Below are 144,179 nucleotides of genomic sequence, written 5' to 3'. Positions count from 1 at the left end.
TTTTACTCACTTATCACAGTCACTTTTGCAGGTTATGACAAAATAGGAACACATATTAATGGAAACAAAGAACTTTCACTTTTTTTTTCTTTTTTTTTTTCTTTTTAATATAGATTTTCTTTTCCCCCAGGCTGCAGTTTCTACTTGATTACAGTATACACCAGTTTTTCAGTATTTCATTAATAAAAAAAAACCTTTTTCAAAAATTGTTTTAACTGAGCTGTTTAAACTTTACTGCTCAATGAAACTGAGTTTACAAGGTATGTGACTGGGAGTCATTTTTTAAATCCCAATTAAAATATACATATAGCTTGGTATTTTTTAATTACCTAAATTTAAAACAAAATGGAGAGTTTATAAGTTTCAGATGGTTTCTTGAGGCTTTATGACTTTGATCTGGAGAAGAAATTGCCCTCCTTACAATTTTTTAAAAACAAAAAATATCCAACCAAAAACAAGGGAAATGTTGTGATTTAAAAACTGATTACAACAGGTATGCAATAAATTATGTCCACACTTTTTATAAGGATTTTTATTGGCATGAATCCTAGTCATGGCACCACATCAAAATCCATAATCAGTCCACAGGTGCCAATCCATTCTCCTGCTCACACCATACTCTGAAGACTTCTGGTAGTTTGTGGCTTCTGGGGCTGGGCTCTTCTGTCATGCCCTGTGGTGCAAATCCACAGACAGTTTAATTAAAACTTACAGCTAATTTCTGCTGCCAAGAAACAAAAGCAGGCAAAACCACTCTCATTGCTTTTCCTCACGTGCATGTTTTATTTCCAAGGTGAAACAAGCTCTGGTGACACAGCAGGACACAAGGAGCTCCATGTTCTTTATCTCTTCCCTGGAAAATGATAGAAAATAGTAATTGAAAGCAGAGGTTCACCTTCCACTAAATACCAGAGGTAAAGCTGCATTCACAACTGAGCATCAAATGCATGCAAAGCAGTGATGACTTTGGGACTAAGCCAGAGCTATGTGACTGAGAGAGGAGGAAAAGGAAAAGCTGTATGCTGATCCAAGCTTAGGCTTCCCAGCAGACAAGCAGTGACCATCAGAAGGAAGCTTAGCTTGCTGTAGAGTTTTTAATAGCCAGTTCCCAAACTGGCAGTAATTTTAGCAGCCAGTTTAACTAGACTGGACTGAGGTTTTTCCAACTTAGTCCTGCTCAAAGAGAGTTTAAGAAAACCCCTGGCTGCTGCTGAAGACCAGATGAGAAGCACATCTCTTAAAGAAGCTTTTTCAACAATGCAAATGAGACCCAATACTATAATTACTGTCACAAGCTCACTAGGTAGCCTCCTGTTCATAGCATGCATTTTCCCAACCTCCTTATTTTCTGTATCTGAGATATGTTCTTACATAGCACATGCAGCAGTTGTAAGTTTCTACCTGATAGCATGTCTTTCAGGAGAGAATGTTGGGGAATTAAGTGAAAAGTTCAGTCAAGGCTTGACTATCACAAGCAAACACTTTCCCGTTTTGGAGGAGGCACAGCTTTGCACTATATAAACCCATTTGGCCTGGAAAGTAGACCAATTTCTCCAAGCCTTTCTGGGACTAAACCAGAATCTTTTGAGCACTGTTTAGAATTTTGGCTACAAACAAATGTCTAAGAACAGCCCCTTGAGGGCTAGACTTCTCACTCTGTATTCATAGAATCGTAGGGTCATAGAATCATAGAATATCCTGAATTGGAAGGGACTCATCAAGTCCAACCACTGGCTCCACGTAGAACCACTCAAAATCCAAACCCTGTGTCTGAGAGCAGTGTCCCAACACTCCTTGAACTCCAGCACTGGGGCCGTGCCCACCGCCCTGTGGTGCAGCCCCTTTCCCTGACCCCCAGCTGCCCTCCCCTGACGCAGCTCCATGCCGTTCCCTCGGCCCTGTCGCTGGCACACACAGCAGAGCTCAGCGCTGCCCTCCGCTCCCTGGGAGGAGCTGCAGCCGCCATGAGAGCTCCCCTCAGCTCCTCTGCCCTGCACTGAGCACACCTATGAACCACAGCTGCTCCTCATGTGTCTTGCCCTCAGGACCCTTCATCATCTTCTTTGCCCTTTTTTGGACACTCTCTAATAGAGCACCCTACATTGTGGCACCCAACCTGCACGCAGTGCTGTAGGTGAGGCCACGCAGTGCAGAGCAGAGGGGGCAGCCCCTACCCTCACCCAGTGGCATCGCTGGGCCTGCTGTACCCCACGATATGGTTGGCCCTTTGGGCTCCAGTACACACTGCTGCGTCGTGTCCTGCTTGCTGTCAGACAGAACCCCATGATCCCTTTTAGCATGGCAGCTCTCCAGCGTCAGTGTACAGATATCCAGAATTGCTCAATCCCAGGTGCAAAATATGTCACTTGCTTTGGTTGAACTTTATGAAATTCATGATTACTCAGCCATCAAATTTGTCAAAATCTCTTTGCAAGGCATCTCTACTCCTGAGGGAGTCATTCATATGAGTTTGTATATTCATTTAAGTCAAGGAAACTTACAGGTAAGCAGGTGATTTGCATTTTGGTTTCATCTTTACTGTAGACCCATAGCAGCTTTGTAGAGGTTACTGTCTACAGTTGGTTTAATACAAGGATTCTGTATGTCTCTTCTGCATTTGAGCCTAGGATGTAGACAGTTGGCACTGAGGTCACATCTTCTGGTAGTCCTCATCTTTGTGATGAATCTCATGATCTCAGAAGTTAGATTTCAGTTCTTTAGAATATGACTTGGCAACTTAGCAGGTCTGAACCTAGAGCCATACTCTACATCTAAATCTCCATGCCAAATCTCTTTGGCCTATGTCTAAAATAAACACTTCCAACTGCATGTTTAAATAATGTCAGGGTCTTAGTACAGACTGATAAGAGCCAGAGAATTCAGCCCAAAGGTGAACGACCCTGTTCTCTGTAATGTGTTATCCTCCTCCTCCTCTTTTTCTCACAACAGCCAAGTGTTAGCACATTACATCATCAAGCCTTTGAATTTCCCTGCTCTTGTGATGTTTAAACTCGATTGTCTAACACTCGCCTCTTACATGTTGCCTCTAAGCTCTTTGCAGTCAGTAAACCTACTGCTGACAGATGGTGGGGAAAAGTGGGCTGAGCTGGATTTCTTCCAAAAACTATGTCTAGCCACATGATATGTAAAACACAACTCTCATTTAAAATCTGGTCCATTTTTGTTTTTGTTTATCCTTTAGAACTATTTTTATTTCAGGGAGGGTTATTTTCTGTTGAGGATCTTTGTTTGTTTGTTTGGGCCAATGGCAGCAGTGTTCTTCTGGCTTCTACGCCCTGCTTTTGGCAGTTTCCGAACTACCAGACAGGAAATTCTCCAAAGTATTGCAGCTGAGAATTGGCCCATTTTCTTGGAACAGAGTTAAAATGGAATAGTTTTGTCAGGTTCTTATCTTTATATGTAGTAAGTCATACTAATGCATATGTAAAAGTCTTCAACCCAGAAATCCTCAGTAAGGGCTATCGACTGATGAAATCTCTGTCAGCAGATGATTTGACCATTGTGAAGGCAGGCATCTAGATTTGTAGCTTTCTAGCCTCTAATTTTTCTAAATATTTTCCTTTGAATAGTGCAATGCATCAAGCAGTTTTCTGTGAAACCTCTGAAAAGGGACTATTACTTCAGCAGAAGGATGTGATAGTCTATCAAACCTAGAAAAACATTTAAGAGATTTTTTTTTTGTATTTATTTACTTATTTTTTAGGAAACAGTTTTTTCTTTTCCAAGGTAAAATTGATATATATATAATGAAATGTCACATCTCATTTTCTTGGAAGACCTAAGGCTAGGGAGGAATGTTAGCATAGTAAACATTATGTTTGCTACATTTTCATATTTTTAAAAGATCTTCTATACACTCAAGATGAACACATAAAACAACAAAAAAGGATACACTGTTAGCACAGGATGCTGGAGATAATGTATAATCCTTCAACATCTTCTCAGCTAACTTTGTTTTCCATTTGGAGCAAGATGTAAAGAAGAGAATCCCACTTTGTTTCTTTATATGTATCTAATTAGTCTGTTTGATTGCCTGAGTATGGATGAAGACTACAGGTGAATGCATGTGTTGAAAACCAACACAAAGAATAGATTTGTTCCTGAACTAAACAGTAATGGACAAGGCAGATGATTTCACATTTGTTATCTCAGTAATCATTTTGCTACATAAAATATCTAACTTATTAAAAAAATGCACACCTCGTATTGGATTTTGTGCTGCTGTATACTTAAAGATATCAGGACATAAAACATATTGCTATGACTGGTAGTAATCAAACCTAACAGATAACACTAGTTTTATGGCTCCTTCTAAAACAGCTGTTTGTCGGGTGATGAAAACAGTATGTGAGAGTTGGTGCACTGAAGGAATCACAGCTAGAGATGGTAGAAAAATAGAAAAATAGAATTGTAAGATATCCAAGTTGAGAGGGACCCACAAAAATCATTGAGTTCAAATCCTGATTCCACACAGGACTGCTCAAAAACAGACCATATGTGTCAGAATGTTGTCCAGACACTTCTTAAACTCTGTTAGCATGAAGCCATGACCACTGCCCTGGGAAGGCTGTTCCATGCCCATCATCCTCGGATAAAAAATCTTTTCCTGACCTCCACCTGAACTGCTCCTGGTACAGCTCCCATTCCAGAGGGAACGACATGTTGTTCTTGGATTGCGATATCCAAAACTGTACACAGTACTCAAGCTGAGGCCACACCAGTGCACTGTAGAGTGGGACGGTTACTTCCTTTGACAGGCAAGCAACACTTTGCTTCATGCATCCAAGGGCCTTCTGGCTGCCATGGCATTCTGCTGATTCATGTTTAGTTTGCTGTCAACCAAAACCCTCAAATTTCTTTCAGTGTCGCTGCTCTCCAGCATCTCATCCCCCAGTCTGTAAATATAGCCAGGAAACAAATTGGGCAAAACTCTCCCAAATGTCTGTCTGTCTGGGGAATGCCTCTGCTCATATTACGTACAAGAAAGACCAGTTGTGGAAGACATGAATGTGGGAAAGCAGATGGGAGTAGCACTAAACTCTGATGGTCTCCCTGGCTAGGGCTGTGTCTTCAGATGAGGTTGTTTGCCACTGAGCAAGTGTGCCTCTCTATCTACAGGATTTAAATTGTATTTGCTGGTCTTCAGTGCTGATATTCATGAACAAGATGGTCTTTGAGTCAGAGCAGAGACCACAGCACTGGCGCTTTGGTGGTTGGTTAGCCCACTAGTAATATAGGTATTGCTTTCTGGAAATGTTATCTTTGTATGGGATAGGCCATGGATGTACAACAGTACGTGCATCTGGCAAATGTAAAGACCATTACCATGGGTAATGGGCAGCTACATTCATGGGGAAGTTCAGCATCTGTGATGGCAAGTCTGATCTCCGAGTCTGTTCCTGAGACACATGAAAAATAACTAGTATTGTGCTGTGTTTGTTTGATCTTTATTTTAGTAGACAATATAGGCCTGATTCTACTGCATGATGCATTGTACACCAAGAACACGGTCCTGGGAACTTCTGTGTGGTACAAAAGTAAGAGTGTAATTATGAAGTAAGCTGATCAGATAAAAGCAAAAGCTAATAAGGAGATAATAAAAATACTAGCAAAAATTTGTTTCTTTATTTCTTTTTATGCATATATATATATACATACACACACATATATATATATTTCATTTGAATGGTTGGAATGGAGTCATTCTGCTACTTAAAAAAATATTGTTCAGTGAATAAAGAGTTTATTAAAAACTCTTTAAAAAACAACTCAAGTTTAAAAAAACTCCCTAAAAACAACTCGAAACACCAAGTGTTTTAGAGTTTTTAAAACCTGTGATGGAAAAAAACAATCAATTTAACAATTAGTATATTTTCCAAAACTTTTTCTACCATCTTTTGAAAAAAAAAATGAAAATCTTAAGAAGTTTGGAAATGCATTCTAGAAATGTTTTCAGTATTCTCTAAGCCTGCTTAGGTGCCCAAAATTGCATAATTGAACTACTGAATACATTCAGTATTCATTACATATTTCATTACATTCTCCAGTTTCTACTATCATATATGCAAAAGCATGTTATAAAAAAAATACTCTATTTTTCTGTTTAAATACTTGTAGAAGTGTGCTGTGTATATTCTCATTGTTGAGGCTTTATTTGTTCTGGGCTGGATCCTGAGAAAAAAATGAAATTGAGAGAGAGCTACTTACAGTGGAATTTCCAAATATAAAGGAAAAAATTAGGAAAGAAACAACACTTTGAACCTGCTTCTAAGTTGATACTCTTTATATACAGACATAGTACAGGTGAAGTTACACAGCTGAATATGTATCCTCTATTTGTGGCAATAAGGTCCATGTGTTTATTTACGGAGCTGTACAATAGTAGAATGTATTCAGGACTGTCATATGCAAATTGGCACAGACAATTAAAAATGTTTTAAAATCTCGGGGTTGTTTTTTTGTTTTTTTGTTTTTTTTAATATATATTTTTGGTTTATTTTTCCATCTTGGCTTCAAAAAAATGTGTATATACATATATATATACACATACACACATATACTTTGTGTGTATATATATATATACACACATAAAAATTCTTCAAAGCCCCAGACTGTTCCTCTTGCATAACTCCTTAACTCCTCTCACACAGCTGGGTCAATTTAAATGAAGATGCAATATGTAGGAAGTGGAACTGTGACCTCCATTGCAAAGAACCATATACACAGGTAAGTGAAAATGGAAGAAGAAAATCACTTTCTGGTTTGTCTCATTAGATGGCTTACCACACAGCTTCCAATGCCTAATTTATCAGAACTCAAGGTGGTTTCTCATTCCCAGATTGTTCTTCTGCAAGGTAAACAGAAGAGAAGGGACTGGTTGCATCGTGCTATGATACAGGAATGCCTTGCTGTGAATTAGATACGTGGCTTGTGTAAATCAAGGAAGGTGCATAAAGAATCAACCTATCTGACTGCAGTATAGAATCTTTGCCTTTTTTTGTTTCCACCTTCAGTTCTTTTTGGAGTTAATGTGATACCATGGTATAGCAGGACATGTCTTCTGCAAACAATTGATTAGGAACATCTTTGTCTATTCAGCTGTATTGTTCAATATTAGCAACCACAGAACGCCATGAAGAGCTTGCTCCTGTAGCTGCAGAAATCAGTGTGATGGTTGGATTTAACCCTAAGGATGACTGCTTTAGCAGTGCTTTTGGTGTTGGAATAGCATCTCTCCTGATGACATTTTCATTTCATAACAACAAGCTGCCATACAGGGTTCTACTATAGAATTAAGAGAAAAGAGCAAGAGAAGAAAGATTGATCTGGAACAAAAGATGGAAGATCTTTATTTATTCTTTTCCTCCTTTCTTCCGTTATGTCTTAGATCCCTCAGAAGCCATCCAGACCTTCATAGTGGCCATTAGCACTCTGAAGCAGATCAGCAGCAACGTTTGACAGTCACATGTGCTGCTGAGTGAAATCAACTATTTTCTTTGTGCCCAACTTAAACATCATGGGATTCTTGCTGAACTGTGACCTTGCTATGCGTGAGCTGTGCTTTGCAAAGGCTATGAAATACAGAGGAGGGAGAAAAGGTAACAGAGCAGTTGGTGAGTAACCAGAGCAAGAAATCCTATAAGAATGCAGAACAGAAAATACAAGGATAAGGATGAGGATGAGAATCAGGCAAAGAAATGTCACAGGGAGCATGTATATGTGTGTATTCCTCCTTTTTTTCACAGGCATCTGCCATAGGATATCATATCCTAGAGTCCTAGAATCCTAATATCCTAGAATAGTTTTGCTTGGAAGGGACCTTTAGTTTTGGTTGGAAGTGACATCTAGTTTCAACTCCCCTGCCATAGGTATCTCAAAACCCTATCTAGCCTGGCCTTGAACACCTCTGGGGGAGAGCATTGGCAGCCTCTCTGGGAAACCTATTCCAGTGCCATATCACACTCTCACAGTAAAGAACGTCTTCCTAATATCTAGTTTAAATCTACCCTCTTCCAATTTAGAGCGATTTCACCCTGTCCTGTCACTATATGCCCTTATAAAAAGTCCCTCCTCTGCTTTCCTGTAGGACGCCAGGTACTGGAAGGCTGCTATAAGGTCCCCTCAAATCTTCTCCAGGCTGAACAGCCCCAACTCTCTAAGTTTGTTCCTTTAGGGGAGGTGCTTCAGCCCTCTGATCATCTTTGTGATCCTTCTCTGGACTCTCTTCAACAGTTCCATGTCCTTCTTGTTTTGGGGGCCCCAGAACTGGACACAGTATTCCAGGAGAGGTCTCACAAGAGCAGAGTAAAAGGGCAGAATCACCTCCCTCAACCTGCTGGCCATGTTTCTCTTGATGCAACTGATATACAGTTGGTCTTCTGGGCTGCAAGTGCACATTGCCGACTCATGTTGGTTCTTTCATCAAGAAACAGCCCCAAATCCTTCTCCTCAGGGCTACTCTCAAAGCATTCTCTGCCCAGCTTCTATTTGTGTTTGGGATTGCCTTGATACTGATGCAGGACCTTGCACTTGGCCTTATTGAGCTTCAAGAGGTTGCCATGAACTTACCTCTCAAGCCTGTCCTGGTCCTTTGATCCCACTATCCAAGTTGCCTACAGAAATGCACCAGTCCTAACACAAAACCCTGAAAAACACCACTTGTCACTGGTCTCCACTTGGATATTCCTCTGTTGAGCACTACTCTCCGAGTGCAGCCATCCAGCCAATTCCTTATCCAGTGAGGGGTCCAACAATGAAATCTATTTTTCTCCAATTTGGCAATCAGGATGTCATGTGGGACGTTGCCAAACACTTTGCACAAGTCCAGTTAAATGACACCAATCATTTTCCTGTATTCACTGACACTGTACCTCCATAATAAAAAGCCACAAAGTTTGTCAGGCACAATTTGCCCTTGGTGAAGCCATGTTGCTTACCACCAATTACCTCATCTTTATTTTCCATTTGCCTTAGTAGGGCCTTCAGGAGGACCTGTTCCATGGTCTTGCCAGGCTCAGAGATGAGACTGACTGGCCTGTAGTTCCCTGCATCTACTTTTTTTTTCCTTTCTTGAAAATGGTGGTTACGTTTCCCATTTTCTAGTCCTCTCACAAGTCATTTTGAGTATCTATGACTCTTTGCACCTCCTATATCTTAGCTGTGAAAACTGCAAATGTTTTCAAGCATGGGAAACTGCTTACTCAGAGTCTGCTCAGATAACATAACCCCGATGTGAATCTGTTCCCTAAATGCACTTGGCCACATGGCTGGATATCCTGTCCCATGGTGATGAAACACTGGGCTGTGGAAGCCCACACATGTATGAAGAAAGATATGGGGATACTTTCCACAATTTTCACAGGCTTCTGTGCCTTGGTCCTATCACCTGTAAGGGTTCAGTGGCAGAGGAGCTGGACCAAGAAGACAAGCCTATGTTACTCAAAGCAACCCTTAAATTGGAACAAATCTTTCCACCCATCCAAAGTTGTTTCTGCTCAACTAAGCAGCAGCAAAGACCCACCCTGATTATTAACAAAGGCTGCAAGGCCTGCTCTCATTTATGGTTATGCTAGGAATTAAGACCTGAAGATCCAAGAGCAATGTGACTCAAGGCAGAAAAAAAATCAGCAAAGAAAAGGCATCTGAGACCTAATAAATAAATAAGGGGTCTGAGAATGAGGGCTAGCTAAGGGAAAATAGGCCCTGATCCAACAACACTCTTAAGTCTGTAAGAGCATATGAGGAGGCAAGTACTCAGGAGATAAGTGTTTTGCTGGAGCAGGGTCTTCTTGCACAAAAGGACAACTATGTCTTCAATCTAGTGTATTATGTGTTTCTAGTGTGGACAGAGTTTAGCCCTGAAGCTTTCCATCCTATTATTTCCTCATCTGTCTGGTTTTGGGGCTCTGTTTGGGCTGTGCTGGGAGTGGTGCTTGAAGGAATACTCTCAAGCAGAAGGCAGGGGGAGTTCCAGCAGGATCAGAGGTCAGTGGCAGGAGAACAGCAGGCGAGAAGACTCACCAGCTCACAGCAGTCAGGCTGCAGCTTTCAGCGATGCCAGCAGAAGCCCTGCCAGCCCTCATTCTCTGCGGAAGGACAGATCCAGATTGCTGCACAACTGACATGGTGTCCCATTACACAGGGACAGAAAACGCAAATTCTTCAAACAGCCTTGCAATTCCTGCAGTAGGCTTTCTGGTTTTACAGTGGATGGTTCCAACTCTTTGGCGGCACATTCAGATCAATAATATTTCATGGGAAGCAAGCAGAAACAAATAACACTCTTGTCTAGCCACTGACTGCCAGTGAAACAGCATCTCCCACTGCTTGCCAGCCATGTCCCTGGTGTGCCTGTGGGCGGCTATATTGCTTGAGGAAACAGACAAAGAGGAGGGCAGGGAGGAGGATTCTCCTTGGTATAGTTTACAGTGATGCATGGTTATGAAACTTATCCTCCAGTGCCAGAAAATCAGCTTCAAGCTGGCCCTGTTGGTTACTGAAATGTTGGCAGGGCAGCCCTGCTCCCATTGAGACTGAAAAGAGTTTTGCCATAGGCGTGGGGAGGAAGAGAATAGACCCTTCATACAAAAAGACATAGCCATAACTTAGATATGTTTTTTGGAAAACTCCTCTAGATGCAGCGCTGTTCTCTTTTTCCCCCAGGCTAGTGTTTACATAGGAATTGGCTCCTGTAAATGAGAGTAGCAGCCATCCTCTGCATCCTTGAGTGTACAGACATTAGAATATGGGAAATCTTCAGCTCACAGCAAGATGCCTAAAATCTCTGGGGAACCACACTTGCTATGAAAGCTGGTCAAATAATGGGTGAAAAATTGGAGGGGGAAAAGTTTGGTTGAAATCCAGCAGCTTTTTCTGAAAGCTTGTTTTTATTCTGCTAGACAGCAAATGGAGAAGCAAACTTCAAACTGCTTCAACCCAGAATGCTTGACTTGCCTTGAAAAGAAGGGGTTTTGCTTAACTTTTTGGATCACACAAAACCTCCGTCCTTTTTAATTTAGGTCAATGTTTCAGGTGATGTTCATGTCTTAAAAACAAAAGATCAGCCAGCTTCTTCTTTATGGACTGTCAAAACAAAATATATCAGCCTTACTGAAGAAAAAGAAAGAAAGAAAAAAAATGAAAAAAAAAAGAAAGAAAAAAAACTCCACATACAAGTTGCTGGAACATAGCATCACAATACAAGACACTCAAAAGAAATCAACCAAATCCTCCCTCACCCCCTTTTCCTGCCAAAAATATTTATCTGAATATATGTTTTTTCATCTATAATGTTAATATTTACAGTCACCTGAAAACTCCCAGTCCAGAGGGTAAAACTGCTGTTGGCTTAGAGTTCTGTCTCTGCAACACTCTTGCTTTTATCATTTGTCCTACATGCATTTTACAGGGACAGTGGACACTGACTCTCAGGAGGAGGTGCTGTGTGGTAGCATTTGGGACGGTGCTTGTACTGCTGTGCCATGGCTTCTGCCCTGTGGTCAGACCTGAAAGGCTTGGGCAGAGCACTGCCCACCTTGTTCCCACCCTGGGACCAGCCACCTCTCCAGACTGGCAGCAGTGATGGGAAATGAGCTGTGTAGAGTGAGAAGTTGCCAGCACCATTAAAAGGCAGAAAGAATTGGCTGATAACTGAGGAGAGGCAGGCTTGGGCAGCAGTTGAAAGAGGTCTTCGTCTCCTTCTCTGCTTATACCTGGGGAGATTAGGGAGAAAGCAGAGAGAAGGGAAAAAGTGTTTTCTTAGGTTGTGAGAATAGTAAGCGAGGGCATCAAAGCAACAAGGGACTGAGAGCCAAATTTTCTTGGCAATCATCCGTCAGCTTTAAATTTGCTGAGAATTCTCATCCTCAGCATTCGTCAGATTATTAATAGTTGTGCTATAGTAGGATTTAAATCTACATCCTAGGTTGTCAAGTCTGAATTAAAGAACCAAGTGGAAGAGGAGGAATGGCTCACAATGGGCCCTGAGCCAGAGAGGAGGGGTGCTGGTGGGAGGCTTCACTGCCTCTAACATGAGCTGGATCTGAGCATCTGCCGAGAGTCAAATGGATTGGGCTTGGGATGCCTCTGTCTAAAAATAGCTGTCAATGAGCAGTTCATATCAGGGAAATTGATCTTTGCTGAATTCTGTGTATGTCTGAATTTCCTTCTTGTTTTATTTATTCATCAACAATATCTGGTCACATTTCAACATGCTGCTGGCACAGAGAGAATAGGCAACGAATCATCTTGGATATTTTTATATGTAATAGCAGATATTTTTTCTTACATACCATCACTGCTCTTACCTATGTATCATCATTCAAATCAAATACCCTGTGCTGTGAAACGAAGTGCCTCCTTACGATTACTTTCTATTTCACGGTAGAAAGACATACAGGAACATGTTTCTTAACCATCCAAGAAGTTGTCCATTGCCTGAATCTGGCACTTTCAAACTGCCCTATCCAATCCAGACTGTGGCATTTGCAGCTGACGTGATAGCAACAGAACTCTTTGTCTCTTGAATCTTCTGGGCAAGGAGAGGGCTAATGAGCTGGACTTAACCCTGCCAGCAGTGTCAGGAGAGGCATGCAAAGAGTTCACACTGAAAGATAGACAGTTCACTGTTTCCACTCACAAGCTGGCTCTGGGTTAAAAACTACACTTTATCTCTAACTCATGGGTTGCGCCAAAACCTTCCTCAGAGGTGTTTGCAAAAGCCTTGGAAAGCTTGTAACGTAGCGCTCTTCAGACTGTGCCTTCTGGTTGTGGTTAGGGGGAGAAAAAAAAGAGAGGTCGCTTAATTGCTAAGGCTCATTTCTTTGGTTGATAGATAAACAGAAAACAAACTCACTTGTGAGCTAAACACCTTTACAAGAAAGAGAGTCACGCAACATAATCAAATGCTTTTTTCTACATCTAGAGAAAAGTCAAAATTTCCTTTCTGTCTGGCTGTGTTCAGGGTAAAATTACAAAGCACTGATCCTAATAAAGGGATGATCCTGCTATGGAAACCAATGGAAGGAATGCCCGTTGACTCAAGTGAATAACTAATAGAACTACATTACTTTCTAATCACAGTACAGTTTCTTTGGAAGCCAAAAATTTTTACTATGTTTGTGTGATAGCACTGCAGGTTTGGTTATTCCAGATGCATTTTGGTTAATTCAAAGCCACAGACCACCAGGATTCTACTTCAGCTTTTTGTGAGACTTCTCTAACACAGGTGAGTGTCAGATCTGACCTGAGTGATGTTCATTGAGCCAATAATTTTCACTCTGTGCCTGCATGGAATGACAGGACCTGGAGGAGTTCAGGGCAGGCAGGCTTGCTGAGCGTAGAGTAGCATATCTGTTTGATAACATAGCTGCTTTTCAGTAACTCAAGAGAAAAAAAAAAAACTTTCCTCCAGGTTGAATGAAACATTTCATTCAATCCAAAATATTTTACTGGAATTCTGGAGTTTCTGTCACATTTTCCAAGCAAGGAAGTCATTGTTGAATTATTTTCATTTTAAGTCTTTGTTTTTTTCTTAGACTCAGGAGACCAAATGGAGGAGCCTTGACTCTGTCCTGAAAATCTCTGGGAGAACAGTGTATCCACAGAGCTATTGGGTGTTTCAGGTGGATCTCTCTCACATGACAGTTTGATGGATGACCTTTTATTTCAACAGAAATCCTGGCTTAACTCACCCACCTTTCTGGCTCTGCTCTCCCTCCTACCTGCTTTCCCAGTCATCCTATTACAATTGTTTTTGGGGTTAGGGATTAAAAAAAAAATTTTTTTTTTTTTTTTTTTTTTTTTAAACTGAGATAATCTTCCTCATTCTGTTCAACTGCAACAAACTTGAGCTGGTATGACCAAGTGGGCAGAAGTGAGAGGTAAAGGACAAACTATGAACAAGTTGTCCTTTTTGATAGAAATGAGCGCTCATCAAATTACAGCCTTGTGTTTTTTGGTTTGGTTTTTTTTTTTTCTTCTGTTGAAGCTGTTCAGCTTTCTGCAAAGAGCTTGAAACATATGGAGACAAAAAGAGGGAAAAGCTTTGCAAGCTGGTGAACAGGAAAAAGAAAAGAGGTACATTTAAGCCCTTTACTTGGCAAACCAGGAAAGCAGCCGCTTGAATTCAGTAGTGTATTTCTGAGAGTGAGAGGAATAATCTGGGATTCCTTGCCCTCTTCACTGTACCCAAGGAAGAGAGAAATTTACCATGAGTAGAAAAATAAATGTATTGATAAAGCTAAGGATATAGTAGCACAGAAGGAAGGCAGCATCATGATAGGTTTCAGCCATGCACACAAAGCAGGTAGGCAAGCCTGCAAGTCTGACACTATCCACCATTTTCTGACCATTTATTTTACATGATAGTGAAGGCAGACAGCAATGCGAGTGTGTGGGACATGACACTTGACAACATTAAGGGAAGAGCACTAGCTGATTGACAGTTCTGGGAAGTCATTGTTTTCTTCTTTCCAAAACAAAAAAAAAGCAGGCCTACAGTTCAATCTACCCATTTAATGGAGAAATTACACAGGGTAGATTCCTTGGATCACCTTATAGAAAAAAGAAAAAAAGAATAAAAGAAAAAAGAAAAAAAACAAAACCAGATGACTGTACTTCTCTTTAGGTGCTACAACATTCATAAAAACCTGCACAAACAAAACAGAAACTGTTGGTAACAAAAGATTACAATAAAAATATTTCAGTTTTGTCAATGCTTTCACCTAAAGCTCTGATTACGTATGTTTTCTGATTATACTTGATAGCAGCAGTGCAAACTCCCAGTCAAGTTTATGTCCATGGTACTGGGACCTGCTTTGTTCCCGTACGCACTGCAGATCCTCCCTCTCTGTTGCACTGAAGAAAGCCTTATTGCCAAACCTCCAGAAAGGAAGTTTGTTTTTCCTATGTGTTTGACTGGCTAGGGAGACCAAAGAGAACAAGAAAATGTGTCAGAGGGCACTCATGAAAGGTGTGTTACTCAGTGTGTCCGGAGGATAATTACTGGATAGATCTACTTAACAGACTTTGTAGGGAAACAGAATGAAAAAACCTTCAAACATGATTACTAAGACTAGAAAACAGAACTAGACAAGGCCAGCGTGGGTGAGTTATATTTTAAAACATATGACATTTTATTTAAGCTTGGTGATAGGGCTGATGTGTAATGTCCTATTTTAGTGGACCTTGCTCAGAATGCTACATTGCAAGGAAAATGTTTTAAGCATCTACACAGTATCAAATGCAAAAACAAAGAAAAGAAGCTGCCTTTGTGCGTCACCAGGGATTCATTTATGAAGAACTGCATTTCCCCCCCACAAAAAATACATTGACAAATGTACAATTCACTCTCATCTTAGAATTTGTTTGCTTGTCCTCAGATGGCATAGATAGATGAAGTGAGAGCCCTAGTTTCAGTTTTGAATTACTTGAAGCATATTTTTATATTCTCTTTGCCATTTCTGGTGAATAATATAAATGTGAAGCATAACATTAAAGTGTATGTATACTGTTGGCACAGTAACAGGAAACCTAACAGTGGAAAATGTAAAATGGCTGTTAAAATGGTATGTGATTATAACTAATTATTAGTTACATGATCACATCAGTAAGGTTCTGTGACTCACCGACTATGGTAACTGATGGAATTAGTTTAAGATGTCCACAGTGTATGAAGAGCAGGCAGAAGTATCTGCAGATAAATGGAGAGACCAACTGCGAAGCCTACCCATGTGGGATATTTAGTTTCTTGTGCCTCCATAACTGAAATAGTTGCATGTTAGACAAAAATCCTTTCACATAATGACAGATTTTTTCGGGAAGCTGATGCATAAGCTGTGGGAGAAAGCATCCTGCCTGTGAAGCCTCTGTGCCTAGCAATGTCTTCTATCTGCAGTATAGGTCCTTCCCACCTGAAGGAGAAAACTTACGTAATTGTCAAGGTCCATATGTCTGATGACTGAAGAGTCAGACTGGGAATTTTGATTGATTTTTTTAGTGCTCTGAAACAGCACAACTTCAGTGTTATTGAGCTGTGGACAAGAGGTCTCACTAAAAGGAGAGAAGCTCAGTGAGAGTGAATTACTCCCCATTCAGATAGCATAGTTCAGGGATTTGTGTCCCACATTTCATGGAACTAGGTGAAAAAAAAGTGGTGGCTTCTTCGTATTCACTGTTAGAAATGGTTTCAATGTGGATTAAAGCAACTATAAAAGCGAGTGCTTATTTGAAGAAAAGAGTCTTTGCAAGTAGTTGACTTGGAATGGTTGCATGAACAAAAGCTTCTAATCATCTGAGAAGAGCAGGGAGAACAGCCACTGATAGATCAACTTATTCAATCAGAAGACTCTTCTTCTTGCACCAAAATCAAAGAAGAACTGGGGCATCATGACTTCCTGTCTACTTCCTACCCATTTACCTACATCACTTTGGGAAAGAATGAACCTCAAATTTTTATTTGCAAGTACTTTTCACAGAAAAACAGTGTGTTGTTGTCTTCCTATGTGAGACTAAATTACTCCAGAGATGGAGTCCTGCTTCAAATTGTGATGTATACACCTAAAAATCAACAGCTGACTGTGGCCAGAATTATTTCCTGTCCCCAGTGGCAACAACACTAACAAATCCATCAGCCATTTCTTGCACACATCAGTAACATCACAGTGAAGATGAAGAACACTTCAGAGCATTCTCCCATAAAAACCATTGCAGGCTGTACATACAGCATGACTTATTTGCTATGTACAAGGATAGAAGGTAGCTGTTGTTGGTGGTATAATTCTTATATTTACTCTCAGCAAATCTGAACTGAAAATAATTGGAAAAAAATATAAATAGTTCCATGCTCAGGACAAGGGATTGTCAGCTTTGAGATTTTCTTTGATGATAAACAGCCTAGTCAAGTCAAATGGCTTGTTTCTGTAAACTTTCATGGGCTTTGCTTTGGACACCTCTGAACAAATACATCATTGCTAAGGGAACCTGTATCCGTATAATATATAATGCCATCCTTCTAATATGTGATATTAACCTACTCTGCTGTAAATAATACCAACAAACTGGAAATCTCTGCTGCTGGGAATTGTTAATGAAACAGTGCCTGCAGACTGATTAACTCTATGAACAAACCCAAATCGTGCATAATCAAAGAATTTGCCTGCTGAAAACAACACCAAGAGATACAATTTGAGCATGAGGAGCATAACTCTGAAGGCACCCCTGGAGTCCACTTGAAACAAACGATCTCTTGAGGCACTGTTGGGTTCTTTCCCCTGGTCTCTGGTAAGTAGTTTTGAGGTAAAGAGAAGGGAGTTCATCTAATGCAAAAATTGATCTAACTGTTTAAAATGTTGAGTTATCAAAACAATGTACTCCTTTCATCTTGTATATTAAAAAATCTCTAGGAATCCAAGCCCATGTGGAGTTAATCAAACCAAATGAAAGAAATCCAATATATATTGCATGATTCAGCCCACAAAGATCACCAATCTTAACAGTAGGGAGTAGGGAGGAGGACGCTTTTATTTTAATTTTTGGGAGAGGGCTTTGATTTGAAGATGAAGGAAGCGTAAATAAACCTCAGTATAAATGATTTATTGACTGGAGCCAGAGTGGAAACCCTTAGGGCTTTTCTTTTGGAGAATTTCAAACTTTGTGTGTGAAGTCACTTGAGCTTCATTTCCCCAAAGTCATATTATACCTGTGTGATCTTACAGGTGAATATTCTTGTGCATAGAGCATTAGAGGGGGCTGACACACCAGACTGTGAATGAAAAGGGTTGTGAGTTCCTGTTCCTGCTGCAAACACCAGAGGACCAAAGCAGGTCTGTTGATATGGTGGAAGACCTCAGCACAGGGTGGAGGCTCTGCCATTGCTGGATGTATCTTTCCAATACTTTGCTGCAGCATGAGAAGGCAGCTCTGTGCAGCCTGATGGCAAGTGGAGAGAAGAGTCAACAACTCCTTGCCTGTGTGCTCAAGGGACAGAAAGCAGGGGAAGCACCAACAATGTTGCCTTTATTTGATTTATAGAGACAGCCACGAAGAACAGTATTTGTTCTTCTGAGTGAATTCTTATACCTATGTTTCATGACTTTGTGATTTGCCTTAGTTTCTTGTCCCGTCTCGCTGTCTAGAGGTGGAAGTAAATCATCCTAGAGATTCCAAATGCCCTTTTAAGCTGAGCAACCAGCCCCATCCTCTCCTGCTTCAAGATATGTCATTCTTCATTCATTCTAACTTCATTCATATGATTTTGTTTCACAACAGTGCAAACACAACTCTTCCATAGTTCTGCATTATTTCATCTAAGGCTGGGTATCACCACACAGGAATCACCTTGACCCTCTGACACTGTAGAACGACTGGCTCGTTATAGGAGGCATCCATTGTAAGATAAGATTTGCAAAGAAGCCTAAGGAAATTTGGCGCCCCATCCCTATTGAATTACAATGGAACCTGGGCATTGAATTTCCTCAGTTAGTTCTTCTAAACTTTCCCTTCTTTTTTAAAGAACTAAAGGTGGGGTTTTAATGAGGACTTTGTGTTGGCTTAACTTTGCTTCCTTTGAAGTTGCTTTAGGATGTTTTACCACTGATTTCAATGAGAACATCATTTGGCCAGCGCTATGCAATTTTGAAAAATTCACCATGGTGATTCTGAATTACTTCCTCCAAAGTTTATGGCGTCAGATTTTATCCAAAAGATTAATTTAGGAAAAATAAGAGGAGAAGAAGATGTTGATGATGAAGAAGAAGAAGTAAAAGAAGAAGAGGAACTGAGCACAGAAGAGTGAACTTAATGAAATTTAATAAGTAAATTCTAAGGTGTTCTCCAAATGCAGCTTGATTATCTCAGTCTCTAAAAGACTTGAAAGCTCTAACAATTATTTAACTATGGGAGATATGAAGGGGTTTCCAAGAAAGTTTCCAGTCATGCTGTGCCAGTTTACTGAAGAAAATCAGCTTTGAAGACTGTCAGCCAATTAACTTTCTTCAAGATGCTTTATCAGCTTTATCTAAGTATTTGTTAAAATTCTCTTACACTACATGTATAGATTATTAGCTATTAACTTAATTATGTGGCCTATGGTCAATTCAGAAAGCTTTCTCTGAAATGAAATGTGAACCAGAGACTACTGGCACAGTTGCACATTTGGAAATAGGTTGAACTTCTTTTTAATGCTTCTTGAGATTATAGGACTTTGTTTGGCAGACTGGTAGCCTGGCTTTGAAAGTAGGCAGTTATCCCTCCTGGCCATGTTTTTACCACCATTTTGAGCTGCAATTGCACAGGAGGGTGACACATGGTTAACAATGGGAGATCATTAACTCAAGCGTCTTCCATTAATGTGAAAGCATCAGTAATGGAATGGGATGACTGAGGCCGTGAGTCCATGCTGAAGGCAGGCTCCTGGCAGTGGAATTTTCCTGGAGCCAGAACAAAGAATCAAGATATCAGTAAAACTCTCCATAAAGTAGAAGAGATGAGAAGCTGGAGAAGAGGCTCCAACACAAGGACCGCTAAGCGTGACATAGAAGGTGTATTTTTTTTACTTGTAGAATCAGCCAAGAGAGAAGGAAGGTGGCTGAACTGCAGAGAATCTGCTCTACAATTCAGAGGAGGATTTTTGTGGAGGGAGGAACATCCTGAACTTCTTAATGGATGCCTACAGCTAAAAAGGAAGAACGGTGAAGCAACCAAGCAGAACAGTGTTTGATTTGGCCTGAAGCTGTATTTTCCTTATATGAGTTAAAGTGCTGGAACTGTGGCTGGTAGCTTTCAGAAAGCAGGTGTATATCTTTGCCCTCAGCTATCTCCGGTTCTAAACAGTGTAAAGTGCTGAGAAGTCAGGATGCCCAGCATTGCTCCAGGGCTCCTGGCTGGCTGGATTGTATCTCCCATTCTTATGGAGAGGTGACACATGGAGAGCTTCAGCATTATGCCACAGGGGCTGGAGGAGGATGTTGAGGCTTAGACCACTGGAATTTTATGAGACCAAAGTCTACCCATGCTGTGAGCCCCAAGCAAGCAGCTTAATAAAGCATCCAGTCTTAAATGTGTCGTGTAATCTTCCTTTTTTTTTTTTTTTTCTTTCTTTTCTTTCATAATGATCAGAAAGTGATCTTGATATCTAATATTTAAATCAACTCTACCATGTCTGTTTGTTATTATATCTGCGTCAGCAGTGATTAACATCAGAATTAACAAAGGCTCACAAAGTGTCCTCCATTCTGTGTTCCTTCACATGTTGTATCCAAAAGTTACAGCAACTAACAGATTTTCCCATCACACAGTGTACTGTGGTCCTAGAACGATAAGCAGATTGGGTTTTAGTACAACTAGTGTTTGGAAACAGGACCAAAGCAGGAAATAATATACTTCCAGTATATGTGGCAACTCTTCTTTGCAGGGAGAAACTAACAAAATGTACAGGGGAAATGCTGTGTAGCAAGAAAACAAAACATCAAGGTAACCACAATCTGTAGAAATATTCTCCAGAAAAAAACTAAGCCAAATGGATAAGCCTTGATGAGTTGACGGAGAAAAAACTTCTGCAATGGGAGTAAGAGAAAGCAGTAGAATGAGTTCTAATTTTATACTTTCCCTTTCATTAATTCCATGAAGAAGACAAATATGAGAAATAAAAAATCCTTCTATAATTCCTTACAACTTAAGCTCAGCAATTCTCTTCAAGGCAATTCCTATTAGCATTTCCTATTGCAAAAAGGTAGTTATGTGTGAATGTTTCCAAAGGAAAAGGACTTCTCACTTTCTGGCTGCCCTTAATGAAAGACTTTTGTTTGTTAGCCTTAGAAGCATGTATTTTATCTCCTGTTTGAAGTCAGTTCCAAAAAAGAGTTTGAACACACACAGAAAATGCAATTCAAGTGCGTAACTCTCATTTGGAGCTAATGAACTCAGTTTCCTCTGTAACTAGCAGTGAGGCGCATATCTACAGAAACGTACAATGCTGAAGGTTAACAGTATCTATTCTTTACTGTGCTGTCTGGAGATGTTGCTAAAATTATGGCAAACTGCTAAAGCAAATAGAACCCAAGTTCTGACACAGGTTCTCCCCTCACTTGCTTAGTTCAAGATGTTCTCCTCTGTATTTCATGCAGATTTAATAGTTTGCTGCATCTGATTGCGGACACAACACACGAATTTTCCTAGAGACTTCCTAATGTGAGAGGTGAAAGTAAAAACAACTGCAAGCTTAAATAATTCCAGCTGCACTGACAGCTTATTATAAAAGTTCTTGCTGTGGACTACTGAATTCAAATAAAAGTCTCCCCACATTCACTTCTCTGAGAGTAGAAGATGGCAGAGACAGGCACTTTAGCCAACACATATCAGTAAGGTACTATACAAGCAATTCAAGCAATACCTTTTCCATATGGATAGGAAGGTTGGTTAATTTCTGGATGTATTCAGAAGCCCTCTATCTTTTCCATCAGTAGAATTTTTGTAAGTCCTGGCAACCTGATTCAGTATTTCAGGATGAAAACAAGAGTGCTTTGTGAGATCATGAAGAGAGGGCTCTGGAGTGACCTTACAACATTTAAAGAGAGCATGCAGAAAAGATGGGAGTGCCGCTTCATCAAGGAGTGTAGCAAAAGGACAAGGGTAATGGTTTTAAACTAAATGAGGGTAGATTTGATTCAGACATTAGAAAGAAATTATTTACAACAAAGATGTGGAAGAACTGGAACAGATCTAGTTGGAGGTCTCCCTCCCCATAGCAGAGGGATAGGAACTAGATTCTCTTTAATGTCTCTTCCAGCACAAACCATTCCAGTATTCTATGATAATTTACCAGTATTTTGCTTCTTTCAGTGAATTCACAATATGCTAATAGGGTCATATCTTCACTTTATTTGTCTTATTTTCCCTCCCATCTCTTTATTGTCAGTCCATTGCTGCAAAATATTTGTGTGCAGGCAGGTGTAGTTCCTCCTCCTCCGTGCCTACTGACATGCCTAGACACTCTGTTCTTAATTGGTATTTCTAGGCTCCTTTCCTATGCAAATAATGCTGAGTAGAAGTCATAACAAGTATCTTTTGCATATGCTTTTCCTTTCAGAACTCTTCCATGAGTTACCTTACTCAGTCTTACTTTTGTGTCATCTCTGGGAGAGAAAATTAAGGAAGGGCATTATTGTAGTTTTTTAGCCCTTAGGAGAGGGTATAGAGAGGACAGAGCCAGTCTCGTTTGAGTTGCACAGCAATCAGGTGGAAGGCAATGGATGCAAACGCAAGAAGTGAGGTTCTTATTAGAAGGAAAAAAAGTCCCAGTAAGAGTAATCAAACACTGAAATGGATTTCCAGAATTGATGTGGGTCTTCTACTCTTGATCTCAATAATTCAGCTGGAGCTGAATTCAAAATGTGGAGCAAACTGATGTAACTGGACATGGTCTGAGTAGGTCACTGAATGGTGGTTCAGAGATCTCTTTCAACACAAATTACTGTATAATTCTATGTCTACTTATTTTCTTACATATTTAGGTTGCTAGGGTTTTGTAGAACATAATGATATTAAAAATTTGACAGCAGACTGTACAAATGAATAAATAAACAGCCTTTTCTGCTGTTTTGGCACTAATGAAATTTCTTCTAAAGTTGAACGACACTAATTCCATTTTATAAAAAATGCAGGCTGGTAAGAGTAAGTGTGACTTTTCTACCAGCTGTACTCAGGAAAGGTCTTCTGCAGTTTTATTTTTTTCCAAATAGAAACACAGAGGTGTAAGCTCTTTTTATCTGGACTGTGCCACATATGAAATAAGTCCCACCAGTCAAAGGGAGCCCTTTTTCTTGTCATCTGTGAGTCGTAAATCAAAATTTTTGGCTGTTGTTCCTCAATGATTATTGGACATCTTTGGTGTTTCTTTTTTGCCTGGCTTTTAAAAAATGCACACAGAATGGAAATGGCCACAGTAAATTAATGCTTTTGCCATAATTTTCCATATATCTTTATTTCAATTGGAAAGGAAAGTGTAAAAGGAAGATTACTCCTGAAATGATGAGAAGGGGCAGGATTTTTAAGACCTAGAACATGTGTTTCCTATCTTAACTTCCCTTTTATGTCTGTACTGATTTTGCTTTCTCTGGTTAATTTTCCTATAACCTGTACTTCAAAGATATGAAATATGCTAATTAATTAACTTTATGCTTTAATTCTTGAAATAGACACTCAGCCATCATTGCCTCTGAAAATGATTTTCCCTGCATTTACAATGACTAAATAAATACTGAATGATTTTTTTTTATTTTATTTTCATGGTGAAACTGAATTTTTGCAGGATGACGTTAGGTAATTTTACAGAACTTTTTTTTCTTTTTTCAAATTGTGGCATAGTAAACCCTCGACTTGCGTATACTGGAATTGTTTGGATGTTAAGAGATTTTCTGATTATTATTTTATTGTCTTTAATGGAAAGGAATGAGAATATTGTAGCTGCTGGATATCATGTTAAAGCCCTAGAAATCAGAGGAGGGATGCTGGTTTCGGGGCTCCTTGAGAAATAACAACAGTATTATCTTTGAATTTATCTTTGAGTTTCATTTTCTTTTAATCCACAAATTCCTAAAAGTTCATATGAACAAACTGTTCAAATATTCCTTCAGTCTTAAAAGATTTTTTTTTTTACATCTCTCTTTGAATATAATTGTAAAAACTTTATGGAAAAAAAAAAAAAAGCATCAGAAGAACAGGGAGGTTAACTTTCATAAAATGCATAAAGCTGACCGCCCGGTTCCCAAAGACATCTTCCTTCATAATTTGATAAAAACAGTGCAAAATTAAACTAGATTCCCTCAACAATTCTGTGAGAAGCCACTATTCTGGCTTTGGAGAGTTCACAGAAGAATAAGCAGCCTACAGACCCAGTCAGACCAAATTCACAGACAAATCCCTGGAGAACAGCTTTTGCATTCAGGCAAGCTAGAGGCAGAAGTATTTAAATGAAAGCCTATTTACTTTGCTGGTATCTGTTTTGTTTATTAATACCACCAAAGACACAAGTGCTTCATTTCTCACTGCTCAGGTTTCTTTTCAGCCTGACCTTCTGTCACATGACTCAAATAGTATAATATTGCAATGTGTTACCATGGAAATGATAGTGATGATGGCATGTGTTCAGCATAGTCAAATTTGAACCTAATGAGAGCAGATGTGACTTTGAGCTTTCATCCCTAAAGAACAGATCTGGTTATAGCTTCATGTCTTTTCCGAGGAATCGTGGAGAAAGCTCTTAAACACAACTCTGTGACTGTATTAGATGTGAACACCAATATGGGTGTGTGCAAATAATAATTTCTACTAGCTGTGAACATCTTTCTGTGAAGTCAAACAGACACACATCAAGAAAGCTATGAAAGAGGACAAGCTATGAGGAAAACAAGAACTCTTAACCATCTGCAGTTCCCATTGCTGATGTGCATTATCTTCTCCAAACATAAGCAGATTTCTGTGCGTCACCGTGTGTTATCAGTTTTGGTCTCTGCACTTTCCTAGGAAAATAACTACTTCCAGTTGCTGCAGGCCAGTATGACATACTATGCAAAGCTGCATAGCACCATGAATAAATTATGGCTGTCACCAACTTCTCTGTCAGAAAAAGACTTATAAAAATAAATTAGCACTACCCTTGAGCACTACTATGAGTGAACATCTCATGCGTGACTTTGCTAACTAAAGAATCAGACCTCAATTTCAACACGGTGAAGCCTACACAAGCAAAGCATTCTACATGCGAGAGAACAGCCATTGTGCTAAACAACTACAAAGAGAGAAAAGGTCCCAACACAAGAAAGAAGCATTCAAACCAAGTATTTTAGAGCCAGTTCCAGCCCTGTTGACTTGGAGCAGGATCAAGAACTCAGCTGGATCAAGATCAGCAGAAAAGTCTAGGGCTCCTTCGTAATTACACAAGATAATGCCTTCTCTGTAGCCTGCTGGGGAGAGACCAAACCTCTGTGACTCCCTGCCACCCTCAGTGTGTTGTCTGATGGGGAAGCCTGAAATTAAATAGCTGTGAATGTCATCCATCACTGTGAGTGAACTGTGTTATATTGCAAGTGACTCTATATCTGGCTGTATAAAAATGAAGACCAACTTTGGCTTTAGAAACAGTACTTGAAAAAAATTATCTATAGACACTGACTGCAAATTGAGATGGAATATATCAATCATCCAACCATTGTGCATGGAATCTTCCTGTCTGTACCTCTATTTTTCTTTCTTGTTGAGGTTTCCAAAATTTCAGGTTCTAAGCCCAAAATTCAGATGAAAATACATACTTCTGTGAGAATTCTCTAGAGAAATTTCCCAATGGACTTTCAAGCTATGGAAAGCCACCATTCAGAGACTATTTATGACACTTGTTTAATCCTCTTGGTATCACAAAAGTGGACCCAAACTAATTAGGGCAAAACTAGAATTTGCTCATAAAAACGGGCAAAACTAGAATTTGCTCATAAAAACTAAAGCAGAAACCCTCACTCCATCTTTATAATTAGGGGAAAGAGACAGGCTTAAAGCAAGAAGAAGGAGTACCATATAATTGTCTGTTCCTTGTTGTCCCCATGTGACTGAAGATTTGCCTTCTAAAATGTTATGGCTGACTCAAAAGGCAACCAAAGTCCATCTTGCCCTTCCAAGTGCTTGGTACTGCTTCTCCTAGTGTCCTTGCTGCTCCTATCCCCTTCTCCCTTCTGAAGGAATCCATTATAAGCTTAAACCAGCTCCTGTTTCCAGACTCCAGCACCCAGGAAGAGCAGGGAAGCTGCCCTTTCCTTTTGAAGCTTTGCCCCTCACTCTGATTTCACCATTCTCACAGCTCTGTTCCTCCTGGGGAGAAGCCATCTGACACTGCTAGGAGTCCTTGAGGAGAGCAAACCTCCCAGTGTTTCCCTGTGCATCCAGAAGGGAAGAGCAGCACTGGCTCTGGCTAGCACCCAGACCTTGTGTGGGAGGAGCGGGGCATGCTTCCGCAGGTCATGGACATGGGCAACAACAGTGAGGATAAAAGGCAAGACCTCTGGGAGGTGCTTGTACGTCAACATGCTGGGAAGCTCACCATCACCCTTCCATGGACAGCACCATCACAATTAGATCTTCCCCGTGCACTCAGTTTTACATACCACAAAGTTCAGGGTGACTGTGCTCTTTGCCTGGTTTTGGCATCCCAGTGCCATGGTGGGAACTGAACAGTGATGGATGATGAATGAAGCTAGCAGCTATGGGACTGCAGCAGGCTGTGTATCACCAGCTGAAACATTAGGTTGGAAGGAGTCTGTTTAACAGGTGTGCTAGGAGTGTGGCACAGAGACTTGGGCTGGGGCCAGTACCGCTCAATGTCTGCTGTGTTGATTCACTGGCTGGCAAGAGTTACCACAGGGTGCAAGAAACTAGTGCAAATGTCTCTTCATCTACAGAAGCCTGCTAGAAAATTCCCTCAGTATTCCTGAGTTATCTACTGTCCAGGAGCTGCGACACTTTTTCTCTTTGTTTTCTTTTTCCTCCAAGGACTCATGCAGTGTTCTCTGCCAGGGATAGTTTGCCTACAGACCCAGTTTAAAAGCAGAAAACAGAGCAGTGGGAAGCAACCATTGTGAGGACTGACTAGTTCAGTGCAGCAACAAAATCTTTTAGACATGTCTGTGACTAGTAACAACTGGCAGTGATGTCTGTTTGTTGCTGAGATAACTAATGCTGCAGACCTGACTCTGCTCTGCAGTTACTCTCAAAATTGCCAGAACTACCTTAGTCCTAGCTAGGAAATTACTCCAATTTTTAGATTGTCATTTCAAACTGCCAAGTCAACCTTCTCACCACGCTATTAAGAGATAATGATTGGATGAGATCTGAACATGTTGGACTTGATGGATTGGGACAGTTTTAGATAGCAAGCTGAGTAAGAGCTTTCTGAGCCAAAGCAGAGTCCTCTGCATCCTTGTGACCTCAGCCACATGTCAGCCAGTCCTAATGTGTGAATGTCTGACCACAAGTCAGAAGGCTTCCTGGTGACTTCACTGGGGGCTCTGAGTGCATGGGACCAGGTGGAAATGCTTCGTTTGATTTGTTGCTTTCAAATATTCCATTATAAAAGCTTGACTTTGTATGCCTGAAATCAAGAGGATATTGATTAGGTGGGTTTTTTTTGGTATAACATTTAACATTCTGTGCTCCATCCACCAATTATAATCACAGAAGAAACTTTTTACTGAGTGCTAATGCTACATAGGACAAATAAAAAGAGAAAGTAGAAAAAAATGAGTGGTTGCATCCAGAAAGCAGCAGGACAGCAAGTACATCAGTCTGAATAAATTTACTTGAATGTGATTCCTACAGAATGAAAGACTCTATCCACTGAAAATCTCTGCAGGACCAGAGCCATGATTTGTCTGTTCAACACTAAGTGCTCTTACTCTCATTATTATTATCCTAGTGGTGACTGATTGGTCATTAAGAGTATCAGAATTTGTCCAAGAATTATTCAAATTGAATAGAAATTTTCAGCACCTGAAAACAAGGAAAAACTGAAAGACCATGTTACATAGGTTATACAGGTAAATGGTCCTAAATGAGCTTCATTCTTTCATTCTTTGAAACAGCAAGCATACAATCAGGTCAGGGAGAATTGCTAACCTGAAACAATAATTATGATTTGCCTTTTGTGATTTAGCAATTAATTAGCATATGAATAGTGAACGTTAGGCTTACGTAAGATTGCAAATCTGTAGTCCCAACCCCAGCTGGAGGCTCTGTTAGACTGCACTACTGACATAAGTCTTAATAAATGGATTGGTAATCTCTGTTATGGGCTTCTCTCCTGTTCAGAGGGTAAGAAACATCCCATTTCTCTAGGTCTGAAGCAGGATTAATTGATTGGTCTCATATGAACCTGAAAGCCATTAAGAGCACGAAGGATGAAAAGCAACTCAAACTGCTTTATTACCATTTTCTAGTAAAGTACCAGTTTAGACTCTGGACCTACTGTGAAGCAGCAGGTTTCCAGATATTGACTGTGCTGGCATGTGCTTCTGGAAAAGAGGAAACAACTGATTCCTAAAAGCAGAAACATCTGCTCAAGTCATGAACACGCTTTCTGGCTGAGGCCAGACAGTAGGATTGCTAAAGAAGTCCATGTGCTGCCAGCTGCACTGGCTGGAATCACAGCTAAATGGGTGGTGAACAATGAACCACACTGGCTCCTCCACTCTCAACCCACCATGAGATAAAAAACGGTGCTACAGAGCTGTCATTGTCCTTTCCATGACAGCTTTTGCAAGGAAGGTAAACAGGATCATGTTGTCCCCCTGGTATGGATGAATTTCAGAGAAGGAAAATTGACCTCCTAGATGCCAGTCTAGGTGCTGTACTAAAGGAGTCTGCATCTTTGCTTAAGTGTTCTCCTCCTACATATTGCATTTTCATCTTCTTTGCTGTTTGATCCCATTGATCAGTGTCAGTATACTCTAACAAAGTTTTATTGGCGGGGGCAGTATTACAAATAGAAGGGAATCAGGCCCAGTGAATAGAATTTTGACACCATGACTCCACTAAAAATACTTTGTTTTTCTTTCCATAGTAAACTTTAGTTGTCAGAATGATGAAAACAAATAGTAGGAAATGGACAAGTCCTATTCTAGAATACAGCTTTGCTTGAATCAGCGTAACTGCAAACATATCCTGATATAATTGTCAATATATTTTTAATGGTTTACACTGACAACAAGAAAATACAATTGAGAAATCTAAATAAAACGGAGGTGTCAGTCTGGAGGTCTTAGCAAGAAAACACTCCTCCTTAAATTATGAGGGCAGATTTTCTATTGTATTGGAAGGAAAATTTAAGTAAAATCAAAAGAATGAAAAAAATTGTTAAGGAAAGAAAGCAGATAGTAAAATTCAAACCTGTATCTATGATCAGTGTGTGTAGGTGTATATTCTGCAAAAGCTGAATATGGGTTGAACTTTGACCTGTGGTCATCTCTCCATGTGAAAGTCCTTAGTTACCGACTGTAAGCATTTGCTGAAGTCTTTGCAGAATGAGGAACACAGGGTTGAATACAGCTCACACCGGAGAAAGGTGCACTGTCAATCTGTGGGACATATTTTGTAGTTCTTAGTGTGCCTTCCCTTACAAATTATTTTTTCTTGTTCTCTGCTTCACAGCATTATGTGGACATTTCCTGCTTCAGAACTAATACAGTCTTTGATCTTGCAGTGAGTCCTGAAAGTGAGACCTACAGTCAGGGCTCCTTCTTCTTCCTGCTTCCAGCACTCATGAAACCATTCCTCCATCCACACTTCAGCAGTGCACTCAAGCATGTGCTTAACATTAAGGTCATGCAGGACTTATGTATGTGATTAAAATTAAGCGTGCATTTAAATGCTTTGTGGAAGTGGGACCTCAGTGAGGATAGCTGTTGGATCAACCTGCTATGACCTCTGCTGAGCTGATTATAACTCAGCCTTCGTAGCACTCTGTTTTTCCCCAAAAGTCATAGTTTATTCAATATGTCTTTTAACAGAAATTGAAATGGTCCTTTTTTCCTTTTTTTTTTCTACAATGCTATTGCAAATTAATATTGATTTTTCCAACTCTGTAAGCATTTGCCATCATCTCACAATGGCAAATATTTCCTGCACTGCCCCACCACCAAACAAATTCTGTAGTACCTTTTGTACATTAAGAAAGCATGTGAAGTATAAAAATACTTCAAATATTTCTAATGTTTGCATAAAAGCAACAACAACAACAACAACATCAATTTCTGTAAGAATGTCAAGTTTGCACAAATCAAGTTTAAGAGAAAAAAGAGGGAAGCTAGATTTCTGTCTGGACCAGAACAAAGAAGGGTGGCTAATAGAGACACCGTACAGACTCTTGCATTGTCCACTTTTTGGCCACTGAAACATTCAGAGACAGATTTGTTTCATTCTCTCTTCAGAAAGAACATTCTTTCCTTACTAAAAGCTCAGAAAGAACTCTGAATAAGCCTGTGGGATTGAGAAGCAGAAGGAGATTTTTAATTTTTGTTCTGCAGATTCAGATCTATGGATTATGCTTGCCTATTACCCTAAAGAAAAACAAAACTAAACAAAACAAAAAACGAAACGAATGAGATGATCTGCATCACTGCAGTAAACAGATTAGCCCTGTGTCATGTGAAAACTCCTCACCACAGCTGAGATTTAACATATGAGGACTCACCCTTTGGCACGTGGCCCTGCACGTCCATTCATTCTCACATTCCAACTGCAAAATATTTTTAATAGTGCTTCTCCAGTTTACCTACCATCCATATTATGAACAGAGACAGTTGATCTTCCTTCTGATTTTTAATCCTTCCCCTTTCTGTCCAGAAGGACTGCTTAACCTAAAACCTTAATCCTTAAGCTTGAAAAGTCTGTAGTCACTTGCCTTCATAACCATGTTAGCTTTATCACTGCATCATCAGAAGTACTATTTTTTTAACAGAAAAGTCGATGCACTAAGCCTCTCCTGCAGCACTGAAGCCTTCTGATATTTCAGCCTGAGATAATGCCAGTGTCTTCGACCAGATTCATGGCTGGGACTCTTTTAATTTTAGATTATCTTAATTCAACCTCAGATAGCTGGGAAATCTTGGCTAATCGAGAGCCAAAAGACTACTAAACATTTCATGCCCTACCTTTTTGGAAAAGAAGTCCAGAGCTGCTTTCTTTAAAAAGACAGTTAAAAATTGGCACGAGAGTCCAGCACTGTAAAGTCAATGAAATCAGTGTACCACAATCTTGCTCGGGATGTTTTATTTATTTCTAAGGTGTTCCTGGCTTTGGTTGTACTCTTCTTCCATGGGCTTTACTGCAATTTCAACCTCTTTTTCTAACAAGAAGCCATTCAGAGTCAAGTGTGTGTATGATGTTTTCCTTCTCTATCCATAAGAGATGGGAAAAGCATATGAAAGAGATGCTGAAAACTGAAATTCATTATTTCTGCCACTCATAGAGAACTTTTTTCTTCACTAAGGCAAGTACGTTGAAGGCACAAGAGATCTTGAAAGTCATTTTCCTTCTTGTTCAGACTTCTGCTCTTCTATGCTTTTACTATTCCATCCAACTATTTACCTATCTACAGCACTTACAATTCATTTCTTGATCTTTCCATTCTACATCTCACCAACTCAAATCTATTCAGCAATGATTCTTTTCAAGATATGCAGAACTTTTATACAATACATTACATGTCTCTATTTATAGATGATACGCAAATATAAACCACACATTTTTTATACTTTACTATCAGATTAGGTGATAGGAGATAAAATCAAATGGGGAGCATAGGGGTATTCGTATTTAGCTCTCTGGTATTCATGCTAAAGAAAAGCTGAAATATCTTCTTATCTTGAATGTTTACATTCCAAAACTTAAACATGCTTATAGTGCAGCACTTCAAAATTTCATTTCTTTCACTAAGGAAAAATGCAATTACAGACAATATATTCTGCCTGTTTTGTAAAATGCTAACTTTTCATTTTAAAAAACAGAGCTAATAAAGGCAGACAAGTTTAAATTTCAGTGGTTACTTCACGTGAAGAATTTCATTCTGAAAAATTTCACCCTGTGCAATTTCCTTTTTTTTTTTTTTTTAATTAAAAACTCACAGGCGAAAATGATGATACAGTAAATTAATATCTGATAAAACAATTGACAGAAATTGAGGAAGGGGCCTAACAGAGAAGAACAGTTAGACTCTCCGTTTATAACTTCATGCCTAACCAATAGGGAAGGCATGCAAACATAGCATTAATTGCACAGAAATTTATAGGATTACAAGTTGTCATATATGCTGACATAAATGTCTGAATTCCAGCAGTGGACCAGGCACTCCATTACTGACTACATTTAACTCAGTTCTTCTGAAGCCACTGTCACCACACTGATACCTGCTGGTGGCCAAGGATGTGGGAATATTCACTCCATGCAGCACTGCCAGTATGCCCACAACAAATCTAGGTGCCTTGTGGTTCCAACAGAAAAATGCCTCAAATTCCTCCTCTGAAGGATGCCTGCTTTGTTAGCTGGTAAAATAAAAGCATGAGTCTCCTTCCGATAATCAGTATCTAAGCCCTGCCCAAAGGAACAAAATGACAACTTACTCAATTTTAAGAATTTATGAAAGAGGAATTTCATCCAAATATGAGGTGACTTTGATTTTAAAAAAATAACATCAAAAAACTTGCATAACTTCTTAAAAGCTAAGGCCTGCATTGGGTTAGGTTAATGAATTAATGAGATTTGTTAGTCAACTGTATTCCTAAAGCAGAAAGCTATGTTGTATGTTGTAGAGTTGCTGAAGTGCCAAGACTCTGGGATTTATTACGTTCTCCTTCTTTAATAATACCACATTACTATTTATTTTAACAGCATAAGGTAAGATCAAGACTCCATCTTATTTGGTAATTTACCTGAAAACTCAACCAAAAAAAAAAAAAAAAAAGAGGAAAAAGAAAAAACAAAGATGCAAAGGGTATGTAACGTTTGTTAATTTACAGAAACATAGAATCATGGAATATTCTAAGTTGGAAGGGTCCCATAAAGATAACGAAGTCTATTCCCTGGATCCACACAGAACCACTCAAAATCCAAACCCTGTGTCTGAGGGCACTGTCCAAACACTCCTTGAACTCCAGCACTGGGGCCGTGCCCACCGCCCTGTGGTGCAGACCCCTTCCCTGACCCCCAGCTGCCCTCCCCTGACGCAGCTCCATGCCGTTCCCTCGGCCCTGTCGCTGTCACACACAGCAGAGCTCAGCACTGCCCTCTGCTCCCCCTTGAATTAAATTGTGTAGTTATGTCCATGTGCACAATGTCATATATGATTGGTTAGAAGGGGCTTCCAGACAGTTTATTGCAGCACTGCACTTTGAACAACCACTGGCTTGTAGAGTCATAATTCCAACAAAATGTATCTGATCTGCTGTACTGCAGAACAGAGTTATCAAACTGAAGTTTTTGAATATGGTAACAGAATCATAACTTGTCAAGTCATTCACTTCTACTTAAACATAGCTCAAATTTGCAGCTTTGCCCAGGCTCATTATGATGGTCTCAAGTAGACTGAAGAACACTCTACCCCTTCACCCGCCCAAGTAGACTTAACTGGGAAAGAAAAAATTACATATAAGCAACAGAAGCAAAAAACATGTGGGATCAGACTGGTCAATGTGAAGGGAGAGATCTAAATGCAGAGGAATCTGAGGGCCTCTGTGGGAGTTAACGCTGTAAGGATAACAGTTACTCTTAAACTGAAGTGTCACTAATACCCAACCCTGCAAACTATTTGGCCAAAATAGAACAGGCAATCCCTTCATCTCAGTAGAACAATCCACACTATATTGAGCTTGGATTGAGGAGCCTAAGGCTTGCCAAAACTTTGACTTTATCAACTGTTCTTTAATAGCCCAGCCAAAATCAACTTACTTTAACTGGTTGAAGAGCTTTCTGTTCTTTTCTGTTTGGGGTTCGTATAGCAGGCTCATCACTTGGGCCTCTGCATATTTCCAGTAGGCATTAAGCAAACCAGCTGAGGTCTGTTGCACATCCGTTCTCTTACCCAATTACAATGGGTCATCTGGGGTATACTGCTTACACAGTTGCAAGTGTTTGCATGCACATCGCCATTGCATGCATATGCTTGTGGCTATATATTTATACGAGACAAAGAAATGTTAAAGACATACACGTTCCTTTTTAAAGAGTGCTGTAGTTTGCAAGCAACTTAATAATGTCATTTCTTAGCACTGATACAAGCCCTGACAAAGTGCTGTGTTCTGTTCAGCATGTGCAGTGGTGTGAGGAGCCACTTTGCAGCAGGAACAAAGGACACTTCTTACTTTGGAAAGCAGCAGATTAGCTCCCCGTCGGACAATGTTCCCCAGAAGAACAAAGAGGGAACCCTTCTGAACTGAAGGATTGATGTATTCTTCTACAAATGAGCAAAGTACAAGTATTCCTGGTAGGAAATGTGGATGGCTGGAAGGATGGCAAAAGGAAACAAATTATTTTGAAGAAAAAATTGCAAAGAACAACAACAAACAAAACCCCAAAACCACAGCTCCAACAAGTGATTATGACAGGCAGCCCATAGACTTGGCTTAACTTTCTGCCATGTGTTCTGAAGTGTTGGGTGGTTTGCCTGATAGGAGAGATGATAAAAAACATCATGGAAGAGGAGAGAGACACCATGCTTCTGCTCTTCTGTTTGTAAAGTTAAGACCAAAGGCAGACATACTGAAAAACAGCAAAAATACTCTTCCCTCTCCTTCTTCTGAAGCAGACAATGCTTTCAGCCTATGTGGCTGAAAAAGCAAGACAGAGGCTGTGCTGAGGAAGAGATAGCATACAGTGCTGTGATGATGGGACTACAGTCCAAGTAAAGCATCTTGTGGTGTGAGAAAAAGTAGATGCATCAGCCCTCAAGGTTTGAGTCAAACTCCATTGAGGTTGATGGAAAGCTTTCCATTCATGTGAGTGGAATAAATGAATGATTCATGACATACATTGTTCAGATGAGCAGTTCCCCAAGACAAGAATGAATTAGAAGGTGAAGGCTCATAATGTGCATGAAGTGTTTCTTAGATACAGTGAACACAACAGGAAGCCTTTGATCTTCAAAATAACTATTACCTTACCTTCAAAAGTGTAGAGCACATGCACAGTCCATCGGATGTGTACACTGTAAGCCTTCGTCTCTGTTATTATGCTGGTTTCACTTGAGCCACAAAAATGAGACAGACAAAATGGCAGGGTTGAGAAATGCTTGTAGGACAGAAAGCACAGGTCAGGACATTGTTCATGAAACATTGCTCTTCTGGCTTCTGCATTAATCAGATTGGCCTAGCATTCATTTTTTCACCTTTTTTTCCCCTACATTAGGCAATTCAATGCATCCTGTAACCAATCCAACAGATAACCGAAGGACTTCTAGGCATTTGAATGCATGGGATTCATCAGGACTGCTCACATGTCAGAAGTAACACCAACTACTGATGTTTTGAAATTTTATGCAGAAAAGAAAGCAGCTATTAGCAACACAAGGATGGGTTTGTGGCTCTCGTTGCTACATGTAGTAAAAGTAAAGTGCTTACAGCTGCTAGAGGTAGCATGATTAGTGAATATTCCTTTCCTCCTTTGTTGACTAATCCGGCCAAATCCACCAATGTCTCAAATTGGGTACAGACACTGTTTTCCTGATAAGTGCATGTTTCCTCGGGCAATGCTAGTATTGAAAGGTTCCATTCAGATTTTGTGTTCTTGCACTCACATTATGTCTACCTCATGGTGACCATTCAAACTTTTATTTGTTCACTTCCCTGTTTTACTTCTCTAGCTATTTTGAATATACCGTAAGAAACCCAGTTTTCAAAAAGCTTGAGAGACTTTATCTTGAGCATTAGTCTTCAGTGTCAATTGTGCCTACACACTTTTGAAAGATGCTCATGAAGTTATTTATGTAACTGCAATACAAATACTTCTATCAAATTTACCACAACCCATGAGCTACAAATTCCACTTGAATTATTCTGTAAATCTCAATTACTGGGGTTATAATTTTCCTAAATCCATATGCTAGTGGATGAATGTTTGATAAACTGGAATGTTAATATCTTTGAAATTTTTATAATGGAAGTGGTGTGAAAATACCCAGCCCATTTTATAAAACTCCTTATACTCCCATTTCTGTATTCAAGAATTCATATTAAAAAAATGAAGAAATTTTAGTGCTAGCCTTCTTCCACTTAAGCCACTTTTTGGAGAAAACCATTTAAAAATAATAAAATAAAACAAAATAACCTATGTGACAATTAGGAACTTGTTGGGATTCCATTTACATATCACTAATGATTTATTTTTTACATTGGATCTCCTGGAATTAGTTAATAATTTACTTCTAGATACATACAAGATAGATACTGCATAGATGCATGCAAGAATTATTCAGATTACTTCTGAGTTAACAGATTTTGTTGGAAAACGCAGTTTTACCAAAATGCCACAATAGGATTTTGGTTATTTTTAGTCAGAAAATGAATCATTAAAAAGAAATCTGTTGAAATATTCATTAAAAAAAAATTTTAAAAAATGTCAGCCTGTTCTCAATCAGGCAAAAAATGATTTCAGGATATCTAAACTCTCATGAAGTTGAAAGTGGGTTTTCCAGCCAGCTTTAATTAAAATTTATTAAACATATCCAGTTATGAAATGAAACCTAAAATAAGAAAGGTGTCCAGATTCACTGGTGGCCTTCTATCATGTGCTTTTTAGAGCCTTTAGGACAGGTTTAATTCAGTTTCATTGCATGGCTGAAGTGACCCAATATAGCCATTGTTCTCGGGGAGATCAATTGAAAGCCACTGCATCTTGTTCTTCCGAAGGATAGGAGAGAGTAGAGGATGATTTATGTTCACCAGACCACAGAGAAGAGAATCATTCTGCCATTGGCAGAGAAGAGGATTAATAGGACTTCTGGCCCCAGGTGCAGGAGTACTTTTTAATAAACCAAATAAAATAATCAACAGTATTGAAATTTAGAGCTTCTTCTACCTTTCATATTTCTTCTACCTTTTTGAGATAGGAAAATGTTAGATTGACCTCTGGACATACAGTGCCTCATCTTTACAGCATCTGGCCTCAACTCTTTTTCCAGGTCAGTTCTTTGGTTTTCAATGCCATTGCCAGTCCCAATCTCAACTGTGAATACTCACTGGAAAAAAATGAGATTCCACAGTAGCTGGTAGTGCAGAATAAAAGATGTGATCAGAAGCAGGGAGATACCTCTTCCTGGACTACAAAAGGAGAATAAGCAGAACACTCTTAAGACATGATACTACCCAGGTCTATTTAAAACTGATCATTCTGAAGGACAAGTCACTAATTTATGTGGTTTGCAAAGGCTGAATGTAAATGAGATTAGGAAGGCAGAACTGGCAAACCTGAACCAGATGGCAGCCAGTGGTGGATTTTAAGAGACCTTGGATATGCAGTGTAATTCCCTAACAACAGTACGGTTTTGCATCACCTGACAGAAATAAGCCTGAAATTGTAAGGAAACTATCCTGGTCTGTGATCTTTATGTTGTGATGACTTTTTTTTCTCTGGTGAAGGGTTGAGCTGGCAGGCTATAAGAGCTACCACACATACTACCTGAGGGCATTTGAGCAGTGGGTTCCTTTGCACTGGTGAATTTAACATAACAAGAGAAAGAATAACAGTTATACAGTGGAACTCATATGTCTATTGCAGTCTGCTTTCTATAATGCATGACTGCAATGCGAAATTCTCCATTAAGCTTACTGTTGTTCTATCTGGGACTCTAGGAGAAAAGCAAGCAAATAAAAGAATACAGTACAAGGCTAAGTAAAACTGAGGATTACACTAAGGCAATAAAAATTAAAAATCCACCTACCCTGCAGTGTATACTTGCATTTAGGTGTCTTCATAAGACATATCTGCCTGTATCACTGCAAATCTGTTAGGTTTTTTGATGTTTTCTTCATATAATTTAATAACGTGATGTGGAAAATAACCTAATGCAAAAGTAGTGAGAGATAGAAAGCCATGTAATAAAAGAAGAAAGAATGGCATCTTTGCCTGCTCCTTTTACAGTGGCAAGTTGATGAAATCAATGTCTAGTGTTCAAACTATGAAAAGGATTGGAAAAGAATGACAAAGTTTCTTGATTCCTTCAGGTAATATTTAAAGACACTGGAACGTATTGGAGTTTTTATATCTCAAGAACAGGACCTCTACAACCATGTATGTGAAAATTAGCAAGAAGGAAAAAGAATAGAGCTATTCAACTTCAGATGAGCATTCTGGCCTCAAGCTCACCATTACTTGATTTGTTCATGTTTGAACAAGGTTAGATATCCATGGACAGAAGAACAGAGAAAGATTTTAAGCTTGGCAAAAAACAAAAAAACAAAAAAAAACCAAACAACTGGTGTGTGTGACTTGGCTGAACAGTATTGGCTGATTGGCAAAAGATCTGGAATTAGATGGGTTCCAGGGTTGAAATGGCAGGAAGCCTTGAGTGAAATGAAAACGTTTGGCAGTGGAGTCAGAATCAAAAATATGTTCCAAGGTTTCTGCAACTGGATTTTTGCAACTGGAGCCGTGGGTCAGACAAGAAGATTAGCCTAAGATCTTGTCTACATGGGAAATGGACTGGTTGTGCTGAAATTATGATACAACTATGGTTTGGCTGCTCATTTTCCCAAAGTAAACAAATCCTTAGAAAGGCAAAGAAATCATCATGAGAAAGACCCAAGTTTGGCTGGGCTTATCAATCAGACTGGACTATGGTTGTCTTGGAGCTAGTTAGTCTGAAGATGGCTTTCCGTCCTGCTTGTTGGGATAGACCAAGGAAAACAAATTTTGACAGATGGACATGTTAGTGAGGAAGCAAGTCCATCTGGCCTATGAACGCTGAGGCAAAAACTGCACATTTCACAGGAATGGCAGTGGACATCTTCTATGACTCACACTTCCTCTCCCTGTGCTCTTAAGTACTCATGCCCAGGGGACAAAGAACAAACGAAGAATTAACTTAAGGAAAGAGGAGGATGTTTGAATAAACCTGTGGAATACTAAAGCATTGTGAATCAATGTTTGGTCACAGCAATTACATAATTTATGTAAAAAAAACTGCTTAACATCAGCCACATAATCTAGGGAGTGTCAAACCAAGTTGGGAGGGACATTTAGACCGCTATACCTCTTCCACCAGGAAGCCACATTTCAGTAGGTATGTCAAAGGATTTTTGGTACCATGAAATCACATAGAGCTTGATTTTTTCATTGAAGGTACTGAAATTTGTGATGAGCAAGCTAAGGCAATTAATCATTCAGTACATTAATTTCAGGAACAATTAAGTAGGTAGGCAAACTAATTAATTTATTGGAGTCCCTATGTTTTTTCCAGTGTGCTATGAGTTCTTGTACAGGCAGTTCCCACCTGCAGCTTGGAAGTTGTCAAGAGGGAAAATAGATATCATCACAGCTCTGGACTTTCTCACCTGGAGGGCACAAAAAACACTTTGAAATTAGGGAATAAAAACTTCAGAGTGATCCTGCTGAAATGATCAAAAGAGAAACAGTTCAAAATGTGGGGCAAGCTCTAAAGCTGATGATTAAGTTAGAAGGTGAAGAATGACAATTTAAGAACTGATTGAGATGAATGGGAAGGTACAAACCTCTTGGAGCTGTTAGTCTAGTCTCTCTGCAGACACAGAGGAGGTACCTGCATCAGCTGGTGTTTGAGTTACATTTATCAGAATTACCTCTCTGAAGACTGGAAACACATTATGCAACATGCAGACTTGGACCTTGGAGTACAACTGGTCATCAGGGAGAAGCTTCCAGAGAAGACAGCACCTGCAGCAAAAAACACCACCAAAGAAAAGCACAGACAAGCAGCCACAATAATGATAAGCCAGTCTAGAGTCAGGGAGCAAATTTCAATGCAAATTAGACTGAACTGGATCTAACTGCAGCACAGATGGGATTATGACCCTACATACATAATCCACCAACTTTTCTTTCTAAAGTGCTGCAAACTTCATGCTAACTTCCACTTTTTAATCCAAATATGATTACTACTAATAATATGAACACTACTAATAATTACAAATATGATTATTTTCCTCAAAGTTATTAATTTCTCTGTGTCTGTTTTGCAAGCATTTGGCTTGATTACCTTTGCTACAATTTCTGCTTTGCTATATTTCCTGATATCCACAATTTCTACTTCAACCTTTCACATACACTCTTGCTAAACATCAGCCTGCCATTCCAGCCATATCTCAGTGTTTTCCTAAATCTCTTTCTCTGGTTGCCACTTAGGATCATGTCAAATTCAAACTTCTGATTTTTTTTCTTTCTCTCCCCAGCTCTTCTCTTTTGACTTTCCCTCCTTCCTCCTTCCCTCCTGTCCTCTTCCTCCTTCCCCTTTTCTCTTTCCCTTCCTCTCTAAACATCACATTTATTTTCTTAGGCACTTATATTCTTTCTCCCTACCCCTTCTTTATTTTTAAGGACCAGACACTGCTGAACTACTGCTCTTCCTTTCTGCTTGCAGTACATTATGAGGAGGACCAGATAAGTGGAAAATGCCTGTTGAACTAAGCACTATACATCTGTCATAACAACCTCTTCTACTTGCCCATTTAAAAGCATTCTCCTTTTACATATTCTTTTGTTTTCTTTCCCAAGGCTTTCATTATGATACATTTTCCACAAGAAATTTTCTATCTTGTTAAGTATGTTTATGTACATGTGTATGTAAAGATTTCAAGACCCAGGGCAAAAATCATGCTAACGTAATATAACTAACATATCTGTTACATCTCTGCTCAATCATATCACTTCTCATTACATTCCATGTCAAGTTTTGATGCCTGGCATGTTTTACTATTAAAATAGTAAGTACTAGCTTGATTGCAGTACTATCTTTTGTATGTCTACACAGAAAAGAGTACCACCCACTTGCAGTTCTCAGATTTTCAGATAAATTAGTTCATTACTGAAGAAATGATGGATTTTTTCCCTACCATCTCCTTTTGAAATAATTCAAATATTAATGTATTAATTGGACAGGTGGCATTTACACAAAGACTGATATGTATAAATAATTGTTACCTTTCTGAAGACAGAATGGGTTGCCGAAATGTTTTTTGTAATTATACGTGGGAATTTTTTCCAAGTATATTGGTGCTCTTTATGGGTTTCCTTTTATGTTCTTCTTCATTTTTCTTTTCTTTTTTTCTTTTGGTGTGAGTGTCTTACCTTCTCCCAGTTAACATGATCCACCCAGTCACCTTGAAGACTAAAACGTAGACTGGATTTCCATAAAGGTGCTTGAAATTTCTAATACTGAAATGGAGCTGTCTAAATGGAATCAAAATACACCCAGACATTTCCACAAATGAATGGGCGAACTCAGGACAAATTAGAACGGCTATAAGTTATGAAATATGTTTTGAACTCTAGACAATAGCACATCTTCCTACATATGCATTTAAATTTCATGATAAAATGACTGCCCACTACTGACTAGGTCATTACTTAGCATACAACACTGTAAACAAGAATTCACACTACAAATGGAATCTCCTCAATTTGTGAGAACGCTACAGCCAGCTGTAAAGATAAAACTGGAAACAATGTCTGTTTTGTAAATGAACCATATTCATATAGATGCAATAGTATCGAAGAAGAAAGGCTCCCTGGAAGTACAGAGTGTTGAAATAAATGAATGCGGAGAGAAACTCAGTAAAATGCTTAAAACGTAGGAAATCAAGGTGGGCACTAGGGAACTAGATAGCTCTAGAAAGTCGAAAGGAGTAGAAGAAAATAAATGTGAATATCAAAAATAGATTATCGTTCCATGAAACATCAGTGTATCACAGTGAAAGTATAAATGGAGAGAAACATGTAATTTAAATAAATTACACCTGGAGGTAAAGAGAAAGTACCTAAAATAATTGGTAAAGATTATTGATTAAATTAGTTTCAAGAATGAGCCAGGCAGAGGTTTGAATTAACAGTATATCCACTGAAATCAAAGAAGACAACCAAAACTAGTTGAGGATTTGGCTGATCGTGTGGAGTTGTGGCATGGAAAAAAAATGTGCCATAAATACGAAGAATTAGAACAAATTCAGTCTTTGAACAGACAGAAATAGAAAGCAGACAGTTGAGGAAGACCTTCATCTTCTCTAAGACCCAAACTTAAGATCATGATAAAAGTCTTCAACTGTTTTTATTGAAACGTTTCCAAATTAACAATAGCAATAACAAGCTCTTGAATAGGAAGGGTGTGCCGAACACAAATGCTGTGTTTAGTGGAATAAGATAGAGTGTTGGTATGTACTTGAGCAGTGTTCAATTTTCTGCAATGTGCATCCCTATACTCACAGGGAAAATGAATTGCAATTGACCCACACATACAACTGGGACTTCAGCAAAATCTGAGGAAGAAACAACTTCATTAGGAAATAAACTGTAAGCTGGAGTAGTTCAAAAGTAGGAGATAAAATGTATTGTTTCCTTTCTATACCTTGAGAAGCATGCAAGATGGGAAATATTCTATGCCTGAAATGCTTCCATGGGAAATGAAAATACCTACTGGGCTTGCTTCAAAAAATGAAACTTGGGCTAAATTTGTAATGTATCAATAAAAATGTCATCAAACTGCATATCCTAGACAGATTATTCAGCGCTACCAAGCACTTCCCTACAAAGCAAGAGATGGCCTTGCTCAATTTTATAGTGGGTCTACAAAAATTAGATATTGGAAATACTGTCTAGGAAGTGGAACTCTAATCTATTGCAAGCTGTATATTACATGGGTTGAATAGGACATATGGAATAAAAATTATTTGACTGGCACTTGAGAGATGAAGTTTTAAATACATTGAAGTGTTAGAAAGAGAAATCAAGAGATGCAAGAATTGTGTTTAGATCTTAAAATACATATATATAATGAGAAGAAGGAAAAGGAAAATCTGACATTTTTCAAGCATATGCAAGTAGGAATAGCTCTGTACTGAATCGCATACACCTAATACAGGTAGGGAGCGCATTGGAAAATGACCAGTAAACATACCCAGAGACCATTTATACCAAATGGGCAAATTCAAAACTATTGCACAAATCTTTCAGTCTCTATCTCTTCTGAAGACAAAAACTGTTTCTTTCGTGAAGTCTCGTCACCAGACAGCACAATATAATGTTGGGATATAATGTAGCTATAGTAAGCACCAGGCAGTTGTCATCCGGAAGATCAAATGTGGTAAAGTGACTGCAGTTTCAATCTCATTGACTCCCTCTAAAATCATGCAGAAGTTGAATGAAATCCAGCTGTGTCTCTGGAAGGACCAAATTTCATAGAATTTGATCTGCATTTATAGCAAAGAATATTTTGCTTCTAAAGATTCCAAAAGTGCCAAGTGACTTTATTTCACCTTCATGCTCATTTTATTTTTCAGTAAGTAAGAAATAAAACAGGTCAGAATACACCTTCAGTGTCTTAGAAAAGTTTTATCACTGTAATTATGTGAAATTTTTTTTTACCTCAGATCAGTGTGTTGCCTATTGTCTGGTGGTATCCAGAACAAGATTCTGATTGACTGCATTTTATTCTTCTTCTGCTAGATCAAGTTGAACATTTCGAAGAGAATACACACACAAAATTCTAAACATCTGGGGCCATTTGTGATTCATGTTTCAGTTGCTAAGGATGTGCTTTGTTTGGTTCCAAATTTTAATACTTTTTTTTTTTTTTTGCTAACTCCAATGGGAATTTGACTGGGCTCTAAATACAAGGATTTCTGCTGCCTGCACTCTAGGCATGTTCTGAGATTGGAGAAGCAATGTTCTGTAGTACTCAACAGATTCACCTGGATGTTTACTGTAGCCATCCAGCGCCATACGCCCATTTCTCTTGGATCATACCTAATCAAAAGGTTTTCAAGCTAGAGTGGTTCTCTTTGTAAAGCATCTTATTGGCACTTTGTCCTGGTGCAGTTATTAAAAGAAGTTGACAGTAGACACAAAAAATGTCCATAAATTTGCACCTGACAACTGAATATTCTGCCATTGTAGTCTACACATCTGTTAGATAATAAAGTTCCAAAACCCAATGAAACAAGTTCTCACCAGCACACTTCTCTGAACTTTCCTGCCAACAAAAGGTCTATCTTTCTACAGGTCTGCAGTGTGCAGTTTTCTGAGTTGGGCTTGCAGATAACAAAGTGATCTTATAGTGAGCAGCTTGCTCTTGGAGATTTCAGTCTGAAATCTGACAAAAATAAAATGCTTCACATTTTATTAGTAGGCTGAAAGTTTTAGGTTTTAATATAAGAGTCTTCTGATGGGTTCAAGGTAGCTTGGTATTGGATTATTTGCCTATAAACCCTCTCAAATGCACTGTCCTCTAAAAGACTGCTGGCTAAAAGAAAATTCACTGAGTAGATATCTCTTGTCTTTCATAGATTGGAGTAGGATTTCTCTGCTTTCAACCAAGCCATTTCTCCTTGAAGTTCTTCACAATAAGTAAACCTTTAGAGGTTAAAAGAAGTAAGTGAGTTGCCAAGCTAAAGGTCAGAATGGCACATTTCTAATCTTCTTAGATAGGAGAGAAAAATTCCCTCAATAGCTGCAGAACATAATATTCTAGAGAGTGATATTCAGTTCTGCAGTGAGTTGATACAATGCTCACTTCTTACATAAGGACTGCCTTGGTCTGGTAGCGTAAAATAGCCATGAAGAAGTGAAGAATAAATAGGAAGTTCACTCAAACTCGTTGCAGGAAAAGGAAGAAAATCTTCCAAATCTGGGGAGAAAGAAAACAGCCACTTTCAGTTCTGTGAGAGGACACGAACAACAGTGCCTCACTGTTGATTATGTATAAAGAAGTGTCCTTTCAGAGTCTTATTTTCCACATTGCTTTCCCGATGTCTCCTGCTCACTGAGACTGTGTTCACTGTCCATGCTAAATGTACCACCTCCCCACCCTGAGGAACTAATTAGAGCCTATGGATAAATGCGCTTTGCAAAAAAAGATAAAAATTTTAAAAAAATAAATAAATAAAAAGGAAAACAGAAAGGCATCATCTAGAGGTCTGCTTGCCACTGTGCCAGCAGCCTTCCTTCTGCAGGGCAGCCCCCATAGGCTTCTATTGCTGCAGAACTGAGATGAGGGTGTCAGCCAACCTGCACCGTTGGAGGGATCTGGCCTGGGGATGAGGCACTTGGACCCAGGTCGGTCAGATTTCCTGGGTAGGCATGTGAAGTCCGAGAAGCTGGAAACCGCTTCCTCCCGTCCTTTCCCTGACCACACGGTGGAACACCATCTACAACCCCAGGTCGGGGGAGGACAGAGGGACTTCATTGCTTTGTACTACTGTTGTTTCCCAGAACATGTCTTCCTGAGTCCTCAGCCAAAACGGCCTTGGGACATCAAGGCGGGCAGAGGCCAACATCCTCTCTCGCCCCCCCTCCACTCCCCCCCCCCCCCTCCTCCCCACCCCTCCACGAGCTCCGTCCCGGCTTTCCCACCGTTTCCCGCAGCGGGAGCCACCACCGCCTTTGTCCTCACCCCGATGTCCCCGAGCCCCGCACATCGGCACCGGCAGAGAGGCGAACCGTCCGCGCGCCCCCGAGCGGGACTTCTGGCTCGCAAAGGCCATCAGGGCACCGGGGCGAGCCGGGGATCTGCCCCGCAGCACAACCCCCGTCCGGCGAGGGTCCCGCTCCCCCGTACTTGCCCTCCCCACCGCTCCAAGACCCGGCGGTCAGTAGCCCACAAAACCCAAAAGTCCGTGGGCGCGGAGGGCTTTCCCCGCTCTTTCCTTTTTAATTTGGTGGGCTTTCCCAGCCTAAGCGTGTCCACCTCGGGCAGCGCTCGGAGAACGGGGAGGGGGGAGGCTGAAAGTCGGCGGGAGGAAGTTATGGACCAGCAGACCCCTGGGGAGGAGCCCCCCGCCCCCTTCTCCCCGCCGCTGCCCTCCGGCGCCGGGGTTCCTCGGGCCGCCGTGGCCTCCTCCCCAGCTCTCTCCCGCGTGGGTGGCCCCGGGTGGGCGCCCCGGCACCCGTGCTGCCCGCCGGGCACGGAGCTCCCCGCGGGACCGGCGCAGCGGGGGACCGGCCGCCGCCAAAGGACGGGGGGAGAGCTCAGGGTATCGTTTCCAAGCTGCCTCCGCGAAGATACATTTATTTACTCGTTTATTGTTTACTTATTTTTATTCTTTGTTTTATCTCATTTCATTTTACCCTCTTCTGTTTTACAGTTCTTTTTTTTTTTTTTTCTTTTCTTTTTTAAAAATCTTTTATTTATTTATTTATTTATTTATTTATTTATTTATTTATTTTTCTCCCAAGGTTTGATACCCACTGTTCCCAAAGAATCCTCATTTTGGAATGAGATTGTTGTTTCCCTAGAGGGTGGCTGGTCAGAAGTCAGGTGTTTTGGGGTTTGTGGTTGTGGGGTTGTTCTATTTCCTTTTTTTCTTTTTTTTTTCTTTCTTTTTTTTTTCTTTTTTTTTTTTTCTTTTTCTTTTTAATTTAAAACGTAATGCTGAGAGACAAAGGTAAATTATCTGCCTCGGCGTTGATGGTACGTCAAAGATTGCAAAGCCCAGGCGCTTTCTTCCTGCGAAGACGATGATTTATAGAAAATTGCAGGCAGAACACATGCACATTCTGGCAGCCGTAAAGACAGTCCCTCCCTTTTCCTTAATGTTCTTTTATCAGCTTCTTAGGAGGTGTCCGCTTCATTTGTCTGCATGAAATCAGTAGTCTTACTAGGAATCTCCAGTTCTGATGGTTTTTTTTTCCCCTTTTCCTTAAGAAGGATTCTCTAAATCCAACAGTGCTCCTTCTGCCCAGATATTATCCTTCCTCCAATTTCTCACAGCACTTGTTTGGGGCGAGGGGGGAGCGGGGGGAGCGGAAAGAGGAGAGGAGGAGGGAGAAGATCTTTCTCGTGTTTAGTGATTAACTTGCACGGCTCAAAGAAAGAGAAGGTTTAATGGGAGAGATCCTGCTTGTGTGCTTTGTGCTCACGGCGGTCTTGTGGATGGAAAGAACGGAGAGAGCATGAGTTTAATGTTTGACTAGTACCTGGGCGACCGATTTTTGTTATTTTATTTTATTGCTATCGTTAGCTTTTCTGCATTTGGTCTTCAGCTGAGCTGGGAGAGTTCAGACAATGAAGTTCTAACATGCCTGACCTCTCCCAGAGCCAGTAAAATCTGGACTCCTTTAAGAAGATCATCTCGGCTTCACCACTCTCATAAAACTTCCTCGGAGCAGGGGAGGGATCTCCCCCTCCATCTGAACCGGAGCTCTGTGGTTCTAGTCTCTCTTCCACCCATGCAAATTGCAGTGCTTGAGGGCTCGAGAAATCCCAGTGATGTTCCAATACCAGCCATGCCCTTGCGCTCAAATTGATTTTGCCTCACTCCCGTGCATTGATTTTCTGAGTCTGCACATAACTCCTAATCCCCCCCACCCCTCTACCCCCCTCCATGGTAGGCATAACCCTAGAAAGAATCTGACCTGGTGTGGTGGAGCTTGGAGGGCTGGGGGGGGGGGGGGGGGGGGGGAGGGGGGGTCGCGCAAAAGAAGGAGTTAAGCACAATGCTTAATAGAACCAGGCTAAATATAAATGCAGACTACAGCAGCTTTGTCTTTGCTGGCTTGCCTTCATCACCAAGATACCTTCCTTTGTGAGCCTTGATCGTTTCTTTCCTCTGCTTTAAATAATCTGTCACAAAAGAGCAGACGACTAGGTGTTGGAAGGCACAAAACTTATTTTAAGTGGGATTATTTATTTTATTTTGCACGTCTCACCAATGTAGGAAGTGATTTGGTGCTCGGTAGTACAAGCTCTCTTTTCTCCTAGATGCTTGTGAGAAATAAAAAACCTGGAGATGACTGTCTTTATTTCCGGGAGTAGACTTCAAAATACGTGCCAGAAATGGACAATTCGAGTCTCCTTTCTCCACATCAAATGCGAGCTGGAAGGGGGATTAAAAACCAACCACGTGGTAGATCTGGTTTTATACTTTGCAACCTCCAGCTCCATTTATGTTCTTTACCCTGCTCAGGGAAGATTAGTCTCTAGATGGATGTGTCTGAGGGATCACCTCAGGGGCAGATCTGCATGCAGAAACCGGTTTTTGCCATGGCTGGAAGAAAGCTATGACCCAGCAGAGCGCTCCATCCCAGCGGCTCCCCCAGCATCGCAGGAGCTGCTGAGCGCTCCTGGGCAGGAAGCTTTGTGAAGGCAACAGCTTGGAAGGGGAAGCTCTTCAGATCTTTCCCCCTCCTTCTCCTCCTCCCTGGCCCGTGAGTGATTCAGTGTCCCAAACCTTAACTTTTTGTTACCACCTTCCTCCTCTTAATCTCCTTCATCTTCAACACCGCCTCCTCTATCACTACCATCTTCTCCTCCATCTGTCTGCCTCCTGGATCTCTCTTGTTTGCTCGCTCTCCCCCCTCCTCTTCCACCTCCCTCCTTCTCTTTCTTCTTGCCTTTTCCTCCTCTCTTCTCGTTTCTTTCTCCTTTTCCTCCTCTTCCCCTACACGTTGTTGTTGTTGTTAGAAAGGATTCTTGCACCCCCTGGTGCTCTTGCGTTTTGTGTGGTAGGAGAGGAGATTGTCTTCTTTCTCTCTCTCCCTCTGGTTGCTCATTATTCAGAGAGAGACACAGAGGGTGAGTGAGAGAGAGAGAGAGAGACGGATATCTCAGGTCATCTGCAGCTGCAGCAAACCAGTGAAGGAGAGAGAGAGAGGGAGAGAGAGGGGGGGAAAGCAGGGAAAGATGGCGATCCTCCATTGCTGAGACCTGGCAAGGAGCACATGAGACTCACAAAACAACTTCCACAACAATAACAAGAAGAAGAGCTAGGCAGAGAGGAAGAGGAGAGGAGACAGCAGCAAGAGCAGCAGTGCCGGGACGCTCCTGTAAGTTCTCGCAATTAAAACCCATCTCCGGTTTGGCATTGGAGAGATCATCTCTCATGTGTGTATCTATATACCTCTTTTTGTTTGGTCTTCTCTCTCTTTCTTTCTCTCCACCACCTTCCTCTGAAACCCATTCATTCGGCCAACGGAGGAAGGAGGAGGAAAGAAAGGAAGAAAAAAAAAGAGGAGAGGGAGCGAGAGAGCGGGGTGTTTTGTTTGAGAGAAGTCTCTTGCATGGAGGAGGAGAAGAGGAGGAGGTGCTGGTGGTGGTGGTGGTGGTGGTGGTGGGAGGAGGAGGAAGGCGGTTAATTAATTTTTTGTTGTTGCATTAAAGGGGGGGTATGGGGAGATAAGTGAGATATCAACCGAGCTTTCGGGGCGGGGGGTGCCCGTGTGGCTATGTGTGTGTGTGCGAGGTCTGGATGGTGCTGTGCGTGTGGACTTGGATCAGAGACGGGAGAGACACGGAGGAGAGAAAAGCTCCGTGCTGGCACGACCCAGGCAATCGGGTGACCTCTTTCTTCCTTTCTTTCTTTCTCTCCCTCTCTCCCCCTCTCCCTCTCCCCGTCCCCTCGCTGCCCCCGTCTCGCCGCTGGTCCCTCACCGGCGGTGCTGCCCCCGTCGCCGCGCTCCTGGAGTTGGGATGCGGGGGTCCCCGGCGGCGCGGGGCTGGGGGGCTGCTGTGCCCGCAGGAGGCTGCTCGCAGGAGGACAGCGTTCGGCTGGAGAGCAGGAGCCATTACACACGCTTCTGCTCTCCTTTGAGAGAAAGAGAGCGAGAAGGGAAGAAAGGAATGGGAAGGAGCCCACTTCTTCTCGCTCACTTCTCCGACGTCCCTACCTTTTAACCAGGCAAGGGAGAAGGAGCTTTCTCCCCTGTCCCTTTCTCCACCACCCGGAGCAGCTTTCTCCCTATCTCTCCCCCTCTTTCCCTTTCTTTATCTCCCTGTCCTCCATTTGCAAGCTGTCTGCTTTGGTTCCAGTCCAGGCTCCACAACACAAAGCTTCTCCTCGCTCTCGCTCACATGCACACACACAGTCCACAGGGCTCTTTATGTCTTCTGGAGTAACCTTCTTCTTATCCCCCCCCCCTCTCCCCAACCCCCCTCCCGTCCTCCTGGCTTTGTGGTTTCTATTCTCCACACAGAGAGATCCTCCTGGAGCTTCATGTGGTTGTGATCTGATAGGATTCCTCCCCCCCTCACATCCCTCTTTTGGGGGAGAAACGGGAAAAGTTTCATTCGTTTTTCTGGTGTTTGGAAGGAGAAAGACCTTCAAGTTTGAGAGCTTTCTGCAGCTGCTTTTGTGTGTGTGTCTGTGGGGGTCTGTTTGTCTCATGAAGCTGCTTGCATGTCTAAGAGGAAGTGACTAGTTTGGCAGAGAGCTGTGATCTGAGTCAGGTAAGCCATGTCATGTTCTCTAGCTCCACCAGAAAATGGAGGAGAGAGAGAGTAGACAAAGCTGAGATGGGAACTGCTCCTAACATCGTGGATGCCTCTCCATGTTTTGAAGCTTTGCTGGCAGAAGCTGGCTTAATCATGATTTTTTCCCCTAGGGTTTCTTCAGTTTTTTCAATGTACAACATTGTGATGGGTCTTCTCTCTGACTTCATGCTATCAGGAAATGAGGATTGGAGGAAATTGTTCAGATTCTCCTTCACACAGAGAAGCACATCCTTAGGCTTTTTTGCTCTTATGCTTTCATGTGGAGGTCACCTTTCTAGACATTTTTCTTTGGTTAAAGACCACAGAATTTAGGAGGTTGATCGGTTGACCAAAGAAATCGTGTATATGTGCATATATTTATAGATTTCTGAAAGCATTTGGAGGTAAGTGCACACAGCTTGAGGCTGCTCAGGTTCTTCCAGAGAATGTCATGAAATGTCATTTTTTTTTTCTAGGTGATGCTGTTGATGCCTGATTTATGGGATTTTTAACTTCTGATTTTCAAGAGAATTCCTTCTTTTGGGTGTATTTTAAGTTAAGATGGAATATTTCTCCCCACTCACTAGGTTGCATTAAAATGATATTGGCAAGATTTTAGTAGGTTCCTCAGAGCATCATAAAATACATAATTTCTCTTGGAAAATATGAAACAGTTTTCACAGCTGTCTTTTTTGGTGTCTTAAAATCTTTTTTTTTTTTTTTTTTTTTTTTTTTTTTTTTTTTTTTTTTTTTTTTTTTTTTTCCCTGAAAAGTTATGGCAGCATTTTTGTTACGGTTTTAATGTAATTATGGAAACCTAAGATCTTTAAAGAGTGATAGCAATTGAAAATGAATTTGTCTGATTTTCTTAAGCCACCTATTTAACTGAAATCATTTTGGGTAGTCTCAGACCAGGCCTCGCTCTTTTTCCACCAGCCTCGATTTGCACAACAGTTGCATAGTAGATGCAGCTGCACATAAAATTCAAGCTACAATACTGAAATGCATGAAGGGGATACCAGGATGAAGCATGCCCAGTTTGAAGGCACAGCTCCATAGAAAGGTAACATTCATATATAGAGTGTCCTGATGCATTTATGAAGGAATGTGCAACATATAGGAGGTACAAGTGACAGAACAGGAAATTGGTGAATCTGAATCAAAGCACACCCCAACATGGGCACCAAGAACAGAAAGATTTGATAATTGTTATGACTAGAGTTGGAGTTGGGATGCGCCTCCCACAAGGTTAAAATCAATAATTTTTTATTATTCCTCCCCCCCCCCATGGAATAAATGCCTCAGTACATAACTTAATACATCTGGAAAGTATACTGCCTCATCAGCTGTGCGTTATGTTACTTCTGGTAGCTTATAGGTCACCCAACGTACTGAGACATCTTCCTGAAACACTTTCAGAAGTGGCCTGTGAAACACATTCCAGGTCTGCTTCACCTTATACTTCAACAAAGTAAGGAGTTGGGTCAACTACTTAATTTTCTTTTTCTCCTTGAGGTGATGTCCATTGATGCATTTCACAGTTTCTGCGCAGGTCTAATTCAGCAGCAACAGAAGGTAATGAGAAAGTCCTCACTGACCTCTGGTGGTCTGGTCAGATCCTAAGTATCCACCTCCTCTACTAGAGATACAGTCTCCTTATTGTGCTACATAGTTCAAAACGAATTCCCTGTAATTTGAGAGGTCCTCTCATTGTCTGCCTGCAGACACGTTGCTCTTGAATGTGGCGATACAAGAGCAAGCTCGAGTAAGTTAAATTGGGCATCTTCATGGGAAGGCGTCTGGGCTCTCTCCTGCAGTGCAGGCACCCTGCAGGTAGGGAAACGTCACTGCAGCAGTTTATGTTGGAGTGCGGCATTACTCCTGCGGGAGTTTTCTTTAGAATGAGTCTGAATTGTTGTTAGAGTATAATATCTTAATGATGGTCCTTGCTGCAGTCTTCCCAGAGTGAAATCCACCTTGCTTTTAGCTGAGTGACTTCTATTTTTCAAACCCAAATAAATATATAAGTAAGAATTAGCTCTAGAAAAATAATTTCAATTCATGAACTAGTGATGACTAGCATGTATCATGTCATAAGGCACAAATTTTCTTCACTCAGTTAGTGGTGTTCAGTTGCTTTTGATTTATGAGAAACGAGCACCAAGTGCTTGTCTATGGTGCAGGCTCTAACAGAAACTGCATTCTTAGGTTGTTCTTAAGTATGTAGACTTGCTTTTCTTAATTGCTTTTCTTAACCCCATTAGACATAACCTATGGACTACTGCTTTAAAAATATTTAAACAATGAATCAATTTCCTTTTACATTTTTATTAGGTTGATAATGAACTACATTCAGGAGAAACTTAAAATATCGTGTTTCTTTCTTTCTTTCTTTCTTTCTTTCTTTCTTTCTTTCTTTCTTTCTTTCTTTCTTTCTTTCTCTTTCTTTCTTTCTTTCTTTCTTTCTTTCTTTCTTTCTTTCTTTCTTTCTTTCTTTCTTTCTTTCTTTCTTTCTTTCTTTCTTTCTTTCTTTCTTTCTTTCTTTCTTTCTTTCTTTCTTTCTTTCTTTCTTTCTTTCTTTCTTTCGAAATTTTAATTCCAGAAAGTATTCCAAACATTAATGTGTTAAAACACACTTTTGGTTTCCTTGTATATGCTCAGGCAGTGAAGATATGAATACATAGCTGGACAGTGGAAATGGAAAGTAGAGCAACAGCAAGCATAAGCGAGGGGGAAAAAAAGATGGCCAATTCAATCCAGCAAATTTATAACCATTTTTGGAGTGCTGTGATTGACTTTTATGAAGATGTGAATAATTGAAAAGATAGTTGATAAGTATTGAAGGAGAACTATGTTCAACATAGATGTCTGGACATCTGGCAGATGTTACTCTGGGCCCCAAGGAATGGACAAGTTTAATTTTAGTCCTAGAAAGGAAATGGGAAGAACCAAAGCCTTATAATAGTACGAGTTACAGTGTAAGGAAGGTTGCTTCAAAAAAAAGCTCAAAGACGTCTCTTGAAATTTGGAGCTCCCAGAAACAAATGTGAATGATTTTGTTCTGTGAATTTTCTGATAATTCCAAACAACATGTGGAGGGACAGTATAAACTGAGATTGCTCCAGTTTGCTCTAACACTTTCTCTGTGTGTTGTTGTGGATAATTACTTAAATTGAGCAGAAGAACATTGCTTTGTAGTAGGAAATTGCAGAAAAGGAACTTCTATCCATGAAATTAGTGAAAAGATATATAGTATTCATTAATTAACATCGCCCTGTTATGAAGCTATCACTAACCAAACATAGTGACAAAAGTCATAGAAGGATAATTATCCAAAAACACCCAGTGAGATGCTGAACTGAGTGACTGGAAGAAGCATGCTGGTAGAGAAAAGAGATGCTCTTCTGACAGACCAGGAAAGATGGTCCATGGAGACCCATCTTTGACTCTTTTCAGGTATTATACTTCTCTATATTTTGCTGAGTTTTCTGTGCATTGTAGTAGAAAACCATATATATGTATGTGTGTGTGTATACATATATATATACACGTACATATTTGTGGATATTTCTCTATTTTGAATTGAAGTGATGTTTCTTGTGAACTTGTTTCAGTTGAAAAAGGTCATCTTCTACTATGATATCCTTAAAGGATATGATCAAGCATGAATTTCTAATTGGCAAAATGTCTTAACTTCATCAACATAAATGCTTGCTGTCTTTTCAAACAGTTGTTCACTTCTAGAGTAGTAACTAATCGAGCAGTCCATCTGAAAGAGTTTGTTTAAAGGAAATCCTTCAGGTAGGAGTAAAATATAACATGAACCAATAGGATGTAATCAGCAGTCACTGAAATAGGAATTGAGGAGGACTGCCAATCTTACTCTACAAGGAGTGTGAAAATTTGAGGGGAGAGAGGAGAGGACAGTAAGAATTAACGTGGCTTAAATATCTGCTAAACTGTGGATACTTAAGTTCCTCAGAGAGAGCAACTCAAAATTTTTAGTGAAAGAAGTGCTGGAGAAGTTGGTGTTGGTGCAAGTCTTCAGCTGCTGGCAGAGACACAGTTAACATTGTAAACGGTTGAACTTCAGCATGGCACTTCTCCAAATGAGTTGACTGTTGAAAATAAAATGTTCCAGAAGAACTGGGAGAACAGGAAAGAAGTTAAAATAGCATGGCTTGTATGCCAGTGCTGAAAGAAGAAAAGAGGGGAGGAAGGGAGATAGCTCAACTTATGATAATTATCTTGTTGGCTGTAGTGAAAAGGCTGTAGCATAAGATTCCAAATGAGGGGACCAGATTTAATACAATCTGAATTATTGTGCTGAGTTTTGGAAATATTCTTCTACTTTCAAATTGTGTTTGGGAAGTTGAAAATATGGGTAAATAAAAAGTCACATGAGATTGTTTTGAGTTCTGTTCCATTTTTGTTGTTTTTTTTTTGTTGTTGTTGTTTTGTTTTGTTGTTGTTGTTTTTGGTTTTTTGCTTTTTGTTTTTTTTCTTCCCCGCTTTGGGAAGAATACAAAGATGTAAAGTATGCCACTTATCTCTTGAGCTTCATGAAGCTGTGCCATATGTTGCAGTCCAAACGCAACCCCGGATGGGTTTGAAAGAGGGGTTTTGTGATGGGGTAAGAGGAATCTTTATTTCTGGTTTGTCTTATAGTTGAAATACGTGGGCTTATGTACAACATCTACTCTTTGTCCTGAGTTCTCTTCTGCTTTTCAACAGTTGCATGGAGTTGTACAGTTGCTTTGTTCAGCTTGAGTCAGTCTCTGTTACTGCTCTCATCTTAAAATATCCTTGGTTAATCACTGCTTGAAGGAGCTTCCCTTCACCATTGGTTATGCTTGCTTTGTAGTATTTTCTGAGACATACTCGTTATTAGAACATCAGTCCTAGACTGAACAGTGATGCTGTGCCTTTTATTTCTCCTTCATCTTCACTTCTTTGTTTCTGGCTTAGCCTTTTTGATGCCGTTATGGACCTTCATAGCTGCTGTCTATAGTGTTTTTTTGGCTGTGGCTTGAAACAGTTTACTGGGTAGAAGATGGTAAAGATCCCTCAAGAAAAACAATGCTTGTTTGATAATTTAAAGAAGATGGAAATGAGACATCTCAGGATGTGCTGTCATTGTTCTTGAGTGGAGTCAAATACAGTCTCTTTAAGAATACATGTTTAATAATGTCAGCATAGAGCTGTAGGCACAGCGTCAATGTCATGAGTGATTAGGAAGGACTTACTGAGAGCTTATCAGGGCAGCAATCATTGCAAGGCCACTGTGTTGAGGACAAATAATTCTGAGAAAGCCCTGGATTCACTGGACTACTGTTAGTTTTCAGTGGTTAAATTCAAGGATGTAGTTGAAGTGAGTAGCTTGTTTTTTCATGGTGGAAGATAAAACAGTCTAATTGGGAATGTGCAGGAAATTGAGGAGTTATTTTACATCTAGCTTCTTCTCTCCCTAGGATGCCTATGTTTTATGCCTGTGTTTTGCCTTCTTCCAATGCCAGGGAAATGTAATTAACAACTTGCTGTTCAGTTAAATAATGGGTAGTCAGCAGAACTGGACAGTGTATTTGTGGCACCCTCTTTTTTTTTTTTTTACAGGTACAGCCTCTATGCTGACCTGAAGATTAAGAAGTAGGATGTTCAGCACTGGCATTGTTGCTATTAAAAAGATCTGGGAAGGGGCCTGAGAACCCCAGCTGCTGCTGTGGTAGAGGAAGTTAGGCCTTCAAAGGATACAAGGATTAGAGTGTCAGGAAAAGTAAGTGGTAGCATCAGCACAAGTAGAAAATAGGCATAGCTATTCAGCAAACAGAAAAGTAGGCTAAGGCATGCCATAATTATGTGTAGTGGAAATTTGCTGCTAATAGAGAAATTGCGTGGGGTAGAGACGCAGGAGAATGATTTTTCAAGACAAAACAAAGCAGACATTGCAGAGAATGATATAGGAAGACTGAGGATTCAGTGTGCTCGTGATAATGTGAAAGAGAAGACTTTGTTTTGAAAGATGCTAAAAATGGAATCTTCTGATGTACATGTGGTCACTGTTTCCGTGGCCTTATAGGACAATAGGGGCTTCTTTGCACTGCCTGAGTGAGCAAACTCTTCCTTCTCACTTTCAGCTCTTAAGGTTCAAACAGTGCTGCTTCAGGGTGGTACCATTAGTTATGGAAAGAAGGCATCACAGGATATTCCTTTTGGGAAGAAGATGGGTCATACTGGATTGGTTTGTTGTCATGCAAATATTTCAAAATAAGATAGCTACTTATCACAAGAATCAGGCAAACACATACCTCCCACACATTGTCCCTAGATCTCTCATTGCTGGCAAGGAAGAGAGAATACTGGGCAAATGTGACACTCAGAACCTGTGCTCCAACAGCCCATATTTGGAGTTTTCTCCTGCCTTACAAATAAACAGAGTAGATAAAGACTACATGTGCAGGAAAATTAGGATTCAACATGAGTTTGATATGCAGGGCAGTGCATTTACCTTCTTAACAAACTTGACAGTTGGTTGACTTGCTGAAGACTTCAGTGTCTCTCTGGAAAAGTGATCATTACTAAAATATTCCCTGTAGTCCAAAAGCCAGAATTCAGATATCTTATGATCCTAAAAGGTTTTTTTTTTTTTTTTTTTTTTGCTCTCTATTTTCCTTTTCTTGATATTAAAGTGACAGTTCAGATAAGTCCACAATTCCTAGCTCAGGTTGGGAGCAGGATTGGTGGAGGCATCTTGCTTGTATCATTGGTAGTTACCCAACAACCCCCTTTTCCTCCCCCTTTTCCTCCCCCCTTTTCCTCCCCCTTTTCCTCCCCCTTTCGTCCCCTCTTGGATTTAGCAGGGATATTTGAAATTAAGACCTTGGTAATGGATTCTGGTGATATGTTGAAACAAAACCATGTGTAGATAAGAAAATTCTCCTTTTGGGAGCGGTTCTGGTGTGAGACTGGAGCAGATCTGCAAACACATGGAGAAGGCAACTGGAGATACCTTCCATTTTGCTATTGTGTCACTGCTCTCATTCTGACCGATCATTTTTTCTTAGGTATGTTGCTGCTTATGGTGAGTATGGAAGAAGGGATTAATTATATATATAATTACATATATAATATTTATATATTATTATATAGTATCTACTTAGTTAAGTTGCTAATGCACTAAAGTCTGAGAAGGAAATGGACATAAGAAGTCATCACAGTTTCTTCTGTGTTGTGTGACAAACAGTGTTGTCAGAAACATAAATAAATGTAAACATGAACAAATTGGAAATGATTTATCTTTTTATTTGATTGGAAGCTCTGATCATACATTTCAGTTTTTCCCTTTCTTGTATGCATCTGGGTAGCTTTGGCTGCAGGAAACAGGACTTTGCAGCACTGGTAGGCCCTGAAGCTGTGCTTCTATCATGCCCAGCTAAGTAACTTGACAAGTGTAAAAATGTTAACAAATGGCTGATGGAAAACTGGAGCTGCCAGACAGCTCTCAGCCCTGTTAATTAGCTTCCTGACTGCTGAATTGTCTCTGCCCTCTCATATGGCCATAGCTTACAGCCTTACAAGAAAGGGTTTGGGGTCCTGGCCAGGAGCACATCCTTAAAGCTGAATTCATGTAACTTGAAGTCAGTCCAGACTGGTACTTTTTGGTCTAAATGACCTTTTATCTTCAATGGGGGAGGGAAGTAGGGAGAAAGCGTATCAGCTTTCAACTATGTCAGGTCGTATAGAGGTCAAGTTCTCTTGTCTGTGATCGAGCATATGGTGTAAAACTGCCCTGTGCACAAGAGCACCAAGACTTGGGGAGAGGAGGAACTTATCAGGCCTTCAGCAGTAAATACGACTGAAGGCCACTGTGTGAATCAGCATATATGATGGCTCTCTACTTTAGGATTGCAGGATTCACATTTGAAACTTTGGTGGTGCTGGCCAATGGTGCATTTCCACCGTTAGGCTGAGGAGAAGCAATTGTTTCTCAAGAGCATGCAGGTTTCTCCTGCCAGGTTATCCACACCCGTATAAGACTGTATGAAATCCTTGGCTCCAAGGGCATAACTGTGTTACTCACTGGAGCTGCTGAAAAAGTGAGTCAATGTATTTGGGTCTCCCAGCTGTGTGAACGTATGAGTAAACCTGAGTTATATTTAAATGATCAGATTACAAAGATGATAACATACTACAATGAATTTTCCATTCCACATCCACTCTGCAAATACACTGCTCTCTTTTTGTGGTGGAGGAGGATAGAATACAAGAACTTCTGCGTGTTACGCTCGTGAAGAGCCACATTTAAAAAATGCTGAAGTCACACTCAGAAAATGTCTTTGAGATCAAAAGCCTTGAGTCAGAAGTTGGTTGGCAGGGTGACAGGCAGGTTGACCAAAGGTTGAATGTGGTGTTCTCTTGCAAAACGAGCATGAAACGCTTGTTGCCCCCCATGGTTCTTCAGTGCTTCCACAGGTTCACCCATGTTACTTCAGCGGTGCACAGGAACATAATTTGCTTACTGGTGTTATGTCCATATCTCTGAAGATACTTATTTTAAGAATTTATGTCTACATACGTTTGTTAATACTGTACTGTAATATCAGATGGGCTGCTGAGACCTCAAGGGGGTGAGCAATCTATTTTTAGTGTGTTTGAAGGGTAGATGATGTTTCAGGTTGTGGAATGACTTTCTGGGGGGCCTGTTACCATACACTGAAGTTTTGTATGTCATGGCAGTGGAGAGCAGTCATATGACGATGAGGTAGTAACTTAAATGGGATATTAAAGAAATCCTCTCTTTGGGGAAATTTTAAAGATAGATGGAGCTAAAATGCTGCATATACACTTGTTTCCTTGATATACTGAAGACATCTAATCCTCTTTACAGGTGAAATGAGCAGCCTGCTTACGAGCTGAAGGCAGTGCTTGCTGATCTGTTGACATCCAGATTGGAGAGTTATTCATGTCTAAATAAGAATTTCAGTATTAAATGACCAAAATACTGTTTAGTTGCCCAAGTGGTATGAAAGAAGACGGTTTGTCATCTCCTTCCTTCCACATCAGAAGTTAGTGAAATGTAGGAAGTTTGATAGTAGTAGTGCTGCCCTATTTAAATGTATTTGAGATCCCAGCCCTACAGAGACTGGAGCTTTGGGTTGAGAAGACTGCCTCTTGCTCACAGCAACCTGAGCAATGACTCCAGCCTTGCTTTGGAAGAACTGCACTGTAGTGGTAGCCCTGGAGAACCATTTGTAATGATTTATTATGGTTAGATTTTATGTGAATTGGCTTCCTATTTTCTTTGGAAGGCAGTAAAACTGCAGCTTCTACAAGATTCTTCTTACATTCCTGGAATTTTGTTTTGTGTGCAAGCATGTGCATTTTATTTATTTATTTAATAACACCTATCATTATTAGGAATGTTAACAAAAGCTTTATTAATAGGTCAGACTTCATCTAGCATTGCATTCTCTTGTTAATGCACTAAATTTGGCAGATAAGAGAAGATGGGGGCTAAAGCCCTTTTCCTGAAATAGCCTATTCATTAGAATAGTGCCTGTGATCTGATTTTGAATTTCACTGCGGTTACTCCTATGAATAAACATCTGAAGATTGAATCTTCAGCAACATAGACTAATTCTTTAGGAGTTCTGAGGAAAGCACTTGGAAATCGCATCTTGCACAGGAGATGCCCTCAGCTTTCAACAACTACCACCTACTTAGACAAGATGTTCATTTACTGTTGTTCGCGATGGCATGGTTGTAGCTGATTTGCAAGCACTAATGGGAGCTAATTCAGTAGGTAATTATTTAACTTTCATTTATGTGCTCCTTTTCTTTCATTCTCACTTTTTAATATATTGACAAGGAGAAAACTTGCCATAAAAACTTAAGTTTGACTTCAGCTAACGCTGGCATGTCCCTGAAGAATGGTTACATATGAAGTTCAGGGTGCTTTACTGAGAACAGTTGGGTTGCTGTGCTGCCTCTAGATGATTCTCAAGCATTTTGGATCCTCATCACTAACTCCGGTGTTTTTGGAAGCCATGACCTTCCACATATTTTTGCCATTAAGGGAAGTGTTTTAATAAATACTAATATGGTAATTACTTGTTCAAGACAGAGGTGCTTTGGATCAGGGAAAATGTAACCTAGACCCTTTTACTATGATAGGAGTGGGTACATTTGCATATGTGTATATAATGCACGTTGCTATCTACTACGGTACTTTGGTACTTTATCTGGCAGATCATTTAAATATTTACTCCAAAAGGTCTTGTTCTCTGTTGGTTTGAAGCAGTGCTTCCAGTTATTTTTAGGTCATTTTCATCTTAGCAACCCTGCTGGAGATAAACCAGACACAAGTGCAATAAACTGTTCCTGCATTTTGGTAGAAATTAATAAAATAAAGTTTAATGGTTTGGTCCCAAGGGAGGAACAGACCATCTGGTTAGCAGAAGGTTCAGCCAAGTAATACAGTGCTGAGAATGCCACAAACCAATCTAGAATATCTAGTAATGTGTCCAGTTGCTGCATGTATTAAGCATTGAAATGGTGCTTTCAGATCTGCAGAGCCAGCAGTTCTGTTACCACTGCTGTGACGCAGGAGATAATTCTGTTGGGCAAGCATCAGCATGGGGGTGGATCTACAGTACAGGATGTGTAATGTCAACATGAAGCATGGGAGCTGGCAGTAAGAAGGAAAGCAGCCATTTCATGCCAGTGCAGGAAGCCTAAATAGATTTTTTTCCCCGTGCATCTTGTCTCTTTATGCTGTTTTCATACTTGGTGCTAAATGATTATCTTCTACTTTGTCATCTGAAAACTCCAACCCAGTAGGGTTTCATTTCATTCTCTTTTTGAAGCTATTTGTTGTTTGTTTGTTTGTTTTAGACAAGCAAAGTGCTCTCCAAAAGCATGTCTGATGGATTTTAAAAGGGGTTGGGGGGGAGCTGAATGGCTGAGCAGATTTGGAGGAAGAGTTCAGTCGTGTGAAAGTCCCAAGCTTCAGATGAAGTTTCATTGTAGATCCTTTAGGCTCTAGGCAGACAAAGTGTGTTCAAAAGCTGTAAGCATTTCAGAACACTGTACTGCAGCTGAGAAACACACAAAGGTATTAAATACTGCAAGTGACAAAGCATAGTCTTCGAAACTGCAATGACCATGAAATGATTAGAAATCTATTATAATTGTTTCTGCTTTCTTTTTTAGCAGGAATATCTTACTAGAATTTCTTTTTCCCCATTTGGTTAAAACTAGTGATAAATTACTATGACACCATTTTTAAGTGCCGAACAGTTAAATTACTGTCCAGGAAGAGAATTTACACATATGTTTGCCAGGCATTCTATGGACTTTTGAATCTTAAACATCTAGTGATTTGTCTTCGGTCAGCTCAGTCACAGACTGATGGTTTTTCTCCTTGTTTCTTTTTGGTGGTGGTGGTTGTTTTTATTTTTGTGTCCCCCCACCCAAATGTTTGTAGACATCTTCCTGTAAGCTGGCAATATCTAGAAGACCAGAGCTTGTTTCCTGACAGGCATGGGAGAGCTGTACTTTGTAGTCAGAGCTCTCATGATTTCTATTGCGTGTTCAGCAGGGTTTTCAAAGAATAATATTACAGTGTCCCTTGAATGAATCCTTGTCTTAGATGCTGTTCTGTGGTAGCCCTGCAAAGGTATGATTTTCTTCATATGTTCTTAAGAACTGGAGTGGTAGTCTGGGAGTAGTCAGCCCACAGGTATGTTTTCCCAGTTGCAAATTGGTGATGGGAGGAGGGGATGGATATAAAACAAGTCTTGTGTGTGAAGACTGTTCTGTTATACAGTAACTTCACCCTTGAGTGGTATTCCTTGCTCCGTTGGCCCCATTCAGCACATTTTTTGATTGAAGCTATGGAGGTTTAGTGCTTCTCCATAGTGTTCTTGCAAGGAAATGCAACTGAAGAATTATGTGAAAGTTGAACGTCATTTCTTAGGCAGAACTTTTTCTTGATTGCATAGAAAACTCCATGTTGTAGTAGCTCTTTAAGCATCAGAAATATTAAGGATGCAGTTAAAGTAATAAAATTCTTCAAAGACGTAGTTACTCTGTATGTGTAAATTCTCTTACAGGTTTCATTTTATGGAATCTGGAAATTATTTGGCTTCTCCAGCGATGATGAACAATTTCTAGAGCATGTTGGAGAATGCTCATTAGAAGTGTTTTTGCACAGACAAAAGAAAATTCTGCTAAATTTTGTCTACACCTTTTCTCACTACAACTAGAACATCTCTATAGTGTAAAGAAAATACAGTGTCCTTGACTTTTTCATACCCCAAAAGGTGCTACTTGCTGAAGATAGTTTATTATAAATAACTACTAAGATGATAATCTCACCACAGCATGCTTGGCAGTCGTCCACTGAGTTAGCCTGTTTCAGCAAGGAGCTGTCGCCGAAGATACAAAGCAATCTGCAGGGACATATGATCACACACACTGACTGTTTTCTCTGTCATCATGGATGCCTCATCATTTCCTGTGTCTTATAACTAGGAAATGGAATTATTGTCTGATTCTAGCAAGCTCTAGCACCAGAAAGATGGATTTGAGTTCCTCTCTCATAAATATCATGTGACAGAGAAGTTATCAATTTTGGAGACACTGGTAGGATAATATTTGTTGAACTTGGCTGTGGTGCTTTTTTTTTGTTGTTTGTTTGTTTCTGTAGTTTTGTTTTGGTTTGGTTTTTTGGGGTTTTTTTTTTTTTTTTTTTTGGTATCACAAGGATGGACAAAAGCTTCTGGAGAAACTCTAGATTTACGTGTACGTGATGTACGTAAGATGTACATGACACATCTTCCCGTTACAAGAGGTGGAGAAACACTCCTACAACAGCCAATGAAAATGGGTAGAGATGGGGTGGTTTTTTGGGGCTTTGACTAACTGCCTTCAAAATCTGGTGTTTTAATTTTTTTTTTAAACCTCAAGGACTATGGAGAAAGATGTAAGTCAACCATATATATTTATTATTTCTGAGAGTATCAGAAGATTAATATTAATACCTTCAGACAGCAGTCATAAGCTTGATGGTAACTGATTTTGAGTTTAAAGAGTTGATAGTGCGTTGCGGTATGTGGGTGTGGACTTATAGCAAGAGTTGTTCAATGAGTATCACTGACTGTTCTAAGCAAAAATCTTTTCAAGTAGAGTGCTGGCAATTTCTGTGTTTTATTTGGTCTGATCAAATTATTTCTAAACATCTCTTCTGCTTTATCAATATAAAAATAAGAATCAGAACTTCATCTAACCTCCATGTTGAGCTTAGCCTGTTGTTGATACCTCATGCTGTTCAGGGGCATTGCAACTTATATCTCAGACCTATATCTTTTTGATTCTTCAAAGATGTAGAAATTGGTCTTTAAAAAAAACTGGTAAGACTGAGAACAAATGAAGATACAATTATGGTAATTTTTTTCTCCTTGATTTGGCAGATGATGTTAAATACTATGTGTATCTCATCAAGAACAAGGAAAAAACAGAACATGAAGAACTTAGTTAGATGTTGAGTTGCAAGCCTTAGTAATAGTCCTTTTTTGCAAAACTAATATGTGTTTGGATTTAACTCTCATGTGGAAAGTAATTTGCTCTCCTCAGCTGAGAAAACATGGAAGAGATGGACAGATGTTACCATTCTTTATCTTACGATGATATTGTACCCCATAAACCCTACAAAGGCAAATTCCTGCATTCTTACTTGACAATGTGGGAGATGGGTTCTGCTCACTCATAAGACGAAGAAAGCACTGGAACTGATGTCCAGTGATTATGGAGTGTTCTTCATCTCTGAACATCTGACATAGATAGCTGCCTTTATACTTAGAGATGTCTGCTCTGAATAGGCCATGTCTAGGAACTGCCTAACCTGGATGACCTTGTGACTTTAAAGAAAATCCTGTGGAACTGTTAGTTGCAACCTTATTGAAGGACACATTCTGAAGAGCTAGTTCATTAAGCAAGCTTTGAAGGGTGTGCTCTGCAGAGTAGCTTCCTGTTATTTGGATAATGGTTGACCTAGTTCTACTGCCATATGCTTCCTGGAACGCATTCTAATATAAAATATGTGCTAAAGCAAGACTGGGATAATAAAAGGAAAGTCAAAGCCTTTATGAAACAAATAATATAGTGCTGTTGGATTTTGGGTTATTGTACTTACTAAAAATGGCAGTTGCAATGGTACTGATGAATCAGTATTGAATCTGATTGCAAATGCAGTACTGTTAATCAGACCTGTTTAGGTATTTTTTTCAGATTTGTAAAGAAGGCTTATATCAGTAATTCTCTTTGCTTTGTGTGTGAAGCTGAAGTCAGGGAGTGAAGGGAGTGAAGCACTTGGAGTGGTATTATAGTTGTGAGAAAAGATTAGATGAGATTTAGTTAAAGGCAGGAGGACTGCTTCATCCCTCCCCCCTCTTTTAATTGCAAACCATGGAACCATGGAACAACTTTTTTTTTTTTTTTTTTTGCCCTGCTTAAATCCTAGCTAGGACAGAAACAGAGATTCGACCTTTTACCTCACGTATCGTACACCATATAGCATCCATAGTTGCACCTATGCATAAAAACGAGATTTGGAAGTATTAGGCAAAAGTTGAGTCTGCAACCTGACAGACTGACATCCTGAAAAATCCACAGGCAAAACCTACTGATTTTATGCCCTAGGGGAAAAAAAAGAAAAAAAAGTGCGGTAACGATTTCATATGTAGTGTACATAATGGTAAAAGAGGGGGAAGGGAAAATAAAAGCCGTGCTTTGTAACCTTTTGACAGTTCATGACTGTATGAGTAGATGTGGTGATTAATTATTCTTTGTCAATCTGGGAATCTGAACTGCTTACCAGACGTATTGCTCTATTTATTCATACAACTTGACAGTGGCAAACCTGTGTCTCTTCAGTTGCAGATGGCTTGCAAGCAGTTCAGGTGCGAATGTCAGGCAAAGGTATGTCATAGCAGTAGTGGGAATTGCTGTGGCCAGCCTAGAAAGTCAGTGTAGGAAGAATTAAGGCATCGGAACCTGTAAAGGCTGCTGTTGCTTATCAGCATGGGAAACAACAAACCTGCAGAGAAGTGGTGGGATGTCTTGGAATACATAATTGTCTTCTATGTCAATTTTAAGGATATGAATATTTTGGCTTATTTGATTTGTATACATGGAGTGACAATGTTGCATAGTCTCCATTCCTTAGTGTATAAGGCTGAATGGTATTTCTGTAGAACCTACTGCATCTAGACAAAAACAAACCACAACATTTTTAGATGGACACAATGTGATGTGTGAGATGTAATCATACTGGTCATGAAAAAAATATCTGCTCCAGGGACTGACACAAGCGCAGCTTTTTATGCAACCTGACCAGAACAAAGGATAATGCTTCTGAAAGATCAGATGGATCTGATGCTTCAGCAGGCTGAGCAAATGAATGGAGGGAGGTCTTCTCTTATCCATTGTCTCAAAGATGTGGGCTGGTAGCAAAGAAAGGGAGGTTGAATAGAGCTTCTGAAGGGATATGCTGCTTTGTGTTCTGTGGGAAGAGAGCAAGCAGGAGTTCTGGAAGTTCTCTGCATTGGCAGGCTGACAAAGCTTGAAATAGAAAAATGTGGCAATAGACTACCGGTATTTTCTCTTTGGTAGCCTACTTACAACATTTTCATTATTAGGAAGCTGAGGAAATGTATCAGGGTCCAAATATGGGAAGAAATCTAATGTAAAAGAGTTATGTAAAAGACTACTTAAATCCTGGCCTGCTAGTGAAGAATGATAAAAGATATTTTCTGTATATGAAGGAATTCAGAGTTTTCTGTCATTCCTCTTCCCCTTTTTCTCTTTTCCTTTTCTCTCTTTCCATGAACAACTCATCTACATGTTCTGGAATACCTCAGTTGTGTTCCTGATAGGATTTTTATATAGGGAGAGCTTGGCTGATCAAATTAATGGGACAGTCAGAATCATCTTATGCTTGGAAGAATCCTTCTGCTTCTCTTGCTCCAGCTGTCAAGCTGTCATAGCCAAATTAACCCAAGTCGGATTTTAGTACCAAGCTCCCATTTTAAAGGCATAATGAGGCCAAGGAAATGGGAGAAGAGAGGGAACAGAACAGGAATTTTTGATAAGTGAGTAGAATTGAGGGTTACATCATGTTCCAGTGCTATAATATTTGACTTCCAGCATCAAGGGGGGATTTCAGTTGAGAAATGAATCCTTTAAAGGGAGGAGAGTAGGAATTACATCAGTGTTATGGTTAGATCTGTGCATGTTACCTTTCTGTTTGGTCACTGGAACTAGGAATTACTAGTAGTTATGTTTCTGGTTATTTGGAGATTTCATATATAACCAGGTTGTGGGTTTTTGTTTTGTTTTGTTTTGTTTTGTTTTTTAAACCAGGCATTTCTTTAAACAGGGGCCCATAGCACTGTATTTTTTAGCAAGCATGCCATTTTTTCTTTAAGTTCATGGACCTGAGACTTGTATGTGTAGTAACAGTATCTGTCTTGGTGATTCATGATGTCTCTTCCATCCTTTGTTCTTCAACATACTGTCTAGAAGGTTATATGAATTCTGAAGAGGTGTATACAGTTCATCACCACTAAGCACTGGAGGTGAAGATGATGCTTTACAAGCCCACTTAGAAAAGCACATCAGAAAGTCATCTGACTCCTTGAGAGGAAGCCTGTGTTGATATTTTTAAATATGTGGTATCTAGGCCACAATGATCACCTTGTATGGAATCCAAAAGCAATTGTGAAAGTTCTCTTATTCTAAGGAAGGACTTAAATGCAGTCCCAATGGATGAGCCATGATGGATTTGACCCAACATACCATTCAGTATGGGTTTCCAGCTGCTTTAACACAGAGGAATTTCTACTGAAGAGAGGAAGCGATGACACTGGTTGCACAGTGGCTGAGCTTATATGCCTCTGTTATTGAGGCACTGCTACACCACATCTAAATTAAAGTGATATTGGGCACGGTGACCAAGAATGCACATAGCATGTTGGCAAAGAGTTAAATGAAGTTTCAAATAATATCTGGATGTGAGAACAAGACAAAAAAATTCCTGGGTGGACACAACTCTCAACAAATAAATCAAGGAGTATTCTCCCAAATGGGTCTGAAAGTCTGCACTTTCTGAACAGCATCAGCTTGGTGTTTAGCAGGGACAAAAAGCTATCTTATCAGTGAAGGCTGCAAAAGAATTTCTTAATATCTTCTTACCTCTTCCAGATCTCCTTTTTTTTACTGTTTTCTTAACAATAGAATTCCTTAAGATACAAGACAGTTGGGTCATCAACGGTTCCTAGAAAGTAAGGACACTATTCTAGTCATAATAATGATAACGTTTTCACAAAATATAATCTACGTTATGACTTAGATAACAGAGCAGATATGAAGGGTTGGATTGTATAGGACTTTGAACTGTGCAATAGCAAGAACAATGTGTCATCCATCACTTTAAGGAAGGCAAACTTATTACGTTACCATTGCCAATGGTGATTTTTGGAATGTATTTGCTTCCTCAAATATTCACATAGGATCAAGCTGAAGAGGGGAAATTATCAGAACATTTGTTTGAACAATCATTACATTCTCAGTCTAATATCTTTTGTGTCCCTTCAAGTAAGAGGGATAGAGAACTGAGTAACGTCCTCAGGGTTATCTAGACAGAAGAATCTGCTTTTGCATCTCTAGAAGAAGGAGACACCAGGATAAGAAGACCCCATGCAGATAGCATGAAGAAATCATAGGTCTCATTGACCGTTGGCTTTATAGTGTATTTAAAAAAGATTTGGGAGGCTTTTCATGAACAAAGTGAATACCAAACTTGCTTTAATAGGTCAAACAGATAAAACCAGCATCATGCCTTTGCAGAGCTCTTGATCACAGAGAGAAAAGAAAGGGTCTCCTTTTTTTTTTTCTCTTAGAACTATTCCACTGCAAACAAGAGCATCCCATAAGTGAGACAAGAAGAGTATCTGACAGGATTTAAACAGACTTTTAATATTTCCTTCTGTTCTCAACACTGTTAATAGGCTGGATATCAAGAAAGGATTATTCATGGAGAGGGTGGTCAGGCAGCGGAATAGCCTCCCCAGGGAAACTGGCCATGGCACTGAGATTGCCAAGTTCAAGCACTGTCATCTGGACAATGCTCTCAGATACATGATCTGACTTTTGGGTGATCCTGTGTGAAGGCAGGAGTTGGACTTCATGATCATTATGGGTCTCTTCCAACTTGGGATATTCTAGAATTCTAATTTATATTTAACAATAAAACACCTAAAATCTCCTAATTCAGCTTATATCTGTAATATAGTAGTAAACATAGTACGTATATGTTAGTAGTATATTACTACAGTAGTAATATAGAAGTCAGTGTGGGCTTCAAGAGTCTTGTCTTTTTCTTGAATTGTAACACAGCAATCCTGTAAAGTAAGAGGTGCCATTCATAATGGTTAGAACAGTTAACCAAACCATAGCAGCACTCAGATGCACACATAGGATATACTGTTATCCTGCTGCTGCTCTGTGCAAGTACTACTCTTGGAATACTAAATTCACTCCTGAAGTTGGCGTGTGTTTAAAAATAAGGGTGGAAATGCTGAGGATAGCAGTGACCTGAAGTCTGGAAAATTGTTCTTTACAGCAAGAACTTTCAGATAGTCCATTCTCGCCTTTCAGAGGTTTTCAGAAGTGACATTTACAGGGCTAAAAGCAGCTAATTTGCCAGGCTATGCCCGTTATTATAGGAATCTGGACTCTGTACCAAACTGTAACAAGATGCAGAGGATGGAATCTAAGACTAGAAAATGTTTGCTATATAAATAGTTCTTTATTTCTAATTTAATAGTGGAAAAAGATTAGGTGCTATTGGAATAACTAATGGACTCAGTAGAAAGTCCTAAAGTGTCAAGCCTGTAGTCTCTCCAGATGCTGTGCTGAGAGACAAGCTTTGGACTGTTAACCACTGAGTTGGATAGGAACAACTGTCTAGTTGTACAAGGTGAACTCTGAAGATGACTGCCCTTATCCCATGCCAAGGCAGGGGTAAGTTGTCTTAAAGAACAGCTGGTGAGAATTCTGGAACTTTGCTATGTAGTTTATCTCAAAGTGTTTTGAGATATTCTGGAACACACAATGAGAATCTTTCACCCAGCATAGCAGAGAAGCAAATATCCAAGTCAAGTGAACAATAAAGCAGACTGCAGGTCTGTAGTGTGAACTGATGCTTGGTTACCTGTCTCCCAGTTTTTTCCTCCATTTCCCTGCTTTAGGCTTAAAAATACAAGAGTGATTTGTGCTTAGTTCTCAAAGTGGAATCTGTGCACAAGGCTGAGGGAAGCTGCCTTACTCTTATGAATTTTCCTGTTGTCTTGATAGAGGAAAAGAAGAAACAAAACAGGTTTTTGTAGTCCTTGCCAGACTTTGTACATCTGTTGTCCTGCTACAGACTTGCACATTGTGATTTCCAAAGGACAGTAAATCTCCCACACCAGAAGACCTCTAGTTTCCTCTGGACACTACAGCCCAGCACTTTGGTCACCCAGAATTTTAGTCCTCGTTTTACAGACAGGAACTAGATACTTCAGCCTTGCAGTTACCACAGAAGTGGTTGTGGCATAAGAAACAGAATTTGTGAGCATGTCCATTTCCTAGAGCAACCTAACTTTGTGTTAAAAATATATCACAATTATATTATGATTCCACAATAACCAGTTTTTGTATTAATAATAATTTCACAATAACTAATTCACTATAGCTTTCAGTAGTAATCTATCAGACATTTGTTAGACAACTCTCAAAATCATAGACTTCCATTAAAGGTGATACATCTAGAAAACTTAAGAGATTAACTCTTCTGTCTTTGTGCTAGTCGAAAGGTTTTAACAATGAGCACTGTCATTATTTCTTCTGAGTTTCTTGGTAACTGATACACAAACAAGTCAATATTTGGGAAAAAAAAATGGTACATTAGCTTGGCTTTGAAGGTCACATTACACAAAAGGCCTCCCTGTAAAGGCTTTTCCTTCTAACATTTATAAATGATTTACTTTAAGGGGATGAAGGAGTTTTGATTCTCTAATATACAAAATATTTTCAGTCCTTAATTTGTACTTTCAATTTTAGAAGACTGCTTTCAAGATTCATTGTATTGCAGCAATCTAATTGGAAGAGTTAGAAGACAGTGGCAGAACAAAGGAGCTCAGGAATGAAGAAAGGGGAAGAGGTCTGAACAGTTCTTTCTGCATTACTTTGTTCTGGGATGGGTGATTGTTTTGACTTGCCAGTAACAGCTATCTTCCATCATGAAATGCAAGGGAAATTCATATAGAAGGTGACTTCCTCTCTTCTAACTGCTCCCACTCTATTTCTCTCCCATATTCTTTGTCAAGTCTTTATTTCTAGCCTGCAAAGGAGTCTTCTTGTCTTCAAACTGAACATTTCCTTTTTTCTACTAATGAAGTCTACAGATATAGACCCTGTGTGCTCAGCTAAAAAGGAAACCACTTTTTTTTTTTTTTTTAGACAGTGAAGCTTCACTGCCAAAATGATCTTGTACTGCAGGTGGCTAGAGGTATATGATACAAGTTAGACTGTCAGCTTTGGAACATATCTGAAGGGCAAGCTCTTCAGGAAGGGTGAACTGTAGCACCAATCCTGTGATTAGCAAGTCTAGTTCTGCCTCCTTCAGCTTCTGAGATCTTGAAGATCCACTGCATGCTCTGCTTTCAGGTAAAGGAGAAACTTAATCCTATTTTGACCTCTTCTTCATAATAAAAGGAAGCAGTAAGTTCTGATCCACATAAAGATCTGGTTCTCAGCTGGGGAACACTGGCAGAACTCCAGCAAATTTCTAGAAATAAAAAACTGGTGAAATTTCTGAAAGCCCAGTGGGTACTAGGACTGGCATAATATTCTGTAGGTCGTAAGAATATGAGAATGGGAAATTGGAATAATGCCTTAATCTTTCCATGATCTCTCTCTCTCTCTCTTTTTTTTTTTTTTTTTTTTTTTGGTCAGAGGGAAAGAAAATCTTTGGGAAGAACTCTGCTCCTTTTCTATTGGTGGTATTGGCTTGCATGGCTTTGTTTTTCTTTGAAAACTGATATCAGAGGAGTATCCAACCTTCAGGAGTGGAGCCATTATATGTGGCGCTGCGGAACAGGAGCCAAAGTATAAAAATAAAATACCAGGCTGCCTTTCTCAGGATCCAGACATAGCATGCACACACACACATACGCAATATCTTGACTGACCATAGTTGTATTAGTTACTGAGTTCAGAACAACGGACAACGAGAACCAAAAAATGAGTCCTGTTCCTTAAAAAGAAAGAGGAAGAAATGTCAGACTTCTGCAGTCTCAGATACCAGACTGTGGAGTGCATGAGAGGCCCCTTATCACAAACAGGTTTGAGACAGTAAAACCAGATGAGTCTTGGTCACTCCTGGTGTTTGCTGCAGCCCCCTCCCCACTCTCGTTTGTCTATCTCATTTTCTTTGCCTCACAGAGTAATGGTTCAGAGCAAACCAGTCTCCTTTTGAAAACACATTCCTTTCTTAAAATGAGAAAGCAGTGTCTTTTGTTTCATCCTGTGTGCTGAAGGATCTGCACACAGATTTATTCAGAAGAAATCAAAGACCAACTCTTCTAAATTCAGGAGTACCCTGAAGTTGTATGTCACCACCACTAGGCTGTGGAAATAGCAGTGGCAGATACCTTGTTTGCCTTTTGGAAAGACCTGAAGTGGCCTAAAGAGAAGGCAGTAAGTAGGTCAGAAAAAATTATGTGTGAAAAGCAGAAACTCAAGATCTAATGCCCAGATTGCAGATAGGAAGCTGGACCCATTATGTTAAATGGAATGATCTTTAGGAAAAGATGACAGTAATCAGAAAGAAAAGAAAGCTGGCAGGGGTAATTCTTGATCTTGTATGAAGCTAGGCAAAAAAAGATTTAGCTTTTTTTTGTCTGCTTTGTTGAAATGCTGATGTCATCTCTACTTCTGGACTTTTCCTGATGAAAGTGAACTGAATTGATAGAGTTGGGAAGCTGGGGCTCTTCCAGTGCTTGATGAGAAGTGCAGAACCCCTGCTACATCACTGCTGATGATCAGAGGGATGGAACATCTCTCCTATGAGAACAGGCTGAGAGATCTGTGACAGTTCAGCATCAGGAACAGAAGGCTTCAGGGGGACCTTATAGTGGCCTTCCAGTACTTGGAGGGTACAGGAAAGCTGGGGAGGAACTTTTTAAGGATATGTAGTGACAGGACAAGGGGAAATGGCCTTAAACTAGAAGAGGGTAGATTTGGACTAGATATTAGGAAGACACTGGTGAGACACTGGAACAGGTTGCCCAGAGAAGTTGTGAATGCTGCCTCCCTGGAAGCATTCAAGGCCAGACTGGATGGGACTTGGTTTAGTGTGAAGTTTCCCTACCTATGGCAGAGGGCTTGGAACTAGGTGATCTTAAAGGTCCCTTCCAACCCAGACCATTCTATATTTCTATGAACCGACATTACAGAAGAAGTGTACAAAGTTCACATGCCTGTATGCTGCCCAAAGCTTGGGTACCTACTTTTTTGACTGCGTGGATAGGGCAGGTGAAGCTTCTAGAAAAATCCCTGTTTCTGAGATGCCCCCCAGCCAAGAATTACACTGGATTTTTAGTTAGGCTTTTTTCCAGCTGCAGTAAGCATGTTTGTATGTCTTGGTTGACAACTATAGGAGAAAAAAAAACAACAAAGAAGAGGTGTTAACACTATCTATCTCTGCCTGGGCTAAGTAAGTCACAGCTGCCCATGACACAGTTGGCTTTTTGCAGAGCTCAGGCTGTTTGTGCTCTACAGAAGTAGGAGGAGGTATGCTCAGCATGCTTCCTTCAGTAGGAATACCAGCAGTATCTTGGATTACTACAGGGAATGTTCTGCATCTTTAAGCCCCTTTTGCAGAATTTAGGCACTTGCTGAACGGAAACAGGAGTTGTTGGTAGGTTGTAGATGTGTCATATGTAGGCTAATTGCCATTTTTGGAAATACATTATAGCTTAGATATCCAGACTGACAAAGTTAATAAAAGATACTTATTTTATTGAAGTTTTCCAGGAAGAATGTATTAATGGAGTATACAGTGAAGGAGATGCTGTAGACTAAAGATTTGAATAACTTGATAACTTGATTGTCTTATGACCTGAACTTAAAAAAAAAAAAAAATCATAACATATTGTGGGGTTTTTTGGGGGGAGGGGGAGGGGGGTGTAGTAATATCCTAACAGTGAAGGGTAGGTGTAACTGTCAGTATGTGAAAACTAATTGCTTGGGTTGTTCTCATAAATTTTATTAGCCAGAGTGGAGTGGTGGAAGTGTGCACGAGTTTTGTGGCTCCAACTAGCATGTGTCTGATTAAATCATACTTCCTCTTCTTTGGTCATGAATATCTCCTGCTCACAGAAGACGTTGAGGAAGACCTAGAATGTTCCTCTTAGAGTATTTTTATCAAGGTGCTATAAAGAATATCCCCTCTGTTGACTTTTACTAGGTTGGTTTTTGTTGTTGTTGTTGTACTTTCTCTGCTGCATTTGCTAGAACAGAAGAATTATGAATATGTTGTCCTATATTTAGAAGAGTCTGGGAAGAGAGCAGAAGGATTTGGTGGTTTGGGTAAATTCATGTCAAGAGAAATGCCTCACAGATGCTACAAGAATTTGACTTTTTTCAGCTGTCAGACCTTAGGAACCAGTCTCCTTTCCTACCCTCTGTGAAGTTCACTTGTTGAACTGCTCCCTTTTTTCTGTCTCCTTTCTTGAAATAAGTAATTTCAAATCTCAAGTAATATAAGGGCTAGACCATGACCACCATCCCTAATCTCTGCCTTCTGTGGCATTCTATTCCTCATCTCACATGGCATTTTGCTGAGTAGGCCTAAATACTTCAGCAAAAGACTTGGACTCTGTACAGAGAGCTAGAAATGGCAACTCAGTGATAAAAAGTAAATACAAAATGATTAATAAAGGGAGCCAGATATATCCTTGTGTGTGGTGTTTGATTTACCTCTGCTACCAAAATTTTTCATTTCCAATGTTCTGGCAAACTTTCTAGTTATTGTGGAAAGTTAGCACTGGTATTCCAAAGCCAGTGGCACAGAAAGGCAGCATGGTGTAGCAGGCAGGAGCTGGAATCTGGGAACCCACTTTCTTTCAGATCAACTGTGCAATTTGGAGCCAGGCCACTTCACCTTCCTGTGTTTCACCACCCTAAGGTTAAAATGGAAGGCTCTTCATTTTGAAGACTTACTCAGCTTGCTCTTCACAGAGGTAGAACCTACCACAGTGTGGCCTGAAATTGAACGACTCGAATAAATACACAGCAACTGTGTATGGATCACAGTATGGGTACCACTGCTACTTGATAATTTCATTCCACCTTTTTGTCCCTTACATATTACTTACAAACTGTGAATATTCAGCAAGTGTCTACTAATTTGCAACTGCTTGAAAACCAAAGAACTACGTCAGCCTTTAGTATCTTTGAGGGAAAGTCTTACATTTAACATATATTTAAATAATATTATATTGTCTTCTGTCACTTTGGTGTTTCAAAAACAGATGAAGAAAAAATGAAAGTTCTGCAGGGATGACTATACTTCTGGCATGGATTCTTTTGTCAATGAAGTCCTAAATGAATGCAAAACTTTCACTCTGCATACATTCTTGCAAACAAGAGCCCACGCTTGAATGAATGCTTGCTGCAAGAAACAAATAAACACGTACAAGTGGCTTTTATTTAAATGAGTTTTAAAGAAAAAAAAAAGAAGCCTGGAATGGACTTCAAAATACATCACTTTCTTTTCTTTCCTGTAGTATTAAAGGATGTTGGCTAACATAAATTAAGTCCCTCAAAGTATTCATTATATTTTAATGTCACATCATTTGCGTGCATTGGATCATATAGCTCTGTTTATATTTCATTAGTTTGAAAATTCTGTTGGGTACTTATATATCATCTTATGGCCTGGATCTTCTGGGTTCTTTTAGGTATTTCTTTATAATACTTTTGCCATTTTTGTTAACTTAAAATGTATTTTGACTATCTTTTCCATTTTGCATGCAGAATAAATGACACTGTTCATATATACGTGCAGTTATTTTGATGGAATGAATGCAGTTTTGATTAACTCTTAAGTCCAAAAGTGTGTTCTCAAAGGCATGGTTTGTCATAATACATCAATGAGAGAAGTGCTGTGCAGACTGTTTTTCTAGAGCAATGGGTGAATGGCCTTCTAACTGTAGCCAAAAGCAGAGTACCCGTCCTGTACAACCATCATCCCATGTATTTCAGTAGTGTATCTGAAAATTTGCACTGAAGTAAGAAAGATTTTATGAGGACAGAGTTTAGAAGACCTGAGAAGGCCATTTCTTGGCTGACAGACTAGCACTTCTCTCCAGAGTTCTCTATGTTGCTTCTTAGTACTTATTTGCAAAACCTAAATCCTGGTGAAATGTTGGGTTCTCCCACTGTTGAGGTCTTTGCATTCTCTTGAATTTATCTAAATATCTTGTGAGAGCTTTTTTTTTTTTTTTTTTTTTGGTCAGGGTGTGTTTTCCTCTTCAATTATGCATTCATGAGAGCTGTCCAAAAAGTCCTTCTTCCTTAAAATTGAACCAGCATTCTCTTTTTCTCTTAAATCAGGGAAACTGAAGATCCCTTCCATCCCTTATCTCGCCTTAGACATTGTTCTCTAAGGACCTTTGCAAAGTTTTCTACATTCTTCCTTACAAAAAAATAATAATTTGAATTCAGATTACAAGGTACACAGATTTTCAAAGGTTACGGAATCTAAACGATCTCAAGCTTTCTCTGAACTGGATTGTTGTATGTCTCTCTTTTCAGTGATGAAAACATACTATCCTCTGATAGAACGTTTGAATAAAGCATGATGGCAAATTTCAAATTGGTGGAGGCCTGAAGTAGATAAAATCATTAATGATCTATTTGTAAATTATGAGAAGCTATTGCTTTAATTCATGGCATTAAATGGAAAGAGTGAGTGACTGGAAAATATAAGAACAGGGTGTTCATGGTCTAATTTCATTTCAAAGGGATACTTTTTATGTGCATAAACTAGCCTTATCTGAACTCGCAGAGTGGTCCCACTTTTTCCACAAAGAAGGTACTATTATGACAATGGAAGCTAATATTTTTTGTTGTTCTAAAACAAGATTTTGTTACCATACTATTTAAAATGCTTGAGATTTTGCCAGCTTTAAATTCCTCAAGGTAATGTTTACAACAGTAGAAAGAAACAATATGTGTACTGGACTTACAGAAGAGAAAAAAGCCACAGAAGTTCTGTAATGTCTACATACTTGCAAGGATTGTAGCTTTTGAAGGATGCAGTTGGTTATAATCTCAGCTCCCCTTTGCTGTGGGCTATATTACAGAGTCTTAATTAATTCTTTGTGGTCCATTTCCTGTTTGGGTTTTTCTTAGGATAAAGAAAAAATAAACAGATTTTAGTTGTTGAGCATGAAACAACCTATTTAAAGAAAAAGAGAACAGACTAGAATAGAAAAATTTCATTAGAAGATTCAACATCTTATGCTTTCAATGCAACTTAGCTTTAATAATAGTTTTCTTCTTGATTTGAACATGTCCAGAATAGCTAGTACAAAGGACTGCTTATTATTGGAAAGATGAAAAATAGGGCTATCTCTCTTCTTTCTGTGAGAGATTGTTCTTAATTATTACCTGTGTAACAAAGTATGCATCTTTTGCAGACAAGGAATAACAACTTTTTTTCTTCAGTATTTTTTCATACCTGTTTGATCCAAATACCATCAGGCTGGGCAGGTTCCATTAACCTTGGTTAATTCATAGATATTGTGAACCAGAATTCTGGGATTGCTCAGAATAATGCTTTTTCCCCTTGAAATAAATTGTAGATATTCCTACTTTGCTCATTCTAGACACCAATATCCACAGATAACCTATTTAAAATACTTTGTACTTCATATTCTGGCTGTATGTATTACATGACCTGCAAAAATTTGTTTCCTGGAAGGACCAAGTGGGTGGAGGTGGAGGTTGAAGAGGGAGTAAAAGCAAAGTTCTCATTTGGAATTAGGATATTGCATTCCAGTGTGTATATACTGCATCTCAACATGTAATCCAGTGGAATATGTATATGGTTTAGAGGGCAAAGCATTCTGGACAGTATATAAACATTAACTGCATCTTACTCCTTTTTTTCAGTGGTATCACTTTTCAGCAAATTCAGTGATGGGACCAGCATCTTGCTGCTACCATCCTAAGCAGAGGATCTTCACTTGCACAGGTAGAAAAGATTTCCTAAGAAGGATGGCAGGGATAAGGGTGGCAGACTAGTAACCAGTAGTCTTAGATCTATCAAATACTGGAGAAGTGTATATTCTTCTACCTGCGGCAAAGATGCTGGCTGCCATACTGCGAGTGAGTCAGTGGGCAAATAAAACTATGAATTCTGTCTGGCATTATGAATGGGTCACTGATGGATTTGTATTACCTAAGGAAATGAACTGGCTGACAGAGAGGTTTCTGATGGCTGCCCAGCAAATGTCAGATATAGCAGGAAACTTAGGAGGAGGAAATGGATAGCTGGAGACTCAGGCAGTGCTAAAGTAGCTACGATGCTGTTGGAGCTTCTCAAATGAGAACATTTCTGAGGAGTACAGTGGGAATGCAAAGCAATCTTTCAGCTCTGCTAAATAGTGTTTTCTTGTCCTCCAGTAGAATTTCAGCCATGGACACTACTTTATAATTACAGAGTAATTCTTGAGATAGGTTTGGGTCCGCATGAGGTGATGTGCTGTTATTCTCAGCTTTGTTTGCTGGTAAACATCAGGATGTCTGGTGCTTTGGTTTTGTAAAAAACATTCTTCTGACTGCCCTTTTTCATCCTGTCCACACACTGCCTGCACAGGGTTAACCCTTTGAAGGAGGGTTGGTAAGATGCAGTACCTACAGAGCTTGTAATATCTTGGGACAGCTGAAGAGAATGAGCTGCATCATCCCCAAGGTCCTTGCTAAGATGAACCCATTTTAGTGATGAAAGCAGGCACTGGCTTCCTTTCCCTGTCTTAGATCTGATCCATGCAGCTTTTCCTTGGTTCCCAACTGCTCTGTGAAATTTTCTTACTTAGAGAGTCTTGTATTTCTACCAATTTGGGTGCTGGATTTTGGAAATGATCTTTGGAGTTTGAACCAGTGGCAGCAAGGTTACTCTTCCCATCAATCCAATTCGGTCTCTGTCACCACTGCTATCACAGAGGACCAGTTTGCCCTCTAAGCAAAGCAGCTTTTCACATCTGTCTTTTACGATGATGTCTCCTCATTTCAGTTTCTTGAAAGCAGTTTTCTGTAGCAGTCCCAAAACAGAGATATACTCACTTTAGTGGTACTTTCTGAGTGCTTGTGGCTTGGTGTCCACTTCTGCGACTTTGCTGAGAATTCACCACTTGTGTTTTAAACCAACTGTATTGGCTGATCTAATTTCAGAGCTCTAGGATTAAAATTCTGTGACCCCTAAAATAATCTAGCAGTTAATGTTTTCACATGGTTTAGCTCTGTCACCAGCTTTTAAGCTGTATTTAGCCTTCATAAAAACACTGTGCTCCTTGCAAACTAAGATCAGTCCTCCCTAGAGCACGTTTGTAACTCACCACTGTAAGTCATCAGGCCATGCAGTGGAGTATGTATTTTGGGTGAATGGTAAGACTGCTTTTAAAGGCACAAAAGGATAGGAAATCTGAGGGTTCAGTTAAGGGCAAATGGCCATCAGGTAATGATCTTTCTGTATTCAGCCACAGCTATGCTCTTTCCCTCTTCAATTCACTCTGTAGCAGGGTATGTGGTTGAATTTATCACTCACTATTGTCAGGATCCCATTTCTAACAGGTTTGACTTTCCTTGGCAAGAAAGAGAACTTTGCTGGAGTTATGCCAGGCTGAGTAGTCTGCTCCTCCCCTTGCTCCCACCAGGATGAGGATAGTAATGCACCCTTTGTGTAAAGGGCAGCAAGATGTTATTTCCAACGCATTAGAAGGAATTGGATTGTCTTTAGAGTACCCAGGCAGTGCGCTGCTGTGTTCTTCAGCACCACCTACTGACATCTTCCTCTCCCAAGTCCATGCACTCGGGGGAATGCACTTATCTTCAGTCACAGGAACTGGATTTCTTGAGATAATTGACTGTACACTCTTAGCTGACAATTAGTAACCCCAGATCCAGTGCCTTCAGTTGCATTATGCAGTGTGAGGACCAATAAGAAACGGCACAAAAGCAAAGTTGCTTTATTCTGACATCTTGTTTTCCTAGTGGACCAGTCCAGTTTCCTCTTGAACACACATCTGTATAGAAGAGTGTTGAGAGTTTGGGTTGTGTCACTGAGGTGAGTATCTTTACTTATTTCCTGTGATCACTCAGTAAGGAAACCAAGTGGCAGATATAATTTCTACTTTACTCTGCTGTTCATATTCCCTTCTTTATCTTATCAGGTTAACTTCAGAATTTAAATATATAGTCTCTTCAAAGGTTTTAACTGGAAAAAATGGCTTAATGCCTTTTTGTGTATGCGTGTAGTCTTTCATTTTCTTCTTCTATTCCTAAAAAAGGAAAAGTAAAAAAGGAAGCGAAGTTTATCTGTGGAAAAGAAGGATCCTATCCGATCAGAATTACCCACCTTCCCTAGTACAGTTGCTGCATCTTCTTATAACACACAGCCAAAGCAGTGCTCTGTTTATTGAGTCTGGTGGACTAAAGGAAAAGCTGACAAAACTGTGCGTGTATTTGCACCTCCACAACTACTTTCACACAGTAAATGAAGCAGCATACTTAATAAGAAAAAGGTCCTACTCTGACTGTTTAGTTGTTCGATCTCTAAAGAGCCTTGATTTCTATAAAAATTAATTATTTGCCATAAAGATAATTTAGAAAACAAGAAAAAAACACACCCTAGTTTTGTTTACAGCAAAAGCAATTGATATTTGATAACCTTCTCACAGGCCTGAAGTTCTTGCTACAACTCAATTGCTCGTGCTGACTGATAACCTTCACAAAGGGAACATACACAGTCGTAAGATGCTATCTTCATTTGCCTTTCAATGAAGTAGTGCCATCACATTTGAATCTTTTTTTTTTTTTTTAAGTTTGAAAGTATCCTTCAGGAATTTAAATTTTACTTTTTCCAGAACAAATAGGTATTTATAGTCTAGGATACCAAAAACTAACAAACAAAAATCAAAACAAACAAATTCTTTGTGAGAACTGAAAATTAAGCCACAAGTATTTAGGTACCTTGCAACAATAATGCTCCTCCCTACCTCATGGATCTTTGTATTTAAGTTACTTATATAATAGTTTGAATTTATTTTAAGTAACACTCGAGTTTAAGTATTCCATCTTCAACCTTCTTTCTAGGAAAGTTTTCTTTTTTGCAGTGGGATAATCTTCACTTGCTATGTCTTCTTGAGGTTAGGGACTACAGTCTTTTTCCTCTAGATATTGCTTAAAATGATATAGTGTTCCTGTATTTTATTTTATTTTTCTAAAACCATAGGCTCAAGGAATCAGTAAAGCTGGTAGTGATGTTATTTATCATTTAAACCTATTTCTGGTTGTTTTATGTATTTATTAATATCTCAAAGAAAAAATAACCAGAGGTTCTGTAATTTTTTTTTTTTCCCCTGGAACTGAAAAAGCCATCTATGTTTCTGGGCAGCTACCAGCACTTTTTAGCTGCCTTCTACAAGCTGAAAGACTAATGTGTTTATATTTTGTTCAGTGCAGATCATTTTGAAAGCTATGCTGTAGCTTTGCAGTGACCCAACCCCTAGTATGGTATCAGATATGTGAATACATGCACTGAAGTATGGAGATGTAACAAAATGAAATTATGACTGAAATACAGAGGGATGAAGGACGTTGGTCATCAGGGTTTTCTGTGACAGCAAGATTTCTGACAAGTATTATGTATGAAGAAAGTATAGCAGGAAGATTTCTTGTGTGGAATCCAACCTGGAGCTCACTTGAGCTTCAGCATTCTGGGTATATGTATTTTGGGGAAAATAAATAAATAATATTTAGATCAGTTTAGGTAATTGTTTTTATCACTCAGTTGTAATGTATCTCTAAAAGAAGTTTATTTCCTGAAAAATGTCAATATCTTGTATTTTAAAATGCTATGAATGACATTGTAGGTCAACAGAAATGAGAATGCACTGGTAAAATATTTATTGAAAGAAAGGGGCAGCAGCTTAAAAACCACATATCTCAGCTAACATATTACTCTCATAGGCATAACTGTTGATAATAACCATAAATGGTCCTAAACTGGACATAAGAATGGAAATTTTGACAGTAAAACCTATACCCAATGATAATATCTTACTGTACATACTTACATGAAAATAAGAAAATTTACCATATATATGAGTGAAGAGTTGCAACCAACCCATGGGGTCTCATCAGTGTTAAGTTCTGTCAGATTCCTTCCTCCTCTTCCCCGTCTGCCCCAGTAAAAAAAAGGGTGGAAAAGAAACAGTACTAAAGTTCAGCCTATATGAGTTTGAACAAGTGACTCCAAAGTCAACCATCAGAGGACCAGGAATCTTCAAAACTTGACGGGTGTGGAGTCATTGAGTTATTCTTATAAATTAAAGATGAAGCTGTCTTCCTGCTGTTGGAATAGCCTTCAGGTTTCCAATTCCTCAAATTCTGCACTGTTCCTATGATTCTACTTGTTTTGCTTATTTCCTCCATTGCTATCTTGTGTTATGAAAAGAGTCTCACCTTAAATAAATAAATGAGGCAAAAGCAAATTAGTGAGACCATCAGACTAGCAGCCCCTCGATATATGAGTTGAACCAGGCACTGAGAGAAGGGCGGGTGGTACTGCTGGCAGAGGCTCTCACAGCTGTAGTCAGAGGCGCCTCCTGAAACCCATGCCTCTGCAGGAGGGAGGAATGCCTGTTCTGTGGCGTTGCCCGTGGGATTTCTCAAAAGCTTTTGTCTCTGGTGAGCTGCCTGTGAGTCACTTTTCTGTAGTGTTTTGGTAGTTTCTTTCTGGTGGCTTAGTTTCCAACAACGAAAAGAAAAGAAAAGAAAAAAAAAAAAAGAAAAGATAAGACCAGCAGTGAAGTTTCCAGTGAGTTCAGTGTGATCTGTGACTCCAATCTCGATGAGTACACTTTGTTCAGACACTGATAGATGAGGGGCAAATGGGACTCTCCCAAGACACAGCACAGGGCCCAGGCACTGGGGCATCTCCTTGGGGACAGGGCTGTGGGTAGCTGTAGACCAGACCCACAGCCCCAGGACATGACTGAGGACCTAACAGTCAATCCCGTGCCTTGGGCAGGAAGGCTTCAGTGGGGCTGGAATGGGTCTCTAGTACATGGGAGAGCTTGGCAGAGGCACAGATCACTGGGCAGCAAAGCTAGTGAGTGCCTTCAGGGCCCTGACACATGCTGTGTCTCCCTGGGAGCCCTGTCAGGTGAAAGCAGGCTTGGCGGTGTTCCTGCTTCCGTAGCCATGTGAGTAGTGCCAGGATCTCAGCGTTTTTTTTTTTCAGCTCCTCCTCAGCAGTAAGTTAAAAACTGTGCAATGTGCCTGTATGAGGTAGGGATGAAGAGGTGTCTGATCATCTGCCTGTAGGAAGGCTTGGAATTCTGGTGATTATTTTAAATGTAGCGTTACCAATACTGAGCTGGATTCACACAGCGTGTGTGGTCTGAGTGACCTTTTCAGTTGTGGTTGTGCATGTGCATATTCTTAACTTCTAGAAGCACTGCTGACTCCTTCTCAAAATACAACGGGTGGGTAGTCAACCACAGAAGCTCAATTTTGAGGTCAGCGCCTTAGGCGTCACAATTAATTTTGTATTTTGAAGCTTTAAAACCAAACTTAAACATAATGATTTGTACTACTTTGGCTGCTGCCAAATTCTGTAATGACTGTTGTTCAACAAGCACAATTATCTTTTGTTTTGGATTTTCAAAAACCTAGAAATCTAATGCAACTGTCTCTCTGATGTTCTCCTCGCATGTTTAGGAGCCTAGAGAAGGATGTCGAAAACAACTTGACACCTCAACTTTGGGTTTTAAAACTACATGGCTTTCAGAATCTCTAGCACTCAATGTTTTGGGAGCTTTTTGCTCCTGAGGGAAATGACTATACCTCTTCTCCACATTAAACATTAAAGCCATACATTTATCAAGAGGTTCTAAATGCAAATTAAGTCAGACAATGGCATTTTAATAATCTGGTGAGGTTAGCATCACGTTAGTAAGAGTATTTTAGAAATCACATTATCTTTGGGCAATGTGGTTCTCAAGAGATTGGCTGTGAATGTGTTAGAGGGATTGTAGGATTTATGGATTCATTTCATGGTGGTTGCGTTTGTTTGTTGTTGTTTAGTCTGTCTGTTTTCTTTCCAGGCTTCCTCTTCTGCTTTTGAGCTAATGGTTTTGATAACTCCCTTCTCACCTATGCCTTCATTCCCCCTCTTTTTTTTTTTTTTTTAAGTGTTATGTGAAAATTTAAGGGATTATGGAATGTGTTTTTTATTAAGCAAATTAAAAATAGAAGGTGGTGTTGCTTGATGTATGGAAAGTATTGTTTTAGTTGGTAATGACTGAAAAACAGGCAAATCTTGCTTTATCTCCTTTGCTTGGGTTGTACATCTTCCCAGTGTATTAACATCTGCACTGACAATGCTCTTCCCTGGTGGGTAGGTGGATCTTTCTGTTCCGTGTTCCATGCAGACAGTGAAGAAGAAAGACACACATTGTGTTTCAGTTTCTTTTGATATATGAGCTCAGACTGCCAGTTTCTGATTTTCTTCATCTTTGTAAAATGCTCAAATTTTAAAGAAAAAATGTGGGAACGCTAGGGCAGAATTCCTCACCACATTGGTTCATCTTGCTTTCATCACGATACCCAGCAAAAAACATAAAATAGAAATCCATGGAGCTTTGCCTGATGTTTGTTCCTCGTAACAGCATAAGATTAACCTTGTCTATGACTTGGTGCTACCTTTGTGAGATAGCTCCTGCTGACATTACAAGCTAGAACCCATTAGAAAGTCCTCATTAGATTTTAATCAGCAGCAATTAGTGATTTCTCAACTGCTCCTTCTGATTTGTAGCAGAAAGGTAGTGTTATTGCTCTAAGATTGTCCAGACGAAAGCCAGCATCGAGGATGCCTTCTCCAAGCATCAGCGTATGAAAGAATTGTGGCTGCTGCAGGTGGGATGGTGATGTTTTTTTTTATCTCTTGAAGCTCCCAGCATTCTATTTTTCAGAACTTCAGGTTTGCTCTCCTAGTTTTCCATTTTGTAAGCTGTCCTGAAGCTTCTAAAAGAGACATTGAGCTGAAAGCACTTTGTGATGGTGTTTCTAAAGGGTCTGAAGTTTTTCGGGGGCTGGAGACAGGGGGAAGAGAGATTTGTGTGTGTGTGTTGTTTTTCTTCTCTTCCACACAATGGAGCTTTCAGAGAACCTCTCTTAAAAGGCATAGCTACAGCCTTTGTGTTGAAGGGTGTGTCTGCTGGCAGGGTTTGCTGATGCAGACGGGCTGGCTGGTGATTAACAAAGGTCATTAGACTTTGGAATCTGACAGGGGAGCGGGGTGGTGTGTCTTCTGCGCCGGGCTGGAGGGCTCCCTAGGGACTGGAGGCCCCCCGGCCACCTCGCCCCCCCCCCCCCCCCGCCCCGAGCCCTCCTCCTGCTGGGAGGCTCTGCTCTGCCTTGCCTTTGCCTGTAGGACAGCTTGGACCAGAGTCTTGATGCTGTAATGCCGTGTTTTTTTGATTGAACTGTCACATTTGTCATCCATGGGACAGGGAACCAACCGTGGGAGATAGTTGCTGGCGGTCTGCTCAGGGAGAGAAGGTGCTGCTTGGGCAGAGCAGGGGGACGGCAGCGACATGGTTTGGGGTGCAAGGCATGCAGGAGAAGTGCAGCTGTGTCTTGGGGATGCTGATTTTTCAAGCATCACTCAAGGAAGAGGAGGAAAAAAGGGGAAAAAAAGAAGAAAAACAAACGTGGTGTGCTTGAGATGAAGCTGAGATAAGTGAGGCCATGTTGTGCACGGGCGAGAAGCTATGAGCCTCTCAGTGCTGGAGTTGTCTGAGCTAAAATGGCTGCTTCCAAAGCTCAGAGGACTAGGGCAGCTTAGTGAGTCTTAAAGCTTCAGTGACGCAGGGGCTCATATCTCTTGAAAGTGTGATAAACACATTCAGCAGAGCTGTGGCTTGTTTGGCTGAGATGAAAGGACTAAGCTTGGGGGGATGGGTAGTGAAAACTGGATGATCTGCTTTTCTGTGAAGTGCTCTAAATGCAGGAGTCGTCTGCTCCATGGAAAAATTTGTTTTCAGGTCTAATGGACTGTGCTAAAGGAGACGTGGGGTGGGGCTTCACTCACTGCTGTAATTTGATCCAGAGCAGATAGCAACCTCTTCCACACAATTTGGTCTGGTGCTTGCGCATAAAGGCTCGAGTATCTCGATTATTGTAACTTTGTTATCCGAATAGAAGCTGGTACAGCGTTCATTTTCTATATTGGTGGTGGGAGGGAGGGCGGTGGGGAGGGAGGAACACAGTGCAGCCTGCAAAGAACCGTAGGTAAATATGTGGAGAGCCTGTGTGCTCAGACTCTCCAGAATTTGACTTACTAGAAGTTTACTTTAGCAGGCTATCAGAAGAAACATTCTTTCATATAAAATCCTGATGCAATATCCTCTCTTATTTCAGTGCATTAATGTTTTGGAGCCTTCTCACTGTAGAAGTAGATCTGTACTCTGTACATGAAATAGACATGAAATTTTTAGAGTTTTGGGCTACTCTTGTACCTTGGACCTCTGGAATGACCGGATTATCCCCAGCCCAGCAGAGCATGTGGAAACTGAAGAAGTAATTATTTTGTTAACATAGAGTATTTAGACACCCATTGCTTTGGTGCCTAAGTATTTCGTGAAGTAGGAGAGTCTAAGGCTTTTGTGTTGCTTGTGCTTTGTGTTTCCTCACCCTTATGGCAGTGCTTAAATATACAACTCTTGACACAGGATTAACTGTTTTACAAGCTGAACCTCTGTACTTCGTGTTGCCGTGGCTTATGTTACTTGGTACTTCAAGGTACCCATGGCATATGGATAAATCAAGAAAGCCATAGTGTTTCTGGGATAAGTCTTTGTTACATGTTTCCATTGTATTTCAGCAATATCCCTATTCCTATTGCCTTCCCTTATCTTCCTACAGTCCTCACCTTCTCCCAAATATCTCACAAAGGTGATGTCTCCAGAATATGCTCAAATGAAGCAGTATACATTTTACCAAAGAAGAGAGATCACAGAATGGTAGGGATTGGAAAGGACCTCTGGAGATCATCAAGTCAAACCCTTTCCTAAAGCATGTTCCCTACAACAGTAAGTTACACAGGAAAGTGTCCAGATGGATCTTGAATGTCTACAAGGAAGGAGACTCCACAGTTCCTCTGGCAGTTTGTTTCAGTGCTCTGTCACCCACACAGCAGAAGTTTTTGTTCACTTTCAGATTGGGATCTCCCATGATCCAGTTTCTACCCATTGCCTCTTGCCCCATCGCTGAACGCCACTGAAAAGAGCCTGGCTTTGTCCACTTGACTTTCACTCATTAGACATCTATATACATTTATGAAATTCCCTGTCATCTCTCACAAAGCCTTGGTGGAGTTGAGGCAGAACAAACCATTCTACCTTGAGTTCACAGAGTAGCTGTATCTCACCTTGCATTTGTGTCTAGATTTTCCACCAACATCAGTACTATCAGAGTGTTGAGCAGAAACACAGTTTTCTTTCTCTGGAGGCTTTTAATCTTTTGAAAGTAAAGCAGACGGTGCTTTTTCATCTTCCAAGATGTGTTAGAGTGGGACATAGATGCAGAAGCCATTGTTTTCTGAATGTAATTTTGAATGTGTGATTGTTTAGAAGTAATTTGCTTTTTCTGTAGTGTACAAGTTCTGGTCTTTGAACAAAACAGACTTCTGTCTAGTGTAATGGAAAAGCCAAGGGAACAAAGTCCATTGAATCAACAGTTATTTGTCAGAAACTTGACTGTAGTGTTTAGTCAGCAACTTGTGAGCTACTTAGGTAGGACTTCATGTGAATCCTGATTCCTTTTCTCGTAGTAAGTACTGATTGAGTTTTACACTGAAGTAGTTATGGAATCTCTGGAAACTACTGTCTTTACAAACATGACCTTACCTATTCTTAGAATTCCTTTAAATGGCACTATTGTAAAACATTTCTTCTTCACATCTTCTCTCTCCTGTAGAATTTTCTCATGTAAAAGATCATTCTTGAATCATGGAGGTGCTGCAGTGTGATGGCTGTGATTTTCGAGCTCCATCTTATGAAGACCTAAAAGCTCACATCCAGGATGTTCACACTGCTTTTCTGCAGCCAACTGATGTCTCTGAGGAAAGTCCTAGCCAGCCAAGGTCTGGTTCCATGAATGCTAGCAACCAGACTGAAGTTGAATTTTCTTCTGTAAAGGATGAATTTACAATTGCAGATGAAATAGCAGGTAAATCTCAATTCTAACCTCCTATTTCACATGTGGCTTACTTCAATGTATATTTAGCTAATACTTTTAATTTGACTGTAAAAATTACATTATCCTTACTGCTGTGGCAACAAAACAGGTATTTAGCTTCAGGCATGTTGGTTCTGACCACAGCTTTTTCTGCAAGTACAAATATGGAGGATAGTTTTATTTCTTAGCTGTTCTTCATCTGTTGCTTCAAAATGCTTCTGTTCATCAGTTTTTCATTGCTCTTCATCACCATGAAGCTCCTCAGAGTTTTCAATTTTATTAGTATACTAGATTTTTTTTTTTCCCCCATAGAAGATGATTTTGGAAATGGCCTATCCCAGCCTGCGCACAGTATCATATGTGTGTACATGTTCTGCACAGTCATCATTTTTCTGAACATTGCCAGATACATAGATCTCACCATAAATCAGTGAGAGAATCCTGGTGTGATTATTACCTGTACAGGGTGCAGTTGTATTCTTAACCGTACAGGGTGGGTGGAGAAAAAGCCTCTGTTTTTTTTTTATAATTTATTTATATATTCACCTTGATTCTCATTTTAGGGCAAAATGCAACAAGTCAGATGGGAACTGGAAGTTACTATAGCCAGAGCCAGACTTTCTATGGTCAGCATATGGCTCCAAATCCTAAACCAACCAACAAATTTTTCCAGTGCAAGTTCTGTGTGCGTTACTTCCGTTCCAAAAACCTCCTTATAGAGCATACACGCAAGGTTCATGGAGCACAGGCTGGGGGGAGCTCAGTGGGGCCACCCTCCTCTAGTTCCTTAAATTACAACATCATGATGCATGAAGGGTTTGGCAAAGTTTTCAGTTGCCAGTTCTGCACCTACAAGTCACCCAGGCGTGCAAGGATTATTAAGCACCAGAAAATGTATCACAAAAACAACCTGAAAGAGAGTTCAACTCCCCCTGCAGCTTCCACTGCTATATCTGAATCGACATCTGCTTCTGTGCCAGTGCAGGAACCCTGCAAGGAGCTGCCTGCAGAGGTGGTGGAGCGGAGCATTTTGGAGTCCATGGTCAAGCCCCTGACAAAGTCTAGGGGCAACTTTTGCTGTGAATGGTGCAGCTACCAGACACCTCGAAGGGAGCGCTGGTGTGACCACATGATGAAGAAGCACCGCAGCATGGTGAAAATACTGTCAAGCCTGAGGCAGCAACAAGAAGGAACCAGTGCACCTGATGTACAGAATAAGAGTGCCCAGAATGCCTCCCCAAACTCTAATTATATTTCCATGAACACAACGGGACGTGAGATGTCTAATGCTAATGTCTCAAACTTCAGGAGCTCTATGGGCAATTCCCTTATCAGGCCCAACTCTTCTACATCTTCCAAGTTTTCTTCTGTGTCTTACCCTCAAATGAAGCCTAAGTCACCTCACAACTCGAGCATAGTTAATTTGTCTGACAGATCCCGCTATGGAATTGCTGATATGACAAATTCTTCTGCTGACCTGGAAACAAACAGTATGCTAAATGACTCCAGCTCAGATGAAGAGCTAAATGAAATGGACAGCGAGAATGGCTTGAACTCCATGGATCACCAGACCACAGGAATGTCCGCAGAGCAGCTGATGGGATCCGATGGCAACAAACTATTGGAGACAAAGGGAATTCCCTTTAGAAGGTATATGAACAGGTTCCAGTGCCCTTTTTGCCCTTTCCTGACGATGCACCGCAGAAGCATTTCCCGTCACATTGAGAACATCCACCTGTCAGGGAAGACGGCTGTATACAAGTGTGATGAATGCCCTTTTACTTGTAAGAGTTCATTAAAACTTGGTGCCCACAAGCAATGCCATACAGGTGCAACATCAGACTGGGACACTGTGAATTCTCAGGCTGAAAGCATTGCCTCTTCTTTGAACGACAGCACAGTGTCATACGAGAGTGGAAATGTAAATGGTAGGAAGTCTGCTGGGATGATGGAACCAGTGCAGCAGCAGCAACAGCAACAACAGCAATCACCCCAGCCCCACTCACAGCATCCATACAAGTGTACAATGTGCAACTATTCCACCACAACTTTAAAAGGCCTGAGAGTTCATCAGCAGCACAAGCACTCATTCTGTGACAACTTGCCAAAATACGATGGACCACCATCCAACGCACCGCAAGAGAGTGAGGCAGATGCTCATGCATCTGCCAGCACAGTGAAAAAGAGCCAGACCTCAATCCTTGGGCTCTCATCTAAAAATAATTTTGTTGCAAAGGCCCCTCGGAAGGTGTCAAACGATTTCCCTTTAGATCTCTCGCCAGTGAAAAAGAGAACTAGAATTGATGAAATAGCGAGTAATCTGCAGAGCAAAATCAGCCAAAATAAACAGCAAGAAGATGCTGTGATTAATGTAGAGGATGATGAGGAAGAGGAGGAAGACAATGAGGTGGAGATAGAAGTAGAGTTAGACAGAGAAGAAGAGCAAACAGAACCAATGATAGAAGTTTCCAGTTCTTATGCTCCACAGCAAATGTGGGGAAGAGAGGCTAATGATTCCCAGAAGGAGACAAACTTCAGAAGCTTGCAGCATGATTACAATTCTGCTAATGGAGCAGAGATTGAGCTCACTCTATCAGAAGATGAGGAGGATTATTATTCTTCCGTCAGCATGAAGGAACATCAGAGTCCTAATGCCTCTGTTCTGGGGGGCCAGTCAAACATGTATGGTACTGATCAGAACAACGAGAATGCAGAGTTCAATGACTCTGGCAGGCTTTACTATTGTAAACACTGTGATTTCAGCAACAAATCTGCCCGGAGTGTTAGCACCCACTACCAGCGAATGCATCCTTATATTAAATTCAGCTTTAGGTATATTTTGGATCCCAATGATCATAGTGCAGTATACCGATGTCTTGAGTGCTACATTGACTACACAAACTTTGAAGACTTGCAGCAGCATTATGGAGAGCATCACCCTGAAGCTATGAATGTACTGAACTTTGATCATTCTGATTTGATCTATCGCTGTCGCTTCTGCTCTTACACAAGCCCAAATGTTAGAAGCCTGATGCCACATTACCAAAGAATGCATCCCACAGTGAAAATTAACAATGCAATGATATTTTCAAGTTATGTTGTTGAGCAGCAAGAAGGACTAAATACAGAGTCTCAAACACTAAGAGAGATCTTGAATTCTGCTCCAAAAACTATGGCAACTTCTACCCCCGTGGCTCGCGGGGCTGGTGTGCCAGCTGGCTTTAACAAAAGTGCTGCCAAGAGTTTTAGCCCTGAATGTGAAAATCAAAAGGAACCTTCCGTCAATAGTGTGGTTGTTTATGACTGCGATGTGTGTTCATTTGCAAGCCCTAATATGCATTCAGTTTTGGTTCATTACCAGAAGAAGCACCCCGAAGAAAAAGCATCGTATTTCAGAATTCAGAAGACAATGCGTGTAGTCTCTGTTGATAGGGGCTCTGCTCTGGCCCAGATGTCTTTTGAGATGGGAACACCCGTCTCCCCAAAATTGTCCAACTTGGCTTCTCCACCTCCCCCACCACCACCCCCAGACCTTGCTACTGAACTTTACTATTGCAAACACTGTTCATACAGCAACCGCTCAGTTGTGGGAGTGCTTGTCCACTACCAGAAAAGGCACCCAGAGATAAAGGTCACTGCCAAATATATCAGACAGGCACCTCCCACTGCAGCAATGATGAGGGCTGGTGAGCTGCCACCCGGTATACAGAGGCCACCAGTGTCAATGCAACAGTTGAGCCGAGGTGGTTCTGAAACCTCTGTGAATCCTCCTGAGAATGAAATGTTTTTCTGCCAACACTGTGATTATGGAAACCGAACCGTGAAAGGAGTGCTTATTCATTATCAAAAGAAGCATCGTGACTTCAAAGCTAATGCAGATGTGATTAGACAGCATACAGCCACCATTAGAAGCCTTTGTGATCGCAGCCAGAAGAAATCATCTGGCAGCGTGTCTGCTCATACCTCTAGCACTGAACGGGACAAGTCCAAGCTGAGAGCCCTCAAGTGCAGGCAGTGCAGCTATACATCACCTTACTTCTATGCATTGAGGAAGCATATTAAGAAAGATCACCCAAATCTGAAGGCCACGGTTACATCTATTCTGAGATGGGCATTTTTGGATGGCTTGATAGAGGCTGGTTATCACTGTGAGTGGTGCATTTATTCACACACAGAGCCAAGTGGTTTGCTTGTGCATTACCAAAGGAGACATCCTGAGCATTATGTTGACTATACTTACATGGCCACTAAACTCTGGGCAGGTCCCGATCCCTCCCCTCCTGCCCTAGTGTTGCCAGCAGAAGCAAAGACCTATAAATGCAGAGACTGCATTTTTGAAGCATCTTCCATTTGGGATATTACTAATCACTACCAAGCTTTTCACCCTTGGGCTATGAATGGGGATGAATCTGTGCTGCTAGATATCATCAAGGAGAAAGATGCTGCTGAGAAATCTGGCACACAGTCTGATGAAGCTGGGGTCAGGATGGATTCTGAAGACCAGATAACAACCTCACAGATGGACCAGGAAGCAGAGTGTGCAGAGGATCCCAGCCTTTCCCAGGAAAAAACTGTGCAGCTGGCTTCTGCAAACCCCGCCATCTCCTCTACTCCTTATCAGTGTACAGTTTGCCAGTCTGAATACAACAACTTGCACGGACTTCTGACACATTATGGCAAAAAACATCCTGGCATGAAAGTGAAAGCTGCAGACTTTGCTCAGGATATAGACATTAACCCAGGGGCCGTGTACAAGTGTAGACACTGCCCATACATCAACACACGCATTCATGGCGTTCTCACACACTACCAGAAGCGGCACCCATCAATAAAGGTCACTGCTGAAGATTTTGTGCATGATGTGGAGCAGTCAACTGATATTACTCAGAATGATGTGGAAGAGACGAGTAGGATTTTTAAGCAAGGCTATGGTGCTTATCGATGCAAACTGTGCCCTTACACTCATGGAACACTGGAGAAGCTCAAAATTCACTATGAGAAATATCACAATCAGCCTGAATTTGATGTTTTTGCCCAGTCACCACCAAAAGTATCTGCTTCCCTGGAGCCAGACATGGTGACTGAAATCAAGGCCTCTCCAGAAATTGCTGCTGAGGATGTTGGAGAAATCTCTGTTGCAGCGCCTCATTTCTCCAGTTCTCATTTAGTGTCTCACACAGTTTTCCGGTGTCAGCTCTGCAAATATTTTTGCTCTACCCGGAAGGGGATAGCCAGGCACTACCGCATCAAACATAACAATGTCCGGGCACAGCCAGAGGGCAAGAACAACCTCTTCAAATGTGCTTTGTGTTCCTACACCAACCCTATTCGCAAAGGGCTTGCGGCACACTACCAGAAAAGACATGACATTGATGCTTACTACACTCATTGCTTAGCAGCCTCCAGGACAGTAAGCGACAAACCCAATAAAGTGATCATTCCATCTCCTCCCAAAGATGACACTCCTCAGTTAAGTGAGGAACTGAGGAGAGCTGTAGAGAAGAAGAAATGCTCGCTTTGTTCCTTCCAGTCCTTCAGCAAAAAGGGCATTGTGTCCCACTACATGAAGCGTCACCCTGGTGTTTTCCCGAAGAAGCAGCATGCAAGCAAGCTTGGGGGTTACTTCACTGCCGTGTATGCTGATGAGCATGAAAAGCTGACTCCAGCTGAGGAGAGGAATGAGTTTGAGAAGCCTGAAGTGGAGAGTGAGACTCAGGAAATTGAGTGGCTTCCCTTCAGGTGCATAAAATGTTTCAAGCTGTCCTTCAGCACAGCGGAGCTGCTGTGCATGCATTACACTGACCACCACAGCAAGGATTTGAAGAGAGACTTTACCATACTGGGAAGTGGCACCCGCTCTCAGAATGCTGTCTACCAGTGCAAGCACTGCGATATGAAATTGCATAGCACAGCAGAGCTGACTGCACACTTGAATGGTCACAATGAGGAGTTCCAGAAACGTGCCAAACGTCAGGAGAGGAGGAAGCAGCTTCTAAGCAAGCAAAAATACGCAGATGGTGCTTTTGCAGATTTCAAACAAGAGAGGGTAAGGATCTGTGTCTGGTCTCTTTCCCTGTTCTCCCTTCCCTGCTGAGAGAGAAAAACAAAAACACTACCCTTCTGCACCCCAAGAGGCTGCCTGTTACTAATGCCCACTTGCATGTTCTGTTTGACAGCCAAATGACCACAGGCTAATGAATGACTCAGCTTGCCAGTTGAGCTCCATAAGTCAATTACACATTCTGCTTTAATTTCCTCATCCTTTCCTTCGTTTTCCACCCCTCCCTAGGTTCCGTGGGAGGCCCTGAGCTTTCTAACTGCTTCCTTCAATATTCTCCTTATCTTACTTTCCTCCTACCCTTCTGGAAGGCCATCTGGATCTCACAGTTCCTTGTTCTTTTGTTGCAAGGCAGCCATGTATTAGATTTTTTATAAAATGTCCCATTCCCATTTTAAGTGTATCACTGGATAACACTTTAGTTTACTTCGCAATCATGTTTATTATAGTAACTTTCTTTTATAAACCACTAAATGCTAGTATGACAGAAATCTGTCTGATGACTGAAGCTTTGGACAAGTGTCCCATAATCAGAAAAACAAATTGTGCTCTTTTATCCTGCTCACACACTCCATTCTTTCTGCTTTATTGAGGAATACAGTTGCTGCAGAAAATATCTTCACAGCTGCTGGGAAAGTAGAGGTGTCATGAAAGAGCACAATTTCAGGTCAAATTGCATTGTCTTCTGGAGTACTACTGTTATGCTGAAACTGAAAGTTTCAGTTGCGCAGATGTTCAGCCCTGTTATTATGGAGGCATTAATGGACATCAGCAAAAATTGACCTTGCTGTTTCTCAAGACTTGATTTGTACATTAAGCATAATTTCCCTCCAGCTGTAAAATCTAGTCTGTATTCCTAAAAATGAGATAGCAAAGCACTTCAGTGTATGAATTGATCTGTGCTTGTGTACTCATAGGCTTTTGGACACCTGGAAGATGTTTCAAAACTTAAAGAGCGGAAAGTGGTTGGTTACAAGTGTAAATTTTGTGTGGAAGTCCATCCAACACTTCGAGCCATTTGTAATCACCTCCGCAAACATGTCCAGTATGGGAATGTCTCTTCTGTGTCAGCTACGGTAAAGGTGAGAATTTTGAAACTGTGACAGCGACTTTTTGCGTTGTTTAAAATTAAGGACTCATTGAAAAGTTGTGGAGGCCTCTCGTGTAGTTGACTGTTATTCCAATTCATTCCAGTTATTCCAGTTCAGAATGATTTTTTAATCTAATTCTTGCAGTGCATGCTGTTTATTTTAAGATGTTTTAACTTTTTTCCACTCTTGATCTAGGGGCACGAAGACTATTTAATTCTCATTTCTTCTCAGCCGCAAAGGAGTTGATGTCGCTGATGACCGAAAGACTTGGTTTATGAGCAGGAGGCTTTCTCTCAGCTATTGTGGGCTACTTTGCTACTTAGTTAAACCGTAAAAGAGCTGTTTTTGTTTTTTTGTTTTTTTGTTTTTTTGTTTTTTTAAAGAAGAGTAAGTGTGCACATTCAGACGGATGAAGTTGCTTATGGTATGCCTTTCTACAGGAAATTTCCTTGCTAGCTCCAAACAAAACGTTCAGCTGGCCAGCTGACCCAGTGGTACCATTCAGGCTATTAGCTGTAAGAATGTCATTCCTTTCTCCCTGTGAAAAAAAGTTGTCTTCTGGAACATCTCCAAGGATATGCTTTGCATCACAGCCTGATTTCTATATATCAGCAGAGACAGAGCAAGTACAATAAGGCTGTAGGAAGTAGCTGTGTATTCCTTCTCCTTGTGCTGCAGTTTGGTAAAGATTCCTGCTGCAAGTCTCAATGACTTAGGATGCTTTTTTCATGACACCAGCTATGATTTGTAAGGAAGCAGAATCCTTCAAGGCCTAGCTTATGCTTCCTCCAGAGAGCTTTCTTTGCCCTACAGCTGCCCTTCCTTTACTTTACCTGACAGTATTGGCAGACTGGGAGGCTTCCCTCCTTTCAGACAATTTTCTGTCTTCCCTGCTTCTCATATGAATTTGATGTGGGATCAATGACATCTTTTGAATGAAAAGATACTATGCAGCTGGGAACAAAATCTGAAATCCAAGGCTAAAAGAACATGATACATACTCTTACAGGTTTTTTAAAGTTGCTGTAAAAGTATGTGCTTTGTTCAGAGGAATGAAAGGACAGAAGAGTTAAGAAAGTGAATAAGAAAATACTTAGGCTTATTTTTTTAAGAAGATTTCTAGAATCTTAGAGCACTTTCTTGTGAATTTGACTCTAATGGGCAACTACATAGTAAAGCAGAGTAGACGTAGTTTGTAGAGTAGCTATACTGTAAAGCTATGTGAAAATGAGCTGAAGTGAACTTACTCTATATCTTAGCAAGTTTTCACTGATCAGGTCTAGAAGATTCATGTAGAGATTATTGAAAGTTGATTCAGTTTCTTGTCTCTTTGCTTTATTTGACTATCAGGAGACTTTTATTTTCCCTCCAAGAGTAGGACCATATTTCAGGAAGCCATTAATAGGGATATATTTAGAAAAATAGCGTAGTGGGAAAGCTAGGTATTAAAATGAGCACATGGGAAAGCCTGAGGGGCAGAAGGGAGAGAGAATTGATGGCTTTGGGGTGGTATGTGTTTTTTAGCAGGAAGCTGAAGATTCTTCAAACACAACTTTGGAGGGTTTTGAGGGAGCCAAAGACCCTGGCATTCTGGAATTTGCAGAAGCTGAATCTGGAGCATTCTTGGAAGATGAAACCAGACCTGGGGGCTACCACTGCAGCCAGTGTGACCGGGTTTTGATGTCTATGCAGGGTCTGCGATCTCACGAGAGGAGTCACTTGGCTTTGGCCATGTTTACCCGGGAAGACAAGTACAGCTGCCAGTATTGCTCCTTTGTCTCTGCTTTCAGGCACAAGTAAGTTGTGGCTTTTTGTTTTGTTTTCAAAAGAAGCACTGACTAGAACTACTGTTTCATAGGTTGACACTGAAAAGCACCCTCAAGCTGATTTTGAGCAACACTTGTCTCAGCATTTGGGTGTCTTCTGCACTCTTTGTGTGCGTTTGCTTATAAAAGGACACATCTATATAGCCTGATTTTTTTTTTAAGCCCCTTTCTGCTGCATGTAGAAGAAAAGCATGCAAGCAAATAATACAGCTGCTTTCAGCAGGTAAACTGTGAATCCCACCACTTATGAAACCCTGCCAAATGCATGCGACTTGGCAAGTGAATAAGAGTGAAGTATATTTCTTTTTAATCCTTAATATATAGTGAACTTCTGATGTGCACAACTATATTGCTCACAATGACTACAACTTTCTGACAATTGAGTTTTCATTTCTCATGTTAAATAGCTATCATAAACTTTCCTTTAAAAATTGACATTTTTCTTCCTTAAGCATGATGTGCAGTTTTCACTCTACAAACATTTCAGTTTCATACCAGCATGGCATATGTGACTTCATCAGCCTGTTTCCTTGTCTCATTTTGCATAATGAAAGTATGAAGTCATAATAAATAGGCAGGTTCCTTCTGATTTTCTTCCTAGCAATTGACTTTGCCATCAGCTTTATAATTGTATGTAAATATATATAATATATATATTATGTATAATTATAAAGCTCATATATATATATAAAAACTCATACATATATATATATATATATATATATGAGAATTCAAAAAAATATACGTATATGCCAAAAAGGAGGTAAAAGGGTCTTTTCTGAAGACATTTAGAACTGACAGTGTTTCCTCTGTGACACATCATACATGTGACAAACATTCTCTAGATTCTGGGAAGAGAGCTGCTTCCTTACTTTCTTAACAGAAGTACTCCACGTGGTCATTCACTATAGGCATTCATAACACCATCAGATACATTCTAAAACTTGGTGAATACTGCAATTAAATGCATGTGGGAGGGAAAGCACAGTAAAATGCATTTTTATACACCTTACATTAAAAACCGAGATTTCTTTTGGTATGCCATGGCAAGCTGATGACACAGGTTGAAAAGATCCATGGGATTGAGCAGTCAAGAGTGACAAAGGGGATGGGGGGGGAAGGGAGAAAGAGTGGATACTACTGAGCATATTTCACCTTGCTTAGCCCAGGCTGACACTGAGAACGACCTCAGTAGGCCTACTATTTGCCTACTCAGCTGGTTTGCTTTCAAAAATCAGACTTGTTTTTAAAGTTTTTAAGGAATGAATACCTACCTTAGGAATGAATAAACTATTGTCCTATGAGTAGAAGTGTTGGTAAGCCAGGAAATGGTGAATGACTCACAGTTGTCATCTTCATTTGATAATAAGTGTTGCTGCTGTTGTCAAGGTGGTCTTCATCTTTTATTTCTGATGCAATTACTCTCTTGGGAAATAAAGTTTATGAAAGAAACCAAATCAGTATTTGATTCATCTACTGTTCTTCTAAATCTTACCAAATCTTAACCTGCCTTTGGAAGAATGGTGCTGGCAATGTGTGTGATCATGAATACAGTTTTAAGTATTACTATGTAAAACACTTGAAGGTATGTATTACAGAATAGTTTGAATATGTATTGTACACATCTTTGTCAGATTGTTTAACTGTTCAGTAAGATCATTGGCTACTTAAAACATGCTTTTGATTTAAACAATAGCAGGTAATAAAGAAAAACTGGCTTACCCCTTCCAACAACCAGTACCAGCTCAAGAGGAGCGTAGTTTTCATCCAAAGAGATACTGCGAGGCTCCACCCCTTCTGGTCACTCATGTGCACTACTTGCACCTGAGCTCCCTGGATTAGCCACACCTTCCCACCTGTTGCTCAACCATTGGTTCAGTCTGTGACCTGGAAATTCTGCAACTTCAGCTGTTCAAGTGTCTTAGTATCTGGGACATTTATTTCCCCATTTGCCTAGAAAAGCTGTATATTTTGTCTTCCCACAAACTTCATCCTCATTTTTTTTTAAAAACTTATATTTGTATAAACTGGCCCTGAAAGGAGACACAAATTTATTTCTAATTTTTTTTTTTTTTTTTTTACTGCCGTCAAATTTTTGAATATAGAGACTTTAGAGCTCTCGTAAACAGGGATTTTCTGTCTCAAGTGCTACAGTGTGGTACTAAAGATCCAATGACAATCTGTAGTGAGAGTAGGCTGGAACAGCCTACGCTTGACTTGCATGTTGATCCTCCATAAAAACATGATGATCGAAGTAAAGCAGAAGGAAATAAGCCTGAAGCATGTCTAGAATTAAATTGGTAAATGGGGGGATAGTTTTTTCAAATGATCAGTTCTCCAATCTGCACTACCTTTTCATTCCATCACCACACGTAAGGAGACTGAAATTAACCATAATAACAAAACAGTAGTGTTTTCAAGGAAGAGGCTTTACTAGAAAAATTTACAAAACAAGCTGAGGCTACCTGCCTACCACCTTGAGATTGTGAACTGAGGACTATGATCCAAAATGTGGGAGCTGACGAGCTCTGCAGGACTTACAATGAATTTGTTCTTTTTTTACAAACTGTGGAAAGTGCCCTTTTTCCTTTCAAAATTTCTCTAAGCTGTTACAAGAAGCTGTGGAGAGACTAAGTTGCGATCATACCCCCATATTCAGGATGTCAATTTCTGTGAAGAAAGTTGAGGCTGCTCATAGTCACCCCTTCTTCTCTTGTTGAGCTTTGTTCAGGATCTCCCTCACTGTTATTCCTGAAACTCTGTTGCCTTTTAATCCCGGAACTCATCAACTGCAGCCTGCTGGCATCCTCCCCAGAGTAGGATCACTAATCTGCTTTTTCTGTAACCAAAAGAAGGCTTCCTCATTAAAGCTGGTCAAAAATATCTTTTTTTTTTATCTATATACCATCAAGAGGACAAAAAAGAGGCGTATTTTCACAAAAATGTCTGCCAGGAAAATAAATCTCTGTAGTGATAATTCTACTGTTCTTGTACATTTCTTGTTTCTATCAGCTGGTCTCTTAAGTCTGGATCAGGTATAATTTAATTTATACTAATCTTGTCCTAGAAGTTTATTTAAGTGGCTTGCTCTCTGCATAACAGAATTGGTGTTAGCTCTGCTTCTTTTCTTCAGATTAGATTCTGCTTTATTCTGTAGGCAGACCTTTGAGTTTAAAGAGATTGCAGAAGAGCTTCATATTCCTCTTATTTAACTTACTATTGCTAAGTTTTACTTTGCATTTAGAGGAATAGCTTGAATGTTTTACTCTTTTATGTTTCCCTTTTCTGTCTTTCTCTTTTTCAAGTCTGGATCGTCATATGCAGACCCATCATGGACACCATAAACCGTTCCGTTGCAAATTGTGCCCATTCAAGTCCTCTTACAATAGCCGCCTGAAAACCCATATACTCAAGGCTCATGCTGGTAAGTTTTCTCTCTTAGTTTAGCAGTCCAGCAACAGAAATGGCCAGTGTATTCTTGTTGCTCATCAGAGATGCTGGTTTGAATCCCGTGTTTTGTCACCAAATTTGGGTAAGATTTTTATGGCAAATCAGGATTGGCCAACCTATGCACTTACTGGAATTGGTGAAAGTTTGAATGTTTTTGGAAAGACAAGAATTTTAAACAAGACGAATAGTTCATAAATGGCCCATTCTATTTTCATTGTTGTAAATGATAAATGAACTTATTCAGTCTGCTTACACCAGTGTCTTAACTTTGCTCTTTTATATTTGTGTTTGTGCTTTACTTGGGAAAAGGCTTGTGAACTGAATGTTTTTTGGGGAGACTCTCACTTGGCTTTCATAGTAAAGCCAAAGACTGCAGACGTCAGGTCTATATACAGCAGAACATCATCATTCTTTTACCACACATGGTAGTTCTCTGTGTTGTGTTGTAGAATACATGAATGCAAACATGGTGCTGATGAACCAGAATTGGGAAGGGGATGTGTCATGCAGGATAGGTCATCACAGAGTATTGCACCTTTGATTATTAAAAAGCTTGAGACTCAAAATTTCCTGGTAGATGTCTTGTCTCCTGTCCTTGGCCCTACACTCTTGACATCATCATACATCATGTGCTGAAGGCTTATTAGAACATTGGAGTCAAGAACTGCTGTCTGTGTTCCCTATTGTTGCATCTTTATGGTTAAAAAAGATGAAAAAACATTTCCCAAACTGCAGTCCAAACATGCACTTCAATACAAATAATAGGATACTGACTGCTCTAAAAAGAACACGAACTAGACCAGTTGTCTCCGGTTACTCAGACATAGAAACTACTGGAACAGGTGACACATGGGTAGAAGTATGTTCCTTGTCTTATTATTTGTCATTCTATACTCACTAGAGTTGGAGTGGAGGAAGAAGGTGTGAAAAGGGGTAGAAAAGGCAGGAAGAGTTCATAACTGTCTACTGATTATTTTTTTTAAAGAAAACTATCACCCCCTGATTCAAGGCATTTTTTGTTGACAAAATGTAGTGGAGATTGATGATCTTGGTTGCACTCAATTTCTGATGCTGGTTTCAAATGTCGCAGAATTAGTGCCAGGACCCTTTTCTGTACTTCAATGGGTGTTGTTGATTAGCTGGTCTGTTACCAGCCTCATTATGTATGGGACTATGGCGTTCTGTACTTTCTAGGCAGTCCAACGATATGCAGCAGTTCTTGTTTATAAAATCCCACATCCTGTATGAAGATGACACAGATCTTCATCTTCACCAAACAGAATGTTTCCTTTATGCTGTTGTAAAGTTGGACTCTTTGCATTACCTTGTTTGAACCTGCCTGAATTTTAGAGCCAAAGTTTGCGCGCAACTGGTACTTATTTCATACTCCTCTTCATGTATTGTTTTATTTATTATGAATTCATGCTATTGAACTTGACTAGTGGACAGTCCTTGAAGGACCATATTTTGTATCATATGAGAACACAATTTCATGGTTGCTTGGATAGTGTTTTGCACAATGACTTGTGTAATAGGGTTTTCAAAGACTTATGATCTGTTTCTGCCTCAGTCCATTTCTACCAAACAAATATTCGCATCACAGAAAATTACTTGGATGTTTTTCACTCAGTTTTGCTTTGTTGTGTTTTGAGAGTTAGTCCTTCAGAAATACATACTACTGAATAACACACAATGAAGAATATTCTTCAGATTCCCCAGTTTTTCAGTGATGCAGGGGTTTTCAAAACCTCTTTTGTTGCCATTTTTTCTCTTGTCAATCATCTTATTATCAGTTTATTTAGAAATAGAAATTTCTATATTCCTTCATTTATTTGTCTAGAGTCTCCTGGAGATCTTTAAAGTTCAGAAAAATTCTAAAGGCCAGAATATTGTGGCCCTGCTCACATTCTGTGAAATCTGGAACATAATACTCCAAATATATATCAGGTGTTGATACTGTCCTCTCCCCTCAAATTTCTACATGCATTTATTTGTGTGTATATTATTATGATTATTTTTTAAGTGCAAAACTAGCAGTTGAAAATGCACTCTAATGAGCAAAACTATAGTCTTCCCTCTAGAATAAAATACATCCTTTCATGCTGATATTCTGCTGAGCTGTTTTTGATAAGTAGTGGATACATGTATTAATTGTGTCCAGACTTCTTAATATATAATCATCCTGTATTCCTTTTGATGTCTTCTGATGCTTTTAAGCTAATGGTTGGTGCTCACTGTTGTCCCACAGTTTCTTATTCTGACAAACTGTATTTCACTAACCATATATACTTCGGGAATTTCTTGTGGCCTTGTATTATCCTGTTCCATTAAGTAAGTTTTTGTATGTGGTATGCAAAATATGGTGGTTTTTTTTTCTGTTTGTGTAAAACTAATACGTAACTCTGATGTAATATGCAGATGAGGAATACCATTTGAACACACACGAGACAATTTCTCATTTCGTCAGTTTGGACTCTTTCAGATGCATGGAAAGAGGCTTTCTGAGAGTTTGTGTTTTATCCCCAAAATTAGATTAGTTTTTCTGGAAGAGAGATCTGAGTGCTATGTTTTTTGTATAATGGTTGCTGATCTTTTCAGGTGTGCTTACTCCAACTTGCTTCAATAAGCATGTTTACATGTTCCCTTTTGGTTCAGGTATTTGTGGTTGTCGGAAATGATGCTGTTTGAGAGTCATGTTTGCTAAATTTATTGAGAGATGGAAAACATATTCTGCCTCATTCATTACCAGAGCTCTTGTTCTTCTGTTACTGTTCATGAATATTTCACTCCAATATTAGTTTTGGCTCTTTGTGTACAACTCATATGTGGCCAGTGTTACTCTTGTACACGGAAGTGGCACTTCCAAAACAATAGCTTGGCACCTGTATAAAATCACACTGTTTCTGTTGGGACAGTTTCACTTTGTGTTCCAATTGCCTCCATGCTTAATGCAAAACAAATCTTATCTAAGGATTTGTTTCCCTTTGTTTGCTGTCTCTGTAGCTTGGAATGTGTTCAAAATTAAATTCACTACCGTTCATTACTTCTGTTCCTTCACTTCTTTTGGTGCTTTTTCATAACATGCTTTCACATAGCCTTGCAGATATGCACTTTTCTTGGTATTGCCATGTTTGCTTCTTGTTGTGAACCGACCTTGACTTGGTTACCAGTTTTGTGCAGATTATTCCTGCGTAGTGGCAAGTTTTTTGTAAGGAAAATGTGTCCTTTCCCAAATGTAAATGCCTTTTTCTTTTTTCTTTTGCACTTTTTTTTTTTTTTTTTTTTTTTTTTTTGAGGGACCTCTGTTAGCATTTTCTAGTCCATCTTGCTTCTTTAAGCTGCATGCAGAAACAAATGACTTCACCTTCTATAGTTGCTGTGCTCCCCAAAACGTTTGGAAAGGCTGTAGTTCAGTGACTCCATTTTCATCTCAGTCTGTTTTCTTCTCATACCATGCAACGCAGGCATGCTGCTACTTTGGTCTCTATTTTTTGGCATCGACCACTTTACAAGGATCTACAGCTGTCCAAGAAATGGAGCAAACTCCAGATTGTTCCTGCAAGGAAACACACATAGCTTGTTCAGTCAGGGATCAGTCTGATGCTGAAGGAGTCCATGTGAACTTTACTGCCAAGTTCAGTAGAAGTATGGGGGCCCCATTTTGTTTCTTTTGTGAGCTGATGACTTGCCTGTATTTCGCTCACCCAGGTGAACATGCCTACAAATGTTCCTCCTGCTCATTTTCCACCATGACAATCAGCCAGCTGAAAGAGCATTCCTTGAAAGTGCATGGGAAAGCACTGACACTACCAAGACCCCGCATTGTCAACCTTGCAGCCTCACACGCCCACCACACCTCCAAGAACCACACTCCTGCTGAAGAAGTGGAGGACTCTAATGGTAAGAGGTGCCTCAGAGCAAGAATTTAATTTTCTAAGGTGCCACTTAATATATTGATTGAAAACAACAACCAAAAAACTCCCCCCCCCAAAAAAAACAACGTAGAGCAGGCAGCTTGTCCACAAAGCAGCTTCATTTGATTGTTAATAAAAATCAGAAGTTGCATCAAAAACAGAAGTATGCATGGTATTTTAGGATGATTTTTAGATCCTCATTCGTGCATACCCCATTAACTTGTCCTGTCACCAGCTGAGTTTAGAATATCTCAGTGCTGGCTTTACTTCTTAACAAGATTTAAATTGCAGAAAATTTTCAAATGCAGAGCTTGTACTGATAGCCAGTGGGAAAAGGATCATCTAACTCCATCCACACTCCTGAAAAACAGCCCTTTCTCTTGTTAGAGAACTTCAGTGAAATCATAAGATTAAGATTAAAATGTGAACATGTAATGATAATAAAAGTAATTATTCCTCTTGCTCTCAATACAGAGGACAAAAAAAGTACATAGATTAATAGATACTAAGCTGCATCTGCAAGAAGGAGAATTTGAGAACTGTTTTCTTTTGTATATTTTCCTTGAAAGCTGTTAACACTTAGTGCTAGATGAATACCCAGAAGATACTTAGAAAGCAGCAAAGGGTGCTGTTAACAGGCAAAATGCAAACTCATAGAAGAGATTTTGCATGGTACCATATGAAGTGTATAGACTTTTTAAGTGGTAGGTAATGAGGTATGCTTTGGATATCAGCTCCTGCCTAACAAGAAGAGAGCAGGTCTTTAGGCAAAAAAAGTATTGATTCCATACATGGAACTGTCAGACAATTGCAAAGACAATCAGAGAGCTGGAGCACCCTTCCTATGAAGACAGGCTGAGGGAGCTGGACTTGTGCAGCCTGGAGAAGAGAATGCTCCAGTGGGACCTCACTGTAGCCTTCCAGTATTTAAAGGGAGCTTATAAATAGAAGAGGGATTGTGTTTTTACATGGCCTGATAGTGACAGGACAAGGGGGAACTGTTTTAAACTGAAAGAGAGGATATTTAATTTATATATTAGGAGAAAATTCTTTATTCAGAGGGTGGTGAGGCCCTGGCACAGCTGCCCAGAGAAGCTGTGTTGCCCCATCCCTGGAGGTGTTCAAGGCCAGCTTGGATGGGGCCCTGGGCAGCTGAGCTGGTGGGGACAGCCCTGGTGATGGCACGGGTTGGGGCTGGTGGGCTTGGAGATCCCTTTGAACATAAGCCATGCTAGGATTCTGTGATTCATGGATGAGTTGCACACGGGTGGAGAATGTAGATGAAGCTGAAAAAGCTTAGACCTTTCTATTTTTGGGGAATTGCAATGTGTTAGAAATGGGGAAAAAACAATTCTTCCCAGAAGTGTGACAAGTTTTTGGTGGATTTTTTGTTCATTTTGTTTCTTATTAAAAACTATTTTTGTTTGTTTGTTTCTGGAAAAGTGAGGGAGTGTTTTAAATATTATCAATAATTTTTTGTGGCATTTTTGGACTCCCATCTTCCCTTCTTCCCTATTTTGCCCAAAAAATAAGTGTAAAATGAGAAAGAAAGGAAGATAAGAAGTAAATGTTGCATAAAATGGTGGAAAGGAATTTGAAAAAAAAAACTAATCAGCATAGAAATACTTACTTGAAGAGAGAAATGAATAATATTTTTGTGGTTATGCAAGTCATTTCTGGAGTCAGAATCAGAATCTTATCAAAAGATTTTGACCAGCTGTTCTCGGATGCCTTTTGTGAAGAGGTTGTGTGGAACGGTACAGTGAAGACTTACTAACTGAGCTTTTATTTTTGCTAATGATAGCTTAAACTAATCCAACAAGCAGGGTACATCTTGTGATTGTATTCTGCTTTTTATTGCTTAAAAAAAAAAGTTACACTGCTGACTTTCAATAAGTGGAGAATAATTTTTAGTGGCTGTTCTTTCCTGTATGTTAGTGATCTCTGAATAGTAATAGCGGTGTTGAGACATAAAGAAGTACAATATTTGAATTTGGTAACAATAGTACACTTTCTTCTTTTCTTGCTTATCCCAGGAGCTCAAAGGCATGGATAGTGAAGTTAAAAATTCAAGCGCGGATCTCTGTAGAGGATAATTTTATGGTCCTCAATGTAAATTATAGAGAAAAAAATAAATCTTTTAACAAAAACACCTTAGGAGATTGACTCAGTTACCTAGATATGTATTGGAGCCAGAAATGAATGCAGAGTCTGTCCCAGCTAGCTTGGTCGTCCTTAAACAGTTACTGGTTAAGACACTGACAATAATTGAAGCAACCTGTTGTGGAGCTAGTCAGATGAGGTGTTGTAATAGCAGTGTTAGTGTTTTCAACCTTGTTTGAGGAAGGCATAAACTGTTTTAAGTATATATTGTTTTCTTCATGAGGAAGTTGGCTTCGGTTTGTGGTAATGGTGGAGGCTCTTAGGTCATAATTTATTTTGAATAAATCAAACTAGATAAAAGACTTGTCTCAGTAATAGGAAATGCTTATCTGTTTGAGCAGCTCTCACATACAGTTAGAGATTACTGGAAATGAGACTTAGAGTAGTGTAGCTGGATTTTGGTTTTGTTGCTGTGTATAAGTAAACTATACATTATAAATTAATTAACTTGGGATGTGAACTTGAGTTAGGGATGGGATGAGTGGCAGACAAAAGGACGCCTTCCATTGTTATGGGCCTGTTTTGTAGGTTGGTAGGTATGAAGCTGCTAGTATAATTGAAATGGCTGTAGAAAAGATTTGGTTCTGTTTGTGGATGAATACTGTAGTTGAAGTAAGAAACAGAGCAGGATGGCTTGGAGAGATTTGAAGAGAGAGCAGAACTCGTCGTTTAATGAGGTAAAAAAGGGAAAGGGAATCAAATTGTAAAAGCAGAGTCCATGTCTGAATGGAGCTGTTCTGGGATAAGATAAAAAATTGTTTGCCAAAGTGCCTTTCTCAGGACAATCCTTTTTTTTTGTTTTTAATTTAATTTTAGATTTTGTCAGATTGATTCATTTATTAGAAGATGCAAATATATTTCAATTTCTTTACCTTAGTTCTCTGTTGGTAGCAGTAAGTGTATTTGAAGTGCTTATATCCTAGATGTTTTGGACAACACTGTCATTAGAAACTGTAACAGCCACTTATATGCTTTTCTCAAGGCAGTAGTATGAAGAGGTGTCTGTGTCTATCTCAGTTGTATCACCTGTGAAGGCTTTCCTAAGGGGGCACTGTTGGAAGATACTGCTTTTTGTATCCCATCTGGTGTTCCACATGTGTAGTTATTTCTTTATATGTAAGATACCCTGTTTACATTGTGTCCTAATCTAGGTAGATGTAAAACAGTCAATTATTTTTTTTTTTCTTTTTTTTTAAATAAATGCCATGTAAGATCAGCAAATGCAGCAAATGTTGACCACTAGTGCAAGTTCTCTCTGTTCTTGAATAGTGTAGTGGCACTGAATGGTTTGTGGTATCCAATCATTGTTGAAACTGTTGCTGTTGGGGTAAATTTTTCTTCTGCTCCCCTAATAATTCATAGGTATTTTTCCTCTTTAGGAAAAAAAAAAAAAAAAAAAAAAAAAAAAAAAAAAGAGAGAGAGGAAAAAAAAGGTTAGCTATGATCTGACTACTTGCAGTTGTATGGTTGGCTTTTTTGTTTGGATTTACTTACATGTTTGCTCTTTACAGTGACATGTGGCTTTACAGTTTTGCAATCTAAGGGAGTAAAAATTAGATATAAATTGAAAAACTGCAAACTGTTGGGAGAAAGATTGAGTAAATCACCTAATAAGGCCTATTTGTGTGTTCTTTCATGGTCTTTTTTGAGAACGAGATTATATTCATGTTACTCTCTGCCCAGAAGAGCTATATAGAATTATTAATGGTACTGTCATGTTGTGGGACAGTGTATCTCACAGATAAGGGTTTCCAGTACTGTGCTGTGCAGAGTCAGCTCTGTTCTGTTGACTTGAGTGCAAGGCAGTGTAGTTTCAGTGTCTGCATTGACAAATCATATTAAGAGACTACTATCAGTTTCAGTAAGGAAGAAGTGAAAGCAAGGCAAACACAAAAATTGTTTAAGAAAGCAGAGTAGCAAACGTTATCTGCAATGTAATCGTCCCTAAGGAGAAAGCACATATGGGCACAGTTTATGTGAATACTGAGGTTATGCATGTCAAGAGCTATGGAGATGGTGGACTGCCTGCCTACCTTGTAAAAACGAGAGAAATCCATGAGTGTAGCCAGTTCTGGTGAAGCAGAATGACTCTACACATTGATAAATTGTTTCATGTTGTCACTTCATGCCTAGCAGTAGCTTTTGGGAATATGTAGAAGAGTTGCCCTAAACTGACCTTGCAAATACTATTGCTTTTTAAAGTATATCTTTATTTTTATAAAAGAAACAACAAAACTCTTTGGCCTAGCTACTTTGTAGAGCACAGAACTTCTCTATGTTCATGTGGCTAGCAGATTTGAAGCCTTGTAAATTTTATTGCATTATGACTGTGTGCAGTAGATCAAAATAATAGGTTTTTAGTTTTACTGATGAAGAATACTGAGTTGCAGAAATGGCATGTAGAAGACACATGTGGATGTAGCTTCTGGTATCTTCTCAGTCATGCTGCCTTTGTATCAGACCATTCCTTTTCAGTAGTAACCAGCTTTTGAAATGTAGAAAGCAGCACACTTTATGTGTACCCTTGAAATTCAGTAGTCACTTTTCACAGTAATGCAAACCAAACAGTATCTATCACGGATACCAGCATACATGCAAGGTCTGAGCTAGAAGATGTTTTTAGTTTCCTGGTGCATGCTATGTCAGTAGTTTCATCAAATTGAATTACTTGAAGGATCAAATGCTTTGAAAATTGCTAAGTGGAACACCTATTGCACTGTTAAAGCTTCTTCTGAACTTTAGGCTTTGCCATTGGAAAAAAACTGCTTCACTTAGAGACTGGAATAGAAATCTATCTGGTAGCTTTGATGGAGCTAAGTAGGGTACAAAACTGCTTGACTAAGTAGTGTCTCTGGGACTGTTGTATAAGAACTATAAATCCCTTCCTATTCTTGTACACTTTTCCAAAATAGGTAATGGGTAATCAGGATGTGTGTTTCCTGTGCTGTTTGTCAGATGAAATCCTGAGGGGTGCTGAGCACCTTGAATAGGTTTCCTGAAACAATTTAATGTACTACTGGAATGAGAGGAGATATGTGAGGAAGCAAGGAGGCTTTTCAAGAAAATTCTCTCAGCTGGTACCAATGACAAGAATTATTACAGTGGTCCACTGAGCCTAGAACCACTCAGCTTCCTCTTCCATCTCAAAGAAGAAGCAAACCTTACTTATCCTTACACATGCTACCCCTTATGTGTGTATGCGTGCATATATTAATAAATATATAATTTTTTTTTAATCCATACCTTAGTTTATACAGCCTTGCAGTTATATATTCATGTGCAGTGTTTCATTTCATAAGGGTTGTTTTTCTAGCCTCCTAGCCAGGGCAGAAAGTCCCTCTTCAGCTTTGTTGCTGTTTCTGTCTTGTTGCTATTGTGTCTTATTGTTTTATGGCTACCACTGTTAGGGGAAATTACAGCATGTTAGAATCCTTACATCCTGGAAGCCTTATCTTAGTTCAGAATGGCCTTCCCTTTGTATGTAGGCTGAGATTTGTGGAATTTTGTTTTGAAATTGGGGAGGTTGGATTCTACTCCTTTGACATTTGAGATCCTTCTACTTGCCTGTTGTTTGGGGAGGTGGCCAGCCTGCAGTAACTTCAGTGACTTCACACAAAACTTTAGTGCCTAAACTATTTAATTGCAAGAAAAGTTGGAAGAATAGCATCCATGTTAAATATGCAAAATGGTGGTCTGCATACTGCTGAAAAGATGCTTGTATTTGTGTAGTTATGGTCAAGGTTGCAGGGATGTTTCCCTGTTCTGCCTTTTTCCCTGGTTTTGTGCAATGTGTTAGTAGCACTGCATGCCCATCTTCTCTCTTAATTATCAGATTAATGTTTCTTTCCTGCAGCCTTGTTCTTTTTCCAGCCATGTTCTTTCTTCATCTGACCAAGAGCTGGTTTATTCTCTCTCCTCATAGTTACTCTTTTAGGGGTATTCTCAGTGGCCACAATGCTTGCCAATGCTTGTTAAAACTTTCAAGCACTTGTTCGTTTGTCTTTTTTCTTGTGATCAGCATTAAACTAATTATCAAATGTGGAATCACACAGGAGCTTTTCTCCTGCATCAGACTGACAAGGACAGGTGGAATAAGTAAAGGGCTTGTTCACATCCAAGTTTACCAAACAAAGTCCCCCCTATTTCAAGGACTTAGGGTAATGGTTACGCCCTTGTTCTAAGCAGCTTTCTTCCACTAGTGTATAGTTTTTTTGGCTGCATAGTTTTCATGCAGCATATTGAGAAGTTCTGTAGCAGATGCTTGTGCTGTCATCAACTGTGTTTAGTGGGGAGTGTCAACTTGCTGTTTGTTGTGCTCCTTTCTAGCCCTTACCTTTTTGTATAAAGGCTATATTTAGATTTAATGGATGGAAACAAGAACCAGACAGCTGGGTGAAGAAGGTTGCTGCCCGTCTTTGAATGGATTTGGCCAGTCCACTGTGATAGAATTGATGTGATACTGAAAGACTTACCTAGGATGGAGAGAAGATGGAGTAAGTTGTTTGAATGGATTTGAGTAATTAATGAAGGAATAAGCATCTCTTAGATTTATTCATGTTGGCCATAGAAATAGACCCCTTTGTACATACAGGAAAAAGCAAGATACATATGTAGATCCTTGTATTTATTTCCCGAGGTTTTTCTTTTTTTCTTCATTCTGATTCTTGTGCTTAGCATAGAGGATGAAGTGGTAGGTGACACTCTTGTGTCCTATTCCTGCAGAATAAATAGGATGCTATTGCTCTGAAGGGTTATGTGGTATGACTTGACCACCGCTGTGCAAAAGAGCATTTCTTCAAGCTATCATTCCTACATGTTGGTAGCCTTAATGCGTAAGCAAACTGATATTCTCTCAGTCTACTGAGACTCCAGTTGTTTTCTGTTGATCTAAAGCCTGCTTGAGGGATTTGATGCTTGACAGAGAGGCAGAATTTCTTTGTTCATTTTAGCTGTTTTGAAATGGGCATATGTTTTGGCATCAACATAGTTGGCAGCAGAAGGTTTGACATTCAAATTGCTGCTTTTATTTTTTCTTTAAGGAACATCATTACTATGTTTGAGCAGGAATGTTTGAAAATGCTGCCTGCAGTGATCTGAGATCACTCAGATATGGGATAGAGATGAGGTCTTATGTTGGCAGCAGTAGTAATGCTAATTTGTATTAGTCTCCAGAACATTCTAGAACTTGCCAAGCTCTGTGATTTTAATATGATCTCTCCAGAATATTTATTTTATAAAAATATATGAGATACATATATTACGTAAAGTTGGAGCTTGAGTTTAGCAGCAATTTGTCGAAGAAGTCAAACATTCAAGTCTTGAATGGATCATCAGCACCTATGTATCTTCACTGTAATAATAGGATCAGTTTTGAAGCAGAGTGCAAAAATGTAGCACTTGATGGGACTGAACTTCTTCCCCTCTTCATTTTAAGCTAAAGGAATGCATTTAGATTATAGCAGTTTCTTGTATTAATACTTACATTGAATGCAACACATGTTTGTGATGGGAAAAGTAGGCCTTATAAATTTGGTATCCTTTTATGACAAGGTTACTCACCTAGTTGCAGTAAATGGTATAACAGCCAGTTGCTAGCATGTTCCTGAGGGCAGATTTAAGGCCTGTTTTTATGAGCGACTTGGGCAAAAAGTTGAGTGGACATTGAGTATGTTTGCAGGTAATGCTAAATTAGGAGGTGCTGTTGACTCTCTTGAGGGTAAGAATGCCTGCAGAAAGATATTGATAAATTACTGTGCTAGGCAATTTAAAAAGTGCAAGTGCTAAATGGTGCATTTGGGATGGGGCAATCTTTGATTATAAATACATTGCAGGACAAATGGTTGGAGTGCAGCCCTGCAGAGAGTGGTATGTGATGTTCTGTTGATAGCAAGCTCAGTACGAGTTAATGCCTATGGCAGCCAGCCAAAAGGGCCAACCATATTTTGGGGTACATTAAGCATGGTATAGCTATCTGGTCAAAAGGGATTGTCCCACTCTACTCTGTGCTTGTGTGGCTTGACCTTGAGTACTGTGTTCAGTTTTTGGTGTCACAATTTAAGGACACCTCAACTACTAAAGGGTGTCCAAAGGAGAGCTATGAAGATGGTGAAGAGGGCAAAATGTATGAGAAGTGACTGGGGTTGCTTGGTTTGTTCAGCCCATAGAATACAAAGCTGAGGGGAGGACCCATGGTGACTGAAGTTCCGCATGGGGAATGGAAGGTAGCACTGAGCTCTGCTCGCTCTGTCAGTGACTGGGCCTGAGGGAACATCATGGAGCTGTGTCAGGGGAGAGCTGAGTTGGGTATTAGACTGTAAGCAGGCAGTGGAACAGAGTCCCCAGCAAAGTTGTCATGAGCACAACTCTATTGCTATTAAAGAAGTTTGCAGTGGTTTAATGTGGGTTGCACTGTGTGGAGTTGGGTATTGGACTTGATCTGTACTCCTTTCTTCTCTTAGAGCACTTCCATTTATGAGATGTAATTTATCTCAACGGTGTAAGGAACAGCTAGAAAACTTTTCAGTTTATTTCTTTTTGGAAATTGGTAAACACATGAAGATCCCAGTGTTTGATGGGGAGACAGAAGTCTTGATTTTAAGTGCTACCTTATACTTAGATTATGGTATTTTATTTTTTTAATAATGCTTGATAAGAATATAGAGTTGAAAAGTGGCAAGTAACTTGAACTTTTTGGATGGCAACAGTCTCAGCCTGCAGTATTCTTACTTAAAACAGACGGCAGTGGATAAACAGACATGGAAGAACATGAATGCCCACAGCAGGAAAACAATGCACGGAACACATAGATCATCTCTATGTTGTAATGGAAAGCAATGGGTGGGTTTGTACACTATAGTTACTTGGCACTATTGTTTAGGACATTTAAAATTGGTTGATCAGCCACCAAAGCAACACAGGCTTTAAGAAGATTTTGTTTATGACTATTAAGTAACCAAATCACCTGAAGAGCTGCAGAAAAACTTGAGATGAAGCCAGCAAATAAATCCTACTGGTAGTGATGGAAAAAAAGGGATAAATATAAATTAAATAGTTGTATGATGGAGGGTTTCTTGACACCTAGAATGGATCTTTCCAAATCAAAGCACTGATTGAATATAGTAAGAATTCAGGCAGTGTTTGTGGCCATGATGTGCCTTTCCCGTTATCATTGAGGATGTTAGTAGGAACTGGTAGTGTTGGAAATTCAAAATCAGAATGACACAGACTGATTGAGATTGAAAGGGACCTCTGGAGGCCATCTGGTCCAACGCCCCTGCTCAAGCAAGGCCAGCTAGAGCAGGTGGCCCAGGGTCTTGTCCAGATGGCTTTTGAATATCTCCAAGGAGGAAGACTACAACTTCTCTGGGCAACCTGTGCCATTGCTCAGTCACCCGCACAGTAAAGATGTGCTTCCTGATGTTCAGACAAAACCTCCTGTGTTTCAGCTTGTGCCTATTGCCTCTCATCCTGTCACTGGACATCACTGAAAAGAGCCCAGCTCCAACTTCCTTGCACCTTCCCTTCAGGTATTTATATACATTAATGTGGATATTAATTACTTCTCTAAAGAATCAAGTGTTAAGTAATGTTTTTGATTATGTATGACGTGAAGCTCTTGAACTAGTCCCTTGTTTGAAGGAAGGAACATGGTATAGCTTATTTAATTGATTGCATTCTTTCTTCATAAATTGTATATAATTCCTACCTTTTTTTCTTTGCGTCTTATTACACAGAGTATTATAATCACTTTCTTCTTGATCTCAGCTGTGAAACTTCAAGGTTCTTCAATAGACTCCATAAGAGTCTGCCTATGTGAAGGAGTTCCTAAGATAAAATTCTTCATTTTCTTCTGCTTAGGTCAAACTCTTGTCCCTTCTAAATGATTCTGACAGTAGCACAAGAAGCTGCATAGTGTTTATATATATATATATATATGTATATATGTATATATGTATATATGTAGAAACAGTATATAGGATATATATATACGCTATATATATATATCCTTTCTCGGTCCCATTTAAATATAGGTGTGTGCATAAAGGAGAATGCAAAATTAAAGAAGCATGGTTATAGTTTTCTTGTCTTTTCTGAGTGAGAAAGACTATGTAGTCCATATATCTTTTCTTAAGCATGGACATATACTTATTTTTCTCTTAAATGCAAAAGATAGTCCAGAGTGACCCAAAAGAGGCTTTTACATGTAGTGCTGAAATAAATTCCTCTGACAAGGCATTTTTAAAATTTTAAATGCTCAAAATACATATCTAGAATATTAAGTGGGTTCTTCTCTTTCCCTTGTGATTAGTGTTTGCTTCCATGTATGTGAATAAGGTTACAAATTTTGTTTCCTCTCAATCTCATTCATAACATCCCAGCAGTGTAAAGGTTTTTTGGTAAAATCAGAATTAGGTTCATACTCTGTTTGTAAACGAACAATGAATTAATCTAGGTACAAGACTTCCTTAGCAGTAGATTGCCAAAGCCTCCTCATGAATATTTTTATGCATCCCTCTGAATCTTGTTCTGTCTTCCTCTCCCCTCAGTTAATGTATTGCCAGAACATTTCACCCTCCCACATATTCTTCCTTCCAGGTCAGTGCTGTATGGCATAAAGTGAACAAATGTGTGTAGTCTTGACAATCTTTGTATGACACTTTACTTTGTCACCTTCCCACTTTTCAAGCTGTTGCCATTCATGACTATATTCTTTCCTACCATTCCTGGAGTCAGTAATTTTGAGTAGCATTATGTTTCAGAAGGAACTTTGTTCTTAAATCTTATGAGCGTCACTCTTAGCCTTCATAATGTCTTGGGTTGGAAGAGACCTTAATCTAGTTCCAATCCTTCTGCCATGGACAGGAACACCTCGCGCTAGACCAGGTTGCTGAAAGCTACATCCAGCCCAACCTCAAACACTTCCAGGATTGGATCATCCACAACTTCTCTGGGCAACCTGTTTCCGTGCCTCACCACTCTCATAGTGAAGAATTTCTTCCTCATATCTAATCTAAATATGTCCTCTTTCAGTTTAAAGCCATTACCCCATTGTCCTGTCACTACACTCGTGAGTCATTCCGCAGCTTTCCTGTCAGCCCTGCTTTGGTACGGGAAGGTTATTATGATGTCTACCCAGAGACCTCTCTTTTCTAGACTGAACCTACTAGCCATAATTTAATCCTTTTAAAATAATTTTGACTAATAGTTTGATATTACTTGCTTTTAAACATATGTTTTGTGGTTTTGCTGATTTTTTTTTTTTATTTTTATTTTTATTTTTTTTTGTAGTTTTGCATCTTGATGTGGTTTTTCACAAATACATTTCCATATGTCTACTGTTTTTCTTAATTCCTTGGAATTTCTCCGTCTTCCTTCATAGAAATGTTTCTTAGTGTGAATTAATTCAGAATAAATTAAATAACATTGCAATTATATTCTTTTTGGTCTGCTGAGGACTTCACAGATCTATAATGTCTTAGGCCTATATTGTTATGCAATAATCTTTTTCCCCCATAGAGTTATCTTACTTAGTTACACATTCTATTTCAGACATTACTTTCTGCAGTTTCATTTATCTCTCGGAAGCTGATCTCTTTTGTCTTTGACGTTTCCATGTGAGTTTACTAGGAAAACAAGATGTCCTCATTTTTGTCTGCCTCTATCTTGAACTAAACATGCTTTCCAGTGTAATTGAACAGTTGCTTCTCTTAGAACAATGCTTCTCTCTTCATCCCTCTCCCTGGTACACAAGCATATAAGTAGTTGTATCTAGCTGCATCTAATTTTGTTCACTCTGAAAGAACGAAGCAATGGTTGGATTTCTTTTCTTAAATAGGCAATTTTTCTTTCATTTCTCAACAGTTGGTCATTGTCTGTTGCATAGACTTATTCTAAGTTGTGTTCTTATCTGTTTTTTTTTGTTTGTTTGTTTGCTGCAGTTGTCTTGTTTTTGTCCATTTTACTGTTGTGTTCATGGTTACTGATAATTCTGAAAATACTTACAAATAACTAAAATATCATTTTATTGCCAAGTAAGTTTATGTACCTGGATCAGAACCTTTATTTTCTTTTCCTTTCTGAAAAAATCTCAGTTTTCCTTTTTTAGGTATCTGAAACACATTAGATGCTGCAGAGGATCCATGAAAATTGGGTTTTCATTTTGTTTTTGTGGTAGGTTTTCACTGTATGTATTTCCCCCTTGTATGGTTTCAGAGTATGCTGTATCTATCAAGCTGAGCTTTCACCACTGCACTGCATTGTGATATGGACTGCAAATGCCATTTAGGACAAGGCAGTGACTTTCAGTAGAGTTGACAAACCCTTTGTGTCTGCACTTTGGGTGAAGTTTTCAGAATGGCAAAATCACTTACCTGCCAATGAAGCACTTCTAGAAATGCTGTCTTTCTTCCCCCCTTGCAGAGACAAGGAAACTCTTACACATTATAACTAGCACATGGCAGTAATTTAGATGTGGCTGTGTTGATGGGACACCATGCAGACAGTCATTTCTCCTGCTTTTCTTTCAAGTAGTCATTTTCCCATTTGGATATGAGAATGCCGCTCTATACAAACAGTGGATTTTATGGTCTTTTGGATCCACAGGTGCTGGTGTGAAGTCAAGTACTTGCTAACCTTGTTACTGTTCCTGTGCAGGTAATCTGTAGGTAGATGTGTTCAAAATTCTAGTCATGAGACTTGCAACATTGCCACTGTTCAGTTACTGTTAATTTTTTCCTCTTGACGTGACTATAGATGTCCTTTCATTTACTTCTGAACATCCCATGCTGTTAGCTTGCTTTCGGAGTTGCACAGCAAGGTTCTTCCATTCACTTTAGACAAAATTATTTTTAAATGCGTTCAACATGTGTATGTCCTTTTCCTTTTAAGTTATCAGGGCTATGTATTGTCATTTACTTTCTTGTTGTACTTTGAGGCTGTTGCAGAAAAGAGAAAACATCATTCTTTTCATTAACATGTAATCAGTACTTCCTGCCGTTTCATTTTTCTTCATTTTCTCTCCTTCTATGTGTTCTTTTTGGCTCATATTTTACATTACTTAGTTACTACTTTACATTACTCTTCCCTTTGTTTATTTTAATGTCTTTCTTCTGTTTTCTGACTTTGATGTAGTCTTACAAAGCCATTTTACTTTTTTCACACATGGATGCATAGGCCCAATTTCTGCTTCTAACCAAGCTTGTTAATGATTTCTTGGAGTGCTTCCAACCCTACGTACAGGAAAAAGGCTGAGGTGGGACAAATGTGTACATATAGTCATGCTTTGGTTATTGGGTATTCTGAGAGAAAAACTCTCTTCCTCTTTTGTTCTCCAGTCTTAACACCCAGACATCGTGTTGTAGCAGCAACACTGTCAGGTGTCCATCAGGTTGGCACGCCAGCTCAAGGCCTGAGTAGATGCAAAAATGCTTGATTAACATCTAAGTCAGCTTTGCACCAAAGTACACACAGAGCACTTTGGAGTATCAGCCTACACTTCCAGCAGAAATAGAGTAGGTGCACACATAGAAGTGCTTTGCCAGTTTGAGGCAATACTGCTGTGCTCTTTGTTAAAAATCACTGTACTGTTGCTTCTTGGCTGTTTGTTTTTGTTTTGTTTTTTCATTTGCCTCCCTAGCCCTTTCTTCAGTTGCTGCTTTTGAAAATAAAAAATAAATATCCCAAGGCTACACTGCCTTGTCTGTTAATTGCTCACTGTCCATTCTGTTGCTATGTGCTAAAAGGCATGGTTGTAAGAAACTAAAGGAAGTGTTTCTCTCCCATACCTTCACTCATTTTGGAGTGAGCATGTGCAGTGTGGTTCAGTGCTTGGTGAAGTTAGTGGGAAATCTCCCATGCCTTTAGTCAGCTTTGAAATTTGGATGAAGTCTTCCTGATGAAGCCGAGTTGCACATCCATGCTAGGAGAGCTGTCTAACAGGCTGCTTCTGAGAAACCAACAGAACGTCTATATATATATGTGTTAATATTGGTGTTAATCTTCAGGAAATGCTAAATCTTCCACATCAGAAGTATTGCAAAATAATGAATGCTTTTGCAAGGCAAAAGGGAAAGAATATACAGGCAGAGCCAAGGACCTGTGTCCCACCATCGTTTAAGACTCTCCGTAAAAGCTCTTCAGTTGACTTTCTTCTGTAAATTTCATAACTATCTTTGTAAAAGAGCAATCCACTAAACACTGTAATGTGTAGCAATTTTGAACCCACATTGAAGTAGAGTTAAGAATTCTTGCACACTAGAGGTAGAATTTGCTTTTCGCTATTCTGAATGACAAGGAGAGCTACCTTGTACTTGTGAATAGTCATATATTCCTTCAGTTTTCACATACCAGATTCCATAGAAGTATATAAACCATAGAATCATAGAATGGCCTGGGTTGAAAATGATCATCTAATTTTAACCCCTTTGCTATGTGCAGGGTCGCCAACCACCAGAGCAGGCTGCCCAGAGCCACATCCAGCCTGGCCTTGAATGCCTCCAGGGATGGGGCATCCACAACCTCCTTGGGCAACCTGTTCCAGTGTGTCACCACCCTCTGAGTGAAAAACTTCCTCCTAATATCTAACCTAAACCTCCCCTATCTCAGTTTAAAACCATTCCCCCTTGTCCTGTCACTATGCACTCTCGTAAATAGCCGTTCCCCTTCCTGTTTATAAGCTCTCTTCAAGCACTGGAAGGCCACAATGAGGTCTCCCCGGAGCCTTCTCTTCTCCAAGCTGAACAATCCCAATTCCCTCAACCTTTCTTCATGGGAGAGGTGCTCCAGCCCTCTGGTCATCTCAGTGCCCTCCTCTGACCCACTCCAAGAGCTCCACGCCCTTCCTGTACTGGGGGCTCCAGGCCTGGACGCAGTGCTGCAGATGGGGCCTCACAAGAGCCGAGTAGAGGGGGACAATCACCTCCCTGTCCCTGCTGACCTCCCCTCTTTTAATGCAGCCCAGAACACAGTTGGCCTTCTGGGCTGTAAGCATACACTGGCTTATGTCCAGCTTCTCATCTGCCAGGACCCCCTTCTCTCCAGGGCTGCTCTCAAGGAGATCTTCCCCCAGTTTATGTAAATGCTTATTTGCAAGCTGAAAGCTGGAATAATAGACACCAGACATCTTTTTTTAAACCTGCAGTTTTCTTTGGAGTAGACATCACTGAGGCCTTGGGTGGGAACACTGATGATGTGGTGGAAGTTTTTGATGCCTTTGTGGAGCAGAATGTAAATTACTAACTAGACCTTAATCTCGTGGGGAGCCTGCTTCAAACAAAGGGGAAAAGAAAAGCTTGATATTTGAGTGGGTGGAGCTCACTGTGAGCCCTCCATGGTGGGGAAACTGGCTGTAGAAGTGGTGAAAACAAAACATGATAAAAGTTGTATTGTAATCCAGCCTCTGTTCATGAGGCTTGGATAGGAAAGACAAAAAGGTATTTCATTTAAAAGAATCTTTCATGTTTGCTTTTGTTTTTGTTGTTCACCTGGAGATGAAGCTCAGGGAGCTTGGAGACATTCACCTCTAGCTTGTGCTTTGTTGGTGTGTTTGGATTTTCTGTTGCTGCTGGTTTGTTATTTGTTTCTCAGGCATGTATGAACTAAACTCTGTTTTGTGATAATTAATAAAAACAGTGAGCATTTTGCTGAGTGCTGTATAGGACTGTTTGCCTTTTGTTTCTTCTTACTAATTGGTTATAATGGATGGTGTGTGTATATATATATACACATATGAGAATTCCTACATATCTAGCCTCAGGGAATTAAGCTTTGGAAAATGAGGTACCCATCAAAGCAGGAGTTGGCTTGTACAGTTTGTTTCCCAACTTCTTTTCTTTTTCTCTCTTCTTTTCTTCCTTCCTCCAAAAAGCTTAAGAAAAGTCTTTTGTGTTCTTTTCAGGAAAGTTACACTGAAATTCATCTGCTTTCATTTGTGCCATTCATGGGCAGCTGTGGGTTATACAGGACAAAGGAGATGAATTCCTAACCTCTACATTCAAGCACTGTATTGAGAAAGGTTCAGCACACACCCCGTCCTTTTTTGTAGGGTCCAACTGCAGTATTACAACTTCTAGTTTCAGTACTGAGTTATCTCTGGGCTGTATTTTTTCACATGCCATTAAAACAGTATGATAGAATTTACTTGGTTTTGGAAGGGATGTGTCTGTACAGATGTATCCATAGGAAGAGGTCTTTTTCTTAGTTTAGCAGAAGTTAGTAACTTTTGAGGAAATGTGGCTTAGAAGTTCTCTTTACTGGAATCTGTGATTAAATATGTTTTAATTTTTTAATGATGACTTGATTTCAAACATCCTGAACTGAGAGTACTTGAATTTACTTTTTGTGAAGATGTCTAAAAATGTGACAAAGTAAAATTTTATCATTTTGTGAGTTAACTTTTAATGTCTCTTAAATAATTCCATGAATGAGTAGGGATGAGTATCAATTTATTTTTTTAATATTTTTTTTCCATTTTAGGTAGGATACTCAAATGTATCCTATGCCAGATCTTCATCTAGTATTAACTGGAATAAAATATTCAAGTGGATCTGGACAGATAGATGTGTGAAATGCCTAAACAGCCGTACAATTAGTATGGTTTACTTCCACAAATGAAAAAGTCTTAAAGGAAGACTTCTTTTTAGACTACTTTTAAGTTAAAGCTGTCATTTCTTCTCCCTCCTTCTCCAATCAGATCTAAAAAACATAATTTATACTGATCACCTTTCATACAGTAGAATTCACATTAGATTAGGAGAAGTGCTACACCTCTGCTTCTTAATCGCTTTAGAAAGTTGTCAGTGGATTTCGGTATGTTGGTCGAACACTTGTAAAAGTCAGTTGGTACTGAGAAGACCTTTTCAAATTTGCTGATCCACAACTTTTCTCTGTTTCTCTGCAGACTCTTCATACTCGGAGCCTCCTGATGTTCAACAGCAGTTGAACCACTACCAGTCTGCAGCGTTAGCCAGGAACAACAACGTCAGCCCAATCCCACTTTCAGGGAGTGCTGCAGGAATGGAAAAAACGGAAGCCATCCTTAACTGTGAATTTTGTGAATTCTCCTCGGGTTACATACAGAGCATTCGGCGTCACTACCGTGACAAGCATGGAGGGAAAAAACTTTTCAAGTGCAAAGATTGTTCCTTTTATACAGGCTTTAAGTAAGTACTGTGGAAAACAGATAAACTGAACTCACAAGGGTGTTTTAGCTCTTGAAAAGACTTCTGAGATTTTTGAGAGCTGGCTATAGCAGCAGAACATGGCCACTGCTGACCAGAGAGAGGAACATAGGAAATGCCAGGCCAGATCACAGCAGCATCCATGTAATCCATTTTCCTCTCCCCTACAACAGCCAGTACCATCTGCTGCAGATGAAAGCATTGCAGCAGCTTTTCCTTGCTGGAAGAGATGGAACAGGTAGTGCTTTTCTTTAACATAAGCTGTTAGAGGTTTTTCCTTATCCTCAAGTATGAAAGTATATTCTACAAAAATAAGGTCATTTCCTGGATGCATAGGATAAGTAAGGGAGACAGGGAGATGGAAGAAATTACATAACCTTTCTCCCTTCTGAAGAAACTTCTCTCATGTAATTTTATTTCTTCTACTATTTATCTAGCTAGAATGCACTCTCCAGAGTTACTGATAGCATAGAAAGGCATTTCAGCAAATTTAATTAGATGTTGCAGAATTTAAAATCTCAGCTGTCTTTTTGTGTGTGTGTGTGTGTGTGTGTTAGCTACTGTTCTCTAAGGAAAAAAGTCTTATGCACCTATGCTCTTCACCGTTTCTCTCTGATGTGCTGGACCCTTGTGCTTATATCCCCCAGCTAGAATCTGAGGTCTCAGATATATCAACTTCTTAAGAGACTAGTGACAATATATAGTATGATTGGATATAGAAATAAAATGTTGAATAAAATGTTGAGCACAAACCTTCTCTCAGCAAGTGAATCCACACAAGAGCAACTTCTAGCTAATGCATCTGTAGCCTTTGTTGCTTCAGACCCTACCTGCCTCAGTGATACTGTTTACTGCTTATGCTTTATGTACTGATTACTATCTACCTTTGAGATTGCCAATGATCAACTCAATTCAATATGCTCACATCTTGTGCATTTTCCCAAGATGAAATAAAATCCTCTTAAATCAAGTGCCGATTAAATACGCTTATACTTACAAAAAAGTTGTATTCTTTCATGTGGTGTCTCAAACATGGCAAGGATTATGTCTTCTTTTGAAAGTGTACCGTGTTTTCTTTCTTAAAAACAAGGACAGAAAAGCCCTTACAAATCCCCTCTTCAACTCACTGTGGAAACTTGAATGCACTGAGGTTAGTAGGAGTACACCTGTACAATTCAGACATCACTGGATTGTGCCTGGAGCCGCTTGTGTTAGTAAACTATTTCATGCTCAAACTGACAAGCAGAACTTCAGTGTGGCAAACTCTCCACTCTCTCTTTACTCCTATTCTAAGCAAAAAAAACTGACCACTTTCCCCAAGTTCACAGACATCTCTCATTTCAGTAGTTGAGCTAGCGATCAGGTAAGTGTATATTATTTTCCTTTGTATGGAGGAGGAGTTACATGCCTCTTCCAACTTTTAAGTATGCAGCTAAGGTAATGTCAGCATGAGATTTTTTGTTCAGAAGTACTGTATTCATTCATTCTTCTGCCTTAATAAGTGGAGTATTCTTAGTCTTGGATTTTCAAGTCCTCATATCTAATGCTTTAAAACAGATCACCCGAGCTCATGTGTGTTTCATTTCCCGAGTCCAAACATTTTAGCTGTTTTGGGAGTTATCTTACAAAGATAGAGGTGGCTAAGGATAAAAATCTGTATTCACCTCTGTAAGTTCAGAACTGTTAATAGATTTTATTCAAGTTACTAAAAGTTGAATGCGCAGAATATTTCCACTTGAAGATAAATAATGAGCATGAAAGACGGGGATTCTTTTGTTATCTTAACTACAGCAATGTGAGCTATAGAGCAACCCAAGCAAATGAACGTCTTGTCAGAATGTGTGTCAGTTATTTGAGGATACAAGCCTGCAAATACTCATGTGTTACTCATGTGAGTAGCCCTGCTGAAATGCCAAGTGGCACTATGAAGACAAGGCAGAGAGATATCTGTGCTGTTTTACACAACACTTCCCTTATAGAGCTGTGACACCTCATCGTTCACGGCACATCTCTTCTGACTTCTCCCATCTCTCTCTCGTATTTCACAGATCTGCTTTTACTATGCACGTGGAAGCGGGGCATTCTGCAGTTCCTGAGGAAGGACCCAAAGACCTTCGCTGTCCTCTTTGCCTATATCACACCAAATACAAACGCAACATGATTGACCATATAGTTCTGCACAGAGGTAATGTGTGTCCTTTATGTGCCTGCCTGATGAGAGAAATGCTGAACAATGCCCTTGTCTTTCAGATTGGTTTCATTAAATTTTCTCCTCTCTACATATGCACAAGTATGTTAAATCAGCCATCAGCCATTCCATATCTTTTGTTCATTTCTGAGTGTACATCTTACTAGTTTCCTGTGGAGTTCAAAGTCAAGTGGTGCTGAAACAGGGCAGATTTAACCTCTCTAGAGAAAGACCTTAAAAACAATTTTAACAGTCTTCAAGCACCCACTTACTGAGAGTAGCAGTAATATGCAGCTTTGATCTAAGCCAAAATTGTTTCCTGCTTTTGTCTTTGTTATTGTATAGTCCTTGCTATCATAAACTGTGGAGAACACTGTATCAACTAGCTATCAAGTCTGCAGAATATCTCCTGATTGCTTGTTTGAATCTTTTCATGATGTGTGTTATTGTTCTTAGGATCAAACCAAGAATTATCTTATTTTCATTTTTCTTTAAGACTTCAGTTCCTTCTTCTCTTCTCCCTTCTTTTTTCAACCTAGCTAAAAGTGGGATTAGGGATTTCTATACTATATTAACTACAGGCTTCCTAACTCAAAAGAGACAGCTATTTGGGCTCTGTGGACTGGGATTCCTGCCCATAGCTATCACATTTGATGCTTGTAGATGGTCTATTGGCTGCCAAAATCCTAATCCATGTGGTGGGATGGCATTCTGCCTGCTTGCAGGTTGGGCAGAGTTTCACAGTCGGATACTGGTGGTGTACAAACACAAGTTTTGCATGCCATCTTTTGCTGGAGGAGATCCTGGTGTGACAAGTGCTAATGTAATTCCTTGTAACATACAATTTCCCAGTATTGGTTACTTAAAGTCCTTCTTGTACCAAAAGAGTGATGTTGGCAGACTTGATGCAAATTTCTGTCTGTTAGCAGGGCCCTTGTGAGCAAATGTCTGGGAAAAAGTGACCTGCCAGTGATTCAAAATGCACATTACAAAGCTGCTTTGTTTGGTTGTAAAAGTTTGTCAGATGCATTTACTTCCTGTCTTTGAAGGTGTTGTAGTGTCAGATTTTGCCCAGCTTCAGGACATACTCCAGAATTAACTCACTTCAGAGGAGAAGAGGGTTTAGTTAATCCCTGTGCAGTGTGCGCTGCGGTTTCAAGTGATGTCAAGGTGTGTCTGGTTTGTTACTTGCCAGAGCACCAGTGAGCACTGCTTTTTAAAATATAGATAGAGGGAAAAGCTGATGGACTTAGGAGAGTTCCCATCAAACGTAGACTTTACACTGGGAGTTTCTTGTTGCACAAGTAGAAGAGCACTTCATGAGCTTAAGAAGCTGTGCTACCTTTACAGAGGTGTTTCTGATCACTTGCAGGAAGTTGTTTACCTCCTGAGTGACACCAGATCTGTTCTTTTGTTTAGCTTTTGCTTCATTTGCACAAACCAGTCTTGAGTCCTTGTGCTGTTGAAACAACTGGTAGCAAATGACATGATTATACATCAACTAGTGCACTGGAAGAGGTAAATCAATAAAATAACTTTTAATAAAAATGGGAGTTTAGCTGGTAGAGAATCTATTGAAGGAAGCACAAGGATCTTATTAGGCATCAAGAGTGATGGTAATAAAGTAAGTATGGTCATCCTTTAAAGTTCTTTTCAGTGCACATATCCAGATTAAAAACAAAACAAAAAATAACCTTTTAGTTGTGTTTGTTGCTTGGCATCTGAAGCAGATGATTTTGACAAGATTTAACATGCACTGTTAAATCCCCCTCATGAGAGAGAAGCTGAGAGATGTTGAATGCAGCATGAGATATCTTTCCTCTTTTATTGGTTATATATTTATAAAACAAACATAGTCCTGAGCTGTGGTCATAAAGAGTTGATTTTTTAGATAGATGGAGTAATGCAGCGTGTAAAATCAAGAGTGGAGGATTCAGTCCATTTCATATTTAATTTTTATCCCGTGTAAAAAGACACATTTACAGATATGTAACTCTTACATTCTTTCCAAATTGTTGCATCTAAAGTCCTTGATGAAGTAATGTGTGTTTAAAATTGAAAGTATATATATCTCTTAATTAGTAGCTGTGGAATTTGACTTGCACAGGGCTAAAGAATTATAAGCTGTAAGGCTGAATGGTGTGTAAGAATTACACAAGGAATTTGCTTCTTGTTAAGGATGTGGGGAAACAGAATGCATCCAGAAGTCTTTCTGCAGGTGTAACCTATTCTGTTCAATCTGTTCTTTATCAATGTAAATGCTGTTCAATGTCCTCTCTATAGGCATATGATATAGGCATATAGGCTCCTTACCTTTTGGCAGGCTGTATCAAGGGATTGATACAGCTGGAAGGCTTGGTCCTCTGCTGTGCAGTCATGTGAAGAGATAAAGTATGGTTAGGCAAGCACAGGGACCTTCTATGGAGAAGAAAGTGAAATCTTGCTCCACAGCCAGCAGAGCAGCTTAGCTTTGACTGAGTCTGGCCAGTACAGTTCAGTTTCATTATCCCTTTTGGTACCATTCTCATCACACATTTTGAAACACATTAATACTTCTTCAGGTCTGATGCAACTTACCGAGGTCACTATTATGTCTACTTTAAAGTCCTTGGGGTTTTCTATTTTCTTCTTTTTGAGATCATTTTACTCTCTTGCTGGTACAAATGGGGATTTTTTTTTTCTTCCATTTAAATGAAATCTCATCCATTTCTATTGATTAGTAAATTCAAGACAAAAAATGTGAAATTTTCAAATTACTCTACCTCCCCCAAGGCTTTGTTGCTAAATATCCTGTTTCCATACACATGGTTGTTTCTGCTATTATACCTTGTGTACACATCTTCACTCATACATACCCCAGTGCTCTGCTTGCTTTTGGCTTATGGAGCACAAAATGCTATATGTTAAGTGACTGTAACTTTGATTTACACTGATTATGGGCAAAAATATCTATGAACAAACACCTGACATAACCAAATAATTTGTATGACTGTTTGTACTTGGTCTATGTTTAAGGAAAGGAATTGAGTAGTGTATGGTATGGTGTGTTGTTGAGTAAAGATTTTTCCTTATAACAAAGGACTGATAAAGCCATTGTCTTTCTCTATGCCTTTGAGGAAAAAAATATGTGTGTTCTCTGATCTGCTCTGGAATTAACCTGAATATTTCTGTCTAAGATTGAGTTTCTTAAACTGAGATTATGCTGTTCAGATGTTTATTTTCTTATTTTTATTCTTTTTTCCTTGTACTTATTGCTACAGTTCCACAATTCATGGCATCTTTTTTCAATGAGGCATAGTGGACTGGAGTCCCTTTTTAGACATTGTTGAAGTCTGAAGAAGTTGACATCTGTAAAACAAACAAAAAAACCCCTAGACCTTTCAATTTGTGTAGGAACCTTTATGGTGTGTTGGAATTTTGCCAGTTGTTCACATAAGATAAATGCATTCTGAATGAGTAATTAAATACAAACAACTTTATAAAGGCAAACCAGGCCTTATAAAATGTGAAATTCTGGGTCCAAACGAGTCTGTAAGTTCCAAGTCATTTCTTGGAGGAAACTTACTATGAACACTCATGTAAAACTTGTAAATTATCCCCTAAAATCCTTCAGGCTATAATTGATGTTTACTTTTATCTTGTTTTTTTCTTTTATGTTATTGTGCTGCCTTTCATTTGATGAGCGTATGTGTGATTGTGAGATAATAGGTTTCCCTGATGTGAGTTAGGAGATCCTGCATTGCTCCACAGTGGTAGATAAAATGCTTTTGTGGTGTTTGTTTGTTTTTAAATCTGTGCCATATGCTAGAGGAAAGGAGAATTTTCAGAAATCTTAGGGTTTTTTTCTTTCATTGGAATACTTAACTTGGCTTTTTCACTTTCGAAACTGGATGCTTTGCTTCCATGAGGAAGTCCAAAAGCATACAGTGGCAAGAGCCTTCTAAAAAACATTTGTGACCACAGAATCACAACTTTAAATTCTGTTGTCTTTTAGGCTATTTTCCCTTCCCTGCTTACCACACTGAAAGGGCACAATTCAGCATCTGTGTAGCTAGAGATGTTAGTGTAGAACCACAAGTCTTCAGCATTTTTCAAAGACATAGCTTTGGGAAGAGCTTTACTTTTTGAAGTGGCGAAAGAGGAGGCCATGAGGTAGGAAACCTTCAGTGTTCAGGGAGAAACTGAGGAAGATAGAGTATTTTGAGAGCTGTGGAACAGGTCTCATAGCAGTGGTGGTGTGTGGACTGGCTAAAGATGAGAGAACAGCAGAGCTTCTGCGGCCTTCCAGAAAAGCCATAAAGCAATCTGTGTTTCTTTAGTTGTCTTTGGAAGTGATGTTACCTACCTTATTAAAGGGAATGGATTGTTGGCTCAGATCTGCACGAGGATTGCCCCTTACCCTCCACATTAACTGAGTTTCTGGCCTATGTTTTTTTGCTCATTTGTTTGAATCTGTTGTTCAGCATGACCTGTATGAGAAGGATCCTCCTCTAATCTGCAGTCCGTAAGGTATAGCAGCACTAAAGTTCAATGTTAATTAAAAAGGGCAGTTGAGTAACAGAAGCCCATAATTGGTCCTTAAAGGATTTTCTGGTGACCTATTGCTGAAAGGTTAAGTTTGGGATTTCCTTTCTGCACACAGCTTGAGAAACACAGTGGAAGGGTGTTACACACATCCGATTCTTACTCTGTAAAAAGACTGAAATTAATTACTGCTTTGTTAAATGTCTGTATTTTATCTGAGAGGCAAAGAGTTTAGAAACTCAGTGAGAGCATTTGCAGTACATGCCTATGTCCTCGACCTGAACTGTGGGATGCGTGACATGACGTATGTCTAGATTTTGAGCCTAAGCTTTCTGAAAGTTATGGGTGTTCTGGGAGATTCTGCTGCTGGCTGGACTGTGTAGCCTCTTCTGGGAGAAGGCACTGCCTTACTTGCCCCCTCAGTCACCAGTGAGCAGCTTTGAATATGACATTGAGAGTACCAGCTCTGATTTTTACAGCACTCTGCGCCTTCCATTTTTATTAGATTTCTAGCAGCCATTTCTGGCTGTTGTCAAGTGCCGAACCAAAATGGTCTGTTGATTTGGCTGATTTATATCTGCTTTTGAATTCCCAAGCTCTGCATCTTGGCTCACAGATGGAGTCTCATTCACCCCCAGATCTCCAATCCTATCCTTGTTAACCCAAAGAGCAGTTGCATTTGTAGCATTGAAGGATTAGCCCTGTTGTTGCAGAGAGGTTATTTTGTTTTTTTTCTGTGCATGGTAGTCCAGTTTGGCTCTCACTCCTATGCAGGCAGACTTGCATACCCATAAAGGAGGTTCTGGTCCTTTATACCCATAAAGGAGGTTCAGCGTGGTAGTTTCCACGCTGTTGACACATGTCCTGATACTTTGTAAAATTTGTTAAGTGAACCTTATCCTGTTCCTACAGAAGAGCGGGTCGTTCCCATTGAAGTCTGCCGCTCCAAACTATCAAAGTACTTGCAGGGAGTTGTTTTCCGCTGTGATAAGTGTACCTTTACCTGCTCCAGTGATGAGAGCTTGCAGCAGCACATAGAGAAGCACAATGAACTGAAACCTTACAAATGCCAACTCTGCTACTATGAGACCAAACACACAGAGGAACTGGATGCTCACCTTCGAGATGAGCACAAGGTAAGGTTCAAATAGTTTTATTTTGTAACAATCTCCATGTAAATGCTGCATTTATGGTACTTGCATGTACCCTAAATTACTCTGTATGCTCTGATTAGCCAACCTGCTTTCCTTCCATCCATCTGAAAACTAATTTCACATAGAACTTAAACTCCTGTTTTCTACTATTCCTTTTTTTTTTTCCCCTCAGAAATTCAAAATTGAGGGTTTCTGAAATGTTTAGGATGATCAGAATTGGCAGACTATTTTATGCAGAATGTGATCATCTGGAAAAGACACTTGTTAATGTTATTTTATTTAAAGTGAAAAAAAAAAAAAAAACCCAAAAAACCAAAAAAACCATTATGAAACAATATTAAGGCTGTAATTCAGCCTGTCTAAAAGGCAGGAGATTCCAAATAAAAGATTGCTCTAGCAACTTCAGCAGCATGTCATGCCATGCATATTTTAATAACAAAAAGGGCAATGCATCTCTATTTATATTTAACAAGGGAAAGATAAACAAATATAACCAGGTCCTAGCTTAAGACTGCTTTGGTGTTTTTGTGGAGCTCAGTCTCTGGGAATCGGTTACAAGGCCTTCCGTAGACTCCTGTTAGCTTTGAATTTCTGTATCTGTAGCTGAGATACTTCAGTTCTAGAACTGAGATGTGTTTTGGAGTACTTATCAGAGTATTTTCTTATCGCAGGTCCAGAGAGGCAACTGTTTGCCTCTATCTGTTAGAGGCAGTCTCCTAAAATTCCCACCCAAGTCTTCAGTAAAGCTCACTCTGACTTCTTTGACTGAACAACACTTTTCTGATCACCAAACATATTTATGCTGACAGTATTAGCAGATAAGAAGTCCCAACAAAACTCTACACACTGGAAAAAAAAAAAGAAAAAAGAAAAAAAAAAAGAAATATTGTAGAAGCAAACTCTGTAAACTTAGGTTAGCCTGCTAATGTAGTTGCCCACTGCTTCGTTATTCTTTGAGAATCTTCTGCAATTCACCTGGTATGTGAGATGCTCTGAATCTTCTAATCTTGCTGTATGCAGGAGGCATTAATCCTCATTCTTTTGTCAGTGGTCAGCCTGGGAAGGTTATTCCCATACCTAGTTTTCTCCTCCAGTTTGGACCTACAATAATACTCCCAGTAGTGTAGGATATTTTTTTACCATCTCTCTTTGTAATTTATATCTTACTAAATTGTGTCTATGCTCAGTGCTTAGATACACAACTGATATATTGTGCCTTAAAGAGTTCCTGTGCATGAGGGAGTTGAATTAAGCGTCCTGCATATGGTCTTGTCTGTTTAAGTCTGCATGGGTAACAAGTCAAGTCAGAGAGCCTCATCCTGGCTGTATGAAGTGGCTAAGAACCTGATTACCTGTACTCCGCTGCATTTAGGATGGTTGCTATTTGGAGATACACTACAGTTTAATTCACATGCTCCTTTGGTTCTTTCACATTTCCTTTTCTGTAGAAACATTTAAGTTAGCCAGTGGGGGTTGATATTTCATTCAGTATCTTGCAGGGTGTGCTGTACTGCACTCATTCCTCTCTCTCTATCCTCTCTGCCTCTGTGGCTCAGTGCCTGTGCTGCTGGAGGGCTGTGTTTTTGCATGAAAGATGAATCCAAATTCCCAGCAGTGATCAACGAGCTCAGAGGGCGCTTGTCATCCAACAAGTATTAGCTGTGGTATCCTGGTCGTGCTCCCACAGTCTGCCTTCACTGTAAATCTGGACTGTTCCTCTGCTTTTTCTGGTGTATGTGCAGGAGTTCCCGACTTCTGTGCCCTAAGCTGTTGCTTTCATGCTGCTGCCCTGATCTGTTTAGTAGCTGCTGCATTTCACCCTTGGCTTAGCTGAGTTTGACTGCTGGATTAAGTGCTCCCATTATAGCCTATATATCAGTTTGCAAAGCACTTTGCAGCCGTTTGTAATGAGAATTAATCTGTTATTAATGAGTGAAAGTGTATGTGGCATGAAGCAGCCATGTGCTTAGTAAAGGACCCGTTCTTTCATGCGTGAAGCTGAATGAATCATTTTTCTTCAGTGCGGATGTGCAGTGGCAGTATTTGATACAGTAATTGAATGGTCCAGTTAGGATACAACTTAAAGGGTTTTGCATTTCCTGGACTTTTTTTTTTTTGCCTTCAATACCTTAAAACCAGGAAGAAATTAGGAGAATTTACTGAATGCCATTAATTTTTGAATATCAAAATGGGAAATACTGATTAAATGGTGAAAAAGCGATCGCAGAAAATAAATGTCTGTTAAATTGATGGAGTCTGCATGTCACCTCTGGCTCAGCAGGCTTTGGGGTGTGCTGCATTTCATTTTGACATATGTGTATTTTTTTCTGAGTAGCTTATGGTTATGCTAATGGCTGACGAAACTGTTTCTGTCAAAGGTGAGTCGTAATTTTGAGCTGGTTGGACGGGTTAACTTGGATCAGTTGGAACAAATGAAGGGGAAAACAGAGAGCTCCAGCAGTGATGATGAAGAAAAAGAAGAAGAGTTAAGCCCCAAGACTGAAGAGAGAGGTCAGTACAGTTTTTTTCTTTTTCTTTTTTTTTTTTTTTCTGTTTCTTCACAGTGACATGCTGCAGAAGTCCCACCAAGCAAGGTCAGCTGTTCACTCTACTCTACATTCTTTTAGACTTATGCAGGCATGCCAGCAGGAGCAGAATGCAGCTTTTGTGAGAAGACACCACCAATCCTGGGGAAATCTTATGTTTCTAATCCTTATCACACAGTTTTCTGACTGTTAAGAAAATACATTTCTTAATGACTGTTAAGAAAACACAAATAGGATCTTTGCCTTATCTGCCCATGCAGATAACAGATGAATGTCTTGATGCTATTCGATCTAATATTTTAGTCATCTGTCAGATTTTCTGTGTTGGTAAGCAGTTTTTAGCTTCACCCTTGTCACTGTTCAAGCAGGGGACAAAGAGGTCATGCCCAAACTTTTTAGTTGGCTATTATTAACTCTCAGTCCAGCATTCCTTCCTTGTCAGAGAGTCATTCTTGTTGTAGATGTTGCAGTTGGTGGCTCTAGAACTATGTTAGAACCATGCCCAAACTATTCCATTGTGTTTCTTAAGTATGAGCCTAAGTTTGTGTCAGTAATTAATTTCACAGACTTCAGCAAGGCTGGGTCATGTTCTTATTAATGAACAAATTTTGATCAAAGTTATGAAAAAGAAAGTCCTCCTGTAAATCAAACTATGTTGTCTTTCTCCTCTCCAATGTGAAAACTAGCTTACTGCAAGAATTTGGTCTAAATTATTGTCTAGTCTGCTCTGATATTCAGTTTATCAGTTAAATGCAGTAAAAAAAAATGTTCACAACTCTTAAATGAGCCCTGTCATGCCTGAGTGTTGGGTTCCTGGGATGCCTTACCCTACTGGTGCTGATAACTGTAGTTAGGCAAGTATCTACATACTTCATTAAAAATATCCCAAGATGTTTGCCTTTTTCCTCCAGAATTTTCAGCTATCAGTAGAAGATTCATTTTTAATTCAGGACTAATTCACAAAAGAACAGATGTCTCCCCAAGTCCTCTGTACCTTGAAGACTAAAGTTTATAAATTTAAAGGATGTTTTCAGAACAAGAGGGGCTTAGATCATTTCACATTTTTAATAGCCAGACCCCAGTGCCTTGGCTTTTGTTTAGTGTGCCTACGAAATCAGTTCAGTCTGTGCTTATCACTGGCACTTCACTTCAAGTTTAGTTAATGATAGCTTTTATTTAAATGAGAAAAGAAGGTAGTTGGATAGGAAACCATTTAAATTTTAATGTAGAGTATCCTTTACAAAAATCTTAGATAGCAACAGTAGAGGAATCAAGTGATCTGCTAAAGAGATAGGCATTTCAAAGTTCTTGGATATTAAGTTGTTAGGAAACACACTAGGTCTCTTCAGATAGTGTTTAAATCCTCTGAGCTTCATGGCTGGAATGCTGACTGAATAATGCCTTGACTGCAGGACCACCCCCCTTCCTCTCAGTTGCAGTTGTAGTGTGCTGATTAATGTTTTGTATAGACCCACAGCTAGCAAGGGATGAAGAGTCGTGCTGTCCTTGTGAGGATTACTTTAGCATTACGTCCAAGCACAGGTGCTGAGTGACCTTGGAAACTGGAGTATTCAGAGCAAGGGAAAGAAGGTGCTGTCTGACAAGCCTTGCACATCCGTGTAAATGGGAGGGAGGGAGACAGCCCAAGGTGAAGTTCCTTGTTAAAATTATCTCTGTGATACTTGATTTTGTGACATTTGTTGTGCAAACATAAAAATAGCACCTTGTACACTGGAGTTGTACATTCGCAGGGAAAAGAGATGAGTTATCTCTGTGTTTCATGTGAACAATAGTTAAGCAAGTGTCTTTAACAATTCTGTTTTTATTTATTTTTTCACATGTTGGTGTATTTCTTGACAGTGACTTGTATATGATCATTTATTTAAAAAAAAAAAAACAAGCGTATTTTCTGGCTTGTTGCACAGGTGTTCTTTTCTGACCAGACCATAGAGGCAGTGTTTGATACGTGTTAATTTGCCTCCCTTGAATCCATACCACTTGCATTGCAACATACTACAGTAGATAGAAAATGCAGGAAACATTTATGCCAACTGCAAGAAGTTGTATTTGCTGTACTTTTCTCCTCAAGATGAGGATTATCACTTTAAGGTTCAAGATACAAAGTACACTTTTAAAAATGTCCTGGTGAGATAGGTGAAGGTGTGGTTGGATGCAGAGTTGTATGCTGACATCTTCTCCCAGTGGATTTACAGAAGTTACTTCTACCCTAGAAAATTTTGCTTTGTTAGCAGAAGACCAGACCTGGGCTTTTAAATATTGCCTGTCACCATGGCTAATGGTGTCACAGCTTTCAAACCATATCAAACTATGTAATCTCATATTCCACTTGGGTGCTTTTGACAATCGTAATCTTTGTGGAGTTAGCAGGAAGCGTGATTTGCTGAGAGTGTCAATTTGTGTCCCTGAGAATCTGGAAAGAAATGCTGTCTGAACCCTCTGAAGCCTGTGACTTTGGCAGAACTAGGATTTCTTTCTGTAAGTCAAAAGAGCAGCCTAGCTTCTCCACTTCAACTTCAGGCTGGTATGCGAAGCTCTGAAGGTGCAAGGAAGAGAGTGTTGCTTTTGGGCAGTGGACCAAAGAAGGACTACTGCCCACGTGATCCTGCAGAGATGGGTATGTCCTGTCAGCAGCAGATGAACAGCTGTGTAGATGGGAAGGGAAAAGAGTATTTGGCTGCTGGTGAAGGACAGCAAAAAATACAGTGAGCTGGGATGAAGAAGGCGGCAGAGGCGGGAAAAGAGGGTGTCTGGTGTACAACCCAGAACAAAAAGCTGCCCTGGCTACAAACTGTGCCTCATATGTCCTCTATCTCAATCTTAATTTCCTGTTCTTAACAGAAACCAGAATCCGCTTCCACAGTAGAGGAAAAAAATGTGGTCCAGAAGTGCTTGTACCTGTTGTTACCTGCAAAAAAAAAAAAAAGAAGAGGTCAGGTTGTTATCTGTCATCTGTAGGCCTCAGAGAACAGGTTCTGATACACCTCTGGATTTACAGATTTGCAGCTCTAGAAGTGAAAACTATCGGGGAGTGAACAATACAGTGTATTCTAAAGATCTGGTGGATTTACTGGAGTAACACTTGCTGTTCTTAATGGAATTGCAGATACAAATCCTCCCTATTTATTTCAGCAAAATATCCTGTGTGGTGCGTATCTCCTTTCTTTAGAGGCCCAGAATAGAGTTCCTATTGTGTACTATCTGGTAAGCAACTTCTTGCAGAGAACAGCTTTTTTTTTTTTTTTTTTGCAGAAAAAACATCTACCCTCCACAAATAGTTGTTCCTGTACCATACTTTGTCTGTGTGTTGCAGTGCAGTGATGAATTTGTGCCACGTGCTTGGGCAGTAAAATTCAGGAGGCACTCTAGGCCAGGTTGGATGGGGCCTTAGGCAGCTGAGCTGGTAGGGGGCAGCCCTGCCCACGGCACAGGTTGGGCTTCGAGGGCCCTTCCAACCCAAACCATTCTGTGGTTCTACCTATGATTCTTTGTAAACTGAACTAATGGTATTGACTCCCTTTCTGGTGTTCTAGTGATGCTGCATCTGGTTTTGTGATACATAACCACATCGTAAATCACTGACAAGAAGTAATACAAAGTGACAGTTTTTCTTTCAGGGGGAAGAAACAAAAAGTGATATTAAGGACAATTCCATATAGAACTTTAGGAAAGAATAACTAGTGACAAATGTGTTACAAAAAAACCTTTACAGAACTTTACATGCAGATAATAGTGAATGTGTGGATAATTTTGAAATCCTGGGCTGGTCTTGAACACAGCAAATCCAACAGTGAAGAAATCAAGTGAGCAGAGATCAGAACCAGAATGAAGCAAAACCCTTTTTATTATGTAGTGTGGAAGGAGTCAGAAAGACATTCTGTTGATTTCTTGCTTAAGATAATCCCTGCTAAGGAATTAATGCTCTGAGCAGATGGTGCTGTCTCATATCCAGCAAAAGAATGAAGTGAGATAGTCCATGCAATTATTTTTAATGGCTTGTGAGGTGATCTTCTTAATTTGTGAGAACAAGTTTCGTCTTTTGTTAAAGCTGGCTGTGTTCTTGTGGGTGTGGGTTTTCAGAAATACCACTCCAAGCTGCCAGTGGCTTCACTTGTATTATTGGGTGCTTGACATTCCCGTAAATGAGGCCCCAAGCAGTTTGTGTGAAAGATTAGAATGGGATGAAAAATGTGTGCAGTTAAAATACTGGACTTTTTAGAGATACTCTATCTTGTAAGACTTCACAGTGAAGAGTCTCATGAGGGTCACATGTTAACTGTACATGTTTGCTTTCTAGAGTTTGTACAACCAATGCAAAAGTTGCAGATTGGCTTTAGTGCTTTAATTCATACTGCTTTCAAGACATTTTTTACCATTAGCTTATCTCAACGCTGGTTTTAAATCAAAACTTGATGGTCCCTTCAGTTATTAAAACACAAGGACATGAAGTAAGTAACAGCTTTGTTACACTTGTTTGCAGATACACTTTAAGATTTAGGATGTGATTTGTTACTTGCAGTGTCGTTTTGACGTGAAGCAATTGTATTTCCACAAGCTTAGTAGTTGATGGATAAGTCTTTTTGCTTCCTAAGGATACATCTTCCAATTTTGAGCAGTGGGATGAATTGGAGCAGCATGAAAGTGGTCCCTTCTTGCCCTGACACTTAAAAATTCACAGGCTGTGCTTGCCTTTTCCAGATTCCATGATGTTTCCTGACAATGGTCCTCCAGAGAAACGCTTCCCATGTGAGTTCTGTGGCCGATCATTTACAGAAGGCTCTGAGTGGGAGAGACATGTGCTGAGACATGGCATGTAAGTTGGTTTATTCTCCTTTGCCAAAAAGCCAAAGGTGACAGTAGATCTTGTGATGATCCCATCGTGCTCATCACCTCCCTAAAAGGCCTGCGTTGAAGGCAAACACTACTACATGAAGGAAGAATTCTATCTTAAGCATGGCTACAGTTATTGGATATCTCTATGAGTTCACTCGTTGTAACCCTGCAGCCCATGGTGGCTGTAGACTCTAGGTCTGTCCCTATAACAATACCATTTAGATGGCTCAGAATGATCTTCAGTGAGGGGTGCTGTTGTTTTTGCTTGCCAGACAACCAGCATAAAAATGGCAGAAAATTATGAAGAATGTTCTAGGAATGTCTTGAGTCTTTTTCTGTTTGTATTGTTTTGTTTCTTTGGTGTATTTGCAGCTGAACTTGCAGAGCAGTACAGAGAATTAGGTGCAGATAAATACCAAGATTTTAAAGAGAAATAAAATGGACCATTTTGAACTCCTCCTAAAATGTACTTAGTGAAGTTCACTGCAAAGATCTTTGTCTTTTTGTAACAGTTTGAATGCTGTGCAGTGATAAGCATCACAGACAAGATAGCTGTCTTTGGAATGCTTATTTTCCTTTCTTGATGAAGATCATGTCTGTAGCAGAGATGTCTCCGCTGACAGGAGTTTCTTCAAAGAGCAGATCTCATTCAAGGCTGCTGTCCTGCAGAAGGCCTTTGAATACAGTATTGTGGCTTAATTGTTGCAGGATGAAAAATACTACTTATGCTTAATCTTATCTATCTGGATGAACGCATTTGAAGTATTGGAAGCTCTAAAATATTTTACTGGATTATTACTCTTTGGGAAAGGTACTCTTCTGCCTTTGTTTGGCGCCTAGTCGGTATCATTTACAAGGGAAGGGGGAGGGGGAATAAACTTTAAAAAGTTGCAAGTGAGGTTCTTCCTTCTTGTGCCATATGTGCCCCAGCTGAGAGGGAGCAAAGGCTTTATTTCAAAGCAGGAATTTCGTGGATCTCACTGGTGGCTTCATTCCGCTGTCAGCACGAGGTAGCAGTGGTGTGGCTGCTTGTAGCTACTTTTTCAGGAAGTAGTCTGGTTTTCTCCTGTGTGTGATAAACGTGGATTGGCTTTGTTGTTCTCTGTACTGATGGTGCTTCTGCATTCCGCTGCTTGGCTTTCCAGGGCACTGAATGAAAGCAAGCACGGGACAAGTGAGGACAGCCAGCCGAAGGAGGACATGGAGGACACTGTTAGCACACTGCCAGAAGAAAAAGAAGACATTGAGAAAATGGTGCTGGACTATTCTCACAACAGTGAAACCGTAGTCAGTGTGGTAACTCCTGACAAACCTCTCCAAGAGATCTCGGAGGCCAAAAATGAATAAGCATTTGGTGTGATTTTAATCAACGTACTTGAACAGTGATGAATGGGATAGGGTGGGCGGGCGGGGCGGGCAGAAGGAAGAAATAAAGCTGCTTTTAGGACTGAATGATCTATTTTCAAAGCACTGGTACCTGTGTGAGTGTGTGTATATTAAAGTTAAATATTTAAGTGATGGAATAAGTGGCTCCATTACATTGCTGCATCCTTTCTTCTGGATCTTGACAATGGGAAGTTACATTCATCTTGGACTAATGAAGAAACTCCCCATGTTCCAACATTACACAACGTGCTTTGCAATGGAGATTTGGATTGTTTATGAATGGAAGCATCGTGAGCGTGGAAAAAGTTAAGGGGGATAACTTTTCAACGCACAAATTTTGGTGCGTTTTTCTAGTTTTAATACATATTGCTTTTCCAGACTGAATGCAACTGCTTTAGAAAAGAAAAAAAAAAAAAAAAGAAAAAAAAAAAAAAAAAGAAAACAAAAACAGAAACTGCTTTGCTTAAAACAGTCACCTGTTTCCTAGTACCTCAGAATTAACCAAGGGAGATCTCTGCATTTGTCAGTACTACCTGTTGTCATTGTGGTTAAATGTAGAGAGACTGCTGGGCAAGGTGGTGAATGGAGGAAGAAAAAAGTTTTAAAGAAAGAAAAACAAATTGTGCTTAAAATCCCAGTGTGGGTTTTATTTCTTAAAATACTGTGATTTTTTTAATTATTTTAGTAAAAAAAAAAACAAAAAAAAGAGAGAGAGACTTTAATTCCTAGATAACTGTTTGTGAATTGTCATCCTTTATTCCAGGTAAGCTGTTTGTTAGTATTCAGTTATAATTTTAGGATTTGATAGATTTCATGTGACTGATTGTGCGGTTTTGTTGGCCGCGTTTATTTTCTGTCAGCCTGAGGTGTTACAAATACAGCACAATTAAGTTTCTCATGTAAAATGAATTATTTCTTTTCAAGGGGGGACAGGGAAAGGAGACTAGATCTTGTGAATAGAACTTTTTGTTGCTGTTGTTGTTGTTGTTGCTATTAATTTTAAACATACGGAAATAACAAAGACGTTTTAACTTTTTTTAAGAAACTAAAGAACCAAACTTACAGCACAGCTATGCAGCTTGCGGGCCAAACATGTAGGTCCTCATAACCGTTCTGTTGCTTGTCATATTAACATCTATCAGTCTCACACCAGTAACTTTCTGTTAAGATTGGCTGCCTTTTTTCTTCTGTCCGTGGTGTGCGTGCTTTCTTTTTTGTTTTGGTGTAGTGGGAGGGAGGGGTGTTTGTTAACACATCTTTTTGCAAGCAGAGGTGAAATAGTTACTTACGATATTGAGCCTGGAGAAATACTTTTACTTGATTCAAGGTGGAGTTGCTGAATTTTTTTCCCTCCTCCTTAGCTTTTAGCGTGAGGGGAGCAGTGTAGAATGAATAGGAACCTGCATACCTAAGTGGCTGATCCTGCACTTTTCCTTGGGTGGAAGGCCTACCCAGCTCAAGGGGAATTTTGCCTGAGCAAGGAATACAGGATCTGGTGCCCATGGTATGTTCTGATTGTGAACAAAGAGTTTCTTTCCAAAAAGTAGAAAGTACTTGACTGAAACCTAGTTTTAGAAATGCATGTGTCTTTGTTTGTTTTTTTGTTTGTTTTGGGGGGGATCTATGGGAGGGGGAGGGGGGACAAGAGGAAGCTGCTGGGGAGATGATGTCCCAGAGAGCTTCATATGAAATTGATGGCAAAAATGTTGCATTTGTGGAATAAGTGCTACTTGAGAAGCATGGTGTTTTGCTTTTGGGGATTCATCAGTTGTGGGGTTGGGGGATTCCTTTGATTATTTTTTTTATTATTATTGTTTTGTGGTTTTTTTGCCTTTTTTTTTTTTTTTTTTTGGCCTTTTTCTTTTTTTTTTGCCTTTTTTTTTTTTTTTTTTTTTTTTTTGAGGTAGGGAGGGGATGTCATGTGAAAAATACATTGGAGGGACAAGTATAAATACACATTTTGTGTCTGTATTTGTTTTTTAATTGGCCTCATTTCAAATGTATTTAAACAGTTCCATACCTGGATTGGGTGTTTGTAATGGCTACCAAAAATGAAAAAGAAAAAAAAAAAAAAGAAAGAAATGATTGTGACATGCTTTTATCACTACTTTATTTTTCAAATAACATGTAAATATTGTAATCCATTGGATTTTGTTTTGCTAACCTGTTAATAAAACATATGGGACCATTATCCTTTTAACAAGCCTAGAATGTCATATTGTTTTCCTTTTCTTTTTCTTTTCCCAAAAAATGTATACCTGATATATTGTGGACACACATGTTAGATGCATTATTATGATTCTGTTGACTGTAATGACATAGAATTGAAAATAACATTTTTTTCATTGTTTAATTTATACAGAGGACTTTTTCAGAGTTTGACAGAAGGAATTAAATAGCAAAATGCTAACCCATTGGCTTCAGCACTCGGTATTTCCTGATTTTAAAATTACTGCTTACTGATGGGGGATAGGAAGGGGATACTGAACTGTTGCACTGACGGGTTTGTTTTTTTTAAAAAAAGAAAAAAAAACCAACAATGAAATTAATAAAAACTTTTTAAGAGCGTTTTGCCTTTGTGTGTTGCATTCTGTGTTGGCTACTCTGACGACAGGCTCTACAAGTGTCTCTGTGACTGATTCTCCATTTAGCGTCTCTAGGAGGGAGTGAAGCATCATTTTCCTCTCTGTACCCTTTCTTCTTGTACTTCACAGAGATGAAATTTGGGATTTAAAGATCAGGTAGAGCAGCCTCTAGCTCACACAGGTCTAGAACCTACCACAGTATCCCTTGGATATCCCAGCCCAGCATCCATCAGAGCCTGAGGGCTTACTGCCAAAGTTGACTGGCAAAGTTGCACCCACACATAGAAATGAAGGAATTCTGCAGTACTGAAGTATCAAAATAGATAGAGACAGGCCGAGTATCTGGACTATCAACTCGGTCCTCATAAGGTTGTATGCTCTGTGTTTCAGTATCAGATGACCTACAGGATCCAGTACTGAGACTGTGCTTAACTGGTGTTGAATGCACACCTAGTAACCTGAGGCAGGGGGTGTTATATTTTTCCTTTTTATCCACTAAAAACTTAAAAAGATGCTTTAGTGTTGCCTTGGAATCTTTTTTTTTTCTTTTTTCCTAAAAACAGTTTTTTCTAAAGAACATTTAAAAGATGTCAGACATTTTTTTTCTGGATGTATCTTAATTAGATCCTGTTTTCAGTTCAAGCTGCTATTTGCTTTTACCAGCACTGAGTGTACAGAATCTTAAACAGTTTGAAAACTAATCCCCTGATAGCTTTACAAGCCTCCACCTTTCTTTTCAGTCTCCCCATCAGCCAAAATAGTTTGTTAAAAGAATTACTTACTTATCCTCTGTTTTTAAAAAAATGGGGAAAACTACGTGTTTTAGTTAGCTAGACATTACTTTTTTTTTTAGTGGCTTCTGGAAATGGTTGTTCATAAAGAAGACTTGCAAATAGTTTGCAGGCCCAGAGCTGACCTGCACTTCCAATATGTTCAAAAAGAGGAAGAGTGGCTCAGTGATCAGCCACAAGAATTACATTATTGTTGGAGTCACACAATTACAGAAATCAGTAATTTTGAAAAAGACTCTACAGCTGCCTACCTGGTCCAACCACCAGCCTGTCCTCACCATGTCCACCGATCATGTCCCTCAGTGCTACATCCACATGACTATTGAACACCTCCAAGGATGGTGAACCCACCACCTCCCTGGGCAGGTTCTTCTAAAGTATCATCGTGCTTTCTGAAAACAAGTTTACCTTAATACCCAACCTGAACCTTCCCTGGCACAATTTGTGGCCATTTGCTCTCATCCTATTGCTGTTGCCTGGGAGGAGAGGCTAACCCCCACCTCACCACAACCTCCTTTCAGGCAGTTGTAGAGAGTGAAAGTCCCAGCTCAGTTGGCTGCTCCCATAAGACTTGTGCTCCAGATCCTTCACAGCTTGGTTGCCCTTCTCTGGACACAAACCAGGGACTCAGTGTCTTTGTAGTAGTGAGTAGCCCCACACTGAACACAGTACTCAAGATGAGGCCTCACCAAAGCTGAGTTTGGGCATGGTCATCTCCCTGCTCCGTCTAGCTACACTAATTCTGATACAAGCCAAGATTCTGTTGGCCTTGGCCAACTGGGCAAACCTTGTGATGATTTATAGAGATTTATTATTGTATATAATATACATTATATTTCTGTTATTCCTCCCCAGTGAAAAGATAAATTGTAACAAAGCCTCCCATCTTCCCAGCTTAAGATTTCTGGCTCAACATGCCCATCTCACCTGTCTTGGGATTCCTGATCTGTATTAAAATACAACTTAAGGATTTGGGAAGTAGAAGAGGCAAAGGAAGTAGTTCCATCATGAGACATTACTCTAATTATCTTCCTTGCCAAACAATTCCCTTTCTTGTAACTGGGAGTCCTGGGCTTCATGCCATTGGACAACTGGTGCTCAGCACACGGTGCTCTCTGGCTCATTGCTTTTCCTTTTCTTAGGAAGTCTGGGTAAATGCTGCCTTACTGCTAATTGACTGCTGGTGTTTCTGTTGTCCTTGAGCATAGCTCTGGAGTTCTCTCCATGCAACAATCTTGCTTCCATATTCACTCCGATGAAAAGGTTTTGCTGGAGTTGCAATGGCAAGGGAGATCACGGCATCCTGACAGCACTGTTGAGCAACCTAGGCTGCAGATTACCTGGGGCCTTAGGTTGAGGGATTGGCAAGGTCACAGTAAGGATTTTAAATCCAGAATTGTAGGGTTTCCAGTGGAAACTGTACCCTCTGCAAAGTGAAAGGGACTATGTGAAATGATACTTGCGGCACAGTTATCTTGGAAACTGGTAGTACAGAAGACTTTATGTGCACTTAAACAGCAAAACTCATCCTCCTGACCTTATGAAAATGTCTCAATACAATTGCAGGTATTCAGTACATTTCAATGAAAACTGCCACAAGTTTCTCCACTCCTCCCTTCTCGTAAGGGATTTTTGTTCAGTATTTTTTTTGACAACACACAACTGTTCTACCTTGAGAGCCAAACAGTCTGGCTTCAAAGCAGCCAGATTACTGTGTAGGAAATGAGTCTGGGTAAGAACATTTTGGAAAAATGGAATATGTAATCCAAGATAGGCTTAAGATGTTGCAGAAATCTCTATTTTTGGAGTGGTTAATTCCATTCTTCCCATACCAAACTGCACTGGAAATGAGGATTTCAGTTTGAGCAGTCAGCAGTACAAACTTCAGTATTGAAGACTACAGTCCTTCCAAGATGCAAAGAAATTAACCTTCTGATATAATTTTATCTGTCACTTAGCAAACTGCCTTCAGATAAACAGATGAACAGAGAAACCATATGAACTAAACGTGGGGTTGGGTGGTGTAAGTAATACTAGCCAACTCTTGGTAAAGAAGGCTGCTGCCTGCTTGGATCAACAGATACTTGGAGAACCAAGCTGAAGGCACTGCCTTTCTTGCTGTGTTTGCTGATACTTAACAGTGTGTGGATATACAGTACATATCTTGCAAGGGTGGAAGGAGAGAAGGAAGTCTGGTTTATCAGTCATGCAGGTTGTATGTGCGTGGATATAAAGGGAGGTTTGGACAGCATCACAGGGCAGCTTTCCTAATGACAGAGTGGAGCAGCACTGGAGTAGATCACCCACTGAGTACGTGGTATCTTCACACTTGTTGATTTTTCAGATGCGTGCAAACCCATGACTGATGCACTCCAGTGTTGGCCATCAGAAGTCCCTCTCAGACTCATTTCTTATTTCAAGATAAACTTCCCACTGTTCTCTTAACCTTTGATTTCTCCAGCTTGTCCCCAGCTTTTTGCAAGTCCATTTTGGTGTGAACTACTTTAAGGATTTGTTCAAAGGACTCCTCAACTCTTCTCTAGTTTCAGTTTTCCTATCTGACCTATGCACCCTTATTTTTTACCAGAAGATGTGCCTTTCAAATGAATATATGTTTAGTGACATGCAATGATCCTAAGGCAATGATCTTCTGGCAAGGATCAAAGTCAAATTTTAACAGACTTTTTGTATGGGTTTATATGTTTCATTACTAATGGGCAGCACAGAACAGCTCTTAGATGCAGAAAACAGCTATCTATCAAGTAGGAGAAGATATCTATCTGCTTCTGAGTTTCATCTTGCCCAAACTATTTAATTAGTTCTGACTTGAAACTTACAGTTCTTTCTCCAGCAATCCCACAATATGATA

General features: G+C 39.8%; 1 protein-coding gene and 1 long non-coding RNA gene across 8 annotated transcripts; one reads left to right on the top strand and one right to left on the bottom strand.

Annotated features, from left to right (window-relative positions):
* Positions 1–47,429: 47,429 nt before the first annotated feature.
* Positions 47,430–137,941, top strand: ZNF462 (zinc finger protein 462). Of its 7 annotated transcripts, none has more exons than XM_048930765.1 (14): positions 47,430–48,549; positions 87,347–87,598; positions 88,171–93,653; positions 94,583–94,747; positions 96,449–96,552; positions 99,888–100,006; positions 103,741–103,932; positions 113,555–113,635; positions 121,006–121,267; positions 123,334–123,470; positions 128,910–129,133; positions 131,530–131,662; positions 136,414–136,528; positions 137,694–137,941. In XM_048930765.1, the coding sequence occupies exons 2-14, from the start codon at positions 87,379–87,381 to the stop codon at positions 137,893–137,895; spliced, it is 7,437 nt and encodes a 2,478-aa protein (XP_048786722.1). In that variant the 5' UTR covers positions 47,430–48,549; positions 87,347–87,378; the 3' UTR covers positions 137,896–137,941. The 7 variants fall into 7 exon arrangements, with proteins under 7 accessions (XP_048786722.1, XP_048786727.1, XP_048786728.1 ...); XM_048930771.1 differs by having other exon boundaries at positions 47,431–48,549; positions 88,588–93,653; XM_048930768.1 differs by lacking the exon at positions 47,430–48,549 and adding an exon at positions 48,900–49,058.
* Positions 93,591–98,475, bottom strand: LOC125686604 (uncharacterized). Its single transcript, XR_007373848.1, has 3 exons — positions 98,305–98,475; positions 97,857–98,007; positions 93,591–93,697 (listed from the first exon to the last, which is right to left on the bottom strand). It is a non-coding gene; the product is annotated as an uncharacterized LOC125686604 (long non-coding RNA).
* Positions 137,942–144,179: the final 6,238 nt, after the last annotated feature.

The sequence above is a fragment of the Lagopus muta genome, chromosome Z (genome assembly GCF_023343835.1).
Source record: "Lagopus muta isolate bLagMut1 chromosome Z, bLagMut1 primary, whole genome shotgun sequence".
Classification (NCBI taxonomy): Eukaryota; Metazoa; Chordata; class Aves; order Galliformes; family Phasianidae; genus Lagopus; species Lagopus muta.
This window is presented reverse-complemented; position numbering and strand designations above follow the sequence as displayed.

Bases quoted from the DNA above. Each gene is read 5' to 3' on its own strand.
- ZNF462 (XM_048930765.1), top strand. From the start codon at position 87,379: ATGGAGGTGCTGCAGTGTGATGGCTGTGATTTTCGAGCTCCATCTTAT. The intron at 94,748-96,448 runs GTGAGAATTTTG...ATGTCTATGCAG, and splicing joins CTGTGTCAGCTACGGTAAAG to GGTCTGCGATCTCACGAGAG. The intron at 129,134-131,529 runs GTAAGGTTCAAA...TTTCTGTCAAAG, and splicing joins ACCTTCGAGATGAGCACAAG to GTGAGTCGTAATTTTGAGCT.